This window comes from Carassius gibelio, chromosome B10, assembly GCF_023724105.1.
Source record: "Carassius gibelio isolate Cgi1373 ecotype wild population from Czech Republic chromosome B10, carGib1.2-hapl.c, whole genome shotgun sequence".
In the NCBI taxonomy this organism is placed as follows: Eukaryota; Metazoa; Chordata; class Actinopteri; order Cypriniformes; family Cyprinidae; genus Carassius; species Carassius gibelio.
The window spans coordinates 7,475,678-7,611,885 of record NC_068405.1 but is presented as its reverse complement, the minus strand read 5'-3'; the positions used below and the strand labels follow the sequence as shown (position 1 = coordinate 7,611,885).

Sequence of the window (136,208 nt, the reverse complement as noted above, 5' to 3'; positions counted from 1 at the left end):
CACATCTGTCCTGAATTGAGCGAGTCCGGACCTCTGGAGTTCAACCTGTCCATTAAATAACAGCAGTAATGCAAGACACACATGTCCATCGTGAAGTAAACCAGAGTCACGCTTGACTCATCCTGCAGCCGTACGTCAAAAAAAATATAGTCTGAATCATAGTTTGCACAGCCATTTTTAATTTCCCCAACCAAAACCATCCCATTTGTTTAAAACTGTGGCAAGATAATAAACAGTGCCTATCGTTTTTCCTATCGGTCTCAAATTTTGTTACCAAAGAGCAGAGTCCATTGGTGCTCCTGATGATGCCGGCTGACTGTGGTTTGGTCTGAATGATCTACCACGAGTGCGCGACCAGCAGCGCAGTTTGGCCAGCGTGCAACCTTTTACTGCTCCTCTGGGATCACGCTTAAATTTTCATATGGAACAGGAAGGAGAGTTAATGTTACACCATAAGAGCCGCGTGGCCAAAGCCGCTGCAAATTTAAACCAGGTGGGACGCACCAAAGCCAGTGCAGCTACTAGTGCTCTGACTGGCTCGACTGTGCCTCTGTCACACCGAGACTTTTATAAAACCACAGGGTCTGCGATTTCAACACATCATTACACCACGCACGCGTTCAGGGCAGTTCCTAAACATAACGGGGACTGGTCTGATGATATATGGTGGATCAATGGAAGGAGAGTTGCTGTCTGTAATAATAATAATAATAAATAAATAATTGAGAATGAGAATAAAAAAAAAAAAAAATCAGTGCAAAAGATAAGAAATTATGTAATGTTATCAATAAGTATTATATAGTCAAACAAATTAATCATACTACTGAATAAGCAAAATCTTTATAATTGTTTAACATATTACACTGAAAAAAGGCTTTGAAATATTTTCATATAATTGCAAAGAAAGTAGAAAGACTGTGGTATTTTCTCAAACAACATACTCTAGTAATCTGTGTTTTATTTACAGCTTCAAAAAATAATTATATTCCACATATTTAATGTGTGGTTATTAAATGTTTGTGCTCTGTGCAATTTTCATTTATTTCTTGTGTTGACAGTTGAAACCACGATTGTGGATAAAACGTAAAATTTATCTTAATTATTTTATGTAAAATGTTATTTTATTCAGAGCCCTGCACATAAAATGGGAGGGAAAAAAAGATGTTGTGATCACTAATAAGTAATTCGTTTACATAACATAGTTCATTAAATCGTTGCCACGTTTGATTCATTTATTTCCTTGTTTTCGGTAAATCTTGGCTATGTTACGAATATGTTCTCTCTTTTTAATCCAGTTCAGTTGTGGCCACAATAATAAAGATAATAGTCATCATTCATCATCATCAATAGATTTTAAGATTGTTTTACAAATATTTCATTATTTTATTTGCATATATTAATAAAAAAAAAAAGAAAAAATGATTTGTTGTGTTGGTTCTGAGACTGGCTCTTGGTCATGCATTTGATTTAATATTTGAATTAATTTTATTTAATATTTGTCATAATTTTCTAAGTGCTACAGTAATTCACATCAGCTCTTTTGCAGGTGACTGAAGAACCCAGAAGTCACACAACTGAGCAGTACTAAAAGAAATGCCATGTATAGTCTAGTTTTACACGCAGAATTTTAGTTTGTCGCAGATTAACATGGGATAAAGGCAACAGCATTTTAATTTTGCACACACACAAATGCATTTCATGGGCATGGGGCTAGAACGAAAGCTGGCAAGAAGCACTGTGTGGTATAGGTTAGGGCTGCACAATTAATCAAATTTCTAATCACAATTATAATTATGGATGCAACATAACATGGACTTTAAGGTGAGACAAGACAAAACATTGTGGCACTGAAAACACTTAACATTCTTGTCACTGGCCAAGATACCAAATACCCATCATTACTGCAGGTCACATGACTGTGGGAGATTGAATGTGGCAGTAATGTCATTATCTTGCTCACTATCTGTCTCTGCCCTTGTGAATGAGCATTATAAATAGATCACTTAATCAATTTTCCCCAGTCCAGAACAAGATGAATCCTCACTGCGTTTAGACCCTGTAGAAGCCAAGATCTTCCCGTTCTTTCACCTTTTTTTCCTTGGCGTCTCTGCTGCAGGAAAAGGACTTTGTCTTATCTTCTTACACCTTTGGTTTCAATTGAAACTTTTGATGCAGTTATTTTAGGCACCCTGTTTATTTTCTCACTGATAACATAGTGGGGTTTGGGAAATGGGGTTGTGTCCTAATATTGTTTTGGTGACTTAATCTGTTGGAAATGTTGAGTATCTTTATTATTGCTGGGTAAAAAAAAAAAAAAAAAAGGGTCCTCAAACTAATCATTATTTTTAAATAACTGAAAATACCTTATTTGTGTTACAATGCAAGGTATATCAATCTTATTCATTTTGTTAAAAAAGTTTAATATATGCAAATTTGCCATTGTACTAATTTATTGTATAGACTGTTTTTCTTAACAACTAGGGTACATCAATCTTATATCTTACATCTTTTCATAAAACTTTTATGTTTAATATAAGCTAGTCTTGTCTTTGTAGAATTGCAGATGTGTGTTTTTTCATTGAGTAATATTGAATCAACCTAAAAAATTAATTTTTGTTTTAAGGATAGGAAATACCTAACGTTAAAGATCAAAATAAGTGCTACAGATGTGAGAATGCGGAGTTAAACACGCTCACTCGTTCTCTGCTGTCTCTTATGTCTGTTGAAACGGTTGTTCATTTTTAATTTGGGTACGACACAGACATGTTACAGGTAATAATTTAATCAGAAAATCATGGCACACAAATCAACATCCAGTCCAAAGTGGCTCCAGGGTGAAGCGGAAGAGACAAATTGTTGAATAAAATAGATGCGCACATTAAGTATTCTATAAAATTTTGGTTGGGATCCTTGCTGTCTATGGAGGGTCAGAGAGCTCACGGGATGCATCAAAAATATCTTAAAGGTCCCGTTATTTGCGCTTTTTTGAAGCTTTGATTGTGTTTACAGTGTACAATATAATGTGTTCATGTTTCGCGTGTAAAAAAACAGTATTTTACACACAATTCACCTATCTGTATACCGCTGTTTTCACTGTCATAAAAACCGGCTGATGTCTTTCTTGTTCTATGAAGCCTCTCCTTCAGAAATACGTAATGAGTTCTGATTGGGCCAGCGGTTCCTGTGTTGTGATTCGACAGCAGCTGAGCGCGCGCTGCCCTCCTGGAAACGTGATTGGGCTAGAACGCACGTGCTGGAGATGTATTTTTAATCACAGGAGCGTTTTTACTGACGAGATGCGCATGAAAATCGCATTCGTTTTTTTGCACAGTCCTAACATCTAGTTAACAAAACTAAACAGCGTTGCACCAACTTAAATAATAAAATACACTTACCGGTTGTGGTCCATAAACAACACCTTCTCCAGACAAAGAGGGAACTGCTCCATCTTTCAAGAATAATCTTTGTGTCCCTGGGAAGCCCATACAAAGATGATTGGACTCCGAGATGAAAATAACAGCGTTTGAACGACATGGCAAACAAAAACACAGCTCTTCCTCCTTCTCCGTCGGAGCGCAACAAGGCCACGCCCCCTGTTTGTGAATTCATATGGCCGGAGGTTAGTCAAAAACTGTTTTAGTGACGTCATTACTGCAGGAACTAGAGGGATGTAGTCCAAACGGGTCGTTTTTTGTAGACGAATTCTGATAATCAAATATGTGTTTATTATGAAATCAAATATCTCGCTTGGCATTGAACTTTTGAGCTTTAGAATTTTACAGATATTATTTATCCTCTAACAACAACATTACACACTAACTAAAGTTTAAAACATGGGATCACGAAGAAGGGGACCTTTAATTAGTGTTCTGAAGATGAATGGATTATGGGTTTGGAACGACATGAGGGTGAGTAATTAATGACAGAATTTTCATTTTTGGGTGAACTAACCCTTTAACTCATGTTTAAATGTTGCTTCTAGTTGGCTTATAGGCTACTTTTTTCAATGAATTTGATTCAATATCTAAAGTAATCAAATTTATCTATTTATTTATATACAAATTATTCATTAATTTATTTTTAACACCACATCCTATTTTTATTGTTCTGGGCTACACAGCAGGGGTGGTGCAGAAGCCTCGGCACCCCTACTTCCAGCCGTAATGGACACAAGTACAAATGACCTGAAGGTGGACGCTTTTACAATTACACTAAAAGGTCTTTTGCTTGCTGTAAAAGTAAAGACTATCAGTCAGAAGACAGAAGCATGCAGTGGATTGTGAACGACAGGTTTTTCAGTGAAGTTTTAACTGAGCAGCCTCATAACACTGAAGGGATTCACTTGGAAGCCTGAGTGATATTACCCATGAATCATTTGCTCCTGACGCAAATTATGTTCATCTAAACAGGACAGTCTATTCTGTGTCTCTCCATCCAACACAGTCTGATAACAATCAACTGTGAAGGGCTGCTAATTGTGTTATAAAGCATAACCGAGACTTCAGAGAGATGATTTCATCTGTCAAGCACAAGAGGTGGATGTCAAGAGGTCTGCGTTTCTGATTGAACTTCAGACAGTGTGAAGTAAACCGTCATGTGCTATTTAGCATTACCTTGGAAAATCCGGTGTGTTTGCGCTCCACAATTCATGTTAACATTTAATGTAATTAAATTTATATGGTCCTAGCTCAATTCACGTTTAGTTCCTCCTCTTTTATGGTGTTGTTCCTTTTAGATTCATTGTTTTCAGCATAAAACAGTTTACTGTGCAATTGTACAACAAAACTGTTCAACATTAAGTTAGACCCTGAGTTTGTCTTTCTAATCTTTTATCAGAATTTAATGTCTTGTTCTTATGAAATAACTTTCCTTTTTGATTGACATGGACAAGGCCTCTTAGTTTCAACCCATTCCCTCCAACCACCATTAAATGACAAAAACTGCAACCGGTTTAGGCTGCTGCCAGTTTAAGACTGAATGCACAGATCTAATGTATTGACAAGCATTTGACAAACATTTGACAAGTATTTTCCCTGCTTCATGTTCATGTTGTCTACTTAAAACATAACTGAGTGTGTCTTTTGCCGCTCGATACACTTTAAAACACTTTTTTGTTTTGTATTATGCACATCCAGCAGGGGGCTGTATACTTATGATCATCATTACACGTGATTTAAATGATTTGGGACTATGCTGGATGTCATTGACCCTCAGTTCCAGAAATGGGCCAGTCACCAGGGGGCATATTACAGAAAGATCCTAACTTTAAAATTGTATCTTTTCTGTTTGGAAACCATGGTAATTTTAGGTAGGACCACATTTAGTATAAAAACCCATTACAGAACAGCGTTTCCTAAGTGTGTTATCTTATCTTAACTACAGAAACCTCCTTACTTGACAAAAAATCCTAAAAGCTATCCTTAATTCAAAAGTATTTGAAAAATAACAGAAAAACAATACAAACAATTGTTGGACAGCATACAATTGTGCTGTCCAACAATATTATTACATTTATTGGTTGCACTTTTTTTAGTGTACTTACATGTACTTATAGTGTTTTTACAGTGTATTTATCTAAAAAAAAAAAAAAGTTCTGGTAATACAGGGTAACTACATGGGGTAGGGGTAGGTTCAGTGTTAGTACCTAGCTATTACATAGTTATTGTAATTAATAAGTACATAGTATGTACATGAGGAGCGGGAGTGTAAAATAAAGTGCTACCTATTTATTAATAACTGAAAATGTAGAACGGAGATGTTTAATGTTAGAAAGACCCTTGGAGGACCCTGAAGATGTCTTACATTTTGATGACAAAACACATAAGTACAGACTGCCACACAACATATTACACTTAGCACAGGAACAGCAACCATCATTACAGAGAACAACAAAGCGTCATGGAGCATTATCGCTTAAAATGCAAGTGCCTTACTGTTTTTTTGCAAAAGGCTATTTTTTGTTTTGTTTTTCTCATCAGCAGCTTGCAGTGTTTGTATATTGGTAACAGACCTGAGAGTGGATCGTCGAGCTTGATAATGCAATTTAAGGTTTCCTAACTAGAGAGATAAATGTATGCATTTAGCAGACGCTTTTATCCAAAGCGACTTACAGTGCATTCAGGCTACACATTTTGACCTATCATGTGTTCCCGGGGAATCGAACCCACAACCTTGCGCTTGATAACGCAATGCTCTACCACCTGAGCTACAGGAACACTAGATAAGATGCATATTTGTAAGATAGGATAAGAATCCCAAATCAAGTTAAGATTTGCTTCTGTAATACAAATTTCTGATCCTAAAATCCTAATTGAACATCTCAAATCTTAAATTAAGACCTAAGATAAGAAACTTTCTGTAATATGCCCCCTGAGCTGTAAATGTCGCAGGTAAATGACATCATGACAGAACTGATTGGCTGATGGCTACACAAGAACTCCCACAGTCACAAACGCTTCTCCTGAGGAAGATTTTAGACAGGGAAGACTAAATATGTAGTTTCCTCGAAATGAAAATGTTCTCACAAATTTTTACATCCAGACAATTAAAGTCAGTGGAGTCCTATATATGTATATATTTGTCCCTGAATGGACAAAACTGCAGAAATACGCTCTGATGGTTACTGGTAAAAACATCCAGTGGGCATCTCATTAAGAATCTGTCACTGGAATGAAATCTGTCAGTAGCAGCAGTGCTGGTGCCAACCGCAGCGTCAGTGAGTGAAATCTGATAGTGTGTAATGATTGAACCATCAACAAAAACACATTCATTTTCCCTCCTGTACTCGCCAGACTTCTGGATCCATGGTGCACTGCTCATGAAGACCTTGGTACTAAAGGAATTTGACGAGACCGATCTGGAATGAATATTATTTCCCGAAAATTTTAAAGCATAGAAAGGAACCAGTCAAAACAATAAATTAAGCCCGAGTCTTCAACCAAGACCAAGGTTAAACTCTAAAAAGGAAACCTCAAAAATATTTTACTTCGGACTGAACGACATTTTGCATTGAATTACACCCTGGATGGTTGTTATCTAACCTTGCAGTCTGCGACTGTAATAATATTTCCATTTAAGGCCTGTCTGAATGTATACTATGGGAGACCAGCGAAACTTGGGAAAAAACCCTGAACTTTAAATTATTAACCAATGAAGCAATCTTAACTCTTCAGCATGGGCTGAACTTTGTCATCGTCTCACCTGACACATAAACATAAACATCAGAGTCGCTTTCATGGATTATTCATTAGTTTCTATTATTAAACCTCCCAAATGTTGGATATTCTGGAGTTATGATGAAGCTCCTCATGTCTGAGACCGTTCAAGAGGCCACGCTTGGGCGGCGTGCGAGACTGCCGGGGAGGAAACGGGCCGGTCTGCTTTTTATTTTCATACCTTTTGAAAAGCATGTCTGTGTGCTGCCTCAGAGGAGATGTTTGAAGTACAGTCACATTAATCCACATCTTGAACGCTGACATTTTCTTCATAGCTTCGCCAAAGAAAGAAATGGTGTTGTTTGGTGGGACGGTGTCACCAACATTGGGTTTTCACACAAACTCAGCAGACAATTACTTTAACAATGAGAGCTTCTGTAGAAGTTCGTTCAAAGAGATAGTTCACCTAAAAATCCATTATTATTATTATTATCCGTTATTTACCCTCTTGTCATTCCAAATCTGCATGACTTTCTTTTTTTCTTCTTTTTTTTTCGTGAAAAAAAAGGATTTTCTTTTTCCAAAAATGCTAGCTAATATTATCGCATTGGACAAAGCTTTATGCCTTTGGGCAACAACTTCCCACAATTTATTTGATAATTCATGTACTTTTCTGGGATTTTCCCCCACCCCTTTTGAAAATAAAACCAAAATACGTGGTTAGTTAAACCATAGTACCACAAATTAGACATTGTTTTGATAGACTAGTTGTAGTTTAACCATGGTACTTGTAGTAAAACTGTGGTTATACAAATGGTAATCAATGCACAAAAAACTAAAACAAAAAACATGATAACTTCACTTTAACTAATAAAATCATGGTAATTTTTCATGAGGGACCTTGTTAATGCTTGTGGTTTTTCCTGTTATTGCTATGTATTTAGATTCAAGCTTTTTTTTTTACCAACTTGATCTGAGATTATTATGCATCTCAGTATTGAGTGTTTTCACAAAATGGTCTGCAAATGTATTATTATTATTTTTTTTTTAATAATTCTTTCATTTATTCCTGTACACAAGCTCTGATCAGTAAACAACCAATACACCTAAAAGAAGAAATACAAAATTTGTGTTCATTGAAAGAGAGAAAGCCGACTAGAAGACTGAATCCAAGAACTGGTAATGATATAGCATAAAGAAAGATTTATAAGCAAGTTTTAAAAGGCTGGTCATTTTTGACTAGGAACACCAAATTTGCTAAAGGATTTAGCGTTAAATGGGGTTCAATCAGTGTTTTTTGGACCCTGTTGACTTTGATTACCTGGACAGAAGCAGCATTGTTCATTCATTGTTTTGTGTTCCACAGAAGAAAGTAAGTTATACTTTAACAATATCTTGACATCAACGCTCTGTTGCCCAGATTACCCAAGATAGACATCTGCACCCTCACTGGTGCTTGTATGAGTACTGGACTCTAGATGTCTCCATAAGCCATCTTTCCCTTGAGCGCTAGGGTCAATCATTAAAAACAAGTTTACCTCTTATTATTATAACCTTTTTGTTTTTTGTTTTCGCACATACTGCAGTTTGGTAGGAATGGAATATTGTTTGCATTACACAAAGGTAACTACCTTTGCTGTGCATGAGCTGTTTTTCAGCTGTTGTCTTGCTGTGTTATTGTAATCAGCTTGAGATGAGGTGAACACAGTGTTTCACTAGGATACCATGGAAGCATAGCTCAAGATGGCAGAGGCTACTTAAAGGTGTGCATCCTTTATTGGAATCAAATTTCAGTAAAAGATCTTCTCTTGTATCATTTTACCTAAATGTCATGGTTTTCATTTTTAATACATTTTTTATAGGGAGCCTAACAGTGAATTTAAGAATAAAAGTACTGTATTTTTCCAATATCTTTAATTCAATCAGGACCACTTCCGTCAAGTATATTTACGACAATTATATTGCATACAGTTAGTGTTGGCGGTATGGTTATGTTCTGGGCAACACTCCACATGCCTCTCCGTGCAGCCATGCTTGGACAGAGCCACCTGGGGTACACAACAGAACCATTATATGCATACATAATTACAATTACATGAGTTGTAAACGAAACATGATAGAGACTGCTTCCAATGAAGAGACTGTAAAGAAAGAACAAGTTAGATCGGATTACAGGTGCGGTTGGAGGAGGGAGTTAATTGCATGCAGCGATGCGATGGAAGAGGGGAATTTAAATAGACCGCAGGTGATAGGTGTCAACACTGGATTGGTACACGTCAGGAACAGCTGACTGTCGGCAGATGCAAGCGTGACTAACGTGGCCTGACTGAACTAACGTAATGCTGAGTTTAAGATTTCAGTCCTAACCAAACTAACCAGCTCTGAGATGAATCGAGTTACATTTATTTTGAAGAAGTATTATGAATGTGACTGTATACTAATGCTTTGTATCATTTGATGTATTGATATCTTCATTTTAGATTTAGTAATTTTACATGTTTTTGAAATGTATTTCTATTTAGCTTTGATTGATTTCAGTTCATTAAATTTATTTATTTCAGTGTTCATTTAAGTAATTGTAGTACTCGTTTAGTCATTTTTGTCTTATTGGTATCAAAGCTAAATTTAAGTTTACAAATTAAAGTTTAATTTCAATTAATTAATTTATTTTAGTTCTTGCATTTGTATTAATAACAACATTGATCCCATATACAGTATATGTGAATCACATACGGTTTCCAATGTCAATAAAGTAAAAAAGCATTATTTTAAGAAGTTTATTGCAAAATATTCTCTATATACGTTATATGGGATTTGGCAGTCAAAACTAATGTCTGTTGCACTATTACACATTTCCAAAGTAAATGTTATGAAGTGATTCTGTGATTTGTGGATAACTCTTCATGATATTTAGTGCCTGGATTTGGTCTGTTTAGTATAATTTAATATAATAAAATTGTAATTAGTAAATTTGAAATCACAGAATCACTTGAAATGGACTAGGATTTGACTTCTGAAATGTTATCGTGTGAGCGTCTCTGTCAGAGGGTTGCAGGTCCCTTTCTGAACCATTTGTTCTTCAAGGCAGATTAGCCCCAGCTGTGTGTAACCTGGATGGCCTGTGTGCAGTGGACCGAGCCCTGGGTCAAAGGATAAAAAAAGGTTGATGACCAGGAAACAAGTGGCTGCTTATCTGCTATTGGCTGTCAAGGAAGCACCTTAATTTGTACACTTCCGGCTTCTCTCCACACATTTTTGTTCACGTTCACTCAGGCACATCCAGCCCCCTGCAGTGCTTCTCAGCTGTCTTCTCCGGTCCATTCTCATTGTTTACCCTAAAGATGGGGACCATCACTCAACAGCTCTTTAGTTCCTCAGCAACTTTTATTAGAATGGAAAATCAATTAGTTTTGTAGTTGTTTTGCAAACAAATACACTATATAATGGTACTGGTACAAATGTGGTTCGTCAAATGTGCAGCCGAAGTTGGGGTTAAAGTTTCTTCTGTTCAGAATTTTCACAGTATATTTGGAGGCAGGAATTGAATTACTGGGTTGTTTGCAGATGCTGTGGTGTTGCAGTTCCATACTATGTTTTAGTATGGCATCTTTAAGTTCCTGCGTTATTTTTTCAAACAGATCAGGCTCTAAATAAGATGTTTTTAGTAGGATATGATGATTCTCCAGCAGAGTTAAAACTGCCAGCATGTTTGTTGCTAGAGACCTGAATAATACAGTGCTTATTCTGGTTCCTTCAACAATAACACAACAGGATCTTTCCATTGGCTTTTGGATTTACAGAGAAGTAAAGTGACAAAACTTGACATTTAATGAACATTGTTTGTTCCTCAAGATAATATTAACAAATTAACAAAACTTTAATGAATTTAAAATCCTAAAAACAGTCAGCAAATGTAAAACATACAAACATAAAAAGTTATGATGTAAACGAAGTACGCCTCAGTAGTAAGACTTCAATATCACCACCATTAAGCTTTTGACAGCACTTTCAGGCTTCAATTAAAGTTTTAAAGTTTGAGTTAGAGTTTGCAAGAGCAACATTATAAACACAACAAGGTTATGAAAATAACTAGCATACCAGTTTGTTGTAATGATGTTTAATGTCCCTGACAACCTTTGTATTCACATTTAGCCATTTGTTATCAACTGCCTATTTCAAGACAAATGCAATTTTAAAAAGGTCACGAGTGGTGCATTACAGATGTATTTTATGTTGTGGAGTTAAACATGAAAATATCTTGAGCTTGTGTTAACGGCAGAGTTTACGTCAGACATTTAACCACAAACCAATTTAAACAACAACAACAAAAAAATTGACTTTGCCAAAAAGAACCAAAATTCCAAAAATGCTAATTAATTTCCGGAATTTAGAACTAATCCTAGTTGCACTTTGTCACATTGCCACAGGCAAATAGATTTTTACAGGAAACTCTATCGCCCCCATGAGTACTGGAGTGTGTTACTGTCACAGTAATACAATTGAGGACAAGGAGATTGTGCAGCAACAAAACACTGGCCATCTGCATTTGTGTTCTTTCTTGCATGTGTTTCTGGCTGTAGGGTTGGAGTTAGGAAATGAGTGGCAAATGCTTCTTTTCATTGCTCCAGGATTGAAAATAAAGAGTGCAGGAATGTCACACGTGAGAGTTTTACAAAAGGAGGTTTATTTCTAGCCACAAAAGAGATATGGAGGTGAGATCGACAGGATAATGGAAGAGCAGACAGTATCAGAACAGATGAGTTGTCCAGAATCCTTACCTGCCAACATGCTTTAGCTCCCATAATGCCAGATCTGTTTTACTCTTTCCTCTCTACTGACCCCTGAAATCAACCTAACAGTAAGACATACAGAATAGCATATGATAGTCTAAATGTTTCTCAGGAACCCCCAGTCTGCTTTAAGAGAATCAGAATAATAGTGCAAAGGCATTTAGAGGGTGCAGGACAGCAGGTCCTCTTCATTTCAAAATGACCCGTCTATTCCATTAGCAACATGTGCTTAGAGTGGAAAACATTACCTTTTTTCTTTCTTTTTACTGCCGTCTTTTAGCCTAAGTGATTGGTTATTGATTTGCAGTACAGTTAATCTACTTACCTGCACTCTTCTCAAAGACAGTAAAACATATTATCAAAAATGAAACATCAAGGTGACCTTGGACATTTGGCCATTCTAAAGGAATAGCTGTACCAAATGTTACCAATCAAGTGAAATGAGTGTTGACAATATTCATTTTTCACTGCAGTAGTAGTATTTAAGTATTTTTACACAGACTGATTAATAAATCTCAGAGGTGGATGAATGCGTTTACATTGTATTTACAGCTTATGTTTCAATATATCATTCTGAATCTAGTAATGATTCAGGAACAAAGCAAGTTACGGCCTTCATGAATGTGTAATTGAATCATTCATTCAACTGATTTTCATATTCATTTAGCAAGAAAACACCAATGTTCAGAGACATGTGCTTCTGCTCTGGCTTTGTTTGAAACTATTTTTGTTGCCAAAACAGCAAAAACTAATACAATAATTTTTTTTTTTTAATGGTTGTGGTTGTAAAATCAGAATTTGTGTAATATTGCTTAACTTTATCATATGTGATAGATTAATATGAAACAATTACAAATTTTAGATGCTCCAAGCCTCCCTTAGTTTCAGACCCTTTAATCCATCCAGATTTACACCATTTAATGCGGCATATTTAGTTTGACATCTTAGGCTCATTCAAACCAAAAATTATACTTTAAATGTAAAAATGGTTGACTTTAAGTGCTTGGGATCTTTGTTCGGCTATCAATATTTTTGTTAATCATTTATCAGTTGAAAAATGTATTCAGAAAGTGATTCTAATTATTTTATTCCCCTATTTCGATACTGGAATAACTGTGGTGTGGACTTCCTTTGTCCTTGGTGTGAATGGGCCTTCATCATGAATTCACGTTATATGTCATATAGACTTATTTTATGGTGCATTTTGTTCTTTTCAGAGCTTAACATTAACAATGAATTCTCTTTTCGTGTTTAAGATAAAAACAGCATAATAGTTTGAAACATGAAGGAATAAATGATGACTGAATTGTAATTTTTAGGTGAGCTATCCTTTTACCACAATGCTGAGCTTTTTGTCCCACATGTGAAATAGAGTTTCCCCAGTGTATTTTGAGAAGGCACCACCCGCTTACTCTTTCTAAAGGTAAGAGCATGTTCTGTTAATGTGAAGCAAGACTGATGCTGTCCAGCTTGTCGGCCCAGTAGCCATTTGGCTTTGATCTTCTCTAAAGTACTGCAATATGGCAGTCAGCTGTGGGAAAGAAGCTGGAAGGAGCTCAGCAGATAGCAGTGGATGATGACATGACCCTCCAACCTCAGGGCAACATTCCTCTGTGTCATTCCACCAGCAAGAGTGCAGTGTCTCCAGCAACACCATCTGGGCTGTTGGCGGAAGTTAGTTTGTTCAAACCAAATTCTGTTGGAACACTTAAGATGCTCTCAGTGGGGCTGGGAAAACCGGGTGACGATTCTTGTTCCTGGCAAAGAGCTGTTTTTCATTTGGCTGTTATTTCTCACACCTCATCATATCAGCTTCTAGTGCATCTGATTCATTAACAGCCGAAGCCTTGTAGATCATGAAGCTGTGGTCTGGGATTTTCCTGCTGCATATCTGCTCCTGTATCTTTATAGAAGCAGACTATGGGAGCTTGGGGCTTTTCAGTTGCCACAGATCAAAACCAGCCATGTGTGATTTATCTAGAAAACCGTTGCTCAAGTAGAGCCAAAATTCTTTGAAGCACATCATGAATTCTGTAAAAGGTTCCCAGACATGTTCCTGTGTGCCATTTAGTACTTACAAGTGCACGTGACCCCATGTGGATCTGGATTTGTGGAAGTTACAGAGCTGTTTGAAGAGATTTATCTTTCTTGATTGGCATCACCTGGATACAGTACCAGCATGATGCAGATGGCGTCAGTCGAGCTGAAGTAAAACTAGACAAGAGAATATAAGGAGATAGTTCACCTAAAAATTCACTCATTTACTCACACACAAGCCTTTTAACTATTTTTGTCCATATAAAGAATGGGTCCAAAATGTTTTGACCCAATTTACTTTCATTGATGGTACTGACAAAAAGATTTTTAAAATTATTTTGTGTTCTGCAACTAATAATGATAGAGCTTTGAAATGATGAGTAAATGCTGACACTGTTTCAATTCTGGGTGAGCTACCTTGCAGTCATGCATTTTATGTCCCTGCTATGAAAACTACTAACATCTGTTATCAGTCTCTATAATTAACTGTCTATTTAAAGAAGAATCCTCTTTGAGTTGGTACATTCTGGTTCTCATCCCTTTCACACCTTTTTATCAAAACCACCTCAGATGTGCTAATGAGTTCACACCCCACTGAAGCCCCCTGTTCTTGAAAAGCACTTGTGCTGATATTTTCTCTCTGCATTTAATGGGTTACAAAGCCTGATCAGTATCAGAATCACAGAATTTAAGTGTATATCCTTGTTCCAAAACCCATGGAGCTGCCTTAGCTACTTCCTACATAGAATTGCATCAAAAATAGATATGTAGATAGGAGCACAATGGAAATAAACAGAAGCCATGATCCATCAGATTAGTTCATAACTTTGAAGTTGTGATTTAATGGAACTAGCAACCAATAACTTCTTCCATATGGTGACATACATCCAAGTGAAATGGATTAGATAACTGATAGGCTGGGACTTGGTTTTATCCATCAGTTTTCTGATTAGGAGGAGGCAACTCCACCAGTGCAGGTTTACAGTCGATAAACTTTTTATCAGTTTATGCAGACTAAATGATTGGTGAGATTCTGCATACATCACCATAATGAATAAAAAAATTGTGACTCATCATACTGACAGTCGGACAATGTTAGGCCATCGAGTGTCTGTCAGACCAGTGTGTTCCACACCTTTGACATTAGTTTTGGTCACAGATTGCCACAACAGTTCTGTCACCTGCAGATATTTTCTCTCATATCGGTGCAGAACATACATACTAGTTGGCTGACTGTAGTCTTCCCTGTGTGTTCGGATGTAACTTAAATTTTTTTTGCTATTCTATTTTTTTTTTATGGTAGAGTTGAATAATAAAAGGCAGTGAAGTGGAAGAGAGAGTGGGGGCAGGATCAGGAAAGGTCCATGAGCCTGGAACTTGAACTTTGGATGCCTGTAGTGCAATGGAACTACATGTCGCGATGTGAGGCGACAAAATAACCTGTTTTCGTCACTCATATTTCTTTGATGTTGGCTTGGTGTATGATGATTTAAACCTCACTTTTAACTTAACATGCCGTTCAGGAACGTAACAATGCACAGAGTAAACAACCTTTAAGGTAGCAACCTAACCTTGGCAGTGACTTTTGGTGTCAAATGATTTCAACAGTAAAAGCAGGTTGCTAAGTTAACAACACATTAACATACACAACAATTCCCAACACACACAAATATTGGGTTAAATAATACATTTATAATAAGGTGACCATATGTGCCACTTCCCAGGGACATGTTCTGCAGTACTTTGACGTCATGCAACGATCGATCGGTGCAGTGCAAACAGCCAACTCCTGATTACATTAGGCAATTTAAGAAATCCTGGGCAGAATGTGTCTCTGGGAGTGGTCGCCTTAATTTATAATAAAATGTAACTATTTTATCAATACCTTTTGGCTTTGAACAACACATAGAGTATAAAACCAGTATGTCAGTATAATCCTATTGCAATGCATTCTGGGATTTCCCTATCTTTGGTCAAACAAGGTATCTTGTGGCATTCTTGGCTCAGTACAGTACGACACGGCTTGACTCGGCTTTGTTTGCATTTCCACTGCAGTTTAGTACCACTTCAGAGTGGGCGGGATTATTCACATGTCGTTATTGTTGTGCCGCCTTTACTGCCGCGACTCGTGAAAAACGTTTTCATTCTGCATCGCCTCATAAAGCTTTCACTGGATCCGCTCCTCTGATATCAACGAGAGGAATGTCTGTACTTCCTCAACAGACAACGAAACAGCCATTTTTGGGGTGTTAAAAAAAGGTGCGCTCGTTCAAAACGTTGAGTTCGATCCTTTGCTGGCTGTGCTGATTTTATAATCTGTTGTATTTGTGTCACAAGTTCAGTGATGCAGGTAGTGAAGATTCTCTCTGGCCAATCAGTGATCAGCAGAGTTAACGCGCTATGATTTGGTAATGGTACGGTTTACTAATGGTACTAGTGAACCATACCGAACCGTACCGTGCAGTACCATGCAATGTGAAAGCGCCATTATTATTTACTTTTGGACCAGCTGAGAACACAACTTAAATGCTGTTTATTTAGGGAGCTCACTAGGTTTTGGAACAGAACTATTGTTATTTGTCATTGTTATAGTGTTCCTCACATGAGCCAGAATTGAAAGTTTGTCTCAAAAGCTTGTTTATTCTGCCTAATCTGTTATAAACCCAGTGTGCAAATATTTTAAGTGTGATACAGGAGGATGGATTAGTGTTTGAGCTTGAAACTGTCGTCCTTAGCCCCTCTAGTGAAGAAGACCACATCACTGGCTAGTCTACATTAGGGTAAGACCACATAGGGACACCATTAAACCAGACCCCCTGAGGTCAGGAACTTTCAGGCAAAACACTCAGCCACATACTCCCAAGTAAACAAAGCCTTTGTTCCTCTCTGAGAAGCTTTAAAGATAAACATCTGTTTGGGGTAAGTACAAAATGCAAGTGCAATCTTGCCATCAGCATGTCTTTGATCACCATTGCCTTATGCACATCCCCCTTACGCTAACAATGAGAACACTCGGCTCTTGGGGGCGCAAAACCAAATGCTGTTCACAACATGTTGCCATCGACAGAAATGTGTTGATTTTCATTCATGCTGTTGTAACATAATGACTTTAAACTAGCCATTTTTTGACTTCCATACATACATAGGGCTGCCTTGTTATGCTATATCATTATTTCGTTTGACATCTCAGTCTGTCTCTTTAGTTTACAAAGAGATAAAGAATGGAATTGTTTCTTGGCAAGTGTCTCTGCTGTCTTGCTTCATCTTTGTTGTGGCTATGCTGAGAGTCGACATGTAAACAGCCGAATTGTAGCTGACAGTTGCAGCCAGCTGCTAAGACGTTCTTAATCTTCTCTCAGTCTCTGTTTCAATCGCTCTCTGTCTTTTTCCAAGTAAACGAGACAGAAGCCCAAGCAGTCTTTCAGGTATTTAAAAGCAGTTGCTTTTGATAAAACAGAGCAGCTAGTACCTGCACTCTGATTCGTTAGCATTAGCATCACGCTAAGTATATGCATTTGTGTTCAAATAGCACAACTGGTGTTATTTTTTTAAAAAGGAAAAATGTATTCATTTTGGCCATAGACATTAATCAGTGTAGCAAATTTTGACAGGAATGGAAACAAGACAGAAGCAAATGCTTTGTATTTATATATAAAATAAATCAGTAATCAGAAACTCCATTTGCCATTGAAAAGACGAAGGTAAGTCGCCCCCTCACAACCTCCTCGTTTTCACCTGTGGTAATTACAAAAGGCCTATAGTGAAAATGAAGTTACATATACATTAATCTTACCTAATCCTTGATGAAATACAAGATTATTATTTAAGGAATAATCTACTGTCAGATGGTCATTATTGCAAATTATAAATAAAGAGTTATTTCATCCATTATGTGGCTACCCACAAAATAAGTAAATACACTGACGCGAAAAAAAACAAGATGACCACTGCAAGAATATTGCAGTAATATTAATACTGAAGTCCTCTGAGGTAATTTTCACTGTGGTTTTTAAAGGTTTAGTTTACTTCTAAGAATAACATTTCGTCAATGGTGGCCAATGGATTGCAAGTCCAAATTGCAGTTTCAATGCAGCTTCAAATGGCTCTTCACTCTTCAGCCAAGGAAAAAAGGGTCTCATCTAACATTGTTTTGTCATTTTCTAAAACAATTATATATTCTTCAACCACAAATACTTGTCTTGCACTTACACAACCTCATGCATAACATATTTACATAATCACGCACCTGATGTAGGTTGGAAGTACCAACCCAGTGTTTATAAAGTGAGTGTGCAAAGAAAGTATATGCATTTTTATAGTAAAAATAATAATAATAATAAAAAAAAAGAACAATTGTTTCACTACATAAAGCTCTTATTCCTCGGCTGTGATCATGTAGAGCCATTTGACACTGCATTGAAACCTACATTTGAAATTGGACTTTCAACCCATTGACACCATAGAAGTCCACTATATGCAGAAAAATCCTGCAATGTTTTCCTCAAAAACCGTAATTTTTTTCAGCTGAAGAAAGAAAGACATGAACATCTTAGAGGACATGGGGATGAGTAAATTATAAGGAAATTTTTATTCTGGAAGTGAACTAATCTTTTTCAAATGACAGCAATTTGTATGAAACAAGTGAAACGTCTATGGAATGATAGAAGAGACATGAAAGTAGCAGAAGTGTCAGTTACAGAGGCAATAAGTCTGACGTTCAGCACATCCATGGACAACAGTGAATATTATTTAATATCTGTTTCTAGTGTCCTGATTGATAGGCAATTCCCAGTGAGGACTACACTACCCATACTACCAATCAGAGAAATTGCCGGGAGCAGAAATCACACCAAATTGTTCAGCAGCAAAGCCCGATTGATCTTTCACAATGACCCGCCCCCCTTAGTTTATGTTGCTACGTCCATCAAGCCATGCCTCTCTCACACCTCAAATCATGTTCTCATACAGAGAAAAACCTTGCAGAGCAACGAGGAAGTTGACACTGCTCCGACAGACAAGACAGAGCAGGTTAATGTTTTGTATGAAACAAAGTCTCAGCTTTCAAATATTTTAATTTGTCAATAAATGTAATCAATAAATAGCATTTTGTGGCTCCTTAAAGAGGTCATATGATACGATTTTATGTTTTCCTTTCTCTTTGGAGCGTTAAAAGCTGTTTGTGAATAGATAAGATCCCTAAAGTTGCATAGACTAAAGTCTCAAACCCACAGAGATATTCTTTATAAACGTTAAGACTCATCCACGCCCTCCTAAAACGCTTCGTGTTAAAGAGCCAGTAAGATGAAAATTCTAAGCGTCCTATCACTGTTTATAAGTCCTGTACATTGTTTAAATCCATCCAAGGTTAAAAAAACATTGTCATTTTGTCAAAATATCATTTTAAAATTACCTCAATTCTCCAATTCTCAGAGATCCCCAAACGGTTCGCGCGAAACTGTTCAAAAGATTCAGTTTCCTTAAACCGCACCTTTCGGTAGCATACTGTGTTCTGATTGGTCAACTAACATAGTCAGTTTTGATTGGTTGTTCCGCACACAACTTCACGGTAAACAATGCGTTAGCATCTGTTTGGGGTGAATTATGTCTTATTCCTCTCATCGCGAAGCAAACAGTAAAATAAAAAACTTGAACAGTCTCGCTGCTTTTTCTTCTGTGTTGGTGTATTCAAGCCGCGCGCTTCAGTTTGAATCTGAATAGCGCGTTCAGCGCGGGGGCGTGGTCACGAAGGGAGACATGAAAAACAGACATCGCGTTGTTTTCATATGGATTACTTTACCACAGAATATCTGTTTTCGGCAGCACTTGTTTAGTTTTAAAGTAGAAATTTCAAGCTTTCTATAGATATCTCTCTCATGTCTCTTTGTTGAGTGTTCACGGAGTTACACTTCATTTTAATGACGTTTTTGTAAATGACGATCAGCGCAGAGAAAGGCTGCAGACAGCACACATACTGATAAGACGCTCGGGAGAAAACAGACACATAACTTCATAATCATACTTCGCGTTGTGATTCGGAGATGCTCGTTGTTCTAAATAAAGTTGGTAATGAACCCTCTTTTATGGCCAAACGCTTTGAAAATCCCGCCTTGTACTCACCGAGATTAGAAAAGCAGTCATCAGTGAAATGTTGTGAACACAACAAAAGGGATTTGTTGTACTGCTCTGGTATTGTGGTAAAAATGAATTTTAGCCATGTGTTCTTCTGATCTTCATTCTTTGGCAGTGAAAATAAAACAAACTTGCCTTTACAATTAAAAACACACTGTCTCCTCGACATGATGCTATCACACAAGTCAGTATTTGGGAATAATTAGCAAAATTCCACCCAAATGTTCACGCAAATAAAGAACATGTAATTTTATTGTTGCTGCCGCCGCTGCCATGTTGTGAAGAAGCTGTATGGTATGGCAGCACAGTATGGTAGGTGGCATAACATATCCGTCACACGCTTGAGGCATTCGGCCAATCACAGTGCACCAATTTTACAAGTTCAAGTCCATGATGTTATAGCAGTTTTGGTCATTTGATTGCTCAGATAGCCTGTCAGTCAAACTGCTGTAGTAGAGTGGATTCCATGAAGCATTGTGAAGAACATAATCAAGTCCATCTCCTTCAGGGGGTCAAGATTTGGCCTGTGGGCATGGCCCCGTTAGCCAGTACTTGTCATATAATTACACACTATTTGGGCAAAGGGATGTTTATATTCTGCTAGACGTTCAAAAGTACACATCTATGTTTCCTTTAAATAAAGATTCAGGCAACTAATTTCAGAATTCAGCAACTGAAAAAAAAAAATGAAAAAATGAAAGAAAGCAAGTCTTTTGGGTTTGGAATTACACAAGGTTGAGTAAATGATGACAGAATTTTCCTTTTTGGGTGAACTATCCCTTTTAATGAAAGAGCCCATTGTTCTCAGGCAGTAAACTTTATAATAAATTTAATATATTTTATATATATATATATATATATATATATATATATATATATATATATATATATATATGTAATTTAGATATACATCTCCCATTTGTGGGAGACCACAGAAAATAACTTCTAAGCAAACACAACCCCTTTAAAGTCATTTTATTCAGGATCCATTACATATTGTTGGATTCACCAAGGGTACAAGCCAAATGACTGAGAATGTTAAAGTTACTATGGGAATATTTTTGTCCTTACACTTTGACACCATTTACCGTTATTTATTATTATTATTTTTGTGAGCACTGGCCCTCGAGAAACAGTGCAGTAATATCATCAGTAACAACAAACACACACTCAAACGCACCTAGTCACACAAAAGCATTCTGACACAGTTTTAAGAGCGCTCTAGTAGCAAATAAGACACATTCAAACTCACATTTTACCAAGACTAAAACAAGATCGTGAAGGGTGTTATTCCACTGCATCGATTTCACTAGGCTAGATTTCAGTTTGCATGCAGTGAAACATACATAAGACAAGTGACACATGGCAATAAATTAGCATATAATTTACAAATGAAAAAAAAAAAGAAATTAGTAACAGTGTACCAACATTAATAATACTGAATATAAAATGTAAGCAACTATTCACAAAAAAAAAAAGCAAACCTCTCTTCTATAGGTACAGGTTAAACAATGTGACATTCAAAGACACAAGTTCACAGCGATCAGTACCAGTTTCATTGAGTGTCTTATTGAGAGTCCATGTCCCAAAAGCCAGTAAACTTGTACTTCAAGCCTTAGGATTTACAGGATGCTCAGCATGTTGGGCCTACAATTCCGCTGTTCAATGTTCACTGTTGAATAATCCCAATATAAACATTTTATAATACATAATCGATTAATATTGTATTTGTGGCTACAAAAAAGTAGCAGCAGCAAAAGTAGAATGGTTGTATGATTAAAAAAACATCAAAATGTCCCATAACTCCTCATTTCAATAATCAGTTGTGTCTCGTAACAATGGTGAGATCTAAAATTGATTCTGTATCATTTGATGTTCCCTTGGCTAAGAGAGACCAGGGTTAAGTCATTCAGCCATGGATGATGGAAAAATGCAAGACATAAACCAATGTGAAGTAAAAGGACAGTAAGAAAGACACAAAAGCTGTGTTCCAAAACCTAGCAAGCTGCTTTTCTTTGTGTGGTTTAGTCATATGCTTTCCATGTCAAGAAACATGACTTAGAATGTGTCAATGCTACGAATGTGACGTGGTCCAACATGTTTTGTAATGCAACATGTGATATGCAGCTTAGCGAGAATTTGCATTTGTATGGTTGTGTAGAGTATATTTCAGGCCTAAAGCAGCATTGTAATGGGAATAGGACCTGTCGACTGTCGGATTTGAAACACTACGTAGGCAACAACCCCACATGCCACACAAATAGCATTCGTAAAGTGCACAGTAAACATGACGCACAATTGATTCCAGTAGCTAAGCTAATGACACATTAGTCCAAAAAGCATAAAAATGCATAGCACATATCTTTCCACTTTGTCCGATGCTGAAAATGTTATCTTGCCTTTAAATGTGTTTAAAAAAAGGTCCCATAAAAAGGAACAGCCTACTTTTTGGAACGACCATTGCACCAGAAAGACCTATGATTCCTTAAAAAGATGGTTTAGGTAGGGAGCTCACTAGGATTTGGAATAGAGCTTAAGTATTCTTGCTTTTCTGTCAGACCGCATACCCAGAAAGCATCAAGGTCTTATAGCACCATGGGGCCAGAAGAGCCGCCCACTCAAAAGATGAGCGGAAGAAGGGCAGTGGAACAAACAGTCCTCCACCGAGGAAAGAAAAGCACCATTGAGTGTGGAGGGTTTAAGAGTGTGGGCTGGAAGCACTGTGATCTCAGGGAAGGAGGAAGAGGGGGTGTTTTGGAGGTAGTCGATGGCAGACCGGATCTGCGGGGTCTGGCAGGTTACCCAGGCACTGGCCCTTCACTTAACTTTACTAATGCATCAGCATCACAGACCTGGAGATCTCCAAGCAAGTCATCCCTGTGCTGATGGATTGTCTGTGTATTCTGCTGATAATGTGGCGGAGTGTGGCTGCAGCACGCATTTTATGTGAAAATTATTGCGTCTGGAACATGCTGGTCCCCGGAACAGACGCATAGATGTCAGAACCCTAGAATTTAAAGCAGAATATGGATCCATAAAGCAGAATCACGTCAGAATAGCAATTAATGTCCCTCTGGTGTCCACAATAATTCTAGAGACACAATAGTAGAAACGTCCCTTCGGAACTGATCTGATTTTCAGGCCTTGTTCGAGTGTCAGACAATGGTGGAATTCTTTGGCCCGTGGTCATGTGATTCAGCTCAGTTAAACAGGTGGCTAACTCAACTGAACATCTGGACTCTGAAGCTCTAATTGAGATTTCTTCTGCAGAAGTTCAGCACCAAAGCACCCAATCACACTACCCTGTTGGTCTTTTGCCCTTGGGTCTCTATCTGACTTTCGAAAGTTACTGTCAAAACAACTTTAGTTTAGAAGTTCCTCAACTGGTAGAGCCTGGCTCAAGCCATGCCAAGGTCAAGGGTTGTAAACTATGAATGCAATGGAAGTTGCTCTGGAAAAAGGATTTGCCAAGTGAATAAATGTACATACTGTAGAAATTCCAAATGATGGATTTCAATTAAACCACATGCATATCTAGCATGATCTCAATCTAACCGCAAGAAGCAACAGGACAAGCTGAACAACATTGCCTAACCATCTAGGGGTGTCCAATCCTGCTCCAGGAGGGCCACTGTCCTACACTGGCTACACTTGTTTTTTTATGTCCTTTCCTTTGCTAACCTTCATCAGTCTCATTGATTTGGATGTACATCATTGATCATATTGAACAAGTGCCCACTGCTGGCAGAATCATGGTAATGGGCTAAAATGGAACGTTCTAAACATGTGATCAATTGGAATTCGCTATGGAGTTGATTTATTTAAACTGCGGGTTGTTTTTCATGTCCGCAGGTTGAAGCGACGCCAATAACGTGATTTTTAGACCCTGGAATGCAAATTTTACTAGTGGATCCCCGCTGAAAAACGTGTATTTAGAATGTGATTTTTACCTAGTATTTAAAAAATAGTTTTACCTGTATTTTACGATTGGGCTAGTTTTCAGTAGAAGTTGGACATGTTTTGTTTGCGAAAACCTGGTAACCCTGGTGCAACATGAGCAGATCTTAATCTAATGCCACAATCAACACTTTATATTCATTTTCACTTTGTTAGCAACAAACGCAATATATTTAATTTGTTCGTACAGGAGCCTTCCCCAGCCTTACACACGCTCCACCTATGCCTTACAGGAGTAGGATTGGACACACCTGGTCTGTTAAATATATACTGACCCTGCTCATGGGGGACAACCATCCCGCAGAGTTTAGTTAAATCAACAGGCAGATGTGTTGGAGTAGGTTGGAACTGAAGTCTCCAGGAACAAGACTGGTTATCCCTGATCTATACTTCTTTGACTTTAGGAGCGAAAAAGATAATTTGGGTGGAACATTTGGATTGTTATTTTTACCTTAAACCTAATGCATGTTGCAGTCACCAAATTTCAGTACTATCCATGTTTGGAAATGTTCCTATTAGACAGCTGTATCAGATGCCGGATCACATGAATGACAGTGTCTGCACTCCGGTTGCTGGTTACAGTACTTTGTCTCTGACACTCACGTTGCCTCAAATCGCCAACTCTTACTCAAAACAAATGATTTCCAGTCGCTCTGATGCTGCCAGCAATCATTGTCAGTTTGAATGCTCCTGAATGCAGTGTTGCCAACAGAACGATGTTAGGAGTGTGTTTGCAGGACCCAGGGTTATACCAATGTCCCGAGCTCCCTTATGTGGGAGCCTTGAAGTAAACCTCTGCCGTGGTACTTCTGTGAGTGTTGTGTCCAGCACTTTGGATTATAACAACAGAAAGACATTGATAATAATAATAACCAATAGCAATTATTATTATTATTATTATAAAAATAACAACAATAATGATAATTTTATACATTCCCACTTCACAGAAGTGAAAATAAGACAGGTGTCAGCGCAGTGCTGAGCAGTGGTTTGGGTTCCACAGGGCTAAAAACAGTTGTGTGTGTGTTGATTAGCGAGAGAGAGCCTTCCTTCCTTCTTCTGTGCCCAGCGTTGACTTTTCTCTCTGCCAGTTTTCTCTCGCTTTTCCTCGTTGCAGCATCTGTCTCTGCTTCTCTCCACGGGGTCAGTGTCCTTGGCACGTCTTGCAGCACATCTGTCTGAAGTACGCACGGCTGCAGAACTTGAACTTCAGCACCAACGGGCAATATGCCACCTTATTTACGTCTTTGCACTCTAGGGGAAGAGAAAAAAGGTGGAATGAGAAAGGATACGTGAAGGAGTGAGTAAGTGGATGATACTGGGGAACCACAAAGGGGAAACTTGAAAGGTTTTTAAAGACATAGTTCACCCTGAAATGAAAAGTCTGCCATCAGTTATTCACCCTCATATGACTTTTTTTGTTGCTCTAGTGGAACAAAAGATTAATTTTCGTTGGGACTGTCAAGCTCCGAAATCAGAATAAAGGTATCATTAAGAAAAATGAGTCAGATGAGTTTAGAATGACATGAAGGCAAGTAAATCATGACAGACTTTTAGTTTTGGTTGAACTATCCAATTATATGATAGGCAAGTCTGTGTGGAAAAGTGACTCAGGACTTTGATCAGAACCCAGGGACTGCTGGATCTACAACTGGGCCCAGCTCTCTCTCTTAAATCTCTCATGAGCTCCTCGTTGGAATAAACACCAGCTACTTTGAAACTGAACAAGCTTCCAGTAATTAAACTAGTCTTTTGAGTTTCTATATTGACTACATTGAAGAAATTTTTACTCATATCCCTCATCGTTGTTAATGAAAAGCATGTTTGGAGGACCATCTTTTGGGTTCTTCGAATGCGAGTCATATTTCAGATGTCTGTGTGAATCTAGGTGGTAATCAGTGCATGGGTGAGTGGCTCAAGTTTTCATATGCTAGTGAAAGGGAGCGGCAATTGAAAGAATTAAAATATGTCAACTTCATAATTAGCGGCCCATGATGATTTACAACCCGGCCTGTGCTAATGTTTATTTCCAGTCTGTCCCAACCTTGTTACATGTTGTCCTAATCAGATGCAACATGACAAATTTACACTAAGAATTGTTGTTGTGTAAGATTCTATGCCTATTATAGTACCTTCATCTTGTTAATCCAGTTATTAGCCTTTCCAGTTATCATTTTGTAGCAGAGGTAGCTACAAATAGTAAATAGCACACATAAGTGGTAGTAGTTTGGTAAATTGCAGACACTCTAAGCAAGAAGGATAATTAGAATAATTAATATGCTAATCCTTAAAGAAGCTAACCATGGTTTTACTACAATTTTTTTTATATGGTTAATATAGTTATCCTGTTTAAAAAAAAAAAAAAACAGCATATGCTAGTTAGGTATGTTTTGAAGCATGGCTGCTGGTCATGAGCTGGTTTAAGATGGTTCTTATCTGGTCCTAAGCTGGTCCTAAGCAACTAGCTCCTGCTCAGGACCAGCTTAGGACCAGCACATGATCAGCTTAAACCAGCTCATGACCAAGATTCTTAAAAATAATGTAACCAGCATATGCTGGATTTTTTTCAACAGTGTAGATCATGGTAACCACAAATAAGCCAAGGTTTTGCTACACTAACAATAGTTTAACCATGATATTTGTAGTAAAATAATCACATTTTGTCAGGGAAGGTAGCAGGCTAGATGGAGAACTTTTGGAGAGTACCTCCGAATGTAATTAACGTAATCACCACAAACTGTCTACTGAACGTAAACAATGCTGATTTCATTTATTACGTTCTTGGGGGCTCTCCAAAATTGTGTTAAGATGGTTACTTGGGAAGGAGAATTTTTTAATAAATGATGTTATAGCTGTTTTCTTTGCACACAAAGATTGTCGTAGCTTCGAAAAATTATGGTTTGAGCCCCTGATGTCACATGGACTATTTTAGGGTTAGGGTTAGGTTAGGGTTAGGTTTTACAGATGTACTTGCTACATTTCTGTGTGTTGATCGTGGTAGTACCCTTGCTGTCTATGGGGGGTCAGAGAGCTCTCAGATTTCATCAAAAATCTTAATTTGTGTTTCGAAGATGAACGAAGGTCTTACGTGAGTGAAGTGACTCTCAGAGCAGTTCTAGAGATGTTCACGTGTTCATGTATTCTTATATTGTTGAGGCAGCGAATAAAAACAATGAGAGGGTCACGCACGCTTAAGTATGTGTGCAATAAATGAAACCACGCGTCAGCGCCATTCATTCACACAAAGACACGCAGAACATGTAGGATGTGTATTTACATTGTATTTTTTCAGCTTAATATTTACAGACACTAGTCCATATCACATTTTAATCGAAGTGTACTGACCTACTTTTGGTTAACACAATATTTGACAAATTCCATGACATTCCACGTTTAACCATTTTTATGACTGGATTCCGTCCATGTTTTCCGCATCGCAATAATCATAGGACCATACATTTGAGTGAATATGATGGACAGATGGTTAGCCAAGGTATTCCTGTGGTTAGGTGTGAAATCTGCATTGAATCTAGCAGCTTGGTAGCCACTCCACTAATTGTTCTAAAATCGCAAATGTGACACTGTGCTGTTGGGGAAACCATCACGAAGACATGCCTGTATCTGTTAACCAGTCAAAAATGTATTTACATTTGCATGAAAAGGTTATTCTGTGGCATTTCTAAACAGGCACTGAATAGAGTACCAATTAAAAGATATTTTCGGGTCCAAGAGGGATTCTGTAGGACAGGGACAGAATCTTGCATGACCCTGCAGCACTGAAAAGCTAATAGACTTCCTTTGTGTCAAAGCCAAAACTCTAAATTCTCCTTCAAAAGAGGCCATGACTCGGGGCCTGGACACAAGCCTCTTATAGAAATTACAGCATCTAAGCGTAAAAACAGAGCGACCTGATTCACGGCACGGGCAGACGGCCATCTGCATTAGCGTGACAGTGTGCTGATGGTGCTAACTGGCCCTCCCTCAATTAATGTGTTTTCCTTATTAGACTCTCTAAACTGCCATGGCTGATGACAATGGAAGTAGACATTCTGTCACTGCTGTTGATTAGGATACAACTAATCCTATTAGGGTCCATTAGTAGAGATAATCTAACGCTGCTTCCCCGGTGAAGGAATCTGAATAGGGATCCATTTCGTGAGGGTCATGGAAGTTTTATTGAATCCAGGATCGCCTAAATAGTGTCTCGATTCCAAACTGAGGTAGTTAATAACAGGCAAGAACAGAACAATATAATCCTTTGTTAATTCAAAATTGAACGCAGAGGCCACAAACTTTGTAAATGTCAACACTGTGATCAAAGCCAGATGCAGCTCATACGAGACGCTCATAAACCACGGGATTAGCGGAAGGGTGATTGACTTACCGTCGCCACCGGAGATGGGTGTAGAGTCACATTTGCTTTCACACTGCTGCATGATGTTGGGCCGTTGTGACTCTTGACATTCAGTGGAGGGCTGTCCCGTATATGACAGACACTGAACCAGCCGCTTCTGCTGCCCTATTCCGCACTGAGCAGAGCACTGCAAAAACACACGCGAGCCTTTAGTACAGCCTCTAATACAGTACATATGTCATAACTGGGCATGCAGAGATATTAATACAGATACTGATATTAACATTCTTCAGCTCTTCCTATTTCTATTAAAAGTTGAATACAATAATAAAATCAGTTGTTTGAAATGGCGCAACAATTAGTGAAGAGCATGTCTGAGATGAAATATGAGGCCACATGTAAGAATAAGCAAAAGCAAGGTTAATATATTCTGAGCCACTTTGCCATAATGAGCCAATTTAGTTAGACTTCACCTAGTGGATGTCTTTTCCACTTTGCAACCTATTATAGCCGAAAACCATTGACTCAAACAGGACAATGGTTACCAACAACATTTAGTTTGATTTACAGAGTATTAAGGGGCAAGCAAACCTGAAATCAAATTCAATTCTGAAATAAAGTTGAATACTAAGGTGTTCTCAAGGATATCTTATAATTTCTACCAAGTATCTCAAACAAAACTCTCTCTCTCTCTTGAACCTTCAATGCCAGAACCACGGGGAAATTTAGCAACTGGTTATTTCTTATAATCATAAAAACATGTTGCCTTCTATAAATGCACTCTGTAGATGATTGCTTCCGCGTTTAGTGGCACTCAGTGCTCACCGCAGCTTCCAGTGCAGTGCAGTGTATGGAAAATAAGAGAAAAAATAAGCGCAAAATTAAGTCTTGAGGAAGAAGACATAGCAATATTGATATGATCTATCTTCACACTTCACACCTTCATTACTAAAATGTTGCCTAAAACAGTTGCTTATACAGTGTGTGTGTGTGTGTGTGTGTGTGTGTGTGTGTGTGTGTGTGTGTGTGTATATATATATATATATATATATATATATATATATATATATATAAATACGATATAATTAGTTGTGATCGACAGTTATTCAAAATTTGAGTTTGCTACTACCAGTTTTCTATAGGAGAACTCTGTATCGGAAACTCATTTGGCTCTGAGATCGTAGTGTGCATAGAGTCCATTGTGTAGAAGCCAAACCAATCAGACTGGTATAAGTGATTTTAGTCTGCACTTGGCATGTTTGTGTGCTGTGTGTATCAGGCGGTTTGTGGCAAGCTTGTGAATTCTGGCCCGAAATCAATGCTCCAAAACGAAGGAGCGAGAGCTACTTGTGGAATGTCATTGTAATAGTTTAATTGAATCTCTGACTACTGTCAGCTGTTCTACATTAGAGGTCTCGACGTTGCTGGAGGGAGTAAATTGCGTCTGTCTGAAGTGAAACTGAGATGTATTCCAGTAGTCTCCTACCATGATCTAGCTCAGTGATTCAATGGAAAACCAAAGAGTTGCCTAGAAACCCAATACAATACACAAATTTCACTCATTAGTCACTCTGTTGTAGAGCCTAGTGTGAATGCCACAGAAACGTTGACGTCGCATGCAAACAAGGATCTGATGTGGATTTAGTCATGTAAGACCCACAGTGAAGGACCCCTCACGGGACAAGGAGTGCAGACATCTCAGATGAGTTTCCAACAGTCTTCCCATTTCATCCCCTTCAAATTAAACAGAATTTATTAGAGTGCGAGCCCTGAAAGACAGCATATGTCAGTGAGGGCCTTAAGTGGGATTTGAACCAGTGACCTTTTGGCCCACAGCACCCTTCAACAGCCTCTCCATTATGCGAGTCCCAGTTCAATGCGGGAATCATGGGATGGCGAAACTCGTACAACAGCAGTTGTAGCTTCATTCAGGTACATTCAGGAAAAATCTGGACTTTTGAAAGTTTAATATATTTTTCAGATCATAAAATTATTGATTTTTTAACTTTCATTATCACTTATAAGTGGTGTAGAATTGTACATGAAGTCAATATTGATGGTTTATATTTTATTATATACAACAGTACTTTCCAGTCCTCAAATCTGATTGGCTGAGAGGAGTGTGAATCTGATTGGCTGAGAGGAGTGTGAATCTGATTGGCTGAGAGGAGTGTGAATCTGATTGCCTGAGAGGAGTGTGTATCTGATTGGCTGAGAGGAGTGTGAATCTGATTGGCTGAGAGGAGTGTGAATCTGATTGGCTGAGAGGAGTGTGAATCTGATTGGCTGAGAGGAGTGTGAATCTGATTGGCTGAGAGGAGTGTGAATCTGATTGCCTGAGAGGAGTGTGTATCTGATTGGCTGAGAGGAGTGTGAATCTGATTGGCTGAGAGGAGTGTGAATCTGATTGGCTGAGAGGAGTGTGAATCTGATTGGCTGAGAGGAGTGTGTATCTGATTGCCTGAGAGGAGTGTGTATCTGATTGCCTGAGAGGAGTGTGAATCTGATTGGCTGAGAGGAGTGTGAATCTGATTGGCTGAGAGGAGTGTGAATCTGATTGGCTGAGAGGAGTGTGAATCTGATTGGCTGAGAGGAGTGTGAATCTGATTGGCTGAGAGGAGTGTGAATCTGATTGGCTGAGAGGAGTGTGAATCTGATTGGCTGAGAGGAGTGTGAATCTGATTGGCTGATATTCAAGTGATGACAGTACTCCAACGGATGTTTGCTGAGAGTATTTAAACTAGTTGTTGAAGATCATCACAACGACTAAAACGTGTCATAAACATTTGTTTGGGCACATATTTTATTTTCTGCAATTCATTCAAAAGCCAACAAACTAATTTTTATTGTTCATTTCAATCAATTCATGAAAGATAAGATCATATTCTGCCCTAGATTTTTTTTCTATATTGAATACCATGTTACCTGTCTATCTTTTGTTTTTGGTATTTTTAAAAAGATTTACTATAAGTCACCACAGTTATTATGATCGTAACATTATTTTAAAAAGAGAAACCACAGGATCTGTCAGAAAGTGATGTGTTTTGTCTTTTTTAAAACATATTCCTGGCATTGACAGAAAACCGTGTCTACTCCAGAGATAAACTTCAAACAATCTGGATGATATTACTACCACTTCCACACTCTTGGGCTGTTATACTCGCTGTCACTCACGGAAACACACGTCACTGGCTTTCCAGAGACGCTAGTTTATCATGCGAGTGTAAATTCTGTTGACGTCAACTAAACACATGGTCTTTTTCACGCTGTATTAAAACAGTCTTTGCTCAGCCTGGGCATTTTCAGACCAGGGATTGCTGTACAGTTTTCTTTATTTTGTACATTCAGAATTATGCACAAAACTACTGCTGGGGTGTAAAAATCCATAAATCAGTGTTCTTTGGATGCAGGAATATTTTATATCATCAAAATACTCATAAATAGTGTGTTTTCTTTATTTGTTCTAAACCATAATGACATCTCAAATATGTATATTCAAGCCTGAATACGATTGCATTTTACAGTTGATCTGAAACTGTTTTCGCAACCAATTTTAAATGAAATTATATTCAATCAGAGAAAAATGTAGGCTGGTACTTGAATCTAAAGAGCAGAACAGTCGGGTTCTGGAGACTCGAACCCCCTCTGGCCCTTTAATTGCTGATGCTAAAGTGCAAATTCAGTCCGATCTCAGTGTCTCTAGAACACAATTTGATCGGAGGGAGATTTTGTATGTCTATGAGTAAATGAATGACTCAGTGTTTTTGGTCCAGAGTTTTGCAGAAAATCAAGACTGTATATAGATAAGACTCCTAGCATACAGATGAACAGAAACAAACCAAAAGCAACCTGCAACCTTTCTATTAAACTGTCCTCATCAGGATGAATAAAACTGTGGATGAGTAAACTTGTATTACCTGTCCCCATTCTCCAGGGACCCAGCCTGGCGGCGGACAGCGAACAAGGCTGCAGCGCATACGGACTGGAGGTTTGTTGTGGTCAGAACAGAGCGCTGGTGGGAAGGTTTTGGTCAGGTCGCTACTTTTACATAGAACTATGCGGTGCTTGAAGCCAGGGCCACACTTTGGGGTACACTATGAACAAAAACACAACATTATTAGAAGAAGAAGATTACCAGGCATTCTAGAGGAAATCCAAATATGTACAAACACATCCAGTCACCTCGGACCAGTCCAGCGTCACCCACTGGGGCGGACAGGACTGATTGTTGCAGGACTCTTGTTCTATTGGCCGATGGGTCAGGCAGTGGCTGTCCTCCAGGGTTTCTTCCTCGGCGGGTCCGATTTTACGGATACACAAAACAGTGCGTGTTCGGACGCCTCCATCACAGGTCTTCCCACATTCTGACCAGTCACCGATAAACCACCTGAAACACAAATAAATGCAGTCCAAACTGTGCTTTTTGATGCAAAAAATATACCCTAACAACCACAGAACTGTATTCTGCATTATAAAATATTTATTTGGTGAAATATGCTCAGAAAAAAAAAAAAAGATAAATAAAAAATAAATATCAAGTAAATTGTTCTTTTCATATTTCTTTACTTTAGAGAATCCAAAAAAAGTCATTGTTTCCACACAAAATGTTTTAATTAAAACAATAAATTAGCATATTAGAGTGATTTCTTAATAATCATGTGACACTGAAGACTGGAGTGATGGTAATCTTTCTGACTGTTTTCACAAAAATTCACAAAAGTTTATTACCAACCACAGAACTGTACATGCGTTATTTCATCAAAATATATTTTTGTTGCCCTTATTACAAATAGTAATAAATAAATCGATTCTCCTTAGCAGAGACTGTTCCACACTTCCAGCATCCTTGAATAAAACCATCAAGATCTTGATTTTGATTTTTATATATTATTTTCAGGGGCTCAACGCAAATAATCTCTCGCCACATGGCAGTCTGGAATTACTGGGAAAACAAACTTCTGGCATAAATGGCCTGAAACGCCATTTTATTTACTCGCCAAAACCATATTTGCACTCTCATTTCGTTTTTGGACCCTGCAAATACTCATTGTCAACGTTCAACGGGTTGTGAACTCCACACAATGGCAACAACAATTCCAAATTCGCGTTCAATTTGTCTTCATTTTTGGCTAAATGAGTTCCACACTTTTAGCTGGGCTGTGGAAAACAGACATTTTTATATAAATGTCTGACTTTTTATCATTTGTTACGGCTGAATTAAGTTCCGTGCAGTTTGTTTGCATTCTCTTGGCGATGCTCTGATAAAGCAACGGATGATGTGTCTTATGAAACACCACAAGTACAATAAAATTAAAGTTGGACATCAATTATTAATGAAATAAAATCTGTCATTATCTGCAAGATCATTAGAGAAAATTACCTCCCCGAAAACAACAGGGTGTTCTCGAATGACCATCATGACCCTTTCTGGGCCAGAGACTGCATTCCTCTGACATCAGGTGGAGATGGAAATAGATTGTAGATGATGTTATTAGCGATGCCCATCTTAGGGTTCAGGTTCACTAAACCCTCCTCTGGCAAGATGCAAGAGCGCAGAGGCCAAAACCATTTAATTCCTCCTTCCAATTTAAGATTTGCAGACACAAGTGAACTTTGCTCAGCTGCTCGCCCCATTGAAAATGAGCGCTAAGTGCGTCTGGCTGCCGCACACACGCATACTCCACACGTTTATGGATATTGTCCCTTGAGGGTTCATAAACTGCGCTAGCCAATACAATTAAACACAGGTGATCACTCATACTTTTTTTGGACGCCTTTAGGATTTTGGCACCAAAGTCCAAATGAAAATAGGCAACATATGAAGAAATAAATCATGTTGCTTAGTTTTTAAGTCGTCTTCAAAGAGGCTCTTTATGGCCGGGGTGCTATGAAGACAAATTAAACATTACGGGTTGTGGCCTTTTAGGCTTTTTATTGCCGGGCAGCTATGTGCTATTTTGATAAGGCTCATCAAAACAGAATAAAATTTCTGTATTTTTTCATCCTAGGCTGGCAAAGAGAGCAAAACCTTGAGTACATGTTGAGCCATAGGTTTAGGAAATTAGATATACTTCACCTCAGGATTCAAGGAAAATGATATATATATATAGTATAGTATAGTATATAAGTTGATTTTGTATGAAATAAATAAAAACCTTATTTTTATAAACATTAAGATTTTTTTCAACACTGTGACATTAATTTCTTGAGAGTTAAACCCTATTTCTCAGTAGTATACTTCAACAGAGTCTCGTGATGTGATGCAATACAGCTTTTTCATTAAAATCTACATCTTGTAACCAGCTGTGACCATTACAAGTGACAAGTGACAGGAAATTTTGATAGATGTTTGATTTCTTTTACTACGGCGTCACGCTGGGCAGCCCTGCTTCTTGTTCTTGTTCGTAATTACACTACTCATAACTGTACATCAAATATCTTCTGCTTGCTTGAAATTTTGTCATGTTGTTCAGGATTTTCACTTTCAATGTGGACAAGAGTACAAGGAGCAACGCATGCATGCTCTACATCAGTAACAGCACGCTCAGGCATTGTGGTACTGTGTGGTACATTGTGGAGAACTGTTGAATAAAGTCAGTATTTGTGTTTTCTCCTCACACAGAAAACCAGTGATGTTACTTGGACAACATTAACATAGTGAGAATGATGTTTCTGGGAATATTTCTGTTGCATTGCAGTTTATGAAGGGTCAGAAAGCTCTCAGATTTCATCAAAAATATCTTCATTTGTGTTGCAAAGATGAACAAAGGTCATACAGATTTGGAACGACATGAGAGTGAGTAATTAATTAATTAATGATAGAATTTTCATTTTTGGGTGACTTTCCCAATTTTAAGAAAGTATGATGATAGTTTTCATTATACTGAATTTAATTGATACTAGTTTAATAATAAAAATTATCCAGATTATTTTTCATATGTCATTACCGAAATGAGAATGACTGAATGAGAATTGAGAAAATTACAGTAATTTAGAATAAATTTTTTATTTAAAAAATTTGAAAATGTACTTTTTAAATCAGTTTTGCTTTGTTTTTCAGTAGTGGTAATGGTTATGAATAGGCTTTACTTTAATTATTTAATATTTATATAATTTTTAGGGGTGCACGATATATATATCTGCCACAGCTGCTCTGTGTGAAATCAAGCACCTGATGGAATTTACCACTGATTAGATAACCGGCTTTACTGACGAGATGCGCATTAATCATCGGCCAATATATATCATGCACCCCTAATCATTTTTTCCTGATATAAATCACAAATGTTCAGATTAAGATTCAAATTACTCCTCAAATTTGCCATACTCACTCCGGAGGACACGGCTCAGTGTTGCAGGGTCGCTGGTTCCCTGGTGGTTTGCCGTCTGGGTCACAGTAGCTGTTTTGGACCACAGAACCATCGTCCAGTCTTTTACACACCACCTCCTGCTTCTGCGAGCCTACAAAAAGACAATAAAGCATCATTTCATTCATCTGCCTGGCGCTCTCGGCTGGGAGATCGCTCTTGACACTTCAGCAGCTCGCGCGTGTGGTCGGCGTCGATCCCTGAGGTAAAACTACTTCTCTGTCTCGTCTCTAGGGGTCCACTTGCTGACAGAGCACTCTGTGTGGATGGAGGCACGGAGGCGATATTGTTTTTCCCTCAGTATTATATCTAGGTGTGTAAATGCCTCGGTTGAAGTGAGTGTCTTAGTGAATGACTTTTACAGAGAAGCCAATCTTTTCTTTGGCTCTTGGTTGTGAAAAGTGAGCCTTACCACAGTAATGGCAGAATAGTGTGCTACGCTATATCCTCAGTGCTAGGATCCTTTGGTGCAGGGGCTCTTTGGGGCCCATAAGGAAAGACATTAGCCTCCAGTTAAGACGGTTTATGCCAAGCTTGGCTAATGCGCAAGGCCACCTTGTGAGGTGGATCTAATAGCTGCCAATACGACATTCTTGACTGGGAAACTGAAATAATGAAATACTCAGGTGGGAGCCCGATGACCCCTTTCGAGAAAAGAGATTTGATTCGCTGAAACCAAACTAGGGGGTAAATGTAAAATCTCATGACATCAGTTCATGATGTAAGACCATTATCAGTGCTGTTGCACATAACGTTTAAAAAAAATAAGACGGCAACATTTAAATTTAATGGGAGTTTGTAGAAAAGCAGGAATCAAGTCCAAGCATCTGTAGCGGTGTGAGTAAAGAATCATATTTAAAAGAATATTGCAGAATTTTTATGGCAGTTCACTCTGTGTTTAAATGCTCCCTGTGTGGCTTGCCAACAGAACAGCCGTGAGTTGTATTAATAACACAAAATTTCACAAATGACATAAGTGTTGCTCTGGGGTATTTCCATATAAACTACAATGTGTTCAAATGAATTGAGCAACAAATGAGGTCGAGTTCACTGAGCCCGGAGAAAACCCTCCATGGACTAGCCTGCAATGTTTGCATATTTTGGTGAAATATAACAAGTATTTTGAATGTTTTCAATGGCCACACTTTAAAAAAAGCAGAGAGGAAAACTATTTATTGTTGTAAGAAAGCCATTTATTTCGGGGCAGCCTGAACAGTCTGGTCATATTTGAGGTGTGGGCTCACATTTACATGTGGTTATGACATTCAGATGTTGAAATAAGAGGCAGCCTTTCTGTTCACTGCATAGCTTGTACATTAGCAGTACAAATTGATGGACCATATAGTCATATGTCAGATAAAATACACATTTTATCATTCTGTTGGATCTTATAACTAATAAAAAAAAAAGATGACTCGGATTCTAAATTCATTCTGTTGTTTTCAGCCAATACAGTTCACAAAAAAGATATAGCAAAGCAAAATAGAGCTTTCTTGATTCAAAAAGAACATAAAAGCACAGCACCATGAAAGTATTGAAGTAGACCAAACCAAAATTTCAGTTGGTATTCGCTGATAACTATGAAGCAGATCAGTTCAGTTGATTATGAATAATCAATTATAATCAACTGGATGAACTGATTAATTTAAAAGATCAGTTATTCAAGACTTTGCTGATTTTCTCATGAACTCTCCTTTTTCAAACTCAGTTCTTGTTCACTGTAACTGAAAAGAAAAAAAACGACCAGTAAATTATTCGAAATGTAAACTTTTGTGTTGGACTCACTGTTGACAGAATTGCTATTTTTGGTGAAATATCCCTTTTTTTTAGGTATGAAGCCTGGCAAGGACACTATCAAGAAAATTTTTTGTCTGTCTGTCCACGTCACATTTTCATCTATTTTTATGTAAATGTTGGTATAATCACATAAAAACACTTGATGGAACCCCAGGATGTACATGTAATTGTGCATAAAAAAAGTTGCGCTCAATTGAGTCTGATCATTGTTTACCATGTGACTAAACTACAATGGGAACCCATTTACTAAATAAAAAAATTGATGCGCATCAGAAAAAAGTCATGTGACTTTGCCTCAACTAATTATGTGATTTTTTTTTTTTTTACGGAATAACTAATCAAACACCATCTCAAATGACCATCATTAAGCCAAAATCCGTCATCAAAATTATTTAGTATAATCACCTCCTATAACTGTCTCACAAGACTGTATTCCCAAACATCAGAAATCCTGATTTATTATGCAAGCCTAGTGAAAAAGATCCACATGATGAGGCAACTTTCAGTGTTACTATCAATACTTTTCACCTGTTTCCAAGTGACGATATTGTTCTCTTGAACACATGGAAAGGAAACTTTGCAAGTAAGTTAATTTAAAGGGTTAGTTCGCCCAAAAATGAAAATTATGTCATTAATAACTCACCCTTATGCTGTTCCAAACATGTAAGATCTCCTTTTATCTTCGGAACACAGTTTAAGATATTTTAGATTTAGTCTGAGAGCTCTCAGTCCCTCCATTGAAGCTGTGTGTACGGTCTACTGTCCATTTCCAGAAAGGTAAGAAAAACATCATCAAAGTAGTCCATGTGACATCAGAGGGTCCGTTGGAATTTTTTGAAGCATCGAAAATACATTTTGGTCCAAAAATAGCAAAAACGACGACTTTATTCAGCATTGTCTTCTCTTTCGTGTCTGTGTGAGAGATAGTTCAAATCAAAGCAGTCTGGATATCCGGTTCGCGAACGATTCATTCAGTTCACCAAATCGAACTGAATCGTTTTAAACGATTCGCGTCTCTAATGCGCATTAATCCACAAATGAATTAAGCTGTTAACTTTTTTAATGTGGCTGACACTCCCTCTAAGTTCAAACAATATCATGTACTCAAACGGTACATTGACTGAACTGCTGTGAAGAGAGAACTGAAGATGAACACCGAGCCGAGCCAGATAACGAACAAAACATTGACTCGTTCACGAGTCAAGAACCGTTTCTGTCAGACGCGTCCGATTTGTGAACCGAGGAGCTGATGACACTGCGCATGTATGATTCAGCGTGAAGCAGACCGACACACAGAGCGTCTGAACTGAACTGATTCTTTTGGTGATTGATTCTGAACTGATTCTGTGCTAGTGTTATGAGCGCATGTAAACCGAAGGCTTGAATCAAGGGCAATCATCACAAATGACGCCATTACGTTGAGCGCAAAAGAACCGGTGAACCGTTTTCTTCAACCAGTTTATTGAATCGAACTGTCCGAAAGAACTACTGGTGATCCGAACACCGATGCAACCGGTTCTTCACTCGTGAACGAGTCAGTCTATTGTTCGTTATCTGGCTCGGCTCGGTGTTCATCACAGCAGTTCAGTCAGATACTGTTTGAGTGCATGCATTACTCCGGGATATTGGTTTGTTTGAACTCAGAGGGAGTGTAAGCCACATTTAAAAAGTGAACAGCTTAAGTCATTTGTGGATTAATGCGTATTAGAGACGCAAATCGTTTAAAACGATTCATTTCAATTTGGTGAACTGAATGATTCGTTCGCGAACCGGATATCCTGTTCTGATTTGAACTGTCTCTCACAACAGACACAGAAGAGAAGACGATGCTGAATAAAGTCGTCGTTTTTGCTATTTTTGGACCAAAATGTATTTTCGATGCTTCAAAAAATTCCAACGGACCCTATGATGTCACATGGACTACTTTGATGATGTTTCTCTTACCTTTCTGGACATGGACAGTATACCGTACACACAGCTTCAATGGAGGGACTGAGAGCTCTCAGACTAAATCTAAAATATCTTAAACTGTGTTCCGAAGATAAAAGGAGATCTCACGGGTTTGGAACGACATGAGGGTGAGTTATTAATGACATAATTTTCATTTTTGGACGAACTAACCCTTTAACAACTTTGGATGGAAACATGGCTAATGATCAATAGGTGTAACAAATTTTCTTAATAAGGATGTGAATAATTGATTGTCTTACCTCCCGCGCATGTTGCTGAGCACTCAGACCAGGGCAGATGGTGCCAGGAGAAGCCCACTTCATTGTCCCCACTTCCTGTACGCTGGATCGGCACATTGAACTTGTAGTGGATGCCAACGTTTTGTTCCTGAAGTAGCACCTGAAAGATTAAAAATGAATTGTGGTTACTTTTCTGTTGCTAGTATATTGCCTTAATCAAGAAATTAATGGTCTACCTGTTTTTTATTTTTTTTCAAATTGTGGCAATTAGCAGGCTGAGGGACATAACATTTCTGTATATTACTTATAGATAGAATTTTAGAGTTATTCATAGTGGGGCAGTGCACATTCTTTGGTGGAATCAGCCAATCAGTGTTGTCGTGATGTCATTTCCCTGTCTGACTGGCTAAAAGTAGAACAATTTAATGTGTCCATGGGAAAAGATGGATGCACCAACCAAGCAACTGTCATTGAGATGAATAGGAATTTCTTCAGGTATTATAGACCTCCATGGTCTTTTGCCCCAAGGATTTTGGCAAAGGAAGTTGGTCTTGGATGGGTGACAGAAAGACAAATACTGAGGTCTTAAAAATGCATGAAACAGAGCAATCAAATCATTAAGAAGGGTAGATTTTTTTTGGATGAGCCCAACCTCAGTTCAGCTTGAACAAGCAGATATTTAGCATATCACATCAGCTTCACTCCTGAATTACTTAGTCAGAGAGCTGTAATTGTGTGTGTGTTATAAATTGGAAAGCCATGTTAACCAGTGTGGGGCACAATGGAATGGCTTGCGGTGCACTGGCCACTTGTATGTTTTCCAGCGGCGCTGCGACCAGGACTGGTATTTCCAGCACTTTTGTCCAGGCGAAAGCCATTGTGGTTGCCGAGACGGGGATTTTCAGAATGAACACACACACGCGTGCTAAAGCATGTGCAAATGAGTACTCTCATTTGGCCAGACAGAGGTTTTTAGTGCAAACATATATAACGGTTAACTCTGAAACCACGAGCCAGAGTTCATTTGAGGTTTGTACACAGATGTGGACTTTATTTAGAATGAGCCAAGCAATTTCAAACTGCACATTCAGAACACTACAGTGACTTTACTATAAGACAACTTCACTGTGTGAGATTTGATAGTCTGACAATAATTCAAAGGCAAGGCCTGAATAGTTGTGTAAAAGCCTACTCCAATTTGAAATCGACTATAGACTTAATTTTCGAATAAATAATTTTTTTACGTTGCAGCTAGAATATAACAATTATGTAAAACATTAAATAAATTTACATAAAAACTTTTTTTTATATAATTAAAAACTGTCACACATATCATTGAATTCTGTACATGTAAGTAATGTTATGTATTAAAAAAATTCCATAGCATGTAAACATTTTACAGACACACATTAAAACTCAATGATTTGAACATACGAATATTGCCATGTTACATGTTTGAATATTGCATATGAAACACAACTCATTAAATGTGTTTTTTTTAAACCTTTAGTGAAATAGCTTCTTAATTGTCTTCTTACACAAATATGTTTATCTACTTAAATTATTTTACATATTTTTTAAACTTTAGCCAAAATGTACAAATTTAAAATTCTAGATTCCTAATAACTAATTAAACAATTGCATTATGTGCTTAAAAAACAGCTTTAACTAAACAAACACTGTCACAAATAATTTCACTATGTAGGGGATTTAAGTAATAACCGATCAAACAAACAATTTTTGAATACTTATGTAAATTACAAACTTTGTGTTTTAAAACACTAACCATTACGTAAAAATACATTTTACAAAAAAACGTTAAAATTTAGATAACCAATAACTACAGTAATTAACTTTGCATGTTTTAACAACTAATAACTAATTAATCATACATTGCTGGATATTTACGTTATGTATTTCAAACAACTTTTTAAAAATACAATTCTACTAAAACATTAAAACTGTAGATAATTAATAAGTAAAAAATCATTGCCAAATAACTGCTACAGTATATACTTTCAAAAACTTTACATTTTAACGTAATAACTGATTAAACAAAAATGTTGCATAATTCTGTTATGAACTTTCAGAAAACTTTACATGTTTTAAAACACTAGCCATTATATGTTTTATCAAATATAAAATTTGGTCAGCCGTTTTAACAAACAACTTCAAATTCAGTAACGAATGCAAATGCAATAAATGTATTTGTAAAACAACAGCATTGAAATAAAATGATTTTTTTCACATAAAATTTAATGAGGTCACTAATTACTTGTGTTTTTTTTACTGAAAAGAAAGTGGAGAAGTGACAGGAAAAAAAATATGTAGAAGAGAAAAAGTGGACATACGCTACTCTCACATGAGTGTTCTTCCAACCTGGTAGGCCACATATATCATATATCCCCATAGATCATGACATACTCATAGATCGATTACAAACCTATACAGGTATTCAAGGGCAGGCTCTAAGATTGTTTAGATCCTACCTGTCAGATCGCTACCATTTTGTTTATTTAAATGGGGAGTCATCTCATTTATCATCAGTAAAATATGGAGTGCCACAAGGATCCGTCCTAGGTCAACTTCTATTTTCAATATACATGTTGCCCTTTGGTAATATTATTAGAAAATATGGGATTAGTTTCCACTGTTATGCTGATAAAACTCAGCTATATATCTCAACAAGACCAACTGAAACTTCTAAATTATGTAAGCTAACAGAGTGTGTCAAAAATGTAAAAGATAGGATGACCAATAATTTTCTCTTATTCAATTCGGATAAGACAGAGATATTAATTATTGGACCAAAAAACTGTACTCAGAATCTTGTAGATTACAATTTGCAACTAGACGGATGCACTGCTTCTCTGGGTGTTATATTAGACAGCAACTTGTCTTTTGAAAATCATATTTCCTATGTTACAAAAACTGCATTCTTCCATCTTAGAAACAATACCAAGCTACGAAACATGTTACCTGTTTCTGATGCAGAAAAGCTAGTTCATGCATTCATGACCTCTAGACTGGACTATTGTAATGCACTTCTAGGTGGTTACCCTGCATCTTGTTCTATAAAAAAGCTACAGGTAGTCCAAAATGCAGCAGCAAGAGTCTTTACCAGGTCAAGAAAATATGATCATATTACCCCAATTCTACAGTCTCTGCACTGGCTACCTATTAAGTTCTGTATCAGTTACAAATGATCATTTCTTACCTATAAGGCCCTAAATGGTTTAGCTCCTGCGTACCTAACTAGCCTTCTACCACGTTACAATCCATCACACACCCTAAGGTCACAAAACGACTTTTGGTAATTCCTAGGATAGCAAAGTCCACTAAAAGAGGTGGAGCTTTTTCACATTTGGCTCCCAAACTCTGGAATAGCCTTCCTGATAATGTTCGGGGTTCAGACACACTCTATCGGTTTAAATCTAGATTAAAAACACATCTCTTTCGCCAAGCATTCGAATAATGTATCTCTTAAATTGTGACTGCAGTTGCATCTGATAAAATGTGCATTCTCATTCTTTAACTTGGGTTAAACTAATAAATTTTACTTTGTTGGAACAGCAGCTATGCTAATGATGCTTCTGTTTGTTTCTATGTTTTGCGCAACTAGGATTTACACAAGCTCCAGTCTGGATCCAGAACACCTGAGAAGAGATGATGCTGACCCCTCAGAGGACCTCAGATGATGCTAACCCTGAATCAACAAACAGAAACTAACAAATATTGCTACAAGTGTGATTGCGTCATATAATAATTGCTGTTAATAATATTCATCGTCTGGCTGACTACATCTTGTATTAATTTTTCTGGAAAATCCTGTCATACGCGCACAAACTGACAGTCACCACTGATAAGCTTCTACTAAATATTGTAGAAAATTAATTTTATGTAAAGTTGCTTTATAATGATAATGATTGTATTGTAAAAAGCAATATACAAATAAACTTGAATTGAATTGAACATATCCAACACATACTTCTAAAACACCAGCACTAAAAACACTACTGTATCCTTCATAGTAAATAAAGTTCGACTCACCATAACCACCAACTTTTCAATGGTGGCCCCTAAAGCTTCAAGTGACTCAGGTTCATCAGTCGGCCTCTTGTAGTGGAAGGCTGTTCCTGCAATGTCAAATTTGCGGGGCCAGTCGATGGTCCAGGCTCCATTGATGTAATAGTCATCCTCCTCCGATTTCAAAGCTGTGACAAGCGAGAGCTCCAGTTAATAACCTGACACGAGCCTGATGCTGCCAAGCAGAGAGAGTGATGTCATCGCTGTCATTCATCAACATGATGAGCATCGTCTTACAGAGGAGCTCAGGCTTCCTGATGTCATGGGCAATTTTCACTCTCGCTTTCAGACGCTGTGCAGCTTGGAGATCTAGCTTACCAAGTTCAGGTGAAAGTCTTCTTTCGTTACCGATGCCGCAACTGCTCAGTTGTCAAAACAAAGATCTCATCTCAAAGCATAACACACCTCAAAATATTCACTCTTTTCTTGATTCAGATGGGGCCAAATTGTAAAAGAACAACCTAGATGTTTTTTACTCACTCCAGCTCAAAAAGACACCATTTATTTTTCTTAAACATACACAAAGTATTTTTCAAACAAAGAAATTAATGGTACTTTTAATAAATCTTTCAAATGGAAACACTAACATTGAAGATTAGGATGTTTTATTACACATTGGGCAGCTCCAAATAGCTAAATATTATCTTGGTACTAATATTTGGCTAAAGTTTAAAAAATGATAGCACACTATCATTTGTGAATTAAATAAAAAGAAAATAATGAGCATGAATTTCTTTTCCCCAGAGAACAATAAAGAAGACATTTGGCAGAATGTTTAAACTGATATTTTCCATGCATGAAACTAGTGACTAGCTCTAAACGGGACAAAAAAGCAATATAAAAACAGTATGATTTGTACATGTGTGAAAAGTCAAGTTTAAGTCAAATTTAATACTTAATATTCAAATTTTTAAACATAGTGTGTCAAGATGTGTCATAACAGGGCAAGATATCAATGATACCAAATGGCAATTGGTTCTCGCAAATCTTTTAATTAAAAGTGACATTACATGTTTTGATATGACTGCACAAGCATTCACCATACATGAAAGAGTTCTTCAAAACCTCTTCTTTGAACTGAAATAACTGAAAATAATGGAATTGTAAGCCCTCAAACTGATGACACGTTGGGCAAAACCAACCAAAGATAACAAGACAGTTGTTTTATTTCGAAATTAAAAGAACTGACTGATGTTAAACATCAAATGAACAAATTCTGCAAGCTTGCTTTCATTATTAGCCAAATATTTGTCAGACATTAAGGATCTCAAGGCCATTTCAAAAGATTCTCACTTTAAACAGGGCCATGTGTTTATATTTGACAAATGTGGCATGCATGTGAACGTCTGAAGGAGACAAAATGTGTTTTACAATTTTCTTAAAAACGTTGCTCCGCAAGCCCTTTGGCACTAACGTTGGCCACCGCTGTGCTAGAACATCAGACAACTTATCTTCCTTTCAAACGATGAGAAAAACCTCTGCATCAACATGATAGACAACAAAACCCAACAAGCTGTCATACACACTAGCTATATTTATGTTTGCACTCAAAACAACTTAATTGGACCCGCTTGTTTGATTGTTTTAATTAGTTACATGGCTGAGAACCATGAGATGGTTTTACTCAGCTTGCGGTTTGGAATAGACAAAAGGCAAAATCATGACAATGAACAAATATAATACATGAGAGCGAGGATGGCTGTGAGACTGTGAGATTTACACCCACAACAAAGCCTAAAACAAACAATTTCACCACTTTTGTACCTAGTGTGGCTTCATGAACAAAGCTTCCAAGAAGATAAATACAAACACTCACCAATGTAGTTTTTTGACACGGCCACTTCCCTGATTTCAATATGAACCGATCCTTTTGGTATCTGGACAACCTCCATATAACCTACAAAATGCACAATTTGGTTTAGAAAATGAAGCAAAAGTTGAATTTCGCTCATATAACAGCACAATTTGTAGTTGTCTGTAAATGTACATAAATGTACATATTGTTTTAGCAGCATGTTTTTAGCATCACAAGTGCCAAAAAACCACAATGCCAGGTCATGATGATCGCCTAATCAACTAGTCAGCCAAAGATAAGCATTTTGTTGTAATATTTGTAGTTTCACTTATATTAGCATGCTGTGCTTCCATTAGCATTAGCATTCTGTTAGAGTAAAGCACCTAAACTACAGCATGCACATTCAGTGTCTCATCTTACACTGTTTTTTGAGTATCTAACCACAAAACTTTGAAAACATTTTTTATTTAATTTGTGCAAACTCTGTTATTCCAAAAAGAAAATCAAAAGTTTTGTTTGAAACTTTTTCATGCATTTTTACTTCCGAGAACATCTTAATTTGTAACCCATCTTTGTACCTTAATAATGACTAATTCTTATTAGTTGCATCTAGAGTTTCTTGCAAAATATTCAGACAAGGAGAATTTGAACAGAATCCCAGCATGTTCATGTTCAAAGAAAATCTAACTAACTTAGCAACAGCAAATTCATTACAGGGAAAGGATCTACACCGTACCCTTAACTCCCCCTTAAAGTTTCAGATGATTTACCAGCTATACCTTAAAAGGAGAAAACAGTCTCTTACTACAGAGAGTACGTTTGGATGAGGCCCGACAATGTGTGCAATATTACAGGTTTTATTGATTCTCTCACTGGATGATGCAATTAATACTCATATATTGTGTTACCACTTCTATTTTGACAACTTGTTTCTTGACCCAAAAACAAAAGCTTTATCATTGGTTGTCTGATGAAAAAAAAACCCCACTGCATTTCCATGAAAAATGTCAAGCTTGGCCAAAGCACCCGTTGGCCCCTTGACAGGAGCCACTGCCAAAAGACAATGCGTTCCTCCACTCGCTTGTGCTGTGCTTTCTTCAAGTGGGATTTCTCTAGTGGAAAGCGATTAAAAACTTGTCGCGTTTGGCAAGTGTGCCGTGCACTCTCTGGAATGGGATTCTGAAGGGAGAGTTTGGTCGTGGTGCTCCTCTTCTTTCATACAGCTCAGCAGTGGCTTGTGGATTTTGCCACATTGTATTTTAAATTTTTGAACAGCTTTAGAAATGTCAGAAATTCAATGCAATATGAACACTGACTGTAGGGACAGTTGCCCTAAACATACGCTCGACAGGACAGGACATCTTAAGACCCAGATATACTTAAGATAGTGGTTTTCTTGTTCTTCACTTAGGGCTAAAAAGACGTTTGCCATTTGGTAGGAATGCAGAATATTTGCTTTATAAGTACTAATAAACAGCCAATATGTTAAGAATAGGCATGTTAATAAGCAACTAGTAAACAGTGAGAATTGGTCCATATACTAAAGTGTTACTGGGAAAGTTACTTTTAAAAGTAATGCATAACATTATTAGCCTCTTTTCCACTGTCGGGCCAGTGCGAGCCAGGGCTTAAAACGGGCCGGGCGGGGCTAATAGTCTCACGCCAGTAGCACCGAAGCCAGAATAGCGCAGGGTTTCCACACTCGAGTAACGTTAACGTTAGCGTGCATAGTCTTTTACATCGCTTATAAATATTTCTGCCTTGTTTAGTGATTATAATCCACACCGGATCAAGTTATCTCAAACACTCGCTGCTGACTGAAGTGAGTTCTGAGCTTCCACACTCGAGCCTGAAGCTCCGCTGCACTAAAAATCCTAAAATCCGCCCTTTACACGCCTCTCAGGAACAATCATCATTTCACCAACAAAGACGGGTTATCAGAAAACTAAGAAATAAATTACTGGAACTAGCGCGATCACACACAAACATGATAAAAGCTACCGTTTGTTTGCATGCTTTGTTAAATATTCAAATTCAAAAGCATCAATATTTTACTATATAATAAGTGATACATTGATCATAATTAATTAATTTATCAGAACTCAAAATTAATCACACAGAAAAAGAATATATATATTTTATTTATTTATTTTTAACGCTTATGAAAATAGCCTGCTAATTCAGTCGAGTCTGTTTCTGTTTGTTTGTAGCCACAGTAGCCTATACATCACATTTGGAATGAATGACAATATCTGTATTTTTATAAAAGCTCCCGAACAAAACCATTATTATATTTTTATTATAGGCTACGTGTAGCTAAACTCTCTTATGACAGATAATATATCTTATTAAATAAATACACGATTGTGATTTCTCCAAGTATTTGCACTTGCCATGTTTAATATGGTAACGTTTACGTTAGCGTGCATAGTCTTTTACATCGCTTATAAATATTTCTGCCTTGTTTAGTGATTATAATCCACACCGGATCAAGTTATCTTAAACACTCGCTGCTGACTGAAAGTGAGTTCTGAGCTCAACTTATTTTTAAAAGTTTTTAATACTGGTGTTAAAGCTGTTATCTTTCTGAAATGATCTGCAGCGCTGACGCTCTCCAGACGCGGAGAAACTCAGTCTTTGTTCATAACCACTCTTCTAGCCCCAAATGGCCCGCTTTGGCCCAAGGTTTTCGTTGGGCCAAAAAACCCTGGCCATTGGCCCCGAAGGAAGCCCAGACGAGGCACGATCAGGCACCAGAAGTGACGCGGCTATTGAATTACTTCACAAAAAGTAACTAAGTGCATTATTTCTTCTTTACAGAAAGTAACGAATTACGTCACCTGGGCTGGGCTCGCTTATTTGTTTTTAAATAATCCTGAAGTTATATTTTTGACAACTGTAAATGCCATTTCACTCCAAAAGTGAAATCAATTAGCTTCAGGCCAAAGGAAGTGGCTCTACACTTAACTCCCAATATCTTTTACAAAAAAATGGAAGCCAGGGAAAATTTAGTCAAATTAAAAGTAATAAGTTACTTCAATAGTTACTTGAAAAAAAAGTAATCTGATTACGTAACTTGTGTTACTAAGTCTGTTCTGTGCACTTTGTTCTCAATCACAAAATATACACACAACAAAAAAACACAGTGGTGAGAAACAGCAGTTAAGAAAGCATCTGATCTTTGTGATGTGGATGTTTGCACATTTCATTTATTTATACAGCACATTATACAATGCATTGCTTTTAAGCAGCATGACCATATGTGTTTTTTTTCCCAGACATGCCCAGGCCAGGATTTGTACATGACCTGAAATGTCCAGGGTTTTCAAATGTTTTCATGCTTGCTGAAAACAGTCTGACTGATAGCATCCAGGCATTGTATATAATCGACCAAACATGGCATGCAAGAATGTTGGTTCTACAGATAATTGTCATATCTATGCAAATACATGTACATATAACGTCTGAGGACAGTAGATGAACAATGTCAAAAACAAAGCTAAAAACCTGGCATTCCATGTCAAGGTGGAAAACACCTACCTATTGTGTAATTTTCTGGAAAGTTAACTTTGGCAAGCTGTTTCTAAGTACAGAAACAAACTCCAAACGAACTTCGGTTTGGCCTGATTTTGCTCAAATGACATCACACCATTTCATTCTTCGATTTTGCCTGAGGGGGCCTTTAGTAACTCTCCAGTTCATGGTTTAATGCGGCCTGTGATCAAACCTTCCAATGTTTGTTTTATAATACACCGAGACAAGACCAGAGGAACCAGATGAGTCCTCTGCACAATCTGACTTTGCTGCAGCCTGGAATTGAACTATTGGTTTCGTCTGGTCAGAGGAGAACTGGCCCCCCAGCTGAGCCTGGTTTCTCCCAAGGTTTTTTCTCCATTCTGTCACCGATAGAGTTTCGGTTCCTTGCTGCTGTCGCCTCTTTCTTAGTTGGGTTCACTTAATTACAAGCAATATCGTCGACTTGATTGCACTGATACTATTTAAACTATTTGAACTGAGCTGGCTGATGACATCACTGAATTTAATGTTGAACTGCCTTTAACTGAAAATGTAGTGTTTACTATTGTCATTAAGTTGGCTTGAGAGAGCCAACTTACTGATATTGTATTTAAACTTCTTATTATTATTCTTCTGAGACTAAAACTTTTGACTGCTACTCCTCCTAGAGCTTTAACTCTACAAACTCCAAACTCAGCCCAGCTCTTCAGACTGATCTGAAGTTAGTTGCTATATCTTTTTAGACTGATCGGACTTAGACTTTTCATAAAACTGAAGATTAAAAATCATAAAAACTCCCATAGACTTACATTGAAAAGCCTCTGCTCAACTGAACATTCCGTCAAACTCCAACTGTCAAAAATTCAAATCTAAACACACTGAAGCCCATTAAACTCATAGTCTATGTACTATGTACATATTGTATGTACTATTACTAACCCATTCAAACTCATCTATCATATCATATATATTCATCTATCTATCTATCTATCTATCTATCTATCTATCTATCTATCTATCTATCTATCTATCTATCTATCTATCTATCTATCTATCTATCTATCTATCTATCTATAATCAAACTCTATCTATCTATCTATCTAACTGTTTCTATCTATCTATAATCAAACTCATCTATCTATAATCAAACTCATCTATCTATCTATCTATCTATCTATCTATCTATCTATCTATCTATCTATCTATCTATAATCAAACTCATCTATCTATAATCAAACTCATCTATCTATCTATCTATATTCAAACTCATCTATCTATTTATATTAAAACTAATCTATCTATCTATCTATCTATCTATCTATCTATCTATCTATCAAACTTCTCTATCTATATTAAAACTAATCTATCTATCTATCTATCTATCTATCTATCTATCTATCTATCTATCTATCTATCTATCATCAAACTCATCTATCTATCTATCTATCTATCTATCTATCTATCTATCTATCTATCTATCTATATTCAAACTCATCTATCTATCTATCTATCTATCTATCTATCTATCTATCTATCTATCTATCTATCTATCTATCTATCTATCTATCTATCTATATTCAAACTCATCTATCTATCTATCTATATTCAAACTCATCTATCTATCTATCTATCTATCTATCTATCTATCTATCTATCTATCTATCTATCTATCTATTCAAACTTATCTATCTATCTATCCTAACAACATGCTAGTCATGCTAAAAATCATGCTAGCAACATGCTAGTCGCATGCTAATCATGCTAAAATCATGCTAGCAACATGCTAATCATGCTAAAATCATGCTAGCAACATGCTAGTCATGCTAAAAATCATGCTAGCAACATGCTAGTCGCATGCTAATCATGCTAAAATCATGCTAGCAACATGCTAATCATGCTAAAATCATGATAACAACATGCTAGTCGCCTGCTAATCATGCTAAAATCATGCTAGCAACATGCTAATCATGCTAAAATCATGCTAGCAACATGCTAATCATGCTAAAATCATGCTAGCAACATGCTAATCATGCTAAAATCATGCTAGCAACATGCTAATCATGCTAAAATCATGCTAGCAATATGCTAGTCGCATGCTAATCATGCTAAAATCATGCTAGCAATGTGCTAGTCATGCTAAAAATCATGCTAGCAACATGCTAGTCGCATGCTAATCATGCTAAAATCATGCTAGCAACATGCTAATCATGCTAAAATCATGCTAGCAACATGCTAATCATGCTAAAATCATGCTAGCAACATGCTAGTCGCATGCTAATCATGCTAAAATCATGCTAGCAACATGCTAATCATGCTAAAATCATGCTAGCAACATGCTAGTCGCATGCTAATCATGCTAAAATCATGCTAGCAACATGCTAATCATGCTAAAATCATGCTAGCAACATGCTAATCATGCTAAAATCATGCTAGCAACATGCTAGTCGCATGCTAATCATGCTAAAATCATGCTAGCAACATGCTAGTCATGCTAAAAATCATGCTAGCAACATGCTAGTCGCATGCTAATCATGCTAAAATCATGCTAGCAACATGCTAATCATGCTAAAATCATGCTAGCAACATGCTAATCATGCTAAAATCATGCTAGCAACATGTTAGTCGCATGCTAATCATGCTAAAATCATGCTAGCAACATGCTAATCATGCTAAAATCATGCTAGCAAAATGCTAGTCGCCTGCTAATCATGCTAAAATCATGCTAGCAACATGCTAATCATGCTAAAATCATGCTAGCAACATGCTAGTCGCATGCTAATCATGCTAAAATCATGCTAGCAACATGCTAATCATGCTAAAATCATGCTAGCAACATGCTAATCATGCTAAAATCATGCTAGCAACATGCTAGTCGCATGCTAATCATGCTAAAATCATGCTAGCAACATGCTAATCATGCTAAAATAATGCTAGCAACATGCTAGTCGCATGCTAATCATGTTAAAATCATGTTAGCAACATGCTAGTCGCATGCTAGAAACATGCTAATCATGTTAACATCATGCTAGCGACATGCTAGTAACTTGCTAATCATGCTAGCGACATGCTAGTAACTTGCTAATCATGCTAACGACATGGCTAGTCACTTGCTAATTATGCTAGCGACATGCTAGATACCTTGCTAATCATGCTAAGTACATGCTTGTCACATGATAGTCACTTGCTTGTAATGCTAACAATATGTTAATCACTGTCATTTTTATACTTCTTAAACTTAAATCTTTTTAAACTTTTTAAACTTTTCACATTTTCAAACTATCTATCTACCTATATATCTATCTAACTATCTATCTATCTTCTGACTGTCTATCTATCTATCTATCTATCTATCTATCTATCTCTCTATATATCTATCTAGCTATCTATCTATCTTCTGACTGTGTCTATCTATCTATCTATCTATCTGTCTATCTGTCTATCTATCTATATATCTCAGACTGAAAACCATCAAACTTAAAACTTTTTAAACTTAAACTTTTCAATCTTTTCAAACTTTTCAAACTTTTCAAACTTTTTCAGACTTTCTGGTCAGGCTTTCTCAAGCCAACTTAAAGTTTGTCTTGACGAACTTTTTTATCTAGTTTTGTATTATTGACACACTATTTTCCTACTTAATACTGCTTAAAAGTGCCATATAAATAAAGTGGACTTGACTTGACTCCAGTACTTACCTAGTAGGCTGTTTAACACATTCTCATGTCAATACATAATTGCTCATACAAAATGGTAAAATATTGAAAAAGTGTTATTGACGATGAGTGTACAATCAGTGACCTCCTGACCTCCTCTGGGAAGCGAATCGTTGAACAGTCCTTCGGTGACCTCACACGTGCTGCCGTCGCCTCCGCACACACGGCATCTGTCCTCTTTGGCATCCGAGCCGAGGATGTTATCACAGCCAACATGCTGGAAAGACACATAGGCAGGGTGTTTCAGTGCAGGGGAACACGGTCGAGGCGTTCTCAGACCGTGACTGTCTGATTCAAAGAAAAACATGTCATTCCCACACAGCTGTATTGAGTCAGAATATGACATGAAAAGATGAATGGTTCTGGTTTTGCTTCAGGACCGTGATTTTACACTGGACATCAACACAGCAACAACATTTTTTACAGCATTGCACAAAATTAAATAAAAATGTCCTTTAAATCAAACAGTGAAATTTGTTGATATGACAGGCTGATTATGAAAATTGACATTTTTGTATGTGCATAAACAATAGCAGAAGCATGAGTAACAGTATTTATATTTCTAGTGTTTTGTTTCTAAATGTCAATTGAATTTTGTTGGTTTTATGCTCTCGGCAGCCAATAATTCACCACACAAAACACATTGTGGTCAGCACAAACCATGTTTATTCATATTGTGTCAAATTTTCTTTCATCTTGCATGGTTTTGTTCATGAGGGCATGTCACGCAACCTGTCCATGTTGGCATTTGTCTAACGTGACTGGCTTCAAACTAATTACAGGTGAGTTTGTGCCAAAATACCATTGAGCCTGACTGGACCCACAACCGCTGATGTATAAAAATGGCAATATTCACTAAATTAGTACCACACTGGTTTACCACCAATATTGTGGATATCTATATGTATTTTAATTATTAGTATCAGTTGATATGGTATAATTACTTGTGCATGCTTGATTTTAGTTAGCTTCATCCAATACTTATTAAAAAAACTAAACAAACACTGGTATTTTAACACTGTTAATGGCATTTTTTAGAAAATATCAATATGATTATGTTTGAACTATGCATTTTTAATTTGGTTTTTGAAGATTTTTCACATTTCACATTATAATGTTGTGATGAATTAAAGTGCATTAAGCACAAAATAAAATTTTCACTAGGGTGCATTGTATGAACTAAATTGAACATTGTTTTCTCCTTGCTCAGAAAACACAGGTGACCCATTTTTGGGTTTTGACTGACCAGCTGTGAATCACTGGACTAGACATAAGATTGATTACGGTTTTGGATATTCCCTCTGCAACCCCTGTGCATGCCTTTACTTGCATTATTATTAAACGGTAAGAATCTCATCCAAAACGCAATGAGAGGTTGTTGGGTGCAGCACAGATCGATTCCTTTGAGGTTAAAAGAACATTGTGTGCATTTCATCGCTCCAGATCAGATCAAAGAGGAAACCTCGGGGATCAATTAAAATAGTATCTTAAACCACATAAATCAAGGATGCGGACAACAATGTGCGAGACTAACAAATACCGAACTCTAGACAAAATCTTTTCTACACAGAGTTCAAAATCCATTTTCACACTAAAATAAACAAAGCGTAGCACTATTACATAAATTTGGTTTGTTATACAAATGGTATTGTAAGTGAATTAAATATCACTCTCCAGCGGCTCACCCGCCTTTTTAACTAACTTGGAAAACACAATTCGATTCCAAACTGTACTGTCCTGATAAGAGGTTCAGCCCCTTCAACACCAGCCTTTATTTAGGCTTCATTGTTCTGTGTTAGTGATTGGCTACACTGGAGACGTTAAAGTCTGATAAACAAAAGATAATGCAACATTTTAGACCCCAAGGGCCACATAGAAACAGAAATCTATGAAATATTGTAGAAACAAGCCACTCTGCACATTTTTACATTACATTTATGGATTTGGCAGATGCTTTTACACCAAATCACGTATCAGTTATCCACTGGGAATCAAACTTATGACATTGGTAGTGCTTGTGCTACCAAGAATGCTTATTTTTAGTTTCTAAAAAACAAGTAAATAAAATGTCATTTGACAACAATGTAGGCCACTACTCCTTGAAATATTTCTCTTGGCAACATCTATTTTTCAACATCTATTCTTGGCAACATCTATTTATAATTTAATGTTCTATTTCACATACTATCTTTTTAAGGCACCATAGGTCAATACATTGAATTTTTTTGAACCGCATTTCCAGGCATAAAATGTTATAAATCAGGCAAAAGAAAAATCAACAAACTCCTTGAAAAACCCTTCAGAATAAAGATATGTTTGATGCTTGTAAGTGCTGCTGAAGTGGACCTTTCTGGCTCAGTACACGGGAAAATACTCACTTTAAGAAAATCACACAAATAATTTGATGATGCACATAATACAATAAATGCTATTTTAGAAAATATTTTAGATGACTTCATTCCAATTTATGGAAGCAAAAATCCCAAAACAGATCTGTGCATGATAAAACAATGTTGTTGTCTGTAGTGTCCTGCCTTAAATAGTAGCAGTCAGTGTATAGTGCACAGTAAGCTAGAACAATAGTGTGTTGATAATAATATGCAAAAGGAGGCCTGATAATATAATACTTGTGGCAGATCTTGCGTGCTTTACCCAACATTGCATGCCTTTGTCTCTATTCTTTTTGTTAAAAAAAAGGGCAAACACACCACAAATTTTATTTTTCTGGTTTTAGGTAACGATATGCAAGAACTTTAGCTAGATGCTAATGCTAACATGCCAAACAGATGCAATCAAGATGTAATAAACATCTCAGAACTGCTGTCCCTCACTCGTGTCTTGATGGAGTTGAATGCATATGGGAATTGGGATGTGGCTTTTAAGCACTATAAAATGGCATGGTACTTACTACAGTACATTGTCAGATTTTCTTCAGGCACTGCCGGTGTAGACTCACCTTACACTCTCCATTGATGCATATGTCCAGCGAGTCGGCCTGGCAGCGCGTGCCATCAATGACGGCGGGAGAACGTTCGGTGTAAAAGTTGTAGCCCTCAGCCAGACAGTTCAACGCACACGGTTTCACTCCACCTGACAAACACAGTGAGTTTATCGTCAAACAACTGATGTCACTCTCTCGAACACCACTTGGACCTTTTATCAGTTTATTAATAGGTCCCAAGGTCCTCAAGAACTCCTTCACGGCCCAGCAGTGTCAAAAAGGCGGCCACGATTTATGTCTTGCGATAAACCGAAAATCTGTACGCAATAACCGAGTCAATCTCTCGCCTCACCAGTGCATTGATAAGTGATTCGCAGACTGCTTTTCTTGCAACTGTCTCGAGCCAGGGCTCTCAGACGGGGCCCACGGTTTTCTTTTATGCCTTTGTTGATATTAACAATCCAGTCAAAGCACTCGAGCACAAGAGAGGCATTACTCATAGTGGAATCTGAACGTTTTGCCTGACATCATTACTGCAAAGACACGGGGAGAGATTAACAGAGCTGCCAACAAAAATCATGGAGACATCCACAAAGGTTATCGCAGACTTTACAAGCGAAGTTCACCTCCAAAATGAGTTTTAAGAGCCAAGCAATTGGTAATGATCATGCTTATTACAGGGCAGAGGGATAAGGAGATGATTGAGGCGACTGTGAACTTCCTGTCAGAATGTTTTGGAAATGCCTCTCGATCTCTTGCCGTTTTGCTTTGTTTATTGGGTTCGAATCAAATCAAATCAAATCAATCAAATCAATCAAATCAATCAAATCAATCAATCAATCAATCAATCAATCAATCAATCAATCAATCAAACAAACCAATCAAAACAATCAATCAATCAAACAAACAAATCAAAACAATCAATCAATCAATCAAATAAATCAATCAATTAATCAAATCAATCAAATCAATCAATCAATCAATCAATCAATCAAACAAACCAATCAAAACAATCAAAACAATCAATCAAATAAATAAATCAATAAATCAATCAATCAAATCAATGCATACATACATACATATGTAAAGTAAGTACAAAATAACACCCCAATAACTACGTGTATGTGCCACAGATGAAAGTCATACAGGTTTGGATTGACCTGACAGTGAGTAAACGATGGCAGAATTGGACTATTGCATTACATCGACAGGTCTAATTGTCAGACTTTAATATACAGATCTGATCTCTCTGAGAAACTGTGTACATACACACACACTCACACAGACTAGCGATACACGGTGTTCTAGCTGGAATCCGAAGAATTTTCAGCCCATCAAAGAGACTTCCACAGAGTTGGTGTTAGCAGGATACACAAAGCAAGCCAGTATGTACACTGTCACTGAAGCCCAGACTTTAGGAAGGCTGTGGGAGAGAGCGGCTCCCTCTGTAGCCCATCGCTCTCTGGGTGCTGGGCTGGGAACCTACCTCCAGTGTAAGGCTTCCAGTTGTAGTACTTCCCACGGAAAGACATGTTGTCAAAATCGGCACACTGCTTCTCCCTAAAGTCACGTGATCCTGCTGGACAAGCCTGCGATCAAACAAGAAAATAACTGGCAGTGAATGAACCGTTGAAGCCTTTCAGATAGTGCTCTCATTTATATTACATCGACTTATAGAGTACCTATAATACTTTCATTTGATCCTACACTGAACGATATGGAATAGTGTTACAGATTCCCATCCGTCAGATGAAACATTGTGGTTCCAAAGAACCTTTCAGTGAACAGTTCGTTTGAAGAACCTTTTGCAGAATTTAAAGATTCCACGGATGTTAAAGGTTCTTCATGGAACCACAGATGCCGATTAGGAGTCTTTATTTTTAAGACTTTAGGTAATGTAGGGGATGTTTTCTGAGGTTGCCAGTCTTATTTGGGCACTAGAGTCAGACATATTATATTTAATTTTGGCTAAAAACTCTGATGGTCTCATTTCACCACATGATCTTTTTCTCCATTGGTTGACATAATACTCTCTGGCAAACTCCAGACACGGTTGCACAAGGTTCATTTTAAGTAATGGTTATTTTTGTACCACAATCCCACACAGGTCGATGTTGTGCAGAGCTCTTGATATGGTTGACCGGTGCACCTCTACTCCATTCTCAACTTGGTTTTAATGAACGATATTTTCATGGCAGTTTCAGAAACGTTGATGTTGTTTACTCTGTGTGATAACAGAAACCAAGTGTGCTCACTGAGGCATTCAAACATTTGGATACGGCTTACACTCGCATAACAACTTTTTACATACACATATAGTACTCGATTTAAAAAAGTCATAAATGTCTACAAATAAAAATATATATCTGATTAAACAAAAAGGTTAAATCTGTAAAAACTTGTACAAATATATATCTAAATCTATATTTAGATTTTAAGAAGTCAAAGAAGAAAAAACTACTAGGAAATGGGTATTAAAAGTAAAATATTAGTTTTAAAAAATAAAATAAAAACATACTTTTCATGGAATTGACTCATTTGTGAACACATATGATCACATTTGCCTCTTGTGATAAAAATAATTAAAAAAAACCTGGATGATGTTAAACATGATGTGCATTGTGTAATGAACTTTCAATGTTATTTAAACATTATTGCCCTAAATCCAATTAAACTTTAATATGCGACTCGACTTGGCCTCTTTCCATGGCAGCATTGTTATTAACCCTAGTCACCATGTAAACTGGAGGATCATGGAGTCAGCAGTGAGCGAAGGGGTGCGGATTAGCTCATTGTTTTGAGAAGTAAAACAAATGATAGCAGACCTTTGCTTGGTACTGAACAATGGCCGTGGCTGGAACCAGAGCCACAGGGGGGCCATATCCTCAATGACTTAATAATTTCAAAGCCACAGCCATAATAAATCCAGACGCTGGAATGCCCCACATAAACACGCCAGAGAGTGGTCCTCAACCCTTGGTTGTCCCCTTCAAAAGCTCAGTTTGGATTCCAGGAGGTCAAAGAACTAATTACATTATATCTGTGATGGGGTCGTTGTTTAATAAGCACTGAACTAGCGCTGGGCTGCTGTCGAAAGCCCTCAGAATCTGATCGGATGTCACCAATAGAGCATATCCACAACACATTTGTGTTGGACAACGCACGTTCATTTTCAGTGCTTGGGGGTGCTGTTTGTTCTCCAAAGTACACATTCGCTGCTTGTGCTTGACTGTTATTTTTAAGATTTGTGGTAGAAAGGCTGCCTGACGAGCTCAATTTTCACCTTAAAGACCCCATAAAAATCCTGTGCTGGTGTATTTCCTTTGAAACAGGACGCCATGCGACACTAAAGACTGGGGTAAATTACATTTTTAAATAAATGTAAACTAACTGTTTTTATTGTATAGAAATATACACTGTATAGAAAAAACAGTTATTTTAAAGTGTATTTACATAAACGATTCTTGGTGCTTTGAAAAGTTAAACAATAAATCGAAAGAATTCTGCTGACAGACAAAGGAAAACGAAGAGCTGTGACTCACGTCAGTGTTACACGATCTGTAGCGCTTCCTCTCTCCGAGGCAGTACTTCCCTCCGCCGGTCGGCCTGAAAGAGGAGGAATAAAAAGGCTCATGAGGTACCATCATGAGAGAGAGGGAATCGAGGTAAAAATGCATCAACACGCCATTCCAGTCAACACCGGACAGCATCTGTACGGCATTTGCTTTAGCAGAGCAGGGCAAATGGTCCAGTAAGCTCAACCTCGACACGCAAACACATACTTCCAAGTCGTCTGTAGAAGTTTAGTGTTCAAAAGATCAGATCGGGTCATCAGATCACACAAATACAGCCATCTTTCAGATCTGCGTTGACTTTGCTCTTCTGTTCTGATCTCTGATCAGTTTAAAGCTAATGTGTGTAAAAAAAAAACATTTTCCCAACACTGTCTGAACCAATGACGTACGATGGGGGCGGGGCTATCTGAAATATATGAACGCTTAATTTTCACCCTTCTGAATTTTTCACTTGCAATTCTGGGATTATGTCTCAAAATTCAGTCTTTTTTTCAAGTAATTCTGAGAAAAAAGTCAGAATGGCGAGACAAACTCATTGCAATGAGATTGCAAATATGAGTTAACGTCACAATTTCTATCGCAATTCTAAAAAAGTTCAATAATAAAAAAAAGTGTGAGATAAAAAGTCGCAATTACCTTTCTTTTTTTCTTTTTGAGTATTTTGTTCGACAAGTGAAAAATCAAAAAGGCAGGGTCGATAGAAGTTTTTGGTAAACTGTTTGTAAACAATAATTCAATAAATGGTGCTAATTTGGCACTGTAATTTAATTGGATTATTAATTACAGAATTGCAGTTATAATTAATTGCCATATGGAATTTTTCAAGCATGTTTTTCTACCCCTAGGTTAGTCAAGTCACATGAAATTTGGTATGATTAAATTATGCATCATCTAGAGACTCATGTTACAAACATTTATCAAAATAATTTTGATTAGTCAAATTATTTGAAACATGTGAGTAAATACATTCTTGTATATTGTAGTACAACATCTGTAGCACCCCTCTATCTCACAGACACACCCACACACACTTTATTCCAGTTTTACTTATAATCTTCCGAAATTCTTTCAAGATAGCAGTCATTAACTCCTCCATGGGGCTCATGTGATTTGCATTTAGTCAATAGCATGCTAAAACAAGGTGCTATTACAGGTCCTATTACATTTATGCACTTAAATGCATGCTCTCATGAATTACTTTTTCTTGAGCTTGGCATCACTGCTCGCAGCTATATTTATGTTTTCAATTCCGCTTTATGCCTGTCACCTTTAAATATACGCAATCCAGATGCTATCATTTAAGAAGCAAAACATCTCTGCATTGTAGAATCACTAAAAGTTTCTTTCAGCTAAAATCAAAGATATAAAAGTAATGTGTAATTTCAGCCTTATGTGGAGTTCCATTGTTAAAGAGCAAGATGCCCCTCAGGCCAGTGATTTCCAATTGTATAAACAATAATCCCCAAAATTAATAACCGAGCCCCTAATAAGCCCCTTGAGTATCCACATGTTCTATCAAGGTTGACTTCAGTCCCATAAATGGACATTCAGAAAACTCCTCAAGCCACAAGCAAATATGAAAAGCAGTTTCCCTTTGTGTTTGTTTGACAGAGAGCTCCAGATCTCCAGGTCTGTTCAGGTTGTTATGACCAGCAGGTCAGCGTGCACGTTTTCTCATTGTCTTATAAAAACTTGATGTATGCATCCAGCTCTCTCTCAGTGAACGGCTGAGCAGGTTATTTTGACCCAGGAGGGCAGTGTAATGAGGTTTGCCAAAGCTTAGGTGATTCTGGGAGAGCTGCTGGTTGTGCTGTTTTCTCAGGGCCCGCTCTTAATGAATGCTTTCCAGGGCAGCTTGGCTTGAAGTGCTTGGGTTTCCTTTCTCTCTGGTAGCCAGGTTTTAAGGGCCGATCATCTTACACAGGTGTTACATATTACACCGGCCACACTCCTGCCACTGTCTGCAGCGAGAGCGTGAGGATAGACATTTCTGCAACCACCGGGAATGAAACCTAAACTCCATCTACATCCAAACCTATTTTGAGGTCCTGAGGCTAGCTATGAAATCTTTGGAGAAACTGGCAAGATCAATAAATATCTATAATGTTGGCATGACAAACTGGAGTTTGGGTTGTGATATTGAATGGATAGAGCACCAAAAAATGACACTTCTGTCATCATTTACTCACCCTTGTGTTGTTCCAAACTCGTATGAGTTTCTTTCTTCTGTCGAACACAAAAGAAGATATTTTGAAGAATGTTGGAAATGAAGCTGATAGCTTGACTGCCACAGTATGGATCAAAATACCATGGAAATCAAAGGCTACCAGCAACTTCTTCTGTGTTTAATAGATGAAAGTAACTAATACTGTTTTGGAACAACATGAGGGTGAGTAAATGATGACAATTTTCATTTTTGGGTATCCACTGTACAACCATAGAAACATTTTAATACAGTGCCTGGAGTTCCTAAGCATTTGTTTTCTCATCATCTCAACATTTAATATTTTAGCTCGAATATTACAAATATGTTTTTATGCAGTGCCTGTGCATGCTATGTTTTTTTTACTGCCGTTAAAATACAGTTAAAAGTTTGGAATAAGTACTTTTTTTTTTTTTTTTTTAAGTCTCTTATGTTCACCAAGGCTAATATCTTCCAATACTTTTACAATTTGAAATAACTGTTTTGTATTTTAATATATATTTTTTTAAATATAATTTATTTCTGTGAAGACAAAGCTGAATTTTTCCTTTTCCTATCAAATTATTGTTTATGCTCATTGATTATATTAATTGTTCTTATAAAGTCTATTTGAAAATATATGCAAATATAATTTTCTTATTTTAAATTGTAATAATATTTGACTAATATTTTTGACCAAATATCCAGCTTGGGTATGCATAAGAGACTTCTTTCATAAACAATAAAGATCATAATTATTTCAAACTTTGACTGGTAGTGTACCTGAACCTGCAACACTTGGGTTGATGCATACTAATTTACAAATTAACCCTATCAGTGCAGACACATTTGCAAAGGTTTGTGGGTAAAAAAGGTTCATAGTCTACTCTCAATAACTTGATTTAGGAATCGATTCACACAGCCCCACAAGGGTTTCTGTTGGCCAACAGTGAATGCACATGACTAACTTGAAGCCATTACTAAATTGGAATCTATTTCTCACTCCTCACAGAAAATTCCAGATTGCATGAATTCCTATTAAAATGACTGGATTTTGCCCACAAAAAAGTAAACAAACAAAACCGCTGAACACCAGTAAATGTAGCTGCACCTAAATATTGTGTCTTTACTGAAGTTGTGTTATGAGTCCAGTCTTTAAGCACAGAAAGTGTGAGCTGTAGTGAGACGGACTAAATAGGGACCCGTTCAGTTTTGTTCTGGCTTACTTTGCCTACTTACGCTGGGCTGTCACAGTGTCGCATGGAAGAGGAGACGCCGCCGCCACAGGTACGACTGCACTCGCCCCAGGAGGTCCACGGTCCCCAGCTCCCATCCACGCTCTGCGGCCACGTCCCAAACGTCACACATTCACCCTGATAGCACCACTGATACACAGAGATCCAGAAATCAGCATTAAAGAAAACGTTTTCTGCTGTAGGATTTCATTTGCATATCTAGATTTAAACTGGTACATCATGAATGCTATGGAACTTTTTTATTTTTCAAATTTCCAGTGTTCTCAGTTGGAAAAATTCTACAGTAGTGAATATAATAATAATAATAATAATAATAATAATAATAATAATAATATATATATATATATAATTTTTGTGTTCACATTTGCCCTTTATCCATTTCATTTTTCCAAAAGAGGGAAAAAAAAGTACAGAGATTGATTACATTTATTAGCAGAGAGATGAATGTCAAACTTGCTGTCATATTATGTAGTGTTCACTAGTTTTCTGCAATTTAACGTCACAGCAATAATACACAAAGTGGAGTTTTATAAATGGACGTGATAAAAAAAGATAAGGTAAGACAGTTAAGTTGTGATGTTTTATAACTGGTTTGTGAGGTGCATTACAAGACATAGTTGATCAAATATTTTTATAATGCATTATATACACAGGCTGTAACACTTTATTTAAAGGTGTCCTAGTTACACGTTACATGCACTTACTAATATAAAAACAATTAATAATGCATTACTGCATGCTACACCAAACCCTAATCCTAAACCTAACCATATAGTAAGTACATGTAGTTAATTAATATTACTCAGAACTTGAATGTATAATTATAGTGTTTTAAGGACACCTTAAAATAAAGTGTAACACACAGAATTCAAGTCAAGTGTTACTGGACATTCTCCTGCTCATTATTACAGTTAGGATTGATGAACCTTATTGTAATCGTTATGTCCACCAAAGCAAAGCGCAGCTGTCATTTGAGAGATGTCTCTAGGCTAAATCTTGTTTTGTGTAAACAGCGTCTTCACCTACTGTCCCTTATCTGAATTCACTCCAGAATAAAAACAGACTCAAGGCTTTGTAATGCCTCAGGGCCACAAGGCAAGATCTCATAATCCATCCCGCCCGGGGGGACACGAGGACAGGGATCGGAGACGCTGGAAACTGTCGTCACTGTGCAACTGTGTCAGTAGGTTAAGTTCTGGCTCTTTCTCACTCTCTCCCTCTGGATGGGATCTGGATGGTTTGTTCTTGTTCTCAGACTCTATTTCTTTCTCTCGTGTCTCGTCCGCAGACAGAGAACTTGGCAAGGGAAAGACTGTGTCCTCAGCTACCAGTGTCTGAAATCAGGGTAGTGTGCTAAGACACTAGCAGGCAGGTCCAAAATAACCTCTTAAAGAATGTCTTATCTAACAGACGCGCTGCTGTAAAGCCTAGCGAGCGGCTTCTGGCAGCATCATTTTAAGGTAGTGTATCATACGCATGCTTTGAAGGCTGTTTAAAAAGTAGGAGGCATGATTATGCTGCTCCCTAACAAACTGTACTTTGTTTTTGCACAACAGTCCCAATGCAGCAGCAAATACTCATACTCACTTCTATAAAACTTGACAATTCATTCTTTTTATAAATAATATACCGTACAAACAAGTGACATAAATAATGTAAAATACATATAAATATAACATAATATAAATAATTTAATAATTCATTAGATAGTTTATAAATAAGAAAGAGATACATTACTTTACAGAAAGGTCAAAAATGGTTTACTTTGTGATAATTATTGCTAAATGATTTGTAAATATATTACTGGGATAATTGCTTATAACTAATAGATACATAATAGCAATAAGTGCCTTATATAATGCTGATACACACAAACAATTAATATAATATAATATAATAGGGCTGCACGATTATGACAAAAATCATAAATGTCAATTATTCCCTTGAAATTGTAATTGCGATTATTAATAATTGTAAATGATTATTTATCACAATTTACACTGAATGATGTTCGTACCATTATTTGATGCAACTGCATTCTGTATTTTTATTAATATTTATAAATATGTTAAAAATATGAATGGTAATATAATGTTATACTACAACTAACATTAAAATAACGGGAAAAAACGTTAAGATAACAAGTAGAAAGAAAAAAACGCATCTTAAGCATGCAGAATAACATAAGTGGACTTTGAACGATTAATTGCCGCTTTCAACGATTACGTAATTTTGGCATCAATAATTGTAATCGCGATTAGAAACTCGATTAATTGTGCAGCCCTATAATATACATACAAATCCTTAAATGGACACCTAACTTCATCAAACAAAAAATATGAACATTACATTAATGAATACATAAAACATAAAATCTTTTTATTCATATTCACTATTTTAATGTCTAAATCTAAATTAATTTTAAAAAGTAATATAGTAATTGTTATCCTTTTATGAGTCTTTCAGCAAATTATGGACTTTTAAAATATACTGAAAAACTTTTTTGCATTTTACATTAATCGTATAAATAACAATAATAATTCATCTTAATAATAATACCTCAACATTCTCATTTAATCTTAAATTGTATTGTATATGTATTTAAAATTCATTGAAATTTTTAATGTACATAAATAATTGATAACCATTTGACAAGGGTGTCAGCAGATTGTTGAAGAGGCAATTTTGTTAATTTGCCCAGTGTTGGCCAATGCTGATACAATAAATTGGCTAGTAGTATGTCATTAAAAGTATATTATACATTACTATTACTGTCACTATTATTATAAAACACTGATAAATCAGTGCATTTATTGAGAAAGTAAAGAGAGTCCATTTTGATTTCATGTTGTCACATAACATTTAGGAACCCGTCCACACGGAGACGCGTTTCTGTGAATATGCACACATTTTTTATCGGATAGGCGTTTCGTCCACACGGATCCGGTGTTTTCATCAGGTGAAACCGATATTTTTGGAAACCGGGACCCAGAGTGGATACATTTGAAAACGCCGTCTTTGCGTTTTCATCTGGACGACTAATCCGTATATTTTCTGAAACGATGACGTCATCAGCCCACGTCTCCCCCCTAGTCCGACACCTCTACGTCACGTAACAGCAACAAAACATGAACAAACACTGAACGATTGTCTTTGTATTAACTAACATTAACACTGATCAATAAATGTATTGTTCCATGTTTGTTTGTGTACCACGCGCAAGGTTTATGAGCATAGTCCAAGTCTTCCTCTCTGTTTTTAGTGTATCTCTGTGGCAGAATTACAGCGCCACTTACTGGTCTGGCATGTATACTACATCATTATGCGGTTTCGTGTGGACGCGGATATTTCTTGAGACGAGGAAAAAAAAGATCGGATTGGGGTAAGCTCCGTCTCCGTGTAGACGGGGCCTAAAACAAAGTGTGTTTAGTGTTCCTGTAGCTCAATTGGAAGAGCATTGCGCTATCAAGGTTCCCCGGGAACACGATAGGTAAAATTGATAGCCTGAATGCACTGTAAGTCGCTTTGGATGAAAGCGTCTGCTAAATGCATAAATTTAATTTTAATTTAATTTACACAAAGAGTGGAAGAATGTCTTCAGTAACAGATTAGGAATAATCTCTGTCTTAAAACAGGCGGCTTTCTGGCATTGTGCTTTCTGAAGTGTTCGACAGTCATTCTTTATGACGTGACAAAGTCATTATCAGTGGCGTTGGTGGAAAGCATATTCAGAAGCATGTGTGGTCACCACGTTTTTCTCTGTCTTTCCATTCCTCGACTTTCTGGAGCTGGCAGGGCCTCCACTCCATTACACGCTGGGTGAGAAATGGCTGACATTCGTATTCCTTTGATGCGGACCCAGCCAGGGGCAAACATAAGTACGCCACCCGCTAAAAAAAAACAGCGGCTCAACCTGGGGCTCGCTGCTTGTCCAAGACAACGCACAAGAGCTTGGCAGTAAATAGATCCAGTGAGCGAATGGTAACAAAGACTGACAGCTCGTGGTCCTCATCCATTCTTCCTCTAGAGCCATCCTACCAACGAGGACAATGGCCACTCTAATCTTTGTTAGTACTGTCTCTCTAACCTGGACCGGCAGAAATGTGAACTGATGACCCAAACGCTGTGTGCATGAGTGAACACTGGGAATAGGCTTTCTTATTCCCATATGGTACAATGAGAGAAGGGACAAACGCTCACCCGGAGCCATTCTCTTCGCTCATCTGTCAGGAGTCCGTTTCCCACTACCTGCCATTTCATAACCTTCCCCACTACATTAATCTTTCTGATGTTGGGATGCTGACTTACCCCCTTTTCAATGGTGCTGGTCTGGCACAGGGTTCCTTCTGCGGCGGGGATACTGTTGGTGACACAGCGGTTACTTTTGCTAAGGCACCAGAGCTCTCTACACACTTCCTAGGAAAGAAGGCAAAAGCAAGTTGGTCAGAATAGATTAATTCTCAAGGGACAGAGAAAATAGACACGAGACCAGCATACTGTGGTGGACCGGTTTCCCCACCAGACTTTTTACAAGGCCGCATGAAATTGCTTCATATCTGCATTGAAACAAGATGTTTGGGTGGTGCATACCGAAAGGACCTGCACCTTTTCAATAGCCTATAGGCTGTAGTAACACCATTGCTAATAAGCGACTTGCTGGTCGGTGGCATAGAGTATTTGATTGAACATAATAAATCAACTCAGATTTCGGCAACACACTTGCACAAGAATTAGCACTATTTTGGTAAAAAGCAATTACAGAGAATGGTTGATTAAAACAAAATACTACTTTTAAATTTTACATTGTTTTCTGTCTAAAAGGCTGTGCATAAAAACTGCTGTGTATACACCCAAATAAATTCAATTTGTCTTGTATTTTGTATGCATTCTTGCTTAATAATAAATGTAAATCTTTTGATTATCTTTTGAGTAATTCTGTGTGGGATTTTAACTTTCCTGTCCATTTTTAGCCAGCAATATAATAATTTTTAAACAACAGTTTACTTAAATAGAACAACCCAACATTTAACCCAACCAGCTGAGTCAAAAAAACCCTGCATGTGTTCTGCCCAATATTTACCCAGCACTGGGATGCCAAATAACCCAAGCTGGGTTGTTTTTAACTTATTTTTAGACTGTAGCTAACAGTTTAAGCTAAAAGAGTATAATACATGAATTAAAAATGCCATTAACGAAAACTTGAAATTTGATTTAACCAGTGTTTTGACTTGTTAAGCAAGGCATTCTTGGTAAACCAGTATTTTATGCTAGCATGCTAATCATCACAAATTTCACCAATTCAGCAAAATTGCTGTACTAACATATTGACCAGATGACTTAGTATTTTACTAAATTTGTACTACTTAGTCAGAAATGACGTTTTACTTCATTTAACTGACAATTCATCCCATACGACTATTGCTTCATTTGGAAAGAAATGGTGGTTACATGGCAACAGGTCTAGTAAATATCTGGTAAAATGTATGTGCTAAGGTGAGGTCAGATTTACCTTTGTACTGCTAAATTACACAGGTGAAATGCAGTCATAATAGGAATCCATGTGATTAGGAATTTCACATTAGATACACAGATTTCACTTGGATTCAAGTTTGTTGAATGTCTAACACACAAATTCACTGTGTTTACCAGTATTAAGATATTTGGTTTGGACTTAATCTTGCACAATTTAGCCAAAGTTTCGCTAATGTGACCACACCTTAAGTATCTAAGCTTTATTCAGGGCTGCACCTCTTATAGTTAACTAATCGTTAGTCGACGAGAAAAGGCTAAATACACAAAAGCATCACCAATGAGTCTGTAATATGTTAAGTGTGATCACTTGCACTTAACATTTTTTGGTCATAAAAATAGGAGTTATACATATTTGTAAGCTTGAGAACTGTTCTTTTATTTATGTGCAGTCACAATAACAAAAAAAAAACTTTTGTGATTTTGTAAAATAATGAAAGTGCAATAATGTGCATTCTGCTGTTTCAGCATGGTCTTTGAACTTGATTGCGTCAAATAATAAAACTTAACTCTGTGTATACTTACCTTAGGCATAAGAAATATAGGCCTATATATAGAAAGTGAAATGTCTTTTTTTAAACAAACCACTTCAGATGGAAAACAACTATTTGTTTATCAACGAATTATTAAAATGTTAAGGCAGTCTCCTTACTTGTTTTTCCTGATACATTCATAATCATTACTTATGGCGGTGTGCTGTGTGGCAAACCTTATTCGTGCGCTACGTATGCAATTAATTGCTCATAACTTTTACTTATGGTTCATTAATATAAATGTGCGACTAGTCGACAAACAGCTCAACATGAACAACTACTGGTCAACCAGCAGCCCTAGCTTTATTACATGGTATTTTGTTGCTATAAATTTGTCTGCGAATCAATAGGATTTCTGATTCCCTAAAATTTCCATCACATTTCCATCAAGTTGAAATTGTCAGTTTTAATTTTTTAGAGCTGCCTTATAAGTATTTGACAAATGCACCAGTGAACTAACTTCCACATGCTCTAAAGGAACCATGCTGGGGTCTGAAGTTTGAGCATAGGAAGACATAAGGCTTTCCGTACATTACAAGTGTAGCTTTGTAGAACCCGCATTAGATTTCTCATTAAAGTGCACCAGCTCCCTTTAAAGCCTGAACTTCACAGGATTTATAGGACAGAGAAGTGCCCCCATGAAAAAGACTTACGATAGGGAGCACCACCGCTGACCCCAGGTCAGTAAATAAGTCTCAGCTGCCCAGCCCATCCAGATTAAATAAGGCGGCAAACTGCCACTCTCAGGTTGCAAAAGCTCCAGCTTTGCGGCTGGTTTTAATAAGGTTTCCTGCTGGCCCATTCAAGATGCCCATGCTGAGAAGGTCAGAGGGGTAGGCTTGACCAGCGAGACCCCAGCACTGACGGCTTTAAGCTGGGAGTGCAGGTTAAAAATGGACAAAATTCACTAAGACCAAAGTAATTACTGCTATCGAACAGTAAAAAAAAAAAAAAATTAAGTCATGGGGCACTAAGTGGCTGGAATAAGATTTTCAATATAAAATAAGCATATAAAGGATCTTTAGATTTGTGGCCATCTGTGCTAATTTTTTACAAAGTGTTCCATTAAAGTCATAGCTTTGGTCTTCTGATGGAAATATCCTCTAAATATATTCAGTAATTCTTTCTATCTATGTAACACTTTGGTTTAGTTTTAGTTTCATGTTTTCATTGTGTTTTGGTTATGTCTTTCTTGTTTTGTCATCTTGACCTAGTTTCTCCATCTTTTTAATTACCCACTCTCTTAACTTTCTGTAGTTAATTATTTCATTAGTTCCAGTTTCTTTAATCCTTTGTCTGTTATTGTCGTTTTGTGTTTTACATACTGTTTCGTTTGTGTTTCTTCTTGGTTGGATTCACTTTGATTAATCTAACACATTTCTTTTAAATTATTTTGTCTACCTTTGTCATTCTTTGACCTAAACGTGACTAAATAAAGGACCCACTAATAAAGAGGAAGTTTGCCCTCGATTATCTTTGGCCTGATGGGGAACCCCTTTGAGCCCAATGGGGCTACAGTATTTATTTTCCAAGAAACCTGGAGGCATATGTGGAGGAGTTCATGCTACCAGCCACCTCGTCATCTGCAGTGAAAACTAGCTCATAGATGGATTTTGGGTTGGATTGGATGAGAAGATCTGCCTGGTGATGCTTCGGAGAAACTCGGAGTACATCACCTTGTTGGTCGTCGGATCTTGTTTTACTGTGGGTGATGTAGAGGAAGATCCCGCCACCAGCTTTTTACCCCACTTACCATCCATCATCATCCCAGAGCTAGGACCCAAGTAATGTACAAAAAATGTAACAATTATTAAGTCTATGCTGAGTTTTTCCATGTTTTGCATATGATGTCACAAGTTCACTCAAACTAATAACTACAAATACCAAATAACAAACAAATACCTTAATATCTGAAAAGTCAGATCTCAAAATTATCCAGTCACAGAAACTGTTGAGACCACCATACCATACTAGGTGCTCTCCACTGCCACTAAATATTTTCCTTTATGATGTCCCCATGTTCCATGGTGATAATCTCCTCATATACACTGCTGATTAATTGGTGGTTTAATAAACAGCAGGATAAAGTGTAATGGCTCCCACATCCTCTATAGTCACTTGATCTAAACACCACTGATCTGAATCAGAATAGTTTTAGAAATAGATTTCCAGTGGCTTTGTCCTAAAGACCCCCAGGCTCAAGTTTTCTTGAAGAATGGGGGTAAATTCCACTCCACATCGTTCAGGAAATATATGACAGAATTCCAGGAAGAATCAAAGGCAAAAGGTGGTCGTATTCCTTATTAGGTCTTTGATATCAATATATTTTTAGGTTTCAAATTTTTCGTCTACCCCCCGGGTGTGTGTTTATCTCTCCGTAACAGTTTTTCCAAACCAAATTCAAGCCTCTGGTCCAATGGTGTGGTTATAATTCTCCAAAGGCATGTATTAAACAGATGGTTGGCAGAAAAAAATAAGATTGTCAGAATCCACTAACACTACACGCTGTATTAAACTTGAGCCAAGGGAATGCAAGACTTTTTTTCTTTACATGACCGTCTTCCATGCTGATCTATACCACAGTTATGAGCTTAAGAGAGAAATTACAGGGTTCTCTCTTTGGCATGCGTTCATCCACTGTCGGATATATCTCTCAATGAAACAAAAGAACTCTGTAATCTTGGGTAATTTAATTCTTTTCTGGTGTAGAAAGCAAAGCCGCATATTTGTACTAAGCAGAGCACCATCTCTTATTGATCATTAATTTTCCTGGCTTCATTCAAGCCTTTTTTTTCCCTCCTGTGTCAGTTTATTTGCTTAAGTTTGTTATTCTTTGGGTAAAATCATTATCATTTCCAAAAGTCTGGGGATTCGACAGGAAAAGAAACAAACCTCAAATATGGGCTTTCTCTGAAAGATATGTGGCCCGACTTCAAACGTGCTCAATGAAGCTCGTTTCAGGTGCTGATAAAACAACGATCTTTAATTTCGACAACATTTATGGCATCATGTGACCTACTACAAGAGAGTATAGACTTGGCAGCCTCACTTCTAGCCCTCAAAGGAAGTGAAAATAATCTAAGCTGATTGCAATCACCTGTGTTTCTCAAAGCGTCCAAAAGTTCTCCACAATCAGGGCAAGTGTTACAAAAACTTAAACTCGATATATTCTTTACAAGTCCAAATGAGACACCATAGCACTCACTCATAGCACATTTTCCCCCTCACTGCTCTGTACATCAGAGAGCTCTTCTCGTAATGTTGCCTGCTGAACAAATCATGTCCTTTGGCTAGTCTCCTCTGGGTCAGCGGTAAAAATAACTGCTTGACCTCCGGCATCATGTCTCCTCAGAGTTCTTTAAGTAGCGGTCTTGCTCTCTATGTCCAGACTGCCTTCTGAATCAAAATCAGCTCTTAGATTTTAGTTCATATACAGCAGGTTTTAACTTCACAGTTATCAATAATGTAGAAAATATCTGATCACACTTGATGTGTTAGCAATGTTACAGCCATTTACTTTTTTTTGGCATGTTTGACTAGGACCAAAATTCGTGTATTCATTGAAAATGTTGTGATTTTAGCTTAATTGCATTGGTTAAGGTAACATCTCTGTAAAATTTTTAAATATGTTTTCCTTAAATAGACTCAAAATGTCAATATCTGTTTTTACATCAAAAAAAAAACCATACCAAAACCAGCTTTTAATGTAACGTAATTTGTAAATTTGAATGAAGCATTTAAACATCAACCACTGTATTGTTGGCTCATTGTAACCAGCATTGGCAACTTAGCGACTTACAGATTTTGTGACTTTAAAATCCCCTTTTGGAACTTTTTCAAAAGAATTACCTAGTAACAACTGTAGTCGCTAGGCGAGATTATACCAATATATACCGATAAAAGTTATAAACCTATATACCATCCCATCTATAAAACTAGATATGGTTAATCCTACTTTCCGAGACTCGCTGGTACAGTATATTACCATCTAGCAACATTTCGTGATCATACTTTACCTACTTTCCATTTTAAGTACCGTATTTTCCGGACTATAAGTCGCACCTGAGTATAAGTCACATCAGTCCAAAAATACGTCATGATGAGGAAAAAAACATATATAAGTCGCACTGGACTATAAGTCGCATTAATTTAGAACCAAGAGAAAACATTACCGTCTCCAGCCGCCAGAGGGCGCTCTATGTTTTCAGTGTAGACCACAGGAGCACTGAGCAGCATATAGCGCCCTCTCGTGGCTGGAGACAGAAATGTTTTCTCTTGGTTAATGTCTCTTAGTTCATTTCTCTTGGTTCATGTCAAATTAATTTTGATAAATAAGTCGCACCTGACTATAAGTCGCAGGACCAGCCAAACTATGAAAAAAAGTGCGACTTATAGTCCGGAAAATACGGTAGCTGGCAACAGGGATTTTAACAACATTTCTGCAATGTTTAAAAATCCAACATCTACCATTGTTATGTTTTACATGATTAACTTTCTCATGACTTTTAAGCATCCACAGAATAGTTGTGCTTGTTGCGATGGAAGTAAAACAGGTATTATTTTTGCTATACCGTTTGCTGACAATTGTGGCACAATTAAGATATATTCCACTTTTTTTCCAATTAACTTTTAAAGGTTGTAATTTTTACTTTTGATGAACACTTTATGATACATGTTTGAAGCAGAACCGTCCCATTCCTTCTCAAAAATGGCAAAAATGTGTGGTGTCTGAGCCAACAATTTTCACGCATGACATTCCCAGAGCACGATAGTGTCTTGCAGCCTTCTTACCCCATATTTGCACTGACGGGAGGAGGCGCCGTACTGGAAACGACACTGCTCATCTGCATCGTACACCTGCCCTGGAGCCACAGTGGGGTACAGGAAGTCTCGTTTCAGAGGCTCATTGTCCAGACATGTTCCCCGACCTGAGCTGTCAAAAAAACAAACCTTCAATGGGATTGGCTTCTGTACAGAGGTTTCATCTATGTCCAACAAGAGAAAAAATCTCACATGAAAGGGAAAGGAAAGGCATATTGTTAATGGGAATTAGCAAGCGAGGTACCTGGAAAATACAGAAGGTGAAATGAGGGAAGCGGGAATGACAAACAGTGGTCATAAAACGCTGAGATTTGGACTTATATGGTACTGCGGTGTGCCTATGGAATCCTTTGAAGAGCCAATAAAATGACGAAAGAAACTGAACAAGCAAAAAAAAAAAAATGCAGAAGGTACTGGAGGTCACGCTTCCAGTCAAAGTTGTGTTTAGTCTGTTTAGTCAGCTAGAAATATGAACGCTCCCAAGAAACCCTCAAAAAAGGGCCACAGCTCTGTCTGCAATGAACAAAGTGAAAAAATAGAGCCAAAGCAGAGGCCAGGCGGTGCATGTTTTGTTGGGCTGTGTTTATTCTGGGTTCAGAAGTGGATCTTGTTTTATTCTCGGCGTCCCCGTTACGGATGCTTTTCCCCCCTCCCTGGCGTGCGCAAGCGGCTTAGAGACGTGTCCGCCCCACGCCGCTGCTGTCCGCCGGAATAAAACAGACAATTATTATCCCGCTGGCTTTTCCAGCAGCATGCCGCGGAATACGCTCTCCTTCTCTCTGAGGGAATAGTGGGCTCGCTAACAACATAAACGCTAACATTTCATACTGCTGGAGAGCAGGCGGCTCTATTCTAGGTTCTGTCTGGCATTTGCATGATTGCTGCAACTGAACTCGCAACCTAAAGCATGTTAACCAACCACCCCACCGTGCGCTGCTAAAAGCAACAGTGCCTCTAAAGAGAGTGAGTTTACATTGCATCAGCCAAGACACACTAACCCTCTGACAGTATGCCATTACATTTTCAGACACTTTCTACAAGGGATATGTGTCTAACTCACACATTTATTGGTCTGAAGATGGAAAAATGGGAAGGCGTGACTTTAAAACTTAAATGACAACTATTGTCATATATATATATATATATATATATATATATATATATATATATATATATATATATATATATATATATATATACTGGAGGCCAGAGATAGTTATCAATGGAGCTTGAAATTAAAATTATTTGTAGTTTTATAATACTAAATCATTTATTTTAGCCTTCAAACTAAAATTACAACATCATAATTTGCAAATATATATAAATATATATTATTTATATACTATTTTTAATATTATAAAATATTTTACATGTATGCAAAAACACTGTCCTGAGGGGGAAAATGAATAAATGCAAATGTAATATTCACTAGAGAAAACAGTTTGACAATCAGCTCTGTTTTCCCTTTAATAAGCCAAATGTGGTTGATAAAATCTTACATTAATTTAACAAAAGGGTATTCAAAAATATATTTAGATGTCTAAAAAAAAGCATCCTATGGATCTGGTTTCTGTAGTGCATTCAAGGGGAAGCATTAGATGAAACCGGGATCTCTGGCTTCCCACCACAATACTGGAAGTCTAATCTAATTAAAAACTAAACCAAATACATTGGAAAGGAAAGAAACACATAAGCTCTAGCCTGGGGGGTAACCAATGTTGTATTTAGTTTCATCCATTAAGTTTTCTATTTTTTCCCATGTGTTTTGGTAGAATAATCCCCTCGCCGGGGAGAAAGACGAATCTGAATATGTGCCCTTGTATTGGAATACACAAACAAAGACTGTTTATTTCTTTAGAGAAAGACAAAAATGGTCACTTTAAAAATGGACATGTTTATTTGACTTCCTTTGGTAAACTCATAACAGCGAGCAGATATGTCAGCAATAAAAAGGAAACTTAGTAACTATTTATAATATTTCAGCACAAAAACAAATATCTAAATAGGAAATTGCTAAACAGATTACAGCTTGTCCACAGCAATCGTCTAAACTTTGTGTGCTATCGATAACAATTTTTATAGAACAGCTATTTTTCAAATCTAATTAGACAAGCCGTGTGCTGGTATTTTGTATAAAGCACAGAGATGCTTGTGTTGCTCAGTTTGACTGTGTTTGACTTTCTGGTTCATTGACAAAATGGAAAAATACCTTTTGAAACTGACACAATTAATTGCCAATTGGTCAAAAGGCACATTATCTCAAAATGTGCATGTACTTCTGCCAATTAATTAGCATGTCCAATGAGTTTACCAGTAATAATGACTGCATTAAACAGAAGCCTAAATAGCTTTTAGCCATTTTTCCAAAAGCCACTTTCTTTATTAAAGGTTACTACTGTACATGTACAAACAAGCACACTAAAATAAATCCAAATCTACAGCCAGACACCAGTTTCTGGGTTTCTGGCGAGGAAAGATGCATCCACTGAATCTAGATGGGGATGTTGCGGTAATAGACTAGCATTATCATAGCAGAGCTGTTTTACTGCCAAAGATTACATCAACCTGAGATTTCAGAGAAAGTCCATTATTGATGAATTGCTCGGCGCTAAGCAAATCCAAAAAAGGAAGGTTGGTATTCAGCCTCAATCCGAAATGGTCACAGATGACACGGTGTGATTATACAACAGGGAGTTCATCCCAAACCAACAGAGCAGCGTTTCTTTGTGTTTGTGTGGGAAGTTGGCACACGATGATAAAGCTTCTGATGCCAGCGATGGCTGTGATGTTAATCTTCTTCCATGAGGTCATTCACCAGGAAAACTTTTTGACAGCCATGGCAACCGCTATTATTTTCTTTCGTTTTACGTTAGGCTAACATTTCACAGACTTGCCTAGGACTGCCTACTACAGATCAACTTCCACACTCTCCTCTAGCCATGAACAGACTTTTTCTAAATCCAGCACATTTGTGTGGTTATAAAAAATTAAGTCCATTGTTAAGTGGCATTATGTATCAGTGATAAAATAGCCATCAGAGTAATCATCTAACTGCACTCTAGACATTTAACCAAGTTAGTTAAAATGCAACATTTGGCAATTTAGGTTTTAGAAGGGTGCTCACAGACATCCTCTTTCTCAAAGTGATATTTTCTCATTTGGGAAAAGGCCAATCTGCCTGGACTGCTGCTACACCATTTTTGAGTCATGGTGCACAGGTTTCTATCAATCCATTTGGATGAAAGGTTACAATGAACACTTTCGAGGAAAAAATTGCCACTAGTTTTGCCAATGTTTTGATAATCTTTGAGTGATATTGAGAGTGGACAGTTAATGGGGAGCTATAATCAATCTGCAGCAGTTTTTTTTTTGTGTGTGTAGTTGAGCTGTAGTCTTCAGTATTTATCTGTTTGTCTAAAAGTGGAGTAACATTAAGGAAATGTTGGCAATATTTTATGGACAAAAAAGGTTCATTTTCTATTGTCAATAGTTTAGCAATCTAATGCTGACACAGAAGTCATTTTCAAACTAAGGAGCTTTCTGTTCATCAATATAAGGTACCCACATGACCAATCTGAAATTGTTGTGAAATCTGCGATGCACATTTTTCATCCTGCCAGTTATATAGATTCCTAAAAAAACGGCGTTACCTGCAAAAATTCCCCAAAAAAGGTAAATGTGGTCAAATCTTACACTTGACACAGTTGATAAAAAATTTTCATGCGTCACCTCTTTTTTTCAGAGCATTCACAAAACTCTGTGTCCAGTTGTAGTCTGATTAACTTGCATGCATGCTAGACCAATCTGATTTACATTCCTCATTAAAGGCTTTTCATGTGACTTTGCAAAAAAAGGACAAGTTTTATTCTACTTTAATAGTTGTGGTTACACTATTTTGACAGTCCACTTTAGACATTCTACTTACTATAAGTAACTTATGTCAACTAAAGCCCAAAGTATATTTCACTTTTTATGCGACGGTCCATATACTGTGTGTGTGATGAAGATTTCATCACCAGAATAGTACACGCATACTCTACATGCACCACACAATTGGTACGTGCAGGTCGCACATGCACACTGAAATTGTTTTGCAATAATCCGTTTTTCCAAAAGGTGGCAACACTGGCTCGGGCCATTGCTTCACAGTAGAAAATGAAACTAAAAAAGATGGAACAACAACAACAACAAGATGCCCGAGACTGCAATACCAAATGCCTATACTGAAGAGCACTTTTTTGAGAGGGTTATGAGATAGTCACAACTTTATTTCAAAAGATTTCAAAGATATTTTTATCAGTCATAACATCTGGAGAAAAATAGAGCGGACACTGGACAAAGATGAAACATTCTAGGGCATCGCCTGCATTCAAGCATGCTATCAAATGGACAATTTAAAAGGCTATGCATTCAACTCCAGTCATATGCTATCATACGTGTATAAAAATGAAGTATTTTGGGCTTCGCTTTCATTTGAGTATTAATAAACTGGTTATGGTTAGAGATATTGCTAGGGTTAAGTTGAGTTAAGTTAAGTACTTATAGACGGTAGACTGTTTAAAGTAAAAGTGTTACCCATGGTGTTATTTTACAAGTTGCATCTAGTTTTTAAAACGTGTTCTGCAAAACTTTTGTAAGATTTGCATTTGGTTCTACCAACATTAAGAGTTGGGTTAAGTGTATGCAGTGTATGAAAACACAGTTTACATTATCAACCCATACACGTTCACTGCGAGCTGCATTACATGCAGGGCTTTCATGAAAATGATTTGAATGGTGGCAATAGCAGCGTATTTAAGAAGAATAGTTTAAGCCAAAATGAAAACCCAATTCATTAAATAGGAAATCATTTGAAAGTTTAAACCCAAATGAAAACAGTGGTGCGACCACTGATTATCATAGCAAAGGCAACATATTAATTCTGTGAGCGGGGGATGGGAGAAATCTCTAGCGTTAATTCTGATCTTGTCTTGAAAAACAAAAACAGTGTGACGTGCATCATAGGAGAAGTCACACTGCAAAACTCTGCGCCAAATCTTCTGCCACTGCCAGAATTTCATCGGAGGTAAAAATTTTCTTAGCAGCCATTAATCGGCTGTTGATAAACCTGTCAAACCACCGATCAAAAGACTTCAGATTTTAGCCTGGTATTATAGACAACGTTTCAGATGAACAAAATTGTGCAGTGTGAGCTGGGCTTTAGAACAGCAAGTGAGACAAAATAATGGATTATATTATACTGTATGTGATTGAATTAGGGCAAGCATTCTTCAAATGCTCTTTTCACTTACTCCAAAAAGCTGGTGATATAGTCCTTGCTGCAGGCCGACCAGGAGAAGGGGTTGGTGTTGGCTGTGATATGGGCCGCCATCAGCTTGGCTGTCTCGTGACCTTTGGTTCCACAGGAGTTCCCGATCCCATCGTGGTTCATGCCGAAACTGTGAGACAAGCAGCAGATTGTGAACTTCACCGGATCACGTCAATCACGTCTCACGCAAGCAAACAAGCTCGGGCAGCTCTGAAAGCTCAGGAGCCGAGGACATCTCCTTCAGCTAAGCTGTAAAGAGAGGCTCTCTCTGGCTCAGTAACAGCTGTGAGAAGAGGACAGACGGGTCAAAGGCCAGAGGCTGTCTGGAGCTCTGAAGGAACGTGAAAGTTGTAATCACCACCCTGATCCAGGCCTGTCAATCAATAATTACACGTTTGAGCAGACCTCAATCGGGCAGTCATCTCTTAATGAACCTGGCCCGGCTTCCCCCCGTCCTCCAAGCTGCTGTCATCCTCTCATCGGTGTACAAGACTGCTGAAGCATTCAGCCACATTCCTTGCCGGCAACTCCACAAATACATCATTTGAGCCATGCAAATTTTGCTCCCTTTTATATCTGTCTGGATGTTGCATGAAAAAATCAGATCACCTTACGGCAAGACCTCGAAGCTTTCGTTGTCGGCCGGGGTCTTTCCAAAAGCAGAAGTAAGCCTCTAATGCATATAGCATACCCCCCACCACATCACACAATTCCTCTGTGTTTTTTTAAGGCGCACATTTATGACATTTCACTCTACTCTCAATATAAATCAGCATGGGAGAAACCTTCCCCGCAAGAAGCCGGGGCTATTTTTACAACTGCTCCACAACAGAAGCAGACGCAAGACATAATAGAGGAAATTGCCATCTCGCTGAACTTAGCCGAAAAGCTACATAGACCAATAGATCATGGTTATTTTTCTAAGCGCTCGGGATAGGGTTCATTTGTCCAGACTGTCATTTGCATAAAGATGTGTGTGCAGGCAGCTAATGCTTTGCATTTTGGCTGGAGGATTATAAATAGTAATGACCACAATAAAACCAATCCAGACACAAATATATTAAGAGATGTGAAAACGTCACATGGAGAATACTGAGCAATTTTTCAACCACAAGGGCTTTAATAAGGTCCTGACCATCTCATTACACTTTCACGGGTGAATTCACTGAACAGTTGCATTACTGTTGTGTGCTGTATTTCACTTGCTACCCGCAATCCAGTTTAATTAGATACTAAATGCTCTAAAACAGGTGTCAAACGAGATAGAATTTAACTGGAAAATTTGAAACTTGAAAAGTTCGGCAAAGCCCTTTATTTATTTATTTATTAAAAAACATTTTTGGACAGCCTGAACTAAACTTGTCTTTTTTTTTAAAAACGTTAAAAACATTTTTATTTTATTTTTCAAATTGACAGTTTTGTTCAAATAAGATTTTCTTGAGCAATAATAGCAAAATAGTTTTTTTGTCTTCGTTATGTCATCAAAACATTCAGTCGTGGTGCTCAAACTAGAAAAGTGAGTTCAAATCTGGCTTGCAACATTCTTGTTTCCTTTTCTCCCGAACATTTTCTCATAAAAGCACCAGAAAGAATATAAACTCACTGTAAACAAGACTATTTAAAGGGATAATCCACCCAAAAATTACAATTTCATCATCACTTATACTTTCTGACTTCAATGACATCATTTTTTTTTTATTATCATTTTTGGGTGTACTCTCCCTTTAGGTTTCAAACTGTAATAATGATGGCTGCCTTAGCAAACACCACCAATTAACTGCAATTAAAATATTACAATCTAATTCCATAAGACTTTTCACATTTATTCATTAAAACAGAAACAAAAAGACAAATAGAAAGAGAAAATAGACTTACTTGTGTCCAATCTCATGTGCAATAGTGAAGGCTGAACCAAGGCCTATATCTTCATTAATACTACAACTCCTCTCCGGCTCACACATTCCAGCTACGGATGCCAAACCTGAGCGCGCACACACAGACACACAAAAACACACACACATAAGGTCAGGTCAAGGTGTAGAAGTGCTCCACTGAGTCACCACCATAAAATCAGATTCTTCACATTAACCTCGACACCACTGAATTTGAAGCTGGTGAAAAGTTTATGCTAAAGTTTTTTTAAATCACCAGGGGGTGGGTCAACACTGAAGGCTAGATGATTAAATAAAAAAACAACTGATGTTGTAGCTGGAAAATGTCTAGACATGGGGGTTAGATTTATAAATTCTACATCTGGTAACAAGGGACCACCTAGTAATTCAAGCCAGAGCTCGGAATTCAAGAAAACACATCACTTTGTGGCCCTAAAATTTAGATGTTTTTATTATTCAAGGTTTCAGAGTTGCAAAAAGAGTGAAAGAAATCATTGTTTTCTTAATCCTGTTATGTCTGTTTTCTTCCAAATAAGATTTAGTTGACAATTTTGGGGTATTAACATAAAAACAGCATAAGCTGAAATTTACTACTGAGGGTGTTTTAGTCCCCAGCCTATAGGGACTTGGCTTTCTGAGAGGTTTATACTTTTTTAAGCTTTATGTTGCACTGTCATTTTCCATGCCATAAATAAACAGGCCTGTTATTTAATTGGTATGGAATGAAGGAAACATTAAATCTACTCTCTGTTTTTATGTAGCAATGTTTGTAGCAAGCCACCTCGGTGTGGCAGCACTGACATAGAGTACTTGAATCGCACAAATCTTTCTCTACACTGCCTACATATGCAGCTTGATGACTGAAATATAACATAAGAACCGACTCATTTAGAACAACACATTCACAAACAGCAACAAAGTCAAGCAAACAACACTCAACATTTTGCAAAGTACAGTGAAGAACCGACTCACAGCTGAAGTTTGGCTAGAGGTTGACCTAACAACATGCTACTCCAATATGTATAAAAATACATACAAGAAGCACATTTTCTGAATAAAATTCAAGCTATTGCCTTTGGATGTTTGTTACATTAATGATTTGATACTTTCAACTTTTTTCTGCGGGGAAAAAAATTGGAAATGGTTGCTATTTTCCTCGCAATTACAATAAATGGGGCTTTTAAGCATCAAAAAGGATGCAAAAGGAGCACAAAAGTACCAGAACAGTAGTTCATACACTGTAAAAGAAATAAATAAATAGAAAATTAACTATTTATTTTACGGACAATTCTGTTAACCATAAAACACAATGTAATGAACAGGTTAGACAACTGTAAAAAAAATATATACACGGAAATCCCTTCATTTTAATACAGTACACTGTGCATTACTTTACAGGGTTTTTTGTTTTGTTTTACAGTACACTTGTACACTGTATTCCATGTTTTCTGAAGTAAAAAGATAGCTAACCATTTAACAGCTTATGCTTTTGATTCTCCTAAAAAAGGATTCATTTCATGTCTTACAAAAATATTAGATGTTTCTTCTTGACAAAGATGAAGATGGACCAAAGATTGACTCTTCACATTCTCAAAGCCAGCTGCTTCTGTTAAGGGGAGGGGGTTCCCTTGAAGCTATGAAGTGGAGAAAAGGGCTCTTGCGAAATCCAGGTGTCTCTTAGCTCTTTTTTTCCCATCTATCCAGCCTGGGAGAGCAGAACAATTCTCACCAGATTACATCTGTTGATGATTGGTGGGAGCAAAACACAAAACCCTAAAGCTAGATGCATGCAGGACCATCCTAGATTCAAGAAGCCTGCTCTAGTCTCTGGTTGGATCAGACACATGGTGGGTAGTTTACCTCTGCAAACTCAGAAACACAAAGGACACCTCAGCCTTTAATTTAAAGTCCATAATTTAACTATTGAGTCTTGGATAAGTTAACTGTTGGGGTGGGGGTGGGGGGTAAATTTGTATATTTTGAAGAATGTTTGTATTCACTGGTATGCCACATTTAATTACAAGACATGTAAGAGCCAATGGAGAGTTGGTATAACGTGTCTTCACACAAGGTTGAAAATGCACTTGCCGCTTACAGAATTTGAGAGCTTTTCTCATATATGACTCAGTATATATACCATAAGTTTTATGGCCTCAGTTCATTATACTCTTATGGTCCTTTTTCTATCATAAATTTAAAGACTATGTTTTAATTTGTATATGGAAAATAGCAGCTTGGTGATTTTTGGAAATATATTATGATGTGTGGATCAATGAATTATTCATTCATAAATATCCAATTTTGTGTAGTTGCACGATCTGACATTTTAACACCTGTACTAATCTTGCCTTATTAAATTAAATTAAATTAAATTAAATTAAATTAAATTAAATTAAATTAAATTAAATTAAATTTATGCATTTAGCAGACGCTTTTATCCAAAGCGACTTACAGTGCATTCAGGCTATCAATTTTTACATATCATGTGTTCCCGGGGAATCAAACCCCCAACCTTGCGATTGCTTGCTTGCTAGCGCAGTGCTCTACCAGTTGAGCTACAGGAACGAATATAATAATAATGAATAATAATAATAATAATGAATATAATAATAAAACTGAGTCTGCAGGGGATGTCTTTTATTTTATTGTTTTCTGCATGTTGGTTGCACCACATGACATTGTTGGTCGCACCACAATGCGTTTTTCCAGGGTTTTTTTTTTTTTCTAAGAAAACAACGATAAAATATTATTTCAGACTTCTTAAGAATTTAATTATTTTAATTCTTGTCTGCATGTTGGTTGCACAACATGACATTTTTGTTATGTTATTTTTGTCATGTTTTTCTAAATATGAATGGGCAGGTTTTTTTTCTAAGAAACAACCATAAAAGACTATTTCGGACTACTTAAGAATTTTCTTTTTATGAGGCTTTTCCCCTTCATTTAAATATGAAAACTATCACCTTGACATTTTCGACTTGATTCATGTAAACATTCATGGAGGCTGAACTAATACTTTAAAATGATAATATAACAAAAGAGTATTGGAAAGGTATAAACCTGACCTCCCTGTGGGCAAAATAATATTAAAGATATTGCACAAGAATATGTAATACCGAGGGAAGCTTATGTCTGCTTAGGAACCATCGCTCCAACAAAGCACTTCTGCCCTCGTTATCTTCCTTATCCAGAGGCCCAAACAAGAGCCGACATGCAAATCAAAGGCTAATAAGACACCGACTGGAGGCAAGAAGGGTAAAAAAGGAAAGAGATACAGGATGGAAAAAGGCTAGTGGGCCCAGGCTGAGTCGAAAGCTCATTGGTGGGGCTTGTTTTCCTAAGCCAAGGGTCACGTTGATATTATCCCCGCTCCGCGATTACCCGGTGACCCCCAGAGGGCAACACGTTGACCCGAGATCACGATGGTGCCTCTAGGTGAGTGGGGGGGGGTGTTGAAGTGGAGATGGAGGTGGAGAAAGAGGAGGGGGGCAGCAAGGAAGCAGAGCAGATGCCAGGGCAATTAAAGGGACCCGGGGAATGTGACGAATGCGGTCAATCTGTCAAACCACCCCTGGAGTCACAATATTACTTCTAAGATATACGGTGGAGCACTGGAGGGGGCTGGTTCAGATAAGACGAGGCTTTGACACTGCCTGCAGACCATTTAAGGGGGAAAAAACACCAGTGTTTGCTTTCTCCTCAGTTATCCCGTCTTTTTTAAACATATTATTTCTTCTTTTATCTGCTGTTCTCTGTTATATATTGTATAGTCACTGGTTTTCTTTTTTGGCTTGCCCAGGGGAGGGGTAAACACCTCGGTCCCGTAGCAGACAGGAGTGGGAATGTTTGGAAATGAAACAAGAGACAGTGGCGGCTGTTGAGGCTTTGAGCCATGTTTGAGCTCAACAAGAGCCAAACAGCTCTATAAAGATGGGGCAGCGAAGTCTTTCTCAAAAATCCTACCAAATTATTTGTTTAACGAAGCATGTAGCATTTGCCATTCAGTGACATACGTTTGAAAGGTTAGTTGACTCTAAAATGAAAATTCTGTCATCATTTACTCACCCTCATGCCGTTCCAGAAGTGCCAGAAATTTGTTCATTTTCTGATCCAATTCCATTCAAATTTGATTATGGAAGCTGAAGCATGCTTGCTTGATCCACAAGAGCCAGTGAGGTTCATTCTTGTGTGTCACACCATTAGTTTGAGCTTCCACAAGAACCACTGAGGGTTTTCTTGCATGTCAAGCAAGCATTGTTGAGTTTTTGATCAATAAATATTCCTTAGTAAAATTGTTATATATTTAAAATACATTTATTTAATTCTATTTGAAATCTACCAACATATTTACTGCCATATTGCTCAAGACAAACTGATTTAAAAATGATAATTAAAACTTTATTTGGAGTATTATTTGTGCACCATGCACATTTTTTTATATTAAGCCTTAAAATGTGTTTTAATGTCACTATTGATGAGGATTGAATGATCTTTGCATTATAGCTGTCTTTAAATGCAAGTACCTGAAGTATACTTGAAATAGTTCCACTTTAGCAAAATCAAATATACTTCAGTATATCTTTAGTTGGACTTCAGCTATATTTTCACACAATTAAAGAACACAATTAGTTGTTCAAATTTTGTAGACTTTAAGTATACCAGTTTAGTATAGCAAAAGTACTATTGCAGGTAAAAGTACATAAATATGTAAATGTATCTGTAGTGTACAATATTTCTTTTTCACTAGGGTTTACATGTGACTAAAAGTCTAAATTAGATGTTTATCATATAAAGTGATTGTGACTCCTCAGAAGACTGGATTAAACCACTCTACTACTACTATTTGTATAGATTTACTTTACAATCTCTTTATGAATGTTTAGAAGCATCAACAATTTGGGTGAATACACTTTCAATGGAGTGACAGAAACTTCTCAGATTTTGGTTAATATCTTAATTTTTGTTCTGAAGATGGACACAATTTCTCTGCATTTAGGGCCGTTTCATAGTCAACGCATCTGTACGCATACGCGTCCCCGAGGCTACGCATCTTTACACTTCGGCCGCCATTTTGCGTCGGTGTGTAGCCAAATGTGTCGTCCTAGTTTTTGATACGCGACGCGCCGATGCACGCAATACTATGCGTTGTCGGTGGGGGCGACATTGCAAGTATTGTACATTAATTCAAGTATATTGTGTTTACAGAAGAAGAATTTTTTAATACAGTGGAGGGCGAAGAGGAAAAATTATGCGAACTTATACGTATTCATCCACATTTATCTCCGCGTTGCCTTTGTTGCTGCCGATGTAAAATCAGCAACAGAATGCCATTGTGATCTGAATATCACGCGACCCGACTCTACTAATATCACCCCGACTCTACTACCCCCTGTTGTGTGAGCGGTGTATTGCATACACGCATCGCCCGTGACGCTTGCATCCACTGTTTAGACTATGAAAGGGAGCGCGTCGCTCACGTTGCTTGCTCGCGTTTCTCGCGTTGACTATGTAAGGGCCCTTAGACCAACATGAGGTTGAATAAATATTGACAGAATTTTCATTTTGGGACTAACTCTTTAAATCAAAAGAAAATTTAGTTTAAGGATACATTTCAGGTACTTACCGAGAGTACCGCAGGGTTTGTTCTTATAGGTGCAGATGTCATACCTAAAAGAGAAAAGAAACCAAATGTAAGGTCTTTGTATGACAGAAATTCATCAGAACTCCATGCGTTACATATAAAGAAAACGTTAATTATTATACGTTAATTAGTATACGTTAACTGGATGGATGCTTAATGTCTGGAGCCACACTTTATTCTGATATTCCACTTTACACATTCTGCCAACTTCTCATCTACTTGTCAATTAGCAGTCATTAGAATATTTGTAGACTGTCAGCTTAATATCTGCCAACACTTTATTTTGATGGTCACCCAACAGACATTGTAATGACTTCAAGTCATTTTGCAAGTACATGTGAACTCATTCTACTAACCCTAACCTAACAATCTATTCACGCGATGAGAGTAAGTTGACATGTAGTTGCAAAGTTACTTAGTAGTTCGTAAAATGTCTAAAGTGGACTATTGAAATATATAGTGTAACCAAAAGGACCAAACTATGAAACAGTATGGCTCACATCCTTCCTTTCATGCAAGTCCACTCATTTTATTTATTTTTATTACCTATTTTATCATCTAGCACATTAAAAGTATAAGTATTAGCACATTAGTGCATTAGTATGCGATTATGGTTCATGTCTGTAACACATAATCTTACATTAACATAAACAAGGTCCACATTTACATTTGATCTGTTCTTGCTTTCAACATGTTTGAGCTGAAGAAAGACACGTCTTGAAGTTTAATAATTATTCAAGTTTAAAACATCAAATTAATCCAATGTAATCCAAATCTACGACCCATATTTTATTGACAGCATCCACTATAACTTACTGTCAGTTTGTGCAACTCGCCTCAGTTTTCTTTTTATTTAGTTTTATTGATGTTTGTTTTGTAACCCAAACTCTTTCTTTTTCCCCACTGGGACTTCTCGTCAGTCTGCGGAAATTTTCGAACGCAGGCCTATATGAAAGAATGCCAAATATTTTCTTATTCCCCAAATGGGGCATTTAACACCTCCTGAAAAATATCACAAGCAGTTTGGGCTGCTGAGTCTGGCCAAAGGCAGGCAGCCAGGCTTTGTTTGACATTGTCTTCAGCACAGAGGAAAGACACGGTGCCTGATCGGAATCATATTAAACTCTCTCAGAAGCTTTGTGTTTTGCGTCAGGGGCTTGAGGGGAACGGCGCAGACGTTCTGCACATATTCAGTCAGACCGGCCGTTTCTATCGGCCTTCTCTTGTGGTGTCGATCTGAAGATATCCATGTGCTCTGTTTACTGTGGCAACTGGAAAGGGTCAAAAGAGCCAAAAGATCTTTGAATCTGGAAAACCATACTGGAATATTGCAGCCAAAAAAAGAAATAATCAAAACAAGCGTCTCTTTGTGCTCCTTTGCACAGTTTTTATACAAATGTGAAACAATGTAAACTCATTGTGAGATCGCGCTCATGTAAAACATTCTTAGGACAATGTGAGCAGTGCCTGCCCATGCAAGTGAGATGAAATGCAATTAGTAGGGCGTTTTGTGCAGCAGTGCAGTAGCTAGGGCATTGCTAGGTGGTTAGTCAAAACAGCTGTTTCTATGGAATTTTTTAATTTACCATCATCAGTTATTTAACAAGCTATGTGTTTTGAGGTATAATGCCCATAGCACAAATTACCTGTCATATTTTAAAATAATATACATGGTTCAATACCAGTTACGCTCAATCTACAGCACTTGTGGCATATTGTTGATAACCACAAAAAAATCTTAATATTATTATTATTTTTCTTTAAGATTTGAGAGGCACTGACAAAAGAAGAGAATGGAGCCAACTGGTAAGTGTTAAAACACTCACTGCTTTAACAGAATAGTCACAATAAAACAATCTCTTATTATAAGGGGGCCTATTATCCCTTTGTACAAAGTCTTGATTTGGTTTTTGGGGTGTACTAGAATAGGCTTTCCTTCTTTTTCGTTGCAAAAACTCATTGTTTTTCACATATTTTACATAATAGTTGCACCTCTCTTACCAGTCTGTCTTAAACACTATTTAGGTCCTTTTTCGGGGAAGCCCATCCTTTCGAAAATGAAATGTGCTCTGATTGGTTAGCTGGCCCAGTGCGCTGTGATTGGTGAACCGACCACGCCCCTTACCATAAGCACAAGCTTCATCTGCTCAGCTATCAATATATTTACAATGGTGTCAATTTTGCACAATTATGACGCTGAGAAGGTTTACAAACAAGAGGAAAGGTGAAAAAGTGTAAAAGGGTCCCTTTAAAACTCTTATTAACGTTTTCTGTTTACATGTTATATCCAAATGATATCCAACAATTTTGCCACTGTAATGTAATACCTAAAACCTTAAAGAGATAGTTCACCCAAAAATTTTAATTCCGCTATCACTTGCTCACCATCATGTTGATCAAAACCTGCATGACTCTTTCTTTCTGCAGATCACAAATATATATATATATATATTTTTTTTTTTTTGGAAGAATGCTAGTCTTCAAAAAGTCCCTTTGGTTACCCTCTACTTTTACTGAATGGAAATACAAACCACTGAGACATTTCTCAAATTATTTTTGTTATGTTCCAAAAAAAAAAAGTTTGAAGGTTTGGAACAGCGTGAAGGTGACTAAATAATTATTGGGTCAACTATCTCTTTAAAGGTGCCATAGAATGCTAAATCACTTTTATAAGGTGTTTGAACACAGTGTGTGAAAACAAACAGTCTATAATGGTACAAATCCACTCACTCAATGTTTTATAATCCTCATAATTCATAATTCATAAACAGTCTCTCCACACTAGCATTTCTCACTACTATGACGACATAGGCAGGGAATGTCCCACCCATTTGTGAGTGACGCTCTCTGCTCTGTTAGCATTTACACAGCCCTGAATGAGAAGCTGCGGTCCGCCATTACTGTTCTCTTGCTGTGGCTGCTGGAGGTACAATGTCAGCACCAAAGAGCCATTAAAAGTGTTGTGTGTTGGGATGCATAAACGAACATTGTAGACTCCATAGACTGCTTAGGACACGATGTTTAAAAAACGTTTACTCCGGACTGCCTCACAAACAAGTGTCAGTTCAGCGCTGGAGTTGGGCAAAGATTGCTTCTGAAGGCTTCTGAAGAGGGATCGATACCAAGGCTTTGTGCGCAAACATCCAGACTCCAGACAAAGTAAGCATCACACATCATATTTTGTTTTCCAAAAGAGCTTCTTGGCTCTCTGTAAGGCTAATGTTGCTAAAGCTACCATTGTCTCTGTCTGTTTTCAATAATGCTGCCTTCATGTGCGACCAGAATGATCGTGAATAGGAATGTGGTAATTAAAAATTGCATTTGGAAGCAATGTGACATCAGTAACATGGTCATAACACCTGTATGCCCGCGATCATGAGCTCTTGAAGCTCCATCAGGGTTGCCAGGTTTCCACAACAAAACCCTCCCAATAGCTACTCAAACCTAGCCCAATCATGTTTTGAGGGGGATCTCCCGGGGAAAATCACATTCCGTTGGGATAAAATGCACATTTATGGTGGGATTCCCCTGGTAAAATGTGCATTTTAGGGGCTAAATATCCAACAATTCAATAACAATATAATGTTATTGGGGTCACTTAAACTGGCGGGAAAAACCTCATACCCTAAAAGTGGCAATTTCAACAAGCCATAAAAATGATCGATGGGGTATTTTGAGATTCTCAATTTTTGAAAAGAAAAGACAGGAAACTTAATTTTAGGGGTAATCAACAAATTCCGTTGACCGAGTTTGTACTGAACTGGAATATTTCTTAAATCATTAGTTTAACATTTTTTTTTTTTTATTAATATTGCCATAAGAAACCACAACTAAGAATAACTACATAATATAAGCATTGCATCACACTGCTAAATCTGTATGTATAACAAAATTACACATTAAAATTTAGAGTAAATTAAATGGAAGATCCTATGTACATATGTTTGTGTGTGCGCATGCATGCGTGTGTTTCCCTTGATGTCTAATTGATGTATGTACTGTACTGGTAATTCAATAATAATAAAAAAAGAAAGGCATACACACGGAATGATAAACAAGGTCTGCCTTGAGGACGGGCTTTTAATGTATTAAAAAACCAAGGACAATGCAAATTCAATTTCAGTTCACTCCCTCCTCATTCCATGACTCCCCAAGCAGAGCAAACCCACCAGCATTAGGTACTGTCTCATGAACTTGTGTCGAGAAGCTGACCTCATTTGGACATCGATTTATTTTGATTTAGTTACTTTAATTTCCCCCAGCTCTCACAATGGATCGTGTTCCAAACAAGCAATATTGCATCCCCCCGCCATGCTCCGGCCAAAAGTCTAGGACTGCAAAAACATTGCTGAAGAGGTCAGGATGGACCGTCCATCAGGATGATGTGTCTGCATCACGCAGTCTTTATCCCATTAATGTTTCTTTCTCTTGTACCAGCAGAGATACTGCAGCAAATGTGGCAAATGCCATCACCCGAGAGCTTCTGTCTAAATGTTTGCATCTCTGAGCCACCCAATGAAAGGGACAGCTGACCACAGAAAACTGTCCATGTGACCTCTGCTGACGTGCAAGTCATTTAACAACAGATACATTTATGCATTTAGCAGACGCTTTTATCCAAAGCGCATATATTCAGGCTTTACTTTTTTTTCTCAGTATGTATGTATATACTTTATCAGATACATTGATCTATAATTATTTCTACTGCAAGGATGATGTCCTTTTTCTGTTACACCTTTAAATGTAAAATCACTCAGCTATATCTATTTTAGTAAGCTACAAAAAGTACAAAGATCACAATTTTACTACATTTAGTGAATGACTGCAATTATTTACATTTTAGTAAAGTTTATACATTGTATAAATTATCAATATGAACACTTTGGGTCATTTAAGTAAACCATAAAAACTTAGACAAAACTGTACATTTTAGAAACTTTGAAAAATACTTAAAAGTCCGAGTGATGCTGTACATTGCTACGACTGTGAAAGTAGCCGCAGTTTACAAATTTGATTAAAATGGTTGCTATAGTCACAATTTTTTTAAACAATTTCAAAAGTTGGAATAGTTTACAACATTTTCTTATTCTCACAGTTACAACAGTTTTTGAAGTTTAGTCTAAGCTTTTTGCATTCATTAAAATTTACTTAAAGAGAAACTGAAATCTGAAACTTAGTTAATTTTAACAATGTACAGTACAGTAAAAAAATTGCAATAATTGAAACATTTACAACGTTTACCTAAGTTGCCATGTTGTGGTTGTTTCCATTATTACATTATAGTTAAATATGTTACAGTAAACTTAATAAACTATTGTAAAAATCACATTGTAAACTACTTACAATTTTACAAACATTGTAAAATATTGCGTTTGATATTGTAGTAAACACTGTGCAGTAAATTGCAACAATAATACATTCAGTAAAATTCATAAACCACATTTGCTTTGCGACAAACTATGAGAAGCTTAGCTTACACTTTATGTTATTGTCCTTGGTACAGTGTAATTGCTGTACATGTACTGAGTAATAATAATTATCAACATGTAATTACTATAGGGTAAGGGTAAAGATTTGGTTTAGTTGCATTTTAAATTATGTATATGTGCATAACTTTTGTAATGTGAAACAAGGACACTGTAAAAAAAAAAAATAGTAAAAGTCAATGCGTGATGTCAAACAACAATCACAAACCAAAAACAATCAAAAGCATGACTGATTAGCACTGATTTCTACCAAAATAAGCAAATAATCATAATTGGCTAGAGAGCTAATGAGTATAGACATTACTTTGTATGGTATGCTGGTGAGTTTACTTGAACGGGCTTTCAAGGAAACATCACTCTGATTGTTAAGCTCTCCTTCAGGCTATCATTAGTCATATATGAAATCACCTCACATAAATGTCTCCAAACTAAGCACTGCTAGTACAAATGGTCATAAAATCACATTGCTGCAGGGGCACCTTCCTCCTGCAGTACTCAACAATAAGCTAACCGCACAAAGCTAATCAGCATATTAGCCTTCATGTAAATAAGGCTTTGTTCATGCTGCACACGAATCAAATTTGATTTTCAAATCTAATCTAGATCCGACTGACTACACTGTCATTTTACCACCGATGAAATCTGATCCGTTCTTTAATGCAGTGTAGCTGATGTATGTAAAATGACTTTCTCACAATGTGGAAAGAGAGGACAGAAAACTGAAATATTGCCTTTGCTTATGTCTATCATGACATTTCGCTCAGAAGCACGGATATACTACACTCCTTTGTCCTAAATAACTGCCTCAGTGACTCATTCAGTATATAAATAGTGTAAGTAAATGCCATATAAATGTCATAAAAGTAAATGTCACATAGTCGACTGCATGAATCCAGAATGATGAGAAATACTTTAGTAAAAAAATAAATACATTTAGTTATTTCTTTCTTTAAGTAAATTCGATATGAACTTTTCAAACTAACTGCAACTTAGTCCAGACTCTTAAAAAAATTAAAAATAAATAAAAAAATCCAAATGCCAAAAAATCTGCATGTTTCTATATACAGGTTCCACACACTGACTTAAGATCTAATGAATATTTTTGGCTTGGGATATAATAGCTATCCACCGTTTGACTATTGTTCGTTTCTTGAGTAAAGCCTCAAACAATCAGAACGGATCTCTTAAAACAACAGTCGTGGATCCAAAGAATACAGTATGAGCTTTGGAGTCATTTATATTTAACTGAAATATGAAATGTCAATTCCTCCAACAAATTTAGCATAACACAAAGGTTTCCCTCTCTTTCTGAAAGGAAAATTCTCTGACTAAAGTTTAAAGCTGCACTTAATTCAGAATGAAATCCATTTATAGCGGCAAACTAGCGGGGTTTGTTTGCCAGACTCAAAACCAGTCTGCCAGAAATTAGCAGGACAACGGCTAGCTGTTTACCGCCTGGCTTACTTTGGCAGATTTGTGTCTGTTCTGGAGAAATAAACTTAAGATGAAACTTTCTGTAGACTAGCGTCAGACGCACCGCCCATTTCAGTCAATTCGAAAAGTTGTTTGGGCTCCACATGTTTAGCAAAAACACTACGAAGTTAAACAACTTCTATGTGTGACGGTGTCAAGGCTTGCACCTGTCCAAACCACAAAGTCATGCCTCACTGAACACCAATTAACAATGACATTAATAACCAGTTTAGTCTCAGTTGTAAACGACCCACCCAATATATGCTTCCAGTACAAACTGTCAAACCTTAAATGCCAAAATGTCAACCAACCCTAAAACAAGTCGTTCTTGTCTAATTCCAGCTAAATTGAGGAAGTTAGTAAAAAATGTTAAATCACAGAGCTGTCCGCAGTTTAGTGGATAGATCGCCCACAAACTAATCACTGAAACAACTACTGTAAGACGTTTTGAGCTCCTGGATAAATATAATGAAGGAAGGGATTCCAGAAGGGTATGTATTTAACAAACACACATAAACACAAAAAAAGATTACCTCAAGTGAATAAAAGCTATTTTTAACAAGACACATTAAGTTTGCTGGGTTACGCCGTCAAAATATCAAAAATATCAAAGCAACTGCAACAATTCAAGGTGATGTTGGTAGTTTAAACAGAGGTTCTTAATTAATGTTATAGTCAGACTGAATAGCAAATGAAACTATTTTATAAAGTGAGGTGTGAAAATTAAGTATTTGCACTTTCAGACAGCTAACATGTAGTAGATAACATTATTTAGGTTGTGGAATGGCAACTATATAAACTACTTAGCACTGAATACATACAGTATAATCTATTTTAAGATCCCGTTCTCATTATTAACTAACTATTAACTAAAACTTTTGTCTCAATAAACTCCTAATATGCTGCTTATTAAAAGTTACTAAGGTAGTTGTTACGTTTGGGCATGGGGTAGGATTAGGGATCTAAAATATGGTCATGCATTATAAGGAATTAATATATGCTTTAAAAGTACTTATAAAAACCCAATGTGCTAGTGATGCATGCTAGTTAATAGTGAGAACTGGTCCTTACAGTAAAGTTTAGTTGTCGTCAATCATGATTCTGAACAAATGAAGTGTTGGTGACCAAGTGGGATGTGTTCCTGAATCAACATCTTGGCCCTGAAACAACATTCCTTTCAAACAAACCCAATCCTAACCATATCCCCAACCTCAACCACAAAGTGCTTCAGAAATCAGATGGAAATAATAGTAACCGACCTTGTGATGAGAACAGCATTGTCGTGATGGGCGATCCCGTTCTCTGGGATACTGTTTCCATCTCCCTGATGAGAAAGAATGGATTTCTGCCATTTACAGAAGCTGTCTAGAGATTTGTCTGCATGGTGGTTTATCTCCAAGTTGGGCTGCAACATAAAAAATAAAAACAATTCAATGTATCAATGCAACAAAATCTGATCCACAGCAAGTTTACAAGTCATAATATGACAAAGGACACTTCGGCATGTTAAGTGTATATATTTTAGTTAAAATTTTATATATTATTTGGCTGGTACAATGTGAATTTTAGCTAGTTTTAGAGCTAGTTGGATCTTTTGGTTGGTTTCCCAGTCTGGGAAGAATTATTTGACTCTTCCAAGTACAAAAAAAACATAGACAAACGCCCTGGCTCTCTCATTAAAGACATTAACGTAAAATCTTTTACAAAGTTTCCCTCAGGGACAATGTCTAGGCATATCTGTTCGAATAACTTTTATCTTTAAAAGTGGTCAGACGATTCATGATTCCATCTGTCTTTTTCAGGGCAATAAAACAGCAGACTACCGTGAGGTGTGTTTCTAAGCCTCTAAAAATACTCTGAGCTCACGCTCATTTAATGCTAATGCAGATGAAAGACAAGAACGATGAATAGCGTGCATGTGCGTGAGACTAGGGAAATATATCACACCAGTCTAGTCTTAAGAAGTACTACTGAAATACATTGACCTTTAGCAAAACCAGAATGCAGCTGTACACTATAAACTGTTTATTCTTGAAGAATTACACCATTAAATGGATAGTTCACCCAAAAATGAAAACTCTTTATTGTTTACTCATCCTCATGCCATTCTAAACGTGTATGACTTTCTTTCTTCAATAATGTCTCAGTTTTTCATCCTTACAGTGAAAGCTGATTGGGGTTGAGTAAGCAATAACAGAATTGTCATTTTTGTCAACGATCGACTTGTGCAACACTCACCTGATCTTCTGTCAGAACAATCAGTCGGGTTACAATAATGTTCACAACGTTTCCAAGACTGGCATCACGGTAAAGTTTGGCAACCTGACCTCCAGAAAAGAAGAAAAGACACAAAGTCAGCCAAATGCTGTTTGAGTTCTTCTCTCGTACTCTTAAAAAAGAATAAATTGCACATCGGAGATAAATACGCATGAGAAAAGCAGGACCAAACTTACAATATTCATTACGGACAGGATGTAGTGCTCAATGTCTTTGCGACCGTGGTAGCCGACCATCATTTTGTCCGCCACCACTAGGGTCTCCACAAAGCGTTCAGAGCTGACAGAGCGTCGCTGGCGGTGGCCACCCATCGAGCTGTTGCCTTCGGTGGCTGGGTAAGGTGTGTATGCTTCGGGATTGGTATCGTAGCTGGGTGTCCTGGTTACTGTGAGGTCTTGGGAAAACAAAAATCGTTCACATTTTCATCAAAAAGTGATTCATTAGCAGTTCAATTGATAGTAAAATTAGGTTTAGCTAAAGTAGATCTTAACTCAACGTTTATGCTGAAGCTGTTTGCAGAGACGTCCAGCCAAACCTGAACCACTGACCATCATTTCCTAAACTGCTATCTATAGCTGTTTATGTCACCGTGTGGCCAAACGGAGGTTTACCAACCTGTAACACCACAGCTGAGCTCCTCGCTTGGCTCTTGCAGAGAAGGAATGGAAGTCTTTTTATAAATAACATGTGGTTGTCCATCTTGGTTGACGTCACTGAAATTTCTGGATATATTTTTTAATGGCTCTATTAAATATTGCTCGTCCTCTGTGGTTATGACGCCATGCTTGATAAGAAAAGAGAAAATGATAGGTTACGCAAAAGGCACATTGGAAAAACAAGAAAATATGTCCATTGACAAGGTTTGAAATATTCCATTTGCAGTGTCAAGGACAAGGTTGTAAATTCATGCATTTTAATGGCCATATCACACGCTTATCATCTCTACAAATACATTCATGCTGTTAAAATACATACCAGAATCAAGATAACTATTACTAAGTAATTCATATCATTCAGCATTGCAAGAAAATGCAAAAACACGCCACAATACAAATCAGTGAGATAAATCACTCAAAAACCACCAATTACATAAAGAACAACACTGTAATTACTGGGACAGGAACCAAAGCACACAGACCTGCGCCCTTGAACACCCCCAATTTAACATAAATTCAAAAAGAGCCTCAGAAATGTGTTTATAGAAAAAGAAGAGGGGAAAAAATGCTGGCATGTTCTCCAAGTCTGTAAAACTCCACAATGAGACCAATTAAATCTTTACAAAGAAATAGCCAACGCTGTGCACGCAAAACAAAAGCACAGTTGATATAAGCCGTATGCTGTGTGATGCACGGTGAAAAATGCTGAGGCATTCAAAGGATTGTTTTTCCATTTTTGGTTTCAATAAAATGACTGAAGCAACGCAGAGATCTCAATTTATGAAGCATGGTGAGCCAGTACCTTTGGCTGCAACAATCATAATATAACATTTTAGCATCATTACAACTGTCTATTTCTTTATTCTGACTAAAGGAGGACTGTGGAAAAAAGCCTAATATTACAGACCTGATAAAGCAAAGCTGTTTGAAATTTCTTGTGGACTACAGCCTAAAGCTTTTGTGTTGGTAATCTGGTTGGTTTAATGGCAAAGGTGGAACATTATGTTTGTAAAAGCGTCGCTTTTACTTTCATTTTAGCCCAGCCATTGGGACAGATCAAACTTGATGATATCAGTTATCAAAACTTACGATAAATTAACCATGGTTTACTACAGAAGCCACAAATACCATGATTACTATAGTTAATCCATGGTAACCACAAATTAACCATGGGTTTTCTAAACTAACCATAGTTTACACAATTGCACAAATTATCATGTGTAGAATAAAATTATAATATCCGTTTTTTTGAGCACGAATCACAACTGAATTTTTAAAGTGATTAAAAAGATGTATTATATGAGTCGAGAGGAGAGAGCGCAGCGTTAATAACCTTGTTGAACTGGTTTATTTTATTATCATATAAACGACTTTTCTCGACATTCTGAAAACTGGCAAAATTCAAAAGCTTCTTACAAAAGCTAAAACTATTAAATGTAAGTCATGTGCCAGCCAAACAACTGCCATTGAGATGGTTTTTATAAATTATTGAAAAATAAATAAATTACCATTGTAATCAACAGCACTGTCACAAATGGTGCTAAGGTGAATTGAAAATTCTTTAAATCATCATTGCATCATCTCTTGCAATATCAAACTGAGGAGTCAAGTAAAGATCTCAACAGGCTTGCTGTTTACTGTACTCCTGAAACTATAGGTCTGCCCGGTGGTGTAGAGGTAAGGTTTTGTGTTTGCGCGCAGACACTGTGGCTGCAGGAAATGCCTCAGGACCAGCAGAGCCACTCTAAATTCTCATAGATTTATACAAGGGTGCTGCTGATACCAGGGTGGAATCCAATATCGAGGCCTTTCCTCCCACATGAACACCCCAGTTTAAGGTAATTGCACAGTGCCTGATCTCTTGGGAATTTTCCTCTCAGTCTCTCTTCAAATTAAAGACACAACATACACGACAGCAGTCTAGCTTCCAGTGATGGGGAATGGGGATGCTACTATAAAAACTGAATCTTGCCAAGATACAAGCTACTTGTAGTTTAAAGTACTTCAACAACAGTCAAGCATTTGGAAAAGTAGTTAAATGTAACTATGCTAAAGCTATTTCAAGGGAATAGTTCATAATTTAGCCACGTTGTTCCAAACCTGTATGCCTGTTTCTTCTAGAATTAAAAAAAAATGTTTCATTTATAATATATATATATATATATATATATATATATATATATATATATATATATCGTATAGCAGCGTTCAACCGAATTGTTCACAAATAAACATGCTACATGTCCTGCAAGACCTCAAAACAATGAATGGATTCTTTCTGCAGTTAAGTTACAGAAGTGAGTTGTCAAGGAAATTTGCAGGGTCACGCTAGTTTATACTAGCCAGAGCCGTGATCTAACATTTCGATAATCGCATTGCATTACAGGAAGCCACGTTTCACAGCAACCGTGAGGAGTGCGGTTTAGTTAAGCAATATCAAAGTCCCCACCAGATGAAATGCTCAGCGTGAGATAGGAATCAGCTGGCGAGGGGCTTGCAGGTGCAGGAGGGATTCAAGCCCAATGCGGAGAGACAGCTAAGCTAATATTTTGCTGTCACTCAGCAGTCACTTTAACAGTGAGCAGAAGCAGCCGTGTACACAGAGACAGGGACAGAGATAAGGACTCTGGCAGCAAAACAGACGAGGCGCTTTAAGCTCTCTCTCCCTCTCGTGTTAGTCACACATGAGGCATAAGTTTCTTGAAGCTGCCTAAGCTTTATTAATGTGATGTGGACATGCTGACTCATTGGCACGAAGCTCTGCTGTTAAACTGCTGAGCAAGACATCGATATTGACACTTTTCATGGTTAAAATCCTTTCACCTATCTGAGCTTAAAATGCAACATTTTGGCTGATTTTCCCAAAAAGTGTGAACAATTTGGTGTTATCAAAACATTTTTCTGCTTGTTTGAGCTTCCCAGCATTCCAACACTGATTCGACCAATGGCGTGAGTTGGGGACAGGACTGTCTGCTTGTCCAACCAATAGAGTGCTCAGGTTTAACTATTTTTTGATATGCATTTAATTTAAAGTGCATTTAAAAAGTGCTATCAAAATTAGCATGTTAATGCAGCCAATTAACTTTTCCAGTTTAACTGCATTTAAAATACTTAACACATTTAACGCTGGGGCAAAGCAATGGTTGGTCACCAGACTCACAACTGCTGCTTCTGTCTTTTTTTTCTTGACAAGAATTGTGTTTATTTGGATGCAGAATGTCTTTACGACCACATCAAACAGGAGACTTTTCGGACACGCACTCCACTTCCCCTCAGCATTAGGCACTAGTCAATTGAGCGCAGAAATGGTACAGGTAAAGAGGAACTTCAGCAGAACAACAGTGAACTGCGGTCAAATGAAATTTGGTCAGGACATATATCAGTAAAAATGAATCTTCCTGTTCTGTCCTGTTATACTGTGCTTGTGGTGCATGCTCTTCAATTGCATGCACAAATACGACCGTGCACGCTGTAGCCTCTATCATTTCATATGAAAGTGTGAATGAAACTACAAGCATGTGCACCAAATTCACGAGGTTGAGCAGCAGCTGCTCTTAAAGTAACAGCAGCCAAATAATCTAATAACCCAGCTGCTGTGATGTCTGTTAATCGAACAACAAATGGAAAAGGAGGAAATCAATAACTTTTTGAGCTTTCAGGATCCATCCACATTGAAATAATATCCAACAGTTGATGTGTATAGTCAATAGTTTAATAACAACTTCCTAGTAACATCGACGAGCAGTGATACTTGCCTTTATTCTTAAAAAAGATGGCATTAAACAAATGGTAAACATATACTTTCTTTATGTTGTTTCTATGTTAATTTGAAAGATTGAATGTGAAATTGCATTATAAAGGTATATTTAAAAACGAATGTTGGGTGGGATAAATCGCAATTAATTGTGATTAATTTCAGGAAAAAAGTGTGATTAATAAGTTGTTTTATTAATCGATTGGCAGCACTTATTAAACTGTGTGTTCTGGGTGGGTGGGTGCTAGCTGGTTGCTCACAAGCCCAATTCAAAAGAGCCCACCCAAGTCTCTATGATATTCTAGTCCATAGACACTGCTCAGGTCCCTTCTTCACCTATTTCTTTGCCAGGATAAACGTAAAAGTTTGATTGCTAAAAGTAATAGCACATCTCCGCAACAATGCACGTGGTTTAGAAATAATCAACCACAGTGAGGACAGCGTATCAGTCACATCAAGAAAGCGAAGTCAGCAAGTATGTGGCCCTTTAAAAAAAGTAAACACTTCAGCTGAAGATCTTTAGATATGTGGGCAATAAAATGCAATGCATATTCCACATGTCTTTGGCCAGCATGCTTTCGTATCCCTGCCTGAATGTGCAATTTCCAATCTGGTCTTTTATGCAGAAAACAGTGTGCTTTTTCCTGAGGTATTTTGGGGGGGGGGGAAGCAGCTTGCTACAAATATTACAAATTCCGGACAAATCAGAAGGCTCTTTTAAGAAAGCAAATGTTACTTACCCTCTCATACCCCCAAAAGCATTTTCAAAGATGGATGTACTCACCAAGCCTTTGCAGTTGCTCAAAGCCACTTTTGTAGTGCTATATTGATCCAGTAGGTATCCAACATAGTGGCAGTTATCGACCACTGAATGCTGCCAGTCTAGTCCGTCTCTGCCCCAGTACTCTACCGTCAAATGTTTAGAAACCAGGTTGGGGTTGAGTGTCAGGTTCAGGTGAAAGTGCTTGCCGTAGGCTGAGAGTTTGTAAAAAAGCCTGGTCTCAGTGTGGTCCAGCTCAGTCTGGTCCAGTCCACGTCGCCGTCGACCGGGCCTGTAATGCTTCACAGTGTAACTCATGAACTGGCCCCTCTCATTCACCCGCACTGGTACTGTTAGCTGGTAGTGCTCCAGCGTGGACAGGAATTCCGCTTTGTGTTTTGGGGAATAAAGTGAAGCAGATAACAGTGAGCAAAACAAAGCAGAGGGTAATCATGGGAAACCAAAAATCTGCAATTTCAGCAATGTAAGTAGCAGGTGTGCTCAGAGGAAAGATCAGTTGCGCAGAGCAAGACTTAGAAGAGTTTCGGTTATGTTTAAAATCCTGTAAATACTTTGTTTCCGACGTTTCTCCTAAAAATGCTTTGGGGAAACAAAAATAACACAAATCAATGTGGACAGTAAAGCTAAGATGATTTGCTCTTGGAAGAATCTGATGAGAAATCGGATTGCAGACTCTTGAATGTCTCCATTGTTTCTCCTTCAACATTCAAAGGGAGTTACACTTCTGTTTCTCGGATGTATCTCCCAGTTATTTCAAACGTGCCTCCTCTTGATGTTTCAGAGTAGATGAAAAACTAAGTTTCAAAATATGGACACATTTTAATAGTTAAAATCAGAAGTCTTAAGGTTTCTCTTGAGGTTTTTCAGGAGCAACAATGGTGATACTTCAAAGGAAGCATAACTGAGATCACCATCTTCTGCACAAGAAATAAATGTTTCCACTGGAATGACAAACCGGAGCACAGTTTGAGACATTGTTGAGATCTCTTTTGGAATCTGGTGGAAAGATTATCCTCAAGGAGAAAAATCAGAAGTAGCAGACACAATTAGTAAAGGCCTCTTTGTCTCTATTGTTTCTCCTAGGTGTAGACATTAGTAGATCTGCTGCTCTGATTTTTCTCCTACAGTGTTTCAGCGGAGATCTCAGAAACATCTCGCACTGTGCTCAAGTCTGCCAGAGAACAGCCAGAGATCTCAAAATGAACTCATTTTTGCCCAAGATCAAATCATCTGAGTTATGCTACCCACATTTATTTCATAGCTCTGTACTCTTGCTGCATGTCAACAATCGTCTCATTTGTACATCTGTTTATTTCTCCTAAGAAGAAGCATCTGAGATGGGCTCGACACTTACATGAAACATAACTGAGCAATAAAAAAGTTTCCTCTTGGTATAGCTGAGAGTCACTGTGAGCAGAAATGAATTATGGCTGGCTGCTGGTGAAATTTGCTATAGTCATCACTATATGTTCTTGTCCATACATTATTAGACCTACCTTGAGAGTTGTATGAAAGGATCTGAGCTTCAGCAGCGGCCAAGACCAGGCTAAATATCCAAGTCAGCGTCTTCCAAAAAATTTCCATAATTTAGGAAAGATCTGACATGGGGTGGGGTAGGGGGGCTGGGGGAGGCTACAAGTGGATTAGAGCGATATGATCAATCCAGCTTCGCACCATAACATATCCGTGACAAGCATCCTCGACACATTTGAATCTCAGTCCACACTTAATCCCAGGTTTAAAGATCTTCCTAAAGGTGACTTGATCCTGCACCTCTGTCAGCCATGAGCAGGGCAAGAATCCGTATGAATTCTCTTCATGTTATTCCAAAACAGCAGATCTATTTTAGGAGCTTGTCCCAAACGGTCCATTTGTTTGCCTGGAAATGAATGAAAGTAGGGGGGAAAAACTTGTCAGGGGAAAATTGCCAGTTTGTGATCATAAAATGGACTTTGACTGAACATAGCTCTTTAACTGCAAATACTAAGCATGCTTTGTCAGATTGCAATTCCATAGCTGTAACATCTGGACTTGAACCGGTTTGATCACACACGCACACACATAACGCTGAGCTCATAGGTGTTGAGTGGGACGCCGTAACTTCAGGTTATCATTTTCACACCTGCACTTGACTATTAGCTGCCCTGCCTGTTTCCGACTCGAGGCATGAAGACCTGTTGCAAATAACTCGACTGGTAGCTGATCAGACTGAAGCTTCACCGGCCAATTACAACTTTTCCAGATTCTTGATGTGTGAATGAAATCAACAAGCATTGATTTCAAACCATGAAATCAAGCGTCATTTGGATTCAAACGCTACTGGAGCTCCTCTCAGGACTTCTCAAAACCATTCTTTTGCAGTTACAGCTTTGCATCTGCAGTTTTGCAGCACTACCAGCTGGTCTCTAGATGGTTTTTGGTGGAGTCAGTTCTCCTCGAGTTCACTTCACACAAGTGTCCTATCAGAGCAACACAGGTGCAGAACTCAATCCACTTACGTTTGACATCAAAATACAGATTTGTCTTCATTTTGAACAGTGTATTTCAATAGATTTGTAATATAAAAACACACAGCATGGCACTTTTTAAAGTGTGTATTAAATGGACAGTTCACACAAAAACAACACTTATGTCATCGAGTACTAACTCACCTGTGTGCATTTCTAAAAAAAAGAAAACTGGTAACCAAACAGTTTTGATGACAACTAATAACACTAACAAAAAATGCATGGACGAAACAACAATGATGCATTTCCCAAAACTATCTATCTATATATCTAGGACTAAAGCAGGACTGAGTTGCAGTACAGTTGCTAGACTCAATGTATAGAGCTCTATGTGACAGTAAAAGCAACTCCAGAAGAAACTCACCGGATGAACATCAAATCAAATGCCAGTACCAGCAGATATATATCCTGTGTGTCAGCTCATGCGTTTCTTACTATCGCAGCAGAAGCTGAAGCGGTAAAAGTGCAGACATGCATTCATAAGTTTAATAAAAGGCTTCTTCCAGACAGCAGCTCGAGTCTAAAACGTGTCTGACCCAGACAGCTGGCAGCAGCCCAACACTATTACACTGACCGCTGAAATAAAAACACACCAGACCAATGAGAAGACTACTAATGCGCTCCAAGGGACTCTCTTTCTTTTTTTTTATTTAGTATCTTTTCATTAACGTCTCAGATAAAGCCGTCACAAAGGATTACTATTAAAAACAGACTCCGTTATATTGACATGCATTGAAATCTTCTGTGCAAACTCCACTATCCTTCCTGTCTGTAAGACCGTAAGAAATGATAGTTACCGTCTTCATCTTTTATTGCAGAGCACATGCAGACAGTAGAAATCTTCATTTGAGTCCACCTCAGTGCATTCTTCAGCAAATCTCTCGTTTCGCTTCAAGCCATTCTCATGCCAACAAATGTAGTTGTGTCCTTGTACAGAAAAAAAAAGCTCTTCATGAACTCACTTCATCAGCAATGCAGGGGGGAAGACTCCAAAATATGAAAAAGTTGATGAATAAGTTAATGATCAGCTCATGTTTAACTATTTAAGTTTCCAGCGTGTGTGATGGCTTATTGTCTGGTCTCGTGCTCTTTGGTTGACCAGAGATGAATAATAACAGTAACGCACATCGGGGCGCGCGCTCGCAGGACAGTAGAGCTGATCAGAGACTTGCAGCCTTTAATACTGAAGCCGGATTTGAGGCAGCACTCAAACTCAAACACCGCCGGGGAGGTTCGCCATGACGTCATTGCAGATGTGCCTGCCGGGGCGCGCGCGCGCCTGATCGTCAGGTGAAGCAGGTAACAACACAAACCTCCAACAAATGATTAACAAGCATCTTTATGCTTAACATTCAGATTGTCCGAGGCATGCAACATGTCAAAGTCCTATTTAGAGTCAAATGGGATTGAAAATAAATTTAATTTAACATTATTTTCACAATAAATGTCAATACATATATATAAAATCGAGTGTCGATTGGTTAGACTGTCAAGTCATTTTTTGAACTTATTTTTAAACATATTTTTATATGGTTATCTGAAGCGCAGGTGTTTTCTTTTTCCAGACATGTGATACAACAGTGGCACAGACAGTAAATCAACAACAGAATAGAAAACCAGAGTTTGTAAATGTCATTACCTATCAAATTAAAATAGAATGTAGTATACAAATACATATCGTCTAGTGTTATGAGAGTGGTATTTCGCCTCGCTGGATGTGTGTTCGCTGATTGCGGTTTTTCGCTTAGTTTGTAGCGACACCCTGAGGTGACTATGTGACAGTGCACTGATTTACTGCAAATACAAAAATACAAAACTGAAGCACTGATAAGCACTATTATCCCACTTAATGGTTTTAAATTATATGTCACAGAAACCTTCAGCTATTAGTGTGATTGTATATAGGCTGTTGTTCTGTTTTGATTTCTGTATGTAGCTTCATGTGGCTGTCATACTGTCTGTAGTAGGATGTTTTGGTTATTATGTTATTGTGTTATATGTTGTTTGTTGCTGTATTTGACTTTTAACATGTGTTGTGGTATGGTTTATGTGATGCTGATATGTAATTATGTAAGTTGGTATGCTCTGTTTGTTGTAGATGAGGTTTCTCTTTTTTATTTTTTACTTTTTATTTACATTTTTAAGTGCTTTGTCACTTTAATCAGACTGAATAAACTTCTTTTTTTTGCACTAAAAATCTTTTTATATGCACTGTTTGTTCACTTCATTGGTTTGCACTCTATCTGACATGTGCCTTGCGCTGCTTTATGTAACTTTATTTTTAATTTTATTACACATCTTTTTTTACATTCCCGTATTGTACAGCTGTTTCTTATATGTTATATTTGATCTATATTTTAAGGCTCTACTGTTAATGTTATCTGTATGCACCGGGGGTCTGAGAGTAATGCAATTTCGATTCTCTGTATGTATCTACTGTACATGTGGAAGAATTGACAATAAAGCAGACTTGACTTGACTTGACTTGCTGCTTTTCTTGGCAGGGACCATTTTAAAAAAATCTAAATGATTTCCCCTGGTTAAATAAAGGAATAGTAATAAAATAAAAATAAAAATAATAAATTATGTAGCCTACATACACTATATATATATATATATACACACACACACACACACACACATATACATACTTATAATCATTGTTTATATGTTGATAGTTTATATGTTAATAAGTTAAATATCATATCCCACAAATAATAATAATTAAATACTTTGCAAATGCAAAATAAAGCAATTTCACATTGCCAGGTATGAATATAATTTAAGAATGAGTGAGATGTGTGAGGCTATTGTTGCAGAAACACAGTAACGTTTGGAATTAATAAACTGTGGACCCTCTCATGGAAAGTTGTTGAGGGTTATGAGTCCTGTGTAGATCATTTCCAAGGTAACAAATTCTAGTGTATGTAAAAATACTCGGGAAACTGAGAGAGTTTCAGGCCAATGAAAATATGTCTAAATAAGAAATAAGAAAATGTAAGAAATTTTTAATTAATAAGCAATAATATATAAACACAGAAGAAGAAAAAAACACAGCCATTAGGTAATCAAGTGAATATTAAGTGCATGTCATATACATTTAAAATTAAAGTGAATACATTCTTTTTTTTTTACAAAAATTACATTTGCATTTGACTTTTGTTTACTTAAATGTCATATTTCCTGCATTTGTCCCAAGTTTTCAAGTTGGTGTGAAGACTGCAAGAATGTGTAGAAGTTTGATTACCTGATGAGACACACATTGGCATCATGTAAAAGAAATATACACATTTTAATTTTCGTTTCAATACTTTGCACTTAATACATAAACTTCTATAGGCCTATGTGTGTTCATTTGTCAGCCTACATCACTCACATTGCTTCATATTAACCCTTACATGTCCTGTGGAAAAACATAAATTTACCACTCAACAGATGAGCAGAGTTCTATATAACAGGGTTATCACTGTACTTACTGTTGTAGAGTATGACAAGAATTTTCCATTATTAACGTAAATGAAGAAAACAATGTTAGGTGTGGTGTTTCGATGAGAATGCTCTTTATTTTGGTGGAGTGCCTACTAGCTGCAGTTCCTCTCCCGTCCTGTAGTCGGCGGTGTGTGGAAGGAGAGCCGCTGGTTACCTTAAAACCACCATCGAAGAAGAAATATTAACTTCATTTGAAAATGGCGTCCGACGTTAGCCGTGATGCTTCTGAAAATAAACGCAAACTAGATGAAGATGAAGGCGAATGGGTCGGGCCTCTTCCCAGCGAGGCCTCGCAAACTAAAAAGAAGAAAGGTAATGTTACGGTAACTGGATTTATGCCTAAAAAACCCGGAAGTGTCTATGACTGTGTCTCTAAACCTAGTGAGCTGCCTAACTACAGAGCCCTAGACAGCGTTTGTGGGCATTATAGTCCCTAATAATATGCCTAAAGTGTAAGAGATTTAATTTTCGAGACACAGTTAGCCGTTTCTATCAAATATTGGATGTGTTCATATCTGTGTTCTGTTTGGTTTGGTGGCTGAGATATGTTTTATTAATGCATCATATGTCTTCTGCTGCAGTTCTGGAGTATGAGAGACTGTATCTGGACAATTTACCCTCTGCCTCCATGTATGAGAGAAGTTACATGCACAGGGATGTGATAACACACATTGTGTGCTCCAAGTAAGTTCCCTCAGACTTGCCACCATCAGAATATTAATAATATATTTAAATTGTTTTTATTGCAGGCCTGGTCAGACCAGTGGTTTTAATTAGATTAGATTAGATTCAACTTTGTCACTGCACATGTTAGGTACAAGGCAACGAAATACAGTTAACATCTAACCAGAGGTGCAATAAACAGTAAGTGCAGAATATACAGTGGCTACAATATGTTACAAATGTACAATAAATTTACAAATAAGGAAGTATTATGGACATAATTTACAGATTTTAAATACTATCAGCATGATATACAGGTATGTGTACTATGAACATATTATACAGTTGGATACACACTTTTATTTTGGAAGCGATTCATCGATCTTACAGCCCTAAGACAAGTGCATTGGTTTGACCTGATTGTGATTTTTTTACCATCCCAGAACTGATTTTATCATAACAGCGAGTCAAGATGGGCATGTGAAATTCTGGAAGAAGAAAGAGGATGAAGGAGTGGAGTTTGTCAAGCACTTCCGCAGCCATTTGGGTAGGTGTCCTGTTATTACATCTGGTGAGCAAAACCCTAGCAAACCGTCCAGAACGAGAGCGACAGCGACCCACAACACGCCTAGCATTGTGGGAGTGGATCTTTCTTTCAGAAAATATCTCCAAACAGTGTTTGTAAATAAGTTTGTTTCTGGTTTGCAGGAGTGATCGAGTGTATCTCCGTCAGTGCGGAGGGAGCGCTCTTCTGCTCCGTGGGTGATGATCAGGCCATGAAAGTTTTTGATGTCGTTAACTTCGACATGATCAACATGCTCAAACTCGGGTAAAGTCTTGCTCTTCTGTGTGGAATTTTTTTATCTGTTTTGCTTTATTTTTACTTATTTTTTTATAAAATATATTATTTAATATTCTGTATTAAATATTTATGGATCATAGATGATACTTTCAAATTATGCATAATTTATTTCAATATAAAATAATAAAAATATATAAGCAAAAATATTGAGCAGTTTGCTGTCATCTGGTGGGAGAAATTTATTTAAAAAAAAAATTTAAGTGTGACTTTTTTTTCTTTAAGACCATTCCATTTTTTATAACGTCCATTATTTGTGTGTTCATAAAGCAATGCCACAAAAGTCACATAGTTTTATTCTATTCTGATAACATAAAACATTTAAAACATATATATATTCTTAGTTTAAAGTGATCAAAGACCGTCCGAGTGTTAATAAAGTTTCTTTTTTTCCCAGCTTCCATCCAGGCCAGTGTGAGTGGATCTATAATCCGGGAGATGCCATCTCCACCGTAGCCTGTTCGGAGAAATCGACGGGGAAGATTTTTGTATATGACGGACGGGGAAGTAATCAGCCCCTGCACACGTTTGAGAAGATGCACACCACGCCACTGTCTCAGATCCGGCTGAATCCGAAGTATCGCGTCATAGTGTCGGCTGATAAAGCGGGGATGCTGGAGTACTGGACGGGGCTCCCGAGCGAATTCAAATTTCCACGGCAGGTGGAGTGGCACTTCAAGACCGACACGGACTTGTATGAGTTTGCCAAATGCAAAACGTATCCCACCAGCCTGGCGTTCTCCCAAGACGGCAAGAAAATGGCCACCATCGCCACCGACCGCAAAGTCAGGATTTTCCGTTTCCTCACTGGGAAGCTGATGAGGGTGTTTGACGAATCATTAACCGTAAGTTAGGGACTTTAACTATATATTTACTGATAAGATGATCAAATGAATGTTGGAAGAACGTGAGGTCATCTGTGGTGTCTGTGCACTGGATGGCAGATGTTCACCGAGCTCCAGCAGATGAGGCAGCAGCTGCCTGACATGGAGTTCGGCCGCAGGATGGCGGTGGAGCGAGAGCTGGAGAAGGTGGACGGCATCCGCCTGACCAACATCATCTTCGATGAGACCGGACACTTTGTGCTGTACGGCACCATGCTGGGCATTAAAGTCATAAACGTGGAGACGAACAGGTAGAGAACACGCAGCACACGATAAACACACCTCTTCTGTGATGAAGATGTTTGTCATTCCCAAATGATTTTTTTGTAGGGAGCATAATCTGTCGAGGTGGCACAACAAATATCATCATAAAGAAAAGCTTCATTTGAAAGAATAAAGTCTTTCTCATGAAGCTTAGTTTGTTTGCCATTACTATTATTATCCCTTATAAAATATAATAAAGCGTATCGTTCCGGTCCTTGATTCTGATTGGTTGAGCTGCGTTCGAAGCTGTTGTAAATTACTCTATAAACACACACCTCTGTTTACTTCTGTGTGTTGCTCGGTATCTTTCTGAGGAACTTCATTCTTTGGTGGAAGAATACTGTTTATATTAATATCATTACACTGCATTTGCTCTGTTTTATTCTGTGAAACCTTACTATGTATGTGGAATAACTGTTTTATAAAAGCAATAATCCTTGTGAAGCTGTGGTTTACAGTGAATTTATAACAGCTAAGGGGGTCCTAACAGGCTTCTTGTGGCTTATTGCTTTATTTTAACATGATTATTAATGTCAAATGAAATATCATATAGAGGACCTCTGCCAACACTCATGATTGTGTCAATAGGGTCAATCTCTTAAAATATCAGATGTTTTGAATAACTTGGCAAAATCAGTTCAGGTCGTAAATGGTCATGTGATACAACTCCTCAAAAACAGAATATTTGAATACATAATTATTGATATTTCTAAAAAGTACTTTATTACCATATTTTGTAAATATTATATTAAAAATGTCTACTTTTATCTATTAAATTTTCACACCATTTTTTCCCTCAGTGTAATAATAACTTTAACAGTTGCATGTTAACGGTTCTTCATGGAACCACAGATCAGATTGCAAATAAAGAGCCTTTATTTATAAGAGCTAATGTGTTGGGGGATTGTTATTTCTTTATAGTCTATGGTTGCTCCACATGAGTCATTACTTTGAATCTTTTCAGCCGTTCTGAAAGTCTTTTTTTTTAACTGTGTCTGAACTGTTTTTGCTGTGCAGGTGTGTGCGGATCCTGGGCAAACAGGAGAACATCCGTGTGGTGCAGCTGAGTCTGTTTCAGGGAATAGCCAAGGCCATGCAGGCCGCTCCAACCATTGAGATGAAGGCCTCCGACAACCCAGCGCTGCAGAGCTCTGATCCAGACCCCACCATCTTCTGCACCGCCTTCAAGAAGAACCGCTTCTACATGGTGAGATCCAGAAGAATCTGACACACTTTAAACTCTAGAAGGATGATAATGTTCTGTTGATCATAAATGGGAGCTGGATTTATGTAAAAAATAATTTTGAGCGTGAGTTTTTTTTTTAAAGGAGCAGCTCACCCCAAAAAATGATGTGCTAAAAACTTACTCGGCTTCAGGCCATCAAAGATGTAGATTATTTCTTCATGGGGACAGATTTGAGGAAATGTAGCATTACATCACTTGCTCACCAATGGATCCCCTGCAGTGAATGGGTGCCGTCAGAAAGAGAGTCCAAAAGCACAATAATTCAGGGTTGTAAGAAACAAATCCATCATTTAAGTTTTTAAACCATAATTTCTAGCTAAAAGTTGAATCCATAATAAACAAAAATGTCCATCCCGCTGTTCCTCTCACATCAAAATCCCCTTACATATGTTAATAAATATTTTGACTTCGCTTGATATGTGCAAAGCAACAGTTTAAAGTCCTGATGGATTTCTTACAAACACAGCTTTTCAGTTCACAAGACGTTAATTTATTGTGATGCTTTTATCAGCTGTTTGGACTCTCATTCGGACGGCACCCATTCACTGCAGAGGATCTTCTGGTGAACAAGTGATGTAACGCTACATTTCTCCAAATCTGTTCAGATGAAGAAGCAAACGCATCTACTTAAACTTCAGCGTTATTGTTTTTGCTGTGAATGGGCTTTAATGATATGTTTATTTTGAACAGTTCACAAAGAGAGAGCCAGAGGACACCAAGAGCGCCGATTCTGACCGTGACATCTTCAACGAGAAGCCGTCTAAAGAGGAAGTGATGGCAGCCACACAAGCAGAAGGGCCGAAAAGAGTGTCCGACAGCGCCATCATTCACACCACAATGGGCGACATCCATATCAAGCTCTTTCCTGTGGAGTACGTTTCGTTTCATCGTTTAACAGCAGTTTGGCCTGAGAAGCCAGAATGCTTGTTCATTTATTTCTTTTTCTTCTTAGATGCCCCAAAACTGTGGAGAACTTCTGCGTCCACAGCAGGAACGGTTATTACAACAGCCACATATTTCATCGCGTCATCAAGGTGTGAGCTCCTGGCGAGTGTTCAGACGTGTTCCTCCGGAGGTTTGAGGATGTGATTGAACAGGTGATTTCTCTTGTGTTGTATAGGGCTTCATGATCCAGACCGGAGACCCCACGGGCACAGGGATGGGTGGAGAGAGCATCTGGGGAGGAGAGTTTGAGGACGAGTTTCACGCCACGCTGAGGCACGACAGACCCTACACCCTCAGCATGGCCAACGCAGGCCCGGGAACCAACGGATCGCAGTTCTTCATCACGGTCGTCCCAACTGTAAGTCCTCCAAACTGCCTCGGGTTTTTGTTTATGGTCAGTAAAAAAAAATTATTTTGAAAGGTCTCATCACCAAGGCTGAATTTCTTAACAAATGTAATTTATTTCTATGATGCAAAGCTAGATTTTCAGCATCATTACTCAAATCTTCAGTGTCACATGATCTTTCAAATCATGTAAATATTTAATCATTTTAATTGAATATTTTAAAATGCTGATTTGATGCTTAAGCAACATAAAATAAAATAAAAATTAAGAACCTGGGTAATTTTTTTTCAGGATAGATTTTTTTCTTTTAATAGAAAGTTTAACATTAACAAATATTTTCATCAAATAAATCAAAATCATACTGAGCCCAAACTTTTGAATTGTACATGTATAAGAGAATGTGAATATTTTAGGTCATTCCTTTTTTTGTTTCGTTAATAGGGATTTAATTAAATAATTTGGGTGTGTTTCAGCTACAGTGTCCATTTTGCTTATGAAAAATTAATATTCACTCTGTTATTGCTGTAAATTTATACAGAACAAAATTATGAAACTATGCCATTCTGTTTCTATATACATATTATATACATAATATTAAAATATTGCATTGAGTAATGTTAACTGATGCCTTGAAGGTTATGTTATACTGAGTCAAATGAGCTTGTGAATCTTTTTGAATGATTTGGTAAAGGTTCTTTTGTTTATTGGGCTCTAGTTTCAGCAGTAGAGGCAGGAAACATAATAGAAATTGGCTCAATTACACAATTAGGTCATTCAGTTAATGTGTGGTCATAAAATGAATGTCACACCATTGTCACTTTGTGAATCTCTTGTAGTTACCATGAATCTGGGAAAATCACCAAGTTATTCATTTTGAGCTGACATCGGTTGAGCGGAGTCAGTTCAACTAACTTTTGATCTAATTTTCTCTCCAATCAGCCCTGGCTGGACAACAAGCACACGGTCTTTGGGAGGACCACTAAAGGTATGGAGGTGGTCCAGAGGATCTCCAACTTGAAAGTCAACCCCAAAACCGAAAAACCGTATGAAGACATCAGCATCATAAACATCACCGTCAAATAGATGTGCCGCCTGAGCTGTTCCCTTCAGTTTTTTTTTTTAAATAAAGTATCTTTTTTTTTATAATAATAATACCGTTTCATTAGTCATGCATCATTCAAAGTGGGTTTTCAGCATTGTTTTTAATAGCATAACATTATGAATGGTTATACAAAAAGCCGTCATCAAATCAACAACAAATGTGTGCACTGTGCTTCTTGAGAGGCTTCAAAACTCACATTGACGACAAAGCCTTTCACAACTTCAGATCCTCCTGCGAAGGGGACCAGGAAAGGCTTCACACATGCGTTTCATCTAAATACAGTTAGGCAACATCACATAGCAATGAGGATCACTGTTTCAAACCAAAGGATGGTTCCTAAAACCGACTAATGCGGATAATCTGTCAAATAATGGAGCGTTTACATACAGCCACATCTGTGTTATAGCTGAAGATCACCAATGAACCAATATTCATATAATGTAACGGTTCTTGCTTTAGTTAAGATGCGAAGAAATAATTGCTCTAACAAATGAGATATAGCCAGATATTAATAAGCAGTGGACAAATGAACTGGGAGCGAGTTTGTACATTTTATGACAACTACAATCCTAAAATATAAATATCAGTAACATTAATTTTTGCCACAGACACGTCCATCTCTCCTAACATGGTGAAAATACACCTACAACCATGCACCAGTCTTAAGACCACAATGTACATTTCAATAAATATGTCTAGGCTCATTTAAAGCCAAAGAGTCACAATAGCCATAAAAAAATTATAATAATGGTATGCTTTTGGGTGAATCACATTTCCCCCCAAAATCAATTTAAATTTGCATAACTGAAAAAAAAAAAGAAAAAAACAACCTATACTGCTTATTTTTCAAACTTTACAAAGATTTAGCTCTCGTAATTTTCATAACAATGAAGCACATTATACTCCATACAATTGTGTTGAAATTTCTTCCCAGTTATAATTTCCACTACTGTACTACGATTTATTTTAACATGAATCCATAAAAGCCAATCCTACCATGTGTAGCATTTCACATTAATGAGATTTAGGTTTTTTTTACATTACGTTAATGAGAATATGAGGGTAAGATGTGCTTGATTGTAAAGAAAATTTTTAATGCTCCTAAAACAGGTTTCTTAATGCCAATATATAATTTTTTTTTTTCTTTGATATATTAAAGGAAAGCATGACCTATTCATGTTATCAGATTTTGTGAACTTCACCCCACTACTTTCATGTAACTTTAGAACGATGGCATTGGAATGTGATCACGTTTTTTCTCACTATTTCAGTAGCTAATCTGACACATGAACAGACACTTCACATTGCAGAAACTGTAAATCTGTTCACTGATGCCTAGTTTTCTCCTTTCCTCAGGGGCTTTTCCTATGATTAAACATTTAATAGATCTATCTAAACCTTGTGCTGTTTGCACACAACACTATTGGGATTTCATGAGGGTGTCTGTACAGAAATGACCACTATATTTTGCTTAAGCACATCTACTATATATGTGCAAAATATCTCTAGGCATTAGTCACTATTACACAAATGATCAAAATGAGTAAAGTGAGCATCATAAACTACATGTTAAAGGAATAGTTCAAAAGTGAAGAAAATAAATGCTGAAAATGTACTCAAGATGTAGATGAGTTTGTTTCTTCATCTGAACAGATTTGGGGAATGTAGCATTGCATCATTTGCTCACCAATGGATGCTCTGCAGTGAATGGGTGCCATCAGAATGAGGATCCTCTGGTGATCAAGTGATGCAATGCTACATTACTGTAAGTCTGCTTCCACGAATAAACAAATTCATTTACATCTTGGATGGCCTGAGAGCGAGTACATTTTCAGCAAATTTGACTGTTTTGACAGAGTTTAGTTTGTACTGTCCATCAACTTGTTTTTAAAGGAACATTCCAGGTTAAATACACATTAATGAACAGCATCTGCAAAAGTTTTTGATTACAATCTCTGTGATAGGGGCCCAAGCAGGGACTATCCAACAAAAAGCATGTCTACAGGGCAACCAAAGCAACTGCCAGAGCGGAGTTGAAATGATGTTTGATGGGAACCGGCAGCATGTTGCCTTGTATTTAACCTGGAGTCCTCGCTTCAATCCCTCCTATTTAAGCTCCACTTATGTACACCACTGAGCCATGAGCGCACACAGCAGCCAGTCTACTAATGTATGATGGTATGACGTGGTACTGTGGGTAAACAGGAGCAGGGTGACTGTGCAAATGGCATGGTCCAGCTTTAGTTAAGTCATAAGTCTATTAAGTGTGGTTAAGCGTCCCTCAGGCCACATCCAGCACTCCTGCGGCCACCAGCTGGCGTGAGAGCCAGTCTAACCCCTCGTGTAGACCCATGCCGCTGCGGGCGTCACAGCCCTGGATGTGCCAGCTGCGGCCGCAGCACAGTTTGTGTAAGCTCAGGAGCTCCGTCATCTCCTCCACAGACACCGCGCCGGGAACGTCCTGCACAGAGACAAATCTTGTTATGAGTTCAAGGTCAACGATTTGATTCACAAAGAACACTCATATTGGCAAAATGCAATAATCTGATAAATACATAATGTACACTACATGCATAATAGTCACGTTGAATTTCTGATATTTTTTTTCAAGCACATTTTACAGATTTATTAGTCGAGTGTACCTTTACTCATAAAATTAGCCAAAAAAGAGGTTTAACTCAGGCGGAGATATCAAAAATGATTAAATCCCCATGAGAAATATTCAAAACTAATGCGATACACAAATTGCAAGGGAAGACATGAGCAATGGACAGCAAAATGCTCACTGGGTCAGTGAGGTCAGAAAAAAAAAGGTGGAGAAGAAAAGACATGTTAACTGCAAAAGATTTAAGAATTAATGTGAAGAATTAGGTGTGAAACTATTAAGAACCATTTAGTCTCCAGTGCCACTATTTTCCAGAACTGAAATCTTCCTGAAGACTCAAGAATTAAAAGGTGTCAGATTCTAAGAGACTTTGCTTGGGTAAAAAATAAAAAAAAAATGACCCTCACTTAATAAATATACCGTATTTTCCGGACTATAAATCAAACTTTTTTTTCATAGTTTGGCTGGTCCTGCGACTTATAGTCAGGTGCGACTTATTTATCAAAATTAATTTGACATGAACCAAGAGAAATGAGCTAAGAGACATGAACCAAGAGAAGCCGCCAGAGCTCTATGCTGCTCAGTTCTCCTGTGGTCTACACTGAAGACATAGAGCGCCCTCTGGCGGCTGGAGACGGTAATGTTTTCTCTTGGGTCTAAATAAATGCGACTTATAGTCCAGTGCGACTTATAGTCCGAAAAATACGGTAACATGCTGAAGTATTGTGAAATACATTAAGACTAATTTTTAATAGGCTTTAGGGACATTTAAGTTGCGAGTGACTCTTTAAGGAGGACCAGCATCTTTTTCCATACATATGCATATAAGGCACATTATTGAGATGTGTTTGTATGAATGTCCCTCCACTCAGAATTTCTAGTTGAAATGAACATTTGTCAGATCTCTCACCTGTTTGTTGGCGAAGATGAGCAGCAGAGCATCTCGGAGCTCTTTCTCCGTCAGCAGTTTGGCCAGTTCACTGTGAGCCTCCATCAGCCGGTCTCTGTGACAGCTGTCAATCACAAACACCACCGCTGGGAGACGACAGAACAACAATTTCAGTCACATTCACTCATACAAGTAATGTGTCTGTGTGGGTTTCAACAACACAGTAAAGTGAACTGCACCTTGTGTGTTCAGATAGTAGTGTTTCCACAGGGGACGGAGTTTGTGTTTGCCACCAACATCCCAAATGGTGAATTTCAGGTTTTTGTACTCCACAGTTTCCACGTTAAAACCTAAAACAGAAAGTAAAACCTCTAAATATTCATACGAGAAGGCATGTTTGGATTTGTATACATCCTGTATTGTAGTTTCAAGTAGATACCTATGGTCGGTATGGGCTGCATAAACTCATCTTGCTTCAGTTTAAAGAGAATAGTAGTTTTGCCAGCTCCATCTAACCCCAAAGTCACAACCCGGATCTCCATTTTTGGACCAATGTGCACACGGTTGTCCTGGAGAAAAGATGCACTCGTCAGTTAAATTAGGATGAAAGGTCCTCTTTTGTTTCACCAGACTGGGATTCCCAAAATGCCTAAAATTCCTTAGTTTTTCTATTGGTATGCATTCATCCAACTACTTTTCAGTTATTACCTTCAGCAAGTATGAAAATAATAGGAAAACAAACCAAAAAACAGGCATTTTCAGGATGCACGGTCACCTTATTTCAATAGCTAAAAAATGTAAAATACAAATTGCACCACATAACATTTTACAAGCAGAACTGACCGTGCTATGACACAAAAAGGTCAAATTACCTTAGTGAAGGTAACAGGGATGCCTGCGTCCAGCTGAATGTGGTCGGCCAGCTCTGTGAACTGCTGCTGCTGTTTCTGCAGTGTTTCTAGTAACCGGTTGATCTCCTGTTTCGCCAAAACCACCCTGCAATCATCCTAGAAGAAAAACAGAACACCAGAGCAGCTCAAATGCCTGAAGTGCTCAGGACCCCAGTGATTGTGTCAGGTGTTTGAGTCTGTACCTGCTGCAGGGTTTTCTCGCAGTGCAGGCAGGCAGTGGACACCTGGGACAGCAGTATGGTCATGTCCTCCTGCTGCTGTCGAAGCCAGATCAGCCTCTCTCGGACGTGTGCGTCCACCACGCTCAGAGCCATCTCCTCCTGACGACACAGCGTCTCGTGGAGATCCGCAAAATAGGCACGAACGCAAGACCGGGCGCTTTCGGCAGCTCCTGGTACCTGAGTGGAAACCAGGGAAGAGTTCAGTGCAAACTTATTTAGATTGCAAATGCAATATGAAAACCCAAAACACACTCCTACATGTTCAGTGTGAGCCATGCCCATGCTGTCCTCCACGATCTGCTCTCCTCCTTCGATCTGCTGCACGATGCCCACTAGTTTCCTGGAGTACTCCGACACTTCCTCTGTGAATGTACGGATGCAGTGTGCCATGTCCAGAATAGATGCTCGGATCTGGTTGGCTTCAGCCTCCAGCACAGCATGCTGGGGAAGTGTTTTCATGAGAAAAGATTGAACATGTGAATCAGACTCAGTACAAAATATCCTGTTTCCAATAAGACAGAATGTGTGAATGGGTACAAATTGTTTGACTGACAGTGAACTGATATGATTCTAGATTCATTGGCATAGTATTTGATTAAACTAAATTGAGAACAGCTGAATTAAATTCAATACAATAAACAGCACACGCTCCAAACGCTCTCAACTCAAAAGCCTACTCGCGCTCGTGATTTTTTAGCTCCGCCCACACGCCAAGCCTCCAGTCGGTCGTGTTTTTCCGGGAAAAATCGGTACAGACTATCTTTCTCTTATAATTATAATAAAAATAAAGACTTTTTGGAGTTATGAAGGATGCAGTACTACTCTATAGGTACTCAAGATTAACAGGATATTGAGTGAAAACGAGCATTTCACCCCCCCTTAACACTTTGAATCAGAGTAATTTCAGTAATTAAAAAAAAAACATTGTGTTACTTTGAATAAAATAAATATTAGCAGAAATAAGATATTTTTTCAACTAGTAGCAGTTCTCATTTTGATTTAGTATAGCTGAAGTATAATTTTTCATTAGTATAAACTGAAATAAAAATTAATATATAGATATAAAAAAATACTAAAAATTACAAAAGCAAACATTAAAAACTTTAATTAAAATAAAAGCTGAGAATATAAAAATAATTTAACAATAATCCTTCTTGAGTGTTACTGCACCTGAAACAACACGATTGCAAATTATTTCAATTGATTTCAAGATATTTCTCAAATACATAAATCCAGTTGCATCAGCACCTTAAAAAAAAACATTAAACAATGCCTCTAAAAAATAACTGCATTGTTAAATTCCTAAAAATGAATGAAATCAGAAAATCTGCTTCAAGACTTAAATCATGACTGAACCTGAATCAAAAATTTGTGAATAAGAAACAAAGTATATAAAAATATCCAAGCCAATATTCTAAGCCTAAAGACTAACAAGTGGTTTTGAATTATACTGCTTTAAAGTTCTGCACCTTGTGTCCTTGGTGCTTCCCGTACTCCTTGCACACGCAGCACATGAGCGGCCCCGGCTGGCAGCCGTCCTCCAGGCACACAAACTCAATGGCGTGCACCTGGTGTTGTGGACAGAGCATCTTCTCATGGGGCTTGTCTGCCAGCGGCACACGCCGGTGTTTGGCCAGTGTCCGGGTGGAGTGGGTGAGCTGGGAGCACTCCGCACACAGATGTGTGGCACAAACCGTGCAGTACATGGAAGCAGTGTGAGTCTCATCCTCATCACAGCGGATTATGCACTAATAGAGACATGAGAAAAAAGAAAGATCAATATAATACACAACCTAATTGTATTCATAAAAAATTATTCATAATATATAGCACACCCAAATCAACTGTAGGTGTGCTGGATGAAATATAGAGCTCATACAGTACACACACTTGTATCATGACAAATTTCAATGAGCAAGATTATAGTCAATCAACTTTAGACTTATAAAACATGCAAAAGCTAATTTGACAACCAGCTGTTAATAATAAATACTAGGGATGCACCGAATCCAGATTTTTGGGGTTCGGCCGAATACCGAATCCACTGTTTAAAGTGGGGGTGAAATGCTCATTTTCACTCAATATCCTGTTAATCTTGAGTACCTATAGAGTAGTACTGCATCCTTCATAACTCCTAAAAGTCTTTAGTTTTATTATATTCATAAGAGAAAGATAGTCTGTACCGATTTTTCCCAGAAAAACACGACCGGCTGGAGGCGTGATGTGTGGGTGGAGCTAAAGAATCACGAGCGCGAGTAGGCTTTTGCGTTGAGAGCAGTAGCGTAGCCAGAAAAGGGACTCTGGGTGTGAGAGACTATAAAAAATAATTCTGCATCTATTTTTAGGCTACGCCACTGGTTGAGAGCGTTTGGAAGCTGACATTACCGTGAGGAAAAAAACATCCAAAACAAACCATGGCTAACAGTCAGATTCAGCCGTTTATTTATGATCCAGAATCAGATCCCGAGGCTGAAACTGAACGAGAGCAGCAGCAACGACTCGCTCCGAGCGGGGCTCGAACCCGGGTCTCCGGCATGGGAGGCGGACGCACTAACAAGGAGGCAGAGATATGTGAAGCAGTTTTACTCACCGCCTGCGGTTCCAACACACGATCGTGACTGTTTTCCGTTGGGACTGCATCATCCTTAAGAAATAAATGATACGCAAATCCGTCGTCAAACTGGGCCTTGTTTGTAAAACAAGCATCTTCGAAATGCAGGGAACAAACAAAAACACTTGCACAACTCCGTTGATGCTCTGTAAAAATAAACTCCATCCACTGGTCCCTTAATGCTGGTTTTTTTTTGGTAATCTGTGCAGGGTTGTCTTCCTTGGCAACCAAAAACACACTTCTTTTGTGACATTTCGCGACGCTCTCGCTCTGATCAGTGAAGTCTGTTGTGCTCTCAGTGCTCTGCTATACGGGAGCGCGCGCTCTTCCGGCAGAAGTGCCTCAGGACCCATATAAGGAAATTCCGCTCCATCTAACGTCACACAGAGCCATACTCGGAAAAAAACTTTCCAAAACTTGTGACAAACCGGAAGGAGTATTTTTGGAACAGAAATATTGCTTCAAACGTACAACTTAATTTTTGAAACTGTGTCCATGTTTAGCATGGGAATCCAACTCTTGAACAGTGTAAAAAACTCAGTATGCATGAAATAGCATTTCATCCCCCCCTTTAAGATTCGTCCGAATCCGAAACCGAATACCGAATCCTATTCGCATCCTTATTCCATTAACACAGTAGTCAGTAAAACACATGAATGAAGTAAACAACGTCCACAGAAATGTATTTTTCATTTTATTTTATTTTAACTGTAAAAAATAAAAATAAAAAATAAAATTAATAAATAAAATAGGCAACATTATGCCAGGATGACAAGTGAGAATAACTTTTTTGACAATTACCAAGCTTATGCTTACCCAAGTAAACAACCAAAACCTTTCAATAAAAGTGCATAAAAAAAGAAAAGTGTTTTTCTTTTCTTTTTAAAAATCTGAATATGTTTGGTAACTTAACTGATATTAAAGTTATTGAACATTAACTCAATAAACATGGATAGTAGGCTGTTTAGTTGTCATTTATAACAGTAGGATAGGCTTCGATTAGAACAGTAGCCAAATATTACGAAAAATATTACGGAAGATCACACACATCTCCTGCATCATAATTACATTAACGTAAAACCTGTAATCTTTCACATGAAATGAGAGTTTAATTTTAAAAAAACAAGACGCTCTGCATTAAGAGGTGTCAGCTGGTTGCGAGTGTGGGAACGAATGTCCCCAGCAGTACTGAAAAGTCTTTCACTGGGCACAGAGGTAGATTTTTGCCAGAATTGGAAATCGCTGCTGGTTTGTCTTCTACCACTGAAGAGGTCCTCTATAAGAGGAATCAAAGGCTCACCGAAAATAACGCTTATCTCCATGTCAGCACCCGATGTGACTGGCTGGCTCTGTATTGCTACGGTATAAATCGTCCCAGCCACTCAAGATTCCTGAACAGTTTAATTTAGAGCGAACCATCAGGCTGTTTTCCTCCTCATAGAAACAACTTCACAAAATCAACGGTTGTGTGACGTCGACCAGCGTAGCACAAGCCTAGGGTTCGGTTCGGTGAAAAAAAAAACCTAAGGTTCTGCCGAAACCGAACCCTGTCAAAAAGCCCAGTATTCGGCCGAATCCTAATCCAAATCCTGGATTCGGTGCATCCCTAATAAATACTTTTCTAATAGAAAGAAAAAAACCTTCACATTTCACAAAATCATGACTCCAGAAAATGATAAAATTATCCCCCATCAACAATTCATCATTACGTGACATTAATTGATTTTACACTTTCAAATGAAGTAATGTTTCGTAACTCAAAACACTGCTCATTCAAATTAGACATGATGCAAACTTCAGTATTGTGTAGGATCTATATATATAGTTTATAAAGGGAGCCACAGCAATAAAATAATTATTGTATAATAGAACTAAATGTAGTAATAAAACATCACAATTATAAAAAATATTATTAGTATTAATAGTATTCTTATTAACAGCATTATTATTTTTAACATCGTTACTATTATAAAGAATATAAAATACCCATTTCATAATAAAAAATGTCCATCTCTAACCTCTCCCATCTCTCGAAGCACATCCTCAGACATGCCCGACTGACTGCTGGCCCCATTCTGCAGCCGTTCAAGCAGTTCTAGCAGAGCAAAGTTCTTCTTCAGGCCCCACACACCCGAGTCTCCTGGAGTGTCAAATCAGATGGAGTGAGACATCGCTTTCCTTTCTTTAGGATTATACTGTTAAATGAAGAATAGAAAGGCAGTGTTTAACTCACCCAGCTCTGTGGCCTGTCGGTCAAAGGGACAGCGCACTGCCCTGCCGTGAAGAGGCAGACGGGTCAAGCAGTCGTGACACACCGTGTGTCCACACAGCAGCAGACGCGGCACCTTGTCACCTTGCAGTGAAAACACATCCTCGCAAACACCACACTCCAACACCTTGAGAGTAGCACAAACATATGCAAACTAAAGCTTTAAAAATATATATTTTGCTTGCAGGGGTTTGCTTGTGCAGTCTTTCTTTAAAATTACACATATGGCATGGTTTTGGTTGTCTAATTGAATCACATTTACATATGTCTTGGGTGTCTAAATGCTTTTTGGAATAAAAAAAATGAATATAAAAAATATACATATTGAATTTATATTTTAAATAACTAAGACTTGAATTAATATATACAAATTAGCACGAATTAAACATCCCACTATGGTTTGCCATGATCAGTAAATTACAATCATATCCAGTCCAATGTTATTTTGCAGCAACATACATATCTGTTATACATGAATACGCATTGATTGAGCACCACTAATTTATCCATAATTTCATAACAGCAGCTTTACAATTTCTCAAATAAGTCTAATTTGAGCCTAAATGTGCACCTTAGGTTTTTAGACACAGCCTCTCTAGTACCACAGGTTGATCATTTAGCTAGCCAGCTAACTCAGTTAGTGCCATTACTTTCAAAGCTGTACATTTATCAATACAACACAATATTTCATTACAAATTAATGTTTAAAGTGTCATGATGAGTTTATAAACGAGTGTATAGCGGTGTTTAACACAAAGAACGCAGTGACAGTTTTGAATGTTGCTATCATTAGCGTGCTAACGCCCTGCAGCAGCTCACTGAACTCCGGCAGGACAGAAAATAACATCCACCACATGATTTTTATGAGCTAAACCTCTAGTGTAGTGGTTATTTATGTCGTATGCGTCATACCTTCACCGCATTAGCGGTTGTACTGCGGCCGTGTCTCACACAAGGCTCCATCGCTGCTGCGCTCGTCTGTTTATTTACACCGACAGCAGCGGCCATCCTCGGACTGAACCATCTGATGACAAGTCGATGTGAACTTCACACACTTTTGTTGGACACGCTCAAGCTGTCAAACAGCAAATGAAAAATATCATAAGAATAAAATCTTCTGTTAACATCTTCCTATCACAAAGTTGTATCACGGATATGTATTGTATGACTGAATGAACTTATACCAATCGTTCTCATAGTTACCCCTATAATGACAGTGGATCGGTCCGTCAGCTGTTTCCGGTGTCTTTTGATACTGTGCAGGTGCTCCGCAAAAGTGTTTAGAAGCGATGACAGTTTCCTGCTTTTTCTTGAGTTTTATCCATTTTTCCATTGAGTTTCCTTTCATTTTCAAGTCTTTCGATATTTTTGGTTTTGGCCTCAATTGTATTAACTCAAATCAAACGTTGTATTTTTATAATGGAAATGTTTCAATCAAATTACAACATGATACTGCCCATAGTTTTAAAATAGAGGCATCCATCAAGGCTGCCCTGTTATATATTTTTATCTGCTTCCTATGTAATTATTAGCCATCCACATTCAACAGTCACTTAAAGTAACAGATAACTGTAAAGCTTAGTTGTGAAGATTATTATAGTGATAATTGAAATAATTAATGACAGAATTTAAATTTTTGGGTGAACTAACCCTTTAAATCTTGCACTCGTGTTTAGTTTGTTAGATGTTCTTCTGAAGGCTTGCAGAATCTTCAGAGGAGTCTGGACGGCATGATGAAGATGAAAAACTGCATACAAAAGCAAGGTGAAGTCGACTACTTGTGTTTTCCAGCTCATAATCACAAGTGGGACTTATAAAGTTTGTGAAAACATAAACGTGCACGTATTATGCACAGTACTGTTGGGCGATATGGTAATTTTTCGAATCATCATATCGTGAGCCCATGATATCGACGATACACGATATTATCGTGCATGGGTGGAGCAAGAGGGAGACTCTTTGTTCTTGTCATAACATAACTATTTGGTGTAAACGGCGCAGGTGCGAGAGAGAGAGCTTATGGAATAACCAATAATCGAAAAAATATACTTTCAAGCATACTGATAAACTAACGTTAAATATAAAAATGATGTATTTAAATCAGCTAGTTCATAGTTGGACACAACTATCTTGCGTCCTCTGCTGCATCTGCGCCGGAAGTTATCAGTCTAAATGTTCTGCAAAATCAGTCAACGGTGAAAAATCAATAGTCGATTTCATTTAAAGTCCAACAGTTTAACACTTATATTGGACATACACGAACACGTTAAATATAAAGTATTCAAAACAGGTAAGTAAAGTTGAATTGAACTGCTGCATCAGTCATACAGCGCTCCGGACCGCACGCCTTATAACGAGACCGAGGCACCTCCACAGAAACAAGAATGAGATGCATCTAACATAACTGTGACATTAATCTCAGTTAGTGAGGGCTCGTTTAAAATATTGCACATATATAGGCCGTTCATATTACTTGTTAAGGTGCAATGAAATCCCTTATATCTGCAGACGATGTGCGTCTGTTTGAGGATGGAGACTTTGTAATGGCCGAAACTATGTATTTTGCATGCATCACATTATTATGTGTCCTTTAAGAGACTGGTCACTTAACTTATAACGCACACTATGTGGTGATGACTTGAGAACCACTATGGATGATAAGGTCGCTCTGCCACCTTGTTATTATTTTGTCTTTACTTTATTTGTGATGCCAAGAAATAGTTACTCTCTAATGTATGAGAAGAGCGTGTTGTCGTGTAGCAGCCATTAAATGTGTGGGAAACCAACTCCGCGATATTTATCTCTTTCATTTTGTGTGTGTGTGTGAAATGCCGTGCTGAAGTGAAATAGCTGGGCAGTTTGATAGCTGAAATATAATAGGCCGCCTAATAAAAATAATGATAGTTATTATTATAATAATTTAATACATTAATAGGAGAATGAGCCTAATATCGTCTTGACTATCAATAGAGACATCTGCTATCCTCGATATCTCTGACTATTGTCGATACACCATACTATCGTCGGCACAACCCTAATTCACCCACCAAACGTGGTATTTTCAGCTAGTCAAGATTACAAAGACGTTCCTTAACCAGTAGTTCTAGTGGCGCAGAAGGTCAAAATTGTGTCATGCATATTTTGCCGTGATTGACCGGGGTTGAATCTGCCTTTTGTCAAACTTTTTTCTCCCTTTTCAAATTTCAAATCACATCAGAAAAGCATTAATTTTCAGTGAAAATGAAGTAAATAATCAAAAAGTTGAAAATAATACAGGGTAGGTGTAGGGAGGGCTTTGTCCCAATAGGGTGGCATCCATTTATTAATTTGAATTAAAATGAAAATTTACTCTCAATAAATTCCTGACTCTCCGGATTGCCACTCTGCTACTGCTATGGAGAACTCAGAAATCACAGATAGGAAAGAGTTCAAGTTCATTTATTTATAAAGCACATTTAAAAACAGCAACAAGATTGACCTGTGCATTAAAATCAAACCATAAAACAAAGAAAAAAAACATATAAATTTAAAACCAAAGAAATGACAGATAATCAAGACCATAATAAGAATGGGATATTAATAGGCCAGATCAAGCAAGTGTGTTTTTAAAAGGAACTTAATTACAAGCTACAGAATGTTCCATAACCGAGGCCCAACCACAGAAAAAGCTTGATGTCTTCAGTTCCATGCTTCAGTTTTTGACGCCTTGGGAGTGAGAATAGGTTGAACTATATACTGCACTGAAATCCCCACAGCACTAACACAGACTGGCAGCCGGTCTTGTCACAATTTATATTTTAAATATTCAATAAACTAGTTTAGTTTATTAGTTTATTATTTAATAAACTAGATTATTGCATTTAAACAAGTCTTTTGGAACAAACATTATTATCACAGTGTCAACCATCCAGTCGTTTTTAGGGGAAATAATAAAAACTACACTGGTAAATAATGCTAGAATTATTCTGTTGGACGTACATTACTGTTCAAAAGTCATTCTCACCATGCCTGCACTGATTTGATCCAAAATCCAGTAAAAATAGTAATTTCATGATATATTATTACAATTTAAAATAATTATAATGCAATAGTAAACAATTTTCAGCATCATTATTCTAGTCTTCAGTGTCACATGAAATAATTCTAATATACTGATTTGGTTCTCAAGAAACATTTCTGATTATTATCACTGTTGAAAACAGTTGTGTACAATTTTTTTTTTTCTCCAGGATTCTGTGATTAATAGAATGTTCAAAAGAACAACATTTATCTGAAATAGATATAATATGTAACATACAGTATTGTTCAAAATAATAGCAGTACAATGTGACTAACCAGAATAATCAAGGTTTTTCGTATATTTTTTTATTGCTACGTGGCAAACAAGTTACCAGTAGGTTCAGTAGATTCTCAGAAAACAAATGAGACCCAGCATTCATGATACGCACGCTCTTAAGGCTGTGCAATTGGGCAATTAGTTGAATTAGTTGAAAGGGGTGTGTTCAAAAAAATAGCAGTGTGGCATTCAATCACTGAGGTCATCAATTTTGTGAAGAAACAGGTGTGAATCAGGTGGCCCCTATTTAAGGATGAAGCCAACACTTGTTGAACATGCATTTGAAAGCTGAGGAAAATGGGTCGTTCAAGACATTGTTCAGAAGAACAGCGTACTTTGATTAAAAAGTTGATTAGAGAGGGGAAAACCTATAAAGAGGTGCAAAAAATGATAGGCTGTTCAGCTAAAATGATCTCCAATGCCTTAAAATGGAGAGCAAAACCAGAGAGACGTGGAAGAAAACGGAAGACAACCATCAAAATGGATAGAAGAATAACCAGAATGGCAAAGGCTCAGCCAATGATCACCTCCAGGATGATCAAAGACAGTCTGGAGTTACCTGTAAGTACTGTGACAGTTAGAAGACGTCTGTGTGAAGCTAATCTATTTTCAAGAATCCCCCGCAAAGTCCCTCTGTTAAAAAAAAGGCATGTGCAGAAGAGGTTACAATTTGCCAAAGAACACATCAACTGGCCTAAAGAGAAATGGAGGAACATTTTGTGGACTGATGAGAGTAAAATTGTTCTTTTTGGGTCCAAGGGCCACAGGCAGTTTGTGAGACGACCCCCAAACTCTGAATTCAAGCCACAGTACACAGTGAAGACAGTGAAGCATGGAGGTGCAAGCATCATGATATGGGCATGTTTCTCCTACTATGGTGTTGGGCCTATTTATCGCATACCAGGGATCATGGATCAGTTTGCATATGTTAAAATACTTGAAGAGGTCATGTTGCCCTATGCTGAAGAGGACATGCCCTTGAAATGGTTGTTTCAACAAGACAATGACCCAAAACACACTAGTAAACGGGCAAAGTCTTGGTTCCAAACCAACAAAATTAATGTTATGGAGTGGCCAGCCCAATCTCCAGACCTTAATCCAATTGAGAACTTGTGGGGTGATATCAAAAATGCTGTTTCTGAAGCAAAACCAAGAAATGTGAATGAATTGTGGAATGTTGTTAAAGAATCATGGAGTGGAATAACAGCTGAGAGGTGCCACAAGTTGGTTGACTCCATGCCACACAGATGTCAAGCAGTTTTAAAAAACTGTGGTCATACAACTAAATATTAGTTTAGTGATTCACAGGATTGCTAAATCCCAGAAAAAAAAAAATGTTTGTACAAAATAGTTTTGAGTTTGTACAGTCAAAGGTAGACACTGCTATTTTTTTGAACACACCCCTTTCAACTAATTGCCCAATTGCACAGCCTTAAGAGCGTGCATATCATGAATGCTGGGTCTTGTTTGTTTTCTGACAATCTACTGAACCTACTGGTAACTTGTTTGCCACGTAGCAATAAAAAATATACTAAAAACCTTGATTATTCTGGTTAGTCACATTGTACTGCTATTATTTTGAACAATACTGTACACTACCATTCAAAAGTTTGGGGTTAGTAAAAAATGTAATTATTAATTAGTTTTTTGGGTGGAAAGAAAGAAATAAATTAATAATTTTATTCAGAAGTGATCAAAAGTGACAGTAATTACATTTAAAATGTTACAAAAGATTATATTTCAGATAAATGCTGTTCTTTTAAACTTTCTACTCGTCAAAGAATCCTGAACACAATTTGTACACAACTGTTTTCAACATTGGTTTATGTCTTCACCCACCGATCATCACCTTGAGAGCTGTTAAGGACAAATGAGTTGACTTTTGAGTATGTTAAACTCAACTATTATAAAGACTATATCCTGTTTGCCCAGTTGTCTTGCACTCTTTGAATAATACCCAATCTCATCCTTATCATTCCAGCCTGATAGCATTTTCCCATCCTTTTGGTCCTTAAACAGGTCTATATGAAGTTACTGACTACTCATTTATTACTTTTCTCTGAGACATTATGAAATAATTATTCCTGTACCACTGCTGAATCTGAATATAATTCAGTGAGTCTGAAAACCATCTGAATATTTTATACTGTTTTTGAGAATTTTCAATGTATTTTGATGTCAAATGCTTTTACGGATCTTCAAGAAAAATATGAATATATATGAATTCCCCTGGTATATTTGCCATATAGTTTCCCTTTTGGGTCTGCTGCTTTGTCACCCTCTAAATCCAGTATTTCTTGGAGAAATCCATTTAAAAGAAGAATAGCTTATCTCTCTTTGTTATGCAGCATTGGACTGATTTTTCTTTATCAAAACAGAAGCCTATTCTATTATGTAAGCCTTTTTTTTATAAAAAGTTTATATTTATGCATATTATTTTCAAATATATTGTGTATTTAAATTGTATGTTGTGAGACTAACCCCCACCAAACAAATAAATACAAATGTCATGGTGGGGACCCCCATAAGACTTGATTCAATTTGTGCACTGCTTTTTACTTTACTGCATTTCATAAAACATATCGTTACTCCTTATAATATATCACGCGAGTTAAACATAAATATAACATAATATATAACCGAGTTAAACATAAATTGTAACCATTAATCTCCAAGTACAGCGTCCCTGGGAAGCCCAAACAAAGATGATTGGACTCCAAGATGAAAATAACAGCGGTTCGACGACATGGCGACAAACAAAAACGCAGCTCTTCCTTCTTCTCCGTCGGAGCGCAACAAGACCACGCCCCCCTTTTTGTGAATTCATGTGGGCGGAGGTTAGTCAAAAAACTGTTTTAGTGACGTCATTACTGCAGGAACTAGAGGGATGTAGTCCAAACGGGTCGTTCGTTGTAGGTGAATTCTGTTAAATCAAATAACTCGCTTGGCATTGAACTTTGAGCTTTAGAATTTTACAGATATTATTTATACTCTAACAACAACATTACACACTAACTAAAGTTTAAAACATGGGCTCACGAAGAAGGGGACCTTTAACATTTTAAATCTGATCACAAATCGCACCAAACAATTCGTTTACGAATTAGAATGATCCGATTGCAGCTGTTCTAGAGTGGACAGCTCACTGATTCAAATGAACCATTTAGTGCAAATCTCCAGTGAATTGAATTCACAACCCGGGAGATCTTGTGAGCGCGTGTGCGTCTGATGCTGTTAAAAGTAATTTATTAATGTTGAAATTTAGGATTAATTATTGTAACTGAAAATCATATTTAGGTCAAAACTGTCAGTTGTTTGTGAACTAAATCTGATATAAAGAGTGATCTATTCAAGCCCACTGAAATGCTTGAATGCAGATGATGCAAACACAACAATCAGTGTCTCTCTGTTTTACGTAAAAAAAAAAAAAAAAAAAAAAAACACTAAACAAAACTTTACAATACCACAGGCCGTAATGTCAACAGTTTTATTAAAATACTTAGCATTTAGCCCTATGTGACGTCTGTTTTTATATTGTTTATCAACAACTAGCTGAGTAGACAGATACGAATATTAATTCATAACCATACTGGAAATAAGTAAATATTGTTAGCTGATGCTAACTGTCAAGCTAACAAGCTTGCTGGTGCTAAGTTGAGGTAATTTTTATAAAGTCCAAATATTTTTATTCGTCCATTACATCTGGGGAAAAAAGAAGGGATGTGATGTTCCGCAGTAATTATCAAAGTGGGAAGTGATGCCCTCTGAGGGGTTTTGGCCAGGAGTGTTTTTACACCACAGACAAAATTATGAGAATGTTAATTAGAATATTAATTATTTTTTCCTTAAAATGGTCTTTTCCTTAAAATGGTCTTCCTAACTCCAGGCCTTATTCTCATGTCATTTATAACTGTGATGTTCAGCAAAACAAAAACACTTTTTTCTTATTGGTGAAAATCAGGGCCCGTATTCACGAAACATTTTATCTTACCATTAAGAGTTCTTCTAAATAGCAGTAAAAGTTTTTAGCTAAGAGATTTTTTCATAAAAGCTATTCACAAAGCTGCTGAGACAAAATTTTACTACGGAATAGACAGAAATCTTAAAGGGGGGCTACAATGGTGTTTCGTGTATTCAGAGTTGTTCACATTGTTAAAGAGATGGATTCTCATGCTAAACATGGGCAAATTTTAAAAAAATAATAATTTGGATGAATGACGGAGAATTTATGTGTAAAAAAAAGTTTCGGACGATTTTTTTCAATCTTGGATCTAATGACGTAGACGGAATCGGTCCCTATATGAGCATTTCTCCCATAAAAGCGCGCACACATTGACCAGAGGAGAGTGAGACCACGCACATCAACACGCTTCAAAATCGTCAGCAGTGCTGCATAGAATTAGTTTGAGAATTTCTCCAAATAAGTGTGTTTTTAGATGTGAGGGAAGGTTTACCATGTTCAGCTTCCCAAAGAACCCAGAGTTAGTTATGTATTATGATATTGACCCACAAACAAAAATGTAGATTCTCACCAAGTAAAAAAATAATAATAATCAGGCCCCATGCAGTTTATTTATTAGAAGCTTACAAGATAATGTTTAATAAAACACATCCAATTTGTTGCTATTGTCTAGGGCCATGCACAAACATTTTAGGGGGCAGGTGAAAAAAACAGTGCCCTTCTCACAATTAAGTGTTTAACATGTTTTAATCAGTAAATCCATCCATTTCGCTGTCAGGAGTGGGCGAGGCTGACACGAGTGAACAAGCGCTGCTGCGCGCGTGCACACTATGACAGAGCACATCCACTATAGTGGATACAGTATACAGATCTCATCTGTGTCAGCCACTATCAGCACCCGGTTGATGACAGAATAAATGACTGCTCATAATCCAGCATACGGCATTCACATTGATCAAGAGTGAATGATTTGTCCAGTGTTTTTTTTTCTCTCCTCATCACTGTTGTTGTAATGTCTGGGAATCCAGAATGTGCATCCATCAAGAGAAACATATATTAACTGAACCCAGTTAGTTTTACGTGCTATTTGTAGCAAACCATATTACAGATGCTTTGTCAGATTTAAATTGAACCGCGGTCCCAGCGTGTGCCGAACCGTGTGTGGTGAACTGAACGGTATGGGTTTTTTTCAGCGAACCTTGCCACCCCTAGTATCTGTGTGTTTTAATTTCAGAAGACCCTCTTTAATTGCCATGTTTTCCTTGTAGTCCCTGAAACATTGTTTGACACTACAGTAGTTCATTGCCTGACTATCACACAGCTGCCTCAATTCTTGTTCTCCAAACAGCAGTGGCACTGGAGAGGGCAAGGTGTCAGGTGACAACACATTTATTAATTTATTAACAAAAAGCACTAACTCATGCTCTGGGACCATCCTGGACTGCATGCATGAATTAGTCAGATGTTAGATAATTATTATATAAAATTATATACTTTTTAAATATTTTATTTTTAAATATCAAATTGGTGTTAAAAAACTGAACATTTTAGTAACTAAGCAGAATTGTATTAGGTTTAGTAACAACAATTGATATTGTTTACGTGGTAAAATTTCTGATCAACTTATTTTTTATTGCTTCACACATTGGCTTGTTTTATGATTTAAATTCAGTTCAGTGCTTGATTCAATAGTGATTCAATATTGACTCATTTGTATAAATATTAGGTAGACTACACAAGATAGGCATTCATTTTTTCTCAAGACAAAAAAAAAACCCTAATCAGGACAGATATATAATGCATTTTTTATTTATTTATTATAAAAACAACTGCATTTAACATTGTTCATTAGCTAGAGATCATCCGTTCACGTGACGATATAGGGATCTGTCACGTCACATTTACAAGCACCAAAACGGAATTTATTGCTTGAATTTCTAAATAAAATTGACAGAATCTGAGAGATGAGATTATTTTTTATAACATAAGTATCCTGCTCTATCTTGTCTGTCAGTCTCCGTGTCCTCCATGTCAAAAGTGCTCGGTTAGGACCATCCTGCCGCAGCACAAATATCGTTCATAGAAGATCCACTAAGGTTTTTTTTCCGTTTTGGGCTGAACGTGACATCATAGAGAAGCAGCTCCCCGCTAAAAGTTCAGAATAGTTCAGAGTAAACCTATAGCATGAGGTTAACAAAGAAGATTTGAAGAAGTCAATATTGGGGGCTTGTGATATGTCAATAAGGATAGCTGGAAATGCTAAACAACGCGGGACCGAGGACAACGAGCAAGTGGAGTTAGCATTGGAGCTAACTTCCAGAACAACGCAAGTACTAGAGAAAATGTCAGATTTGAAGGCAGTCCCATGGGAGATAAGGGAGTTTAGACATGAGACAGCAGATGGTCTAAATGGCATCAGAGAAGATTGTAGAAAGACGAATGACAGGATTGATGAAGCTGAAAGACGAATCTTGGGACACGGAGGAGCGAGTCCTGAGCATCGAGGAAGTCACATGGGAGCTCATCAAGCTCCAAAGAAAGTTTGAGGAGAAACAAATTGATCAAGAAGGAAGGGGGAGAAAACGTGTTTGCATGGGATCAAATAGGGGGCTGAAAATGATGCAGAGTCAGTGGGGGCTTTTGTGGAAGGTTTATTTAGAGAAAAGCTAGAGTTGCCTCCAGTGTACCAGCTCAGTCTGGAGCGAGCCCACCGATCGCTGTGACCATGCCCATCCGATGATGCTCCACCAAGATCCATAGTAGCTAAATTTTCAAGCTACAAATGTAAAAAGGACATTATCAAGAAAGTATGGGAGAAAAAAGGTTTTCTTTTCGAAGGGAAACGAGTGTATGTGGATCACGATTACGCACCAGAAGTGATGAAAAAGAGAAAGGAATACGGTGAAGCAAAGAGAGTACTGAGAGAGAACAAAATCAGATTCCAGACTCTGTTTCCCGCAAAGTTTCGTGTTTTCTATAGCCGCATTTCCACTGTCGGGCCAGTGCGAGCCAGGGCTTAAAACGGGCCCGGCAGGGCTAATAACCGCTAATAACCGATGGCCGTTTGTTTGCATGGTTTGTTAAATATTAAAATTCAAAAGCATTGATGTTTTACTATTGAATAAGTAATACATTGATCATAATGAATTAATTTATCAGGACTCAAAATTAATCACACAGAAATACATTTATTTCTATTTTATTTATTTATTTTTAACGCATATGAAAATAGCCTGCTTATTCAGTCGAGTCTGTTTCTGTTCATTTGTAGCCACAGTAGCATATATACGTCACATTTAGAATGAATGATAATATCTCTATTTTTATAAAGCTCCCGAACAAAAAACATTATTATATTTTTATGACAGGCTACAAGGAGCTAAAATCTTGAGACGAGACTTAAGACAGATAATATGTTACTAAATACACGATTGTGATATTTGCCATGTTTACTATGGTAACCTTAATGTTTAGCGTGCATAGTCTTTTACATCGCTTATAAATATTTATGCATTGTTTAGTGATTATAATCCACACCGGATCAAGTTATTTCCAACACTCGCTGCTGACTAAGAGTGAGTTTTGAGCTCAACTTATTTTAAAAAGTTTTCTGAAATGATCCACACCGCTGACGCTCTCAAGACGTGGAGAAACTCTGACTTTGTTCATAACCACTTCTATAGCCCCAGATGCTTTTAGCCCGACAGTGGAAATGCGGCTTATGAGGAAGACACATGCCTCTACAACTCAGCAGCAGAGGCAACTAGAGACATGGTGGACAGAGGATTCCGGATGCGTATTGTTAAACCAGCTGTTGTCATGATTCTGCCCTCGTGTCCTTGATTTTTCCCTAGTCTTGAGGCAGGATCATGACAGACCCGTGTTTTGTGTACAAGCACATGGCCTTGCCTTTGGGCCATGTGCTTGTGTTGTCTCGTTCCCTTGCCCCGCCCCCCTTGTTATCCTAGTCTTGTCGTGATTGTCCTATCTGTGCCACCTGTCGTGTCTTAATTGTTCCCCTATTTAGATCTCCTAGTATGCTCTGTCTTTCGTCGGTTCATTGTTCCACATTTGTGAGTGTTTACCAGATCATGAGTGTCTCTAGATGTTTCTGTACCTTTGAAGTCTTTGTATACCATGAGTGTTTGTTTGTAGTTAGTATTTAAGAGTTTGTTTATCGTGTCAATCCTGTCCTGTTAAGTTGTTTAGTTTCTGGCCTAGCCGTTGTTTCCCCCTCGTGGGTTTTGTTTTCCCCTTTTTGTATATAATAAATCCTCTGTGTAACCCGATTCCTGTCTGCACTTGAGTTCCCCCCCTTGCCAACCCTGACAGAATGAACCGACCCCCAAGGAACTCAGCAGGCAGGAGGGCCTCCGAGCTTCAGCGACAGGCGGAGTTCCGGAGGCAATGCTGGACTTCATCCCCCACTGACAGGAAGGGGGTCACCCTCCCATACTTGCCCGAGGGTGAGTGGATCCTTCAAAACTATGCCCGGCTATGGGTGAGTATATCCCAGGGAGAGCCGCAGGTTTTCCCCTCGAGGTCCCCACCGATAGCCCAGCTGCCAGCGATCCCAGAGGGTCGTGTCCTGGCTGTGGCAACCCTGGGGGATCAGGCAAGTCCCTCCCAGAATCCTGAGGCACCTCCCACTACCTTCAGTCTCCCCAATAAGCGAGGGAGACGTTTTTCGTGGGAGTCAGCCTCAGAATCGTCGGCGTCAGAGTCTGCCCTGTCTGAGACCGAACTTCCCCAACCCGTCTCTGTCCCAGCTGTGACCTCTACACCGCGGCCTAGGAGGAAGAGGAGGAAGAAGGGGTCTCCCGGTCCTGTGACTCTGTCCCCTCCTGCAGCGGTGAGCGTGCCCGAGCCAGCAGCGGTGAGCGTGCCCGAGCCAGCAGCGGTGACTCTTGAACCCGAATCGGCGAATAAGAGAACTGTTTTCAGGTCTGCAGTCGTGAGGGCGGAGGAGAGAGCCGCGGCCGACTCTGCAGCAGAAACTTTACTACAGTCTGTCTCATCTCGCAAGGAGATGCCCATTATTATTGCTGCAAAGTCTTTGTCTGATTATTTGTCCCGTCTTGTTCAGATTTTAGAAGTCCCCGTCAGTCCTGTCT

The 136,208-nt window shown here is 37.6% G+C and overlaps 3 protein-coding genes across 4 annotated transcripts; 1 reads left to right on the top strand and 2 right to left on the bottom strand.

Annotated features, from left to right (window-relative positions):
• Positions 1–21,076: 21,076 nt before the first annotated feature.
• adamts6 (ADAM metallopeptidase with thrombospondin type 1 motif, 6) lies at positions 21,077–104,728 on the bottom strand. The gene is made up of 25 exons (XM_052567139.1): positions 104,291–104,728; positions 102,483–102,865; positions 100,990–101,354; positions 96,411–96,579; positions 95,972–96,189; positions 95,757–95,840; positions 94,778–94,923; positions 86,542–86,585; positions 80,902–81,007; positions 79,010–79,156; positions 73,689–73,830; positions 67,144–67,251; positions 62,819–62,964; positions 59,365–59,428; positions 57,309–57,411; positions 55,838–55,971; positions 52,975–53,098; positions 45,677–45,757; positions 43,825–43,988; positions 39,796–39,934; positions 35,753–35,882; positions 32,604–32,808; positions 32,339–32,515; positions 28,452–28,608; positions 21,077–25,321 (listed from the first exon to the last, which is right to left on the bottom strand). The coding sequence occupies exons 2-25, from the start codon at positions 102,568–102,570 to the stop codon at positions 25,212–25,214; spliced, it is 3,351 nt and encodes a 1,116-aa protein (XP_052423099.1). The 5' UTR covers positions 102,571–102,865; positions 104,291–104,728; the 3' UTR covers positions 21,077–25,211.
• A 2,402-nt stretch (positions 104,729–107,130) lies between these two features.
• ppwd1 (peptidylprolyl isomerase domain and WD repeat containing 1) lies at positions 107,131–113,308 on the top strand. The gene is made up of 11 exons (XM_052567140.1): positions 107,131–107,294; positions 107,564–107,666; positions 108,089–108,192; positions 108,354–108,474; positions 108,902–109,349; positions 109,449–109,639; positions 110,670–110,859; positions 111,589–111,770; positions 111,851–111,932; positions 112,019–112,201; positions 113,129–113,308. Exons 1-11 carry the CDS (start codon positions 107,180–107,182, stop codon positions 113,270–113,272), a joined length of 1,863 nt encoding a protein of 620 aa, XP_052423100.1. The 5' UTR covers positions 107,131–107,179; the 3' UTR covers positions 113,273–113,308.
• Positions 113,309–113,372: 64 nt separating this feature from the next.
• On the bottom strand, positions 113,373–123,858 carry trim23 (tripartite motif containing 23). 2 transcript variants are annotated; one of them, XM_052567142.1, is made up of 11 exons: positions 123,710–123,858; positions 122,762–122,924; positions 122,547–122,668; positions 119,387–119,665; positions 118,176–118,358; positions 117,879–118,094; positions 117,658–117,792; positions 117,225–117,354; positions 117,025–117,135; positions 116,807–116,931; positions 113,373–115,752 (listed from the first exon to the last, which is right to left on the bottom strand). In XM_052567142.1, exons 1-11 carry the CDS (start codon positions 123,803–123,805, stop codon positions 115,573–115,575), a joined length of 1,740 nt encoding a protein of 579 aa, XP_052423102.1. In that variant the 5' UTR covers positions 123,806–123,858; the 3' UTR covers positions 113,373–115,572. The 2 variants fall into 2 exon arrangements, with proteins under 2 accessions (XP_052423102.1, XP_052423101.1); XM_052567141.1 differs by having other exon boundaries at positions 117,879–118,358.
• Positions 123,859–136,208: the final 12,350 nt, after the last annotated feature.

Bases quoted from the DNA above. Each gene is read 5' to 3' on its own strand.
- adamts6 (XM_052567139.1), bottom strand. From the start codon at position 102,570: ATGGAAATTTTTTGGAAGACGCTGACTTGGATATTTAGCCTGGTCTTG. The intron at 95,841-95,971 runs GTAAGTTTGGTC...TCTGGAGGTCAG, and splicing joins TCCTGTCCGTAATGAATATT to GTTGCCAAACTTTACCGTGA. The intron at 73,831-79,009 runs GTAAGTGAAAAG...TTTTTTTGACAG, and splicing joins TATATCACCAGCTTTTTGGA to CTCAGGTCGGGGAACATGTC.
- ppwd1 (XM_052567140.1), top strand. From the start codon at position 107,180: ATGGCGTCCGACGTTAGCCGTGATGCTTCTGAAAATAAACGCAAACTA. The intron at 108,193-108,353 runs GTAGGTGTCCTG...TCTGGTTTGCAG, and splicing joins GCACTTCCGCAGCCATTTGG to GAGTGATCGAGTGTATCTCC. The intron at 108,475-108,901 runs GTAAAGTCTTGC...TTTTTTTCCCAG, and splicing joins ATCAACATGCTCAAACTCGG to CTTCCATCCAGGCCAGTGTG.
- trim23 (XM_052567141.1), bottom strand. From the start codon at position 123,805: ATGGCCGCTGCTGTCGGTGTAAATAAACAGACGAGCGCAGCAGCGATG. The intron at 119,666-122,546 runs GTTAGAGATGGA...TGTCTCTATTAG, and splicing joins TGCTTCGAGAGATGGGAGAG to TGCATAATCCGCTGTGATGA. The intron at 117,136-117,224 runs GTATCTACTTGA...TTTCTGTTTTAG, and splicing joins GCAGCCCATACCGACCATAG to GTTTTAACGTGGAAACTGTG.